The sequence below is a fragment of the Struthio camelus genome, chromosome 9 (assembly GCF_040807025.1).
Source record: "Struthio camelus isolate bStrCam1 chromosome 9, bStrCam1.hap1, whole genome shotgun sequence".
Lineage (NCBI taxonomy): Eukaryota > Metazoa > Chordata > Aves > Struthioniformes > Struthionidae > Struthio > Struthio camelus.
In genome coordinates, this window is record NC_090950.1 from 6,966,131 (window position 1) to 7,110,309 (window position 144,179).

Genomic DNA, 144,179 nt, shown 5'->3' on the forward strand with positions numbered 1-144,179 from the left:
GGAATAACCTGAAATGATATGGTGGTGATAGATTCTTGGAGGGTCTATTTTATGCTATTTACAAAATATTAATATAATTAAATATCAGAAGCAAGAACGTGGCCCTGAGGGAGATCTGAACATGCCTAAGGCTTGGTTTGCTCAGAAGTGCAAAATTAAACAGTAGATGTTAAGAAGGGGATACAGAGGAGAACCTTGTTCTGTCATTATATGAGTTCCTATGCTGTCTGGTACCTTGAATACTGTGTACAATACTGTTCCTTCATAGAATATAAAGCAAGTGGAGAGTGCATAGGGAAAGAAAATAAGGGCAATCAAAGGCTTATACAGCTTCTGTACAGGGAACAACTAAACAGCTTAACATTCTCCAACCTGGAATGGAGATGGTTATGGTGGGTCTTGACAGAAGTCTGTCTTGCTAGAGGTGTGTAGGGAGAGTGAATTAGGAAGAACTGCTTCCTGTCTTTTGCAATGCAAGAAGTAGGGGGTTTGAAATGGCAAGCAAAAGTTGGTAGTGATCATAACACATGTAAGCAAGCTATACAGTACTTGGTGTCAGGATGTTGTGGATACCAAAAGCTTATAAGACTCATCCAGTTCTGCTTGTATCTATGGAAGAAAAATCCATCAAGGAGTATTCCATGACATCTCTGAGTCCTAGGTCTTAATAGGTTGAGAGAATGTGTAGGGAATTCATGCTTGCCCATTCCCTGTGGAGATGTCTGCTCTCGGCTGCTGTTGGAGATAAAGCTACTGGATGGACCTTTGATCTGACCTGATGCAGCAGAATTCTTCCGAGACAGCAGTGTTGTTAGACTTGAGCATATCCCAATTTTTTTTTTAATCCTAATATATAGAGTCATAAAACAGAGATAGTCAAACATCTTGGAGGCAGATTAGCCTTTTGGGAATATATCCATCCACTCTTTGTCTGCATGGTTAAAAACAAGCAACCAAAAAAACTACACTCAAACCATCCTGCCCCATCCCCTACCAAAACACACTACCCCCAGAAACAAAAGGGAAGACTGCAGAACAATGCCACCTCATGATAGGTTATCCAAGCTATAATGGTAACTATGTTTTAATACCTACCACAACAATAGCTTAAGTTTTACTCAACGGTGGTATCCACATCAAAGTTGATAAATTACAAGGAAGTTTCAGTCTTCTCTCAAAAACTGCACTGGCAAAGCAATTTTTCAAACCAGTATTAGTAGTAGCTATATTCAAGTACTTGAGAGTAATAAGCGCTGAGGAAGAAAGGGAATTGTTAAGGACAACTAAAAAGAATTTTTTTCTTGATATAACTACCAACTGGATTATTTCCAAATATCATGCAGCTTTAATTAATAGGCAGTAGGTGAGTGAAGCTGCAGCCTATTTGTGGATAGGCATGATGGAAAGAATTAACTTTACTTACAAGTAAGATCTAACAACTTGTGCATTGGACTGAAATCTGAGAAGCTCATCACAACATATGGCATCTAAACACAACAGTGATATAGTGGTGTTATTTTGGCAGCTCTATAGCTAATACATGAAATATGAAAGGCATGTAAGAATTTTATAAATGAAAGCATACAACTGGGACAGGCACCTCAAAAAACACTTAGTCTTAGTTCCCACTGAATTTACCCAAAAATTGCAGTTCAATCCATGTTGCACTGTTCACTGTTGTTCACCATCCTTTTAGGGACATGCAAATTGTGAAATTGTTTCTTTTGATTCAGCCTAACACACTTGGGCTTGTTCATTTGAAGCTTTCTTGTAAGATCAGGCTAATGGTATTAGTCTGTTACTTCCCTTCTCTTTTATCTCTGTTTACAATGCAGGAAGTATTTTTTCACATAGTCTTTGTATTATGTGAAATACTTGCAGTAAGGATAAAGATGTGTAACAATGTGCAGCGAAGACTAGTCTTTCTAACATTCAGCAGTGATATAATGTACATCTGATACATCCTGTCTCTGTTGTTGGGTAGTACTGCCCAGAAAGTTCCAAGCATGAGGCTTTTCTTTGAAAGTACAGTCAAGCATTTGACTCCCGCTTTTTAGAGCTGAAGGCCCTGTCAAACTGCTAGAGCATTAGAGCCTAAAGGAAATAAATGGCATGTCTTTTGTGAGTAGGTATGTATTACAGTGTGTAGGAGAACTAGTTAAACATTTGGACTGGGAAGAAAAGATTGCAGATTTTTCTCCTTGGTCATGTTTCATTTCTAAGCACAACTACCCCCAGAATAGAGATTTTGAACCAACACACTGTGAACTTTAACTTTCAGTTCTGCCTAAAATCAAAGTAGTTTAGATAGGTGGGGACCTCTGGAGGTCACTTCATCCAGCCCCCTCCTTAAAACAGGCTCAGTCAGATCAAGTTGCTCAGGGACTTGTCCAACCAAGTTTTGAGTACCTTCAAGGATGGAGATCCCACAGCCTCTCTGGGCCCTTGTGACAATACTTGACTGGCCTCCTAGTGAAACTGTTTTCTTGTTTAATCAGAATTCCCCGTACCCCAACTTATGTCCATTGCCTCTTGCACTGTGGCTGTGCATCTCCAAGAACAGGCTAGTTCCATCCTTTCTGTACCATCCCATCACCTGCTTGTAGATGACAGTCATCTCTCCCCATGTCTTTTCCTCCTAAGGCTGAATAAAATTGTGTGTGTCGCGTGTTCCAGCCATGGAGCTCCAGTTCTAACCATTTTGACAGCCCAATGCTAAGACTGTCTTCAGTAAGTGTCTTCCTTGTCTTAGAGAGTCCAAAACTGGACACAGTACTCCAGATGCAATCTCACAAGTGCAAAGTAGAGGAGAAGACCTTGACCAGCTGGCTACATTCTTACTAATACAGCTCAGTATGTGACTGGCCTGCAGTGGCACAAAGGCACATTGCTGACTCCTGGTCAAACCAGGACCCCCAGGTCCTTTTCTGCAAAGATGCTTTGTGGCTGGTTAGCCCCACACCTGCCTACTTGTTCTATAGCTGCTCCCTAAGCACCAGCTGAATACATGCTCAACGCTCCCTGTTCAGCAATCAGTTGAAGAGTGGAGGAACAGGCACTCTCTAATTGGGAAACAGCCAACAGAAGCTGACTGTTGCAGCTAACAGAAGCAAAAGCCTCATCAGTAGCAAGCCGTCCAGACTTTGCATGAGATGTCTGGGTGTATTAGCCTATGAGGGATATATGATCTTTGATAATCTGTACTGGAACAGGTCAGAGTTGCTTCCCTGATTGAAATCAAATGCCTAACAAAATCTCAGTAACATGCTTCATTAACCCTGGTCAAAGTAATGTGAAAATGAATTGATTGCATCTAGAGCTATAGCCTTACTACTAGCCTATTTAACAAGGGATATTTAAGAGGCTTATGAATTGTTAATTTGGATTCTCAAATTTTAGACAAAAACTGATTCATGATGAGCGTTTTGCACCCATTCTCCTGCATGCTCATTCAGATGATCTCGACACCAGAAGGCTGTTTTTTTCCCTGAGTACCTTTTGCTGCTCTTCTGTAGAATATCCTTCAGTGGCAGAATGAAAAAATACATATGATTTAGGTGAGCATTCTCACACTGGAAATAGCTATGGCCTAAAACTTGTTTATAGCAGCCACTGGATGAAAACATGAACTTTGTAGTAACTGGAAGCAAATTTTGAAAAGGGGAAGCTTTCATATTAGATATCTTCATCCACTCGCCCTGCCCCGCCCCAGTAAATAAACTGATCAGCTCTACATAACATTCTGCAGCAATATTTGGTTTCATATATGTTAATTAGTAAACTCAGCTGTCAGGTACCAATATGTAAAAAGGGAGATTGTAAGGAGAGATGTGGAACTGAAATACTGATCTGTACAATGAAAGAAGGGTATTTTTTTAACATCACCTTTTTCTCCTGGTTTAGGAGAGATCTTGCACATTCCTAGTTCCTACTTCTTTCTGTCCTTCTATTTTATTGTCAGATAAGTGGTAGTAGCTCTACTGCTAGGTTACTTCCCTATTCACTGCTCAGGCATGAGAGGGGTACTTTCTCTCCTGCGTAGTTTCATTACTATGCAGAATTGTTGCATAGCAAACTATTTCTTCTGAGTGAAGGTTCCATACAACCCCATGCTATGTACTATCAAAGATATCAATCTAGAAGCTTTTCAGGGGCATTAGCAGGAGTTCACTGTGTAGCTTAAAGGATGAGGAGATTTCTACTGTCCGTTGCCCGCCTGGCAATAGTGCATATGTATGCCTGTGTTTGCACTTGTTAATTACAGCTATTCCTCTCTTTGGGCTGCTTAGAAGAATAGCTACCATAGTCGGCTCCTGTATCTCCAAAGGGATTGTTCAGATTTTGAATTTACTATGCCTTACTTTCCCCCAGTTATGCCAGCGTAATGCAGAACACACAGTGGAGGCATCAAATTGTGTTCCCCAGACTCTACGTGCTTCCACTGGAAGCAGCCCCAGCTTTCTACAGCAGTTTGTGTACAAGCTTTTCAAAGGTGAATATGTTAAGTAGATACATATAGCCTAATTTACAGAGGTCTTAAACCGACTGTATTTTGTTTTATCTGGGTTATCCCATCCCACCCTGGACACTTGAAAATTTGACTCTGAAATGCTTTGCAAATTTAACTTGCTGTAGCACAGACAGGCAATGTACATAGTTAAATTTCATGTATTCATAACAGTTTGTTTTTAAATTAATATTTTATTAGAATTTCTTGACCATAGAGCTGAGTTGCTGCCTTTCTCTAATTTTAGCATTATGTAGTCCAATTTACCCTTGGTGAGACACCATTTGATTCAGGGAAGTTAGGGTATGGGGCTGTGGGGTCTCTGAAATGCCAAGGGAATAGCAACTTGCCAGATGGATCACTTCTATAAAATTAAAAAGAAACCCAAAACCTTTGTTTCTGCAGTCAATGTGAATTATAGGTCAAGAGGAGAAGGTTATCCCAACTTGAAATTGATTTTGGCCTATCCTTTTCAATATTCTTAAGAGAACTCAAATTTTCAGAGAGCTTTAACTTCATTTGCCAGCTGTCTTAAAAAGCAATGGTAACAAGAATTTGCTCTTGATTTTTGAGGCTAGGGCTCTGATTGGTATCTACCGTTGCCAAGTTCAGTGAAATCATTAGGTCTAGGATTGGGATCTGCAATGCAGGAGTGCTTTTCTGCACCCTCCCTATCACTGGTGTGGAACAGTTAGCTTCTTCAGAGACAATCCACCATTTACTGATGCTGCTGCAAACAGAAAGGGCAAGCATCTCCTCTTAGCTTAAAGGGTTTTGTTTTGAACAAGAGATGGCACAGGTTCTCACAAAACAGGTTAGCAAATTAACCCAAGAAATTTGATAGTATAAACTGTTTTGTTCTACAACAGCAGCAGAAAGCAGGCAGAACAAATCTACAAATCTAGCCTTCAGTTTCAAAGAAGTGTTTAATGGTGTCCATGGAAAACACCATATTTTGTGAGGAGAGGGAAGTCCTGATGCCTTGCTAAGAGAAAAGTATTTCCATCATTTGCTGATTTTACAGTAGCTCATCCTGGAGCATGAGACCAAGACTACTGATGCAGAGGTGGACTACAAGGCCAAACAGAGCTCCTGCCTTCCCTGAGTGTCTGGATCCATTAAGAACAGTACACCCGTAGAGGAATAGCTGATTGTCTGTCCAGGCTCTATTAAGGGCATGACTAAGGTTCATGTTTTTCTCTTAAAAGCCTTGGTGACTTTGAATAGAAACTTATTATTGCTACCCTATGGATTAGGACTGACAAAAGTGTTTTAAGATATCATATGCATACACTCTTCCACCCTTTAATAAAATGTTTCTTTAAAGGATTAAAGCTTTAAACATATTTACCATAATGAAGCCTTAATTGCTGGAATAATGAAGCTTGAAGGCTTTTTATTTTGGTAGTTATGAGCTTTCTGCTTCTGAAAAGATAAAGCTTTCTTACTGAGCAGATATAGCTGAATGTTAATGTTTACATTCTCGATAGTGGTAGGTCACTGTGACCAGCATCCATTGCCTGGAAAGATCACTTAAAGTCAGTGACACCAGAAAAAAATTTTACTTAAGCATGGTAAACAGAGTGGATAAAAACTGCAGGGGTATAAAACTTGCATTCCCTTCCCCCTACCACCTGATTCTGTTCTGATGCTTAAACATCAAAGGAATTAACAGCAAGATACATTCTGTTGATAAACAGTGTAGTGGCCCTGAGCTGAGACAGGACAGAGGCAATCTCCCACTCCAAACACTGCAAGTTTGCTTTGGCTGGGCTTTATGCAGCCCTTTTTCTAACCCAGTTTTGGGAGTATTTGTGTGTGAACTAGATGTGTTGAAACCGTGCGCTTGTTTAACAAGTCCAGAAAATTGACTACCCATTGCAGTACATGCTCCAGCTGGCAATATACTGTTGAACAGTATACAGGATGTTTGTATATTATCACAGGAAAAACAGCTTAATGATTTCTCCCCCCTACCTCTCTCTGCTCCTCCCCCCCCCCCTTCAATTTTCACAAGAAGTAAGTGGTTAGAAATAACATTAGATAAGCCCTGTAGTTTTTGCACTGCTGGCTTAAGTCTAGGCCTGGGGAATAGTTGTGTGCAATGACTAAAACTTTCTATCCTTACTGAATAAGTCTTGAATTTTCAAATAGCTGCCACTAAATGGTTTTGATATATCCCAAGTTTAATTCCAATTTCAAATCGGTCAAAGCCTGAACCTTTCTTTTATGTTCAGTGCTATCACTTCTCTCACACTGTTTCTAGTCCTTACTTACCCTTAATCTCCTGCCTCACACTCCATCCCAATCTCAGATCTCTCCTCTCAGTCCCACTCAACTGTTTCTTTACCTTCCTGCTAGGCTTTTTCTACATTTTTTTGTTCTTTCTAGAATGCTAGGCTGCTTTCTGCCTTCACTAAAATGTAGTGCCCTGTCCTCAATCAATGCCAAAAGTGTATCTGGTATGCAGACCCTTCCAGTTTTGGCACCCGGCTCTACACAGGAGGGAAGTTCCTAGTCCAGTTTCTTCGATATCTGGTGCTTTGCTTTCCATTCTGCTGGATGGAACACCTACTCCCTTCCTGGAAAATCCTGCTAACACCAGGGCTCAGTTGAAATGTGGGCCCGCTGGAGAGGGCTCTCCTGGTGTCTAAGAGTGGGTGTGGAGTTTTACTTCTGCTGTATGGAAATTACTGGCTTATGTGTGTCGGTATAATTTGAAACTGCTTGTAAATGTCTATCATAATGTTCTTGCATGACTCACGTCAGCCTTCTTACAAGAATGGCTTTATTGTTATATTTATATACGCATTGCTAAGTGTCTATTGTGTCATGTATCAGCCTATGTCATGTGGAAGTACTACATACAATAAGCTATCTGGTGTGAAGAGTTTAGCATCTTTGAAAATATAGAAAATGAGTTTTAACATTTCTCCACAATGTGGACAGTGGCTCCATAGGTATACAGCATCCTGACAAATTGGGATGTCATAAGAGATCTAAAAGGATGAAAAGAATCTTGTGAGCAATTTCAGTGAGACTCAAAGCACAATCTAGTTTCTACTTGAATGTTAAAAGATGAACTGAGTGCTGCATACAAAGTGCTTTGTAGATGCAAAATACTTTTGCATCTTAGATGCTTTTACTAGAAGTCATCTTTTGGTTTTGTACTTCTGTAGTGAATAGAGAAGCACTTCCCATGACCTTAAATAGGTCCTAAAAGCAGTAAGGTGGTGACTAACACTGAAAGAGCAACTGAGCATCTCTGCCAAGCAGCTGGCTGTACTAATTTCTTAGTACTGTGCTGAGTTTCCAAACACGAAGAAATTTTTTCTTAGTATGCCAAAGTTGTCTTTAAGCCCTCTGCTTGCACAGTTAGCACCTGGCTGATATCAAAACAATGCCATCTGTTTCCACCTGTGTGAATGCGTAAGAACTGTTTGCATAGATCTCATGCTGTGTTTCTGTTTAACTTATTCAGTCACCTTGTTATGGAACTACTGAGAAATAGCCGTGGACAAACCATCCTAATCTCAATTAGGTAGCATTTCTGTGTAGGCCTCTGCTTTGTTTTATTTTTTCGCTTTATGAAGAGCAATGCCAGATTAATATAGGGGCGAAAAATAGTTCTCGATGCTGTAGTGTCTCAGCATTTTGATCTCAAAAGGAAGAAAAACCAATAGCAGCAGGAAGCAGGATTCATAGCTCTTGGGCAAACCTCTTTACACAAACAAGATTTGAAGGAAAAAGGAATATCAGCAGATACAAGAAAAATTGATTCTCTTTCATTTGTGCAGTCAAAGAGAGAGCAAAATGAACAAAGCAGGATACCGCTTATCCTTGTCTTAAGTTTAATGTTGTTCCATGTAACATTTTTGTTTGCAGCAGTGCAATATTGCTGTTTAAATTCCAGTAAGCCAGCTGGACTTCAACTCATCTCTTAAGAAGTTCGTTCTGCTCCAGAAGAAGTAGAGGCAATTTTCTCTGACATATTGTAAAAATCTACTTCTGTGAGAATAATCTGGGAAACGCTTTTAACTGCCGTGAATGCCTATTGAGTGCAGTTCCCTGTCATGGAAAGATGCAAAGCTGCTCTAATACCTAGGTGTAGCTGGGTAGATTGCTGATTCCTGTCCCATTTCCCTTTGCGGAAAAGCTCAAGTAGTGTCATGATTCTCCTCATAAGCCACTCTGAATATCCTTATTGTATCTGCCCACCTTAAGCCAGGTGAGCAAGATATTTTGCTTGGGTATTCCTAAACTTTACTAATCTGTGCTGCCAGAATGTCTCTGGATGGAGGTAGCTGAGAGCTCTTCTGTTTTATGCCAGGCCCTGAACATTCAAAACTAGGGAAATTCACTCTGTTTTAAAGCCATCTTTTGCTGTCAGTGGTCTTGTATCAAACTCATCATCAAGAATCATTCTGTCTTTTCTATTCTTGCAAGGGGCTGAGATTTGAATTCATCTTACAGAACAATGAATTTTCTCTGAAGTACAAACCAAAGACTTAATTTCTGTAGAAATCTGTGCTTGAAGGGCTACTGGCACTCCCTTTCTAGCTTGCTTGCCTGATTGCCTTTTTTTGGTATTATTCCTATGATGAAGTTCTCACAGGGTTAAAATGAATGGGTTGCATTAAGATTCACTCATACCCTGATCAGCTTCTTCCATTGCAGAATATTGTCCAATGTTAAATTGAAGAATACTCAGTTTGGTTCAATTTATTTACAGGTCAGTATGTAACCAGTAACCAGCCCTTGCTTTAATAAAACAACTTGTGAGGAAAAGGCATAAGCCAAAAGTATTATCTCAAATTTAAATGCATTGATTTTAACGGAAGTGTCTGGGTTCAGTGGACAGCGACTGGAGTTTATAGAAACATGCCTCTTAGAAAGGAAGCCTCATTTCCATATAAATATGTTGGCTGGAAAACAATGTATATTGCTTGCAATAGTAATGTAGTTTACTCAATGAAGCTATTGTTTTTCAATACATATATATCTATCTCAGTGAAAGCGCAATGTTTTGAGAAATAAAATAGGCATGAAACCAGCAGTGTCCTTGCTCTGCTAAATAGAGGACATTAAAATTAACACTGTAAACTCAGAGAAAGAAGTGCTTTGATTGTGATTATTTTTTTTGCAAGGTGGTACTGGGAAACAGTTGCTGAAGTGGCAGCTTTAAAGAGGTTAACCTTAACACTTAAATTGTGAGTTCTTTGGGGTACCAACTGTCAAGACATTAGTTCAATGGGAGTCCCTCCATGGGACCATAGCTGATAACAGACAACCTTTGAGATTATGTGAAGGTAAGCAAACCATATCCCATCTCTATACAAATTGTAACCAGTTAAAGTGATTTCCAGTAGCTGCAAATAAAATAACTGTAATGCTTGTCAAGGAGGCACAGCTTTGTGGCAGTTCTGTGTCTCAGCTGAAGTGTAAGCCTGTTACCTCTAAAGAAGCACTTAAAAGAGGAATTTAAATACAGAGCTTCTGTTGGGATGACTGCCATTCTGAGTGATTCCTTACAGTAAGTAGTGATCTAAGGCAAAGTATGCATTTTGCTTGTGTGCAAGATTTGTGTGTATCTGAGGATTCTTTCAGCAGCAAAATATGGAAAAATATTTTCACTAGGCTAGCACAAAATTTATTCTTTAACATTTCAAGATCTCAGTTTATGTTAGAAATTGATTAACTGAAGAAGTTCTGTCCATTATTTTAGCTGAAAAAGGTAATTTCTCTGATTAGCAGGTCTCATACAGAGGCAATACAAAAAAAGTAGCAAACAATTACCTAATGGTAAACAACATAGTGCAGGTCACACAGATGTTTCTGGGATGTTTCCCAGAAATTTAGAAATCACAGGACACTAGATTAGGAGACTTCTGTAAGAAGTCAGTGAGCGGGTTTGTTTAAAAGGTAACTTGAAGATTTGAGGCTTGTGTGACTGAGTGGGATGCACTTCCACAACCAGTTGTCACTGAATGACAGCTAGTACTTAGGTGGGGGGGTTTTCTCTGAATTTTCTCTGTTTAAAAAGAAAAAAATCTATTAAGAATATGCAGGCCATATATGTGGAGGATTTGCAACTTTTATTTAATTGGAATGTAATATTACTGATGGTCACAGCAGCAAGTAGCTGTGGAAATCAGTCTGAGTGATTTGTCTTGTGCGTTTAGAGATTCAAGCTGAACAATTGTAAGCAATTTTACATAGGAATTTCTGTTGTTTTGCATTACTGTTACAAGTCATATAATTGGCTTAATCTTTGAGTTGAAGCTGATTTGTGCAATGACTTCTTTACAGGAAGTTGCTAACCCTTAATGTTTGGAGAAAAAAATCTAAAAGGCAGTAAAATATACCCAGAAGGATCATAAATGTGTTAAGAGAAACTATGCTTGTATACTCGTTTTCTGAGGTTCCCATTTTAAGACCTCTTTTTTTATGCAGTTTTAATAACCCTTACAAGTTGAACAACTTTCCTGAGGTGGTTTATTCCTTGCTTTCCTTCCCAAAAAAACCGAGGTTCACTGACTAGCAATTTTGGAACCAATGGATTTGACCAAGGAGAGAACGTAGACCTGTGCTGAGGCGGATATATTTAACTTTTATTTGAAAGAGTCTATCCTGCTGAGAACTGCAGGAAATAGGACTTTATCAGTTCCGATTCTCATTTCTTTAAGTCACGCAGTCTATATTGACCTTGCACTTTCTACAGTGCTTTGGTGGGGAGCTGCATTCTACCCAGCTCCCACTGCTGCCGGCATGGTGATTTACACATTCTTTAAAAGTTTAGACTAACTAACAAGTTTATCTGGAAGTCAGAGCATATCAAGCAAAACTCAATACCTTTCTGAAATCAATTATGCTGTAAGTGAAGCAAATCTAATTCCAACCTGTGCGTTTTTCTTAAAGCCAAGAGGTCTAATAAGATCAATGCATATTAGGAAAGCCAATGTTTTATATGTGATTTTGTTTAGTTATGTACCCTTGCAGAAACCAGTATCTTTCCTAGTGTTATATTTTCATCAAGAGCAATGTTATTGTTGAATCTGGTACTTCAGATAAGACTACTGCACAAGAAAAAGCCAGTATTTAATATTTTCTAATCACATTTATTCTGTACATGTACTAACAGCTGATGAGTGGATATACTTATCTGCACTATTCTGATTTAACTTGAATGGAAATGTAATAAACTAGCCTTGTACAGCAGACAGCAAGTGGGTTTCTTAAGTTCAGGCAGTGCTCCAAATATTTCGGCTTCTTTAAAAATGCAAATGTAATAGGGAATGAGACTTAAGCCCATTAGACTTTTTATGCAAACAGGATAACCAAGCCAAATCAGACCATATAATCTATTTAATTCACTTCAGCTGAAAGATATACTAATTGGTGCTATATCTGAGGGAACTGAGCACCTTTTCTCCAAACAAAATTTACCAGGAGCCTTCCAATGTTCTGCACTTCAAGAAAGGCTTCCTGAAAAGGAAACCTGCAAAATATCTTTACAACTAAACATTAATTTTCTACTCTCTCTGCATTCTTAAGAACTTCATGTCTGTTTTTAAAGTTGGAACTTAAGTAATTTTGGCATGATTAGGAAAACTCCAGATAGCTCAAGACAAAACGTTGCCAGAGTTTTCCAACTCAGAGTTTTCAACTATGATTTGGAATTTTCTTACCAATGCCCTTTGTTTTACCAAAAGAGCAAGTATATCAGCATAGCAGCCAAAATGTTTTCTAAAGCTAATCAAGAGTCTTCTAAAACCTGGTAAAAGCACAAGACCTCTTTGTGGTTGAGTTTAGAGTTGCAAAAGTCACAAGTGCAGGTTTCATAAGTGACCGGATATCATACTGAGGCCTGTGCCTCAGACACGATAGTAGAGTTGATGCACCAATGTAAGTTCACTGCTGAGGTTTGGACTCTTATTACTGGTGAGAACTGTACATCTAAACTCTTTGTTCCTATTATCTGAGAAAATATCAGAGATAGCTTGAAATGCTTGTATGGCAGTGCAAGATGGTTATTTACTATCAGATGTCTGTATTCTGTTCACCTAGAACTAGCTTAATGAATCAGCCTGTGCTAGTGTTAGTCATGTTCATGACTCTGCACACATGGAGTATCAGCAGGTGTTAAATACTACCCTAAAATCTGTAATTGGCAGTGTTGTGTCGTGTCCTGTCCTGTCTTGACTTGACTGCAGAACGAAGGTGTTGTGAGCTTGATAGAGGATCCTGTACTGCAAGAATGCAGCAGTACTGCACTCCAGTTTCCAGTGCTCCTTGGTGTGCAACCTCTAGTCTGGGCAGGTTCAGCTCTTCAGCGAAACCAGATCAGTTAGGAAGTAGGGATTTGAAGGGAGGGCACCTTCAGTCATCTGAAATCCCATTGATCCTTTGCTCTAGAGGTGCTGTCCCACTTTTTGTCATCAACTATGCTAGAAAAGATTCCCAAGTGACTATCCGTTAAGTAGCTTAAAGCCAAAATTTATGTACTCCAGACAGAGCTGTCAGTTGCTAGCAGGCTGCAAACATGAGCATCAAATCCCTTCAGCTCAGTTTTAAGACTCAACATTTTCCTTCCTGTGTGAGGATTTTTCTGCTCTTGAGACCTGCAGAGAGATGGAAGAGCCACTGCCACCTAGTAGGTTATATCTTCTGCTAATGTGCTTCCTTAAAAGTTGAACCCAGTGTGGTATATGACTGCAAATGGCAGATTCTTTATGCCTTGGGGCAGTGAGTCATCCGGACATAGTGTAAAACCAGTAAGAGTTTGTACAATGTGCATGGACATTTCCAGACTGTAATGGCATTCTGGAGGCTTGTGTGAAGCAAAACATGCTAGGGGCTAGAACTTCCTGGCATCAGACCTTGTCTATTAGGTCAGACTAGCCATTTTTCCTTTACCAGCCAGTATATATTCCCTGTAGATGGAATAAGGACTGAAAATGCAATAATTCTTTGCCACATTCCGAGAGACATTCACATTTTTCAGAAGTAGCTGAAGCTGATAGCGAAGTAAGAGGGAAAATTTTCTGTGCTGCCATGCTTGCTGCAATGAATGTGTCGAGTTTTTGGATCAACTTGATCACGTGTTACACCTGCTTTTGACTTGGAAAGGACCAGGTTCTGAAAGTAGGTAAGTGACAAATAACACATGGTACAGAATTTGAGAAGAAATCTAAATATTACATGGTAGCTAGGACAAGTAGTAATGGATTTATACAGTGAAAAAGGAAACTTAAGTTAAACTTCATAAAGACAATCCCTAATGGTAGAGGATGACGAAGCACAAGAAAACATTGCCTAAGAAAGCTATAGCATTTATCATGGGTATTTTTGAGGACAAGCATCCATCAGGAACGGCATAGTTCTAGTGGTTCAATGTTGGAATTGAAAGAGGGCATGGCTGACCCTGTTTATGAGCATTTAATGGTACAGAAATACTCTGTTAGAGCTTTTAGGAAAAAGAAAGCTCTAGTATTTCTACTCATTGGAGTTCTCATTTCTGAGCAACTCTATTACACTGCAAAGTCTGCTTTTTGGTGCCTGTTTTCAAAAATAGGCTTTTCATAAAGCTTCAAGACCACCCCTCCCCTTTCCCAATGAAAGCTGTCTCTGAGGCTCTGGACCTCTAAATCATTGGGCCTGATTGGACTTCTGCTGATACTTATGGCAAGTAATTCAAGTTAGTAAATGTCAGATGATCAAATTGAAAGTTGGACACTGCTCTGGATGTGAAGCTTTTAGCTTTCAGTATTGCTTTTCTCTGTAGCTGCTATACCTTAGTAAGGCTTTGACTGACGCATTTTATATACTGTAACTATCTCAGAGTTCAGGGACAAGAGTTGGAGACTTCTCACTTCCAGCTTTCCACAGCAGAATCAGATAATCTGTCAATGCTCTGGTAGCTGAGGACCAACTAGCTACACAACTTCTGCTCATGTATCAGTTCATTCGCTAGATATGAAGTATGATCAAGATTAGCTCCAGCTGTTTAATCAGCCTTTTACCATTTTAAATCCTTTTTAATTCCAATTTGAAGCCTGTATCAGCTTTTAGCAAGAGCTCTTTCTGCACTATCTTCCTTGGCACAAGAGCTGGGTGATTTAGCAGGACATTGTCAGGGCTGGTAGGACTAAAATTAGACCTACCAGCTGTATTTTGGTTTCTGGGCAGTGATGAGCTCATACAGCTCCTTCTTTTCTAGTCTGCCAGCACGTTCTGTTCTTGTCAGCAGCAAAACTATCGAAACACAGAGGAGAACGCATTTTGCAGTGTGTCAGAGAGCAGGTTTCTTGGCTACCTGGCCAGAAGAATGGTTGTTTACGTTCTTTACATAGGGATACTTCCTGTGTCGGTAGTAATGCTTTGTATAAAGGGAGGGAGGAAAGGGCTCTCCATCTGGAGATCTCATGGCCATGACATGCTGATGCCATATGACGACTTCGCATTCTGTTTACCCAGCCTCACATGTGACAGGCCCTAAACAAGGTGTCAGTCCACTCCGTGGCAGTGTGAGTTATAGGTATGACTTGCATCTGAAATGCTGCAAATGTTCTGAAATTAAAAAGTGCAAAGGCCTCCATGCTACAGATGCACGGAATGTTTCCACCCAGCATGAGGCTTAGCATTCAGCAGTAGTTAAGAATCTATCTTTATGTTATCACGAATAGTTTCTACTTAGCAATGCAACATTAGGCAGCAAGCTTTGAAGAGGGCTTTGTGTTCAGAACAGCATCTTGGTATATTTCCATCAGTTATAAAGGGAGATGCTTCAGAAGAGTGAAACAGAGGTGAAAGCAACATTAACCCAGCTGCTTAAAGGACGTGTCCATATGTTTGGCTGTTGTGTATTAGAAACAAAAAGCCACGATTACAATTAAGTCAAAGATATAAAAAGAGATATAATCATAAGCCACTGTAATGGCCTGCTGATGAGCTATTCGATCAAATCCCTGAACAAGGAGGGAGCATGCCAAGATTTTAAAGGTGAATGGCACCTGTGAAGTGCCGTTCAGGAAGAATCCACGTTTTAGTCTTCTGAAGACTGGGTTGATGCTGAAGGGATATATGCTGACTTGATTTAAAATGAACATTTCTGCCTGGTGTGACTTCAGGGCTTTCAACCTGATGTGAAGCTCACCTTCACTAGACAGAACAGATTAAGGAGTGGTTTGATATTTCGACAGCTCTAACAACAAAATCAGTGTGAGAGATTCCTCACTTCTTCCAGCCATCTCCTGCCTCTATTCTTTTGTTCAGTATCCCTTTAGATGGGCCTCAGCAGACATTTGTGGGCTTGTGCTGTACACTGGCTGAATTAAACGACAACGCAGTAAAAAATTTGGTTTAGGCTATGTTTCACTGATCTGGCTTGCAAGACATTCCCACAAATGGGGATGCTGGTGCAGCTGAAGCCTGGTAACCTGCAGCTGAGAACTACCTCCGCTCTGTCAGAGGAAGTACTTAGTGGTCTCTGCCATTGCTTTCTCAAACTGTAGCCTTGAATCAAAAGTACCATAGTGCAGAAACTTAAAAACGCAGTCTTCAGTCCACTACTGTTAAGCAGGAACTTTTATCCTCTGTAGGAAAAAATACTTAAAGAAGAATGCTGATAAAGTTTGTTGCTAAGGAAACCAGTTAGTATCCATCCTTGAATTTGACAGTGTACCTGTGCAAAACATTATGCAGAAGTTATATTCTTTTATTCCTTAGGGCAGAGGCCACCCAGAGATAGAAGTGGTTCTTAGAGGGAGAAAGCATCATACCTTTTAATGTATGTGGTTGACTGATATCATGAGGGTATGTCTCTCACCACCTTCCTTTTTCATTGGAGAGTATAATTACATTGCCCTGGACTGCCTTTTGATAAAGATGTAGGAATGCAAGCCAGAAGGGCATTTAATATGTGCTTGTGCAGAAGTGGAATTTAGTATGCTGGTTCAATTAACACCGATACTCTAAAGAGCAGCAAACTAGAAATTAGCTTTCTCTTCTGTGAAATAAACTGTAGGGTTGTTATAGGCTGTCTTTCAGGTTTGATGGGATTGCTACCTCGATGCAATGTTAGAAGAACGGGGAAGCTTAGAATATGATTTTAGTATGAGGACTGTGTCTCAAGAAACTAATGATATTCTACAAAGGAGAAGGCTGAAATAAAAATTAAATGTCTCTCTAAGCTTTAGTTAGAGGGCTCTGCTTCACTCATTGCAAAAGTCAGATGTTGCTCACTGAACAGAGTATACATTTGAAATTGTGTTAATACCGTATTCGGTGTGTGGCTTCCTGACTTTGCATCCTTAAAACTTGTTCTGACACAGGGCTTTCCCTACAGCCTTTCTGTGACATGTCATCATGGAAGCACTTAAAAAAAATAATCTTTTAAGTACTCCTTTACTTCTCTGTGATTATTCCTGTTTTATAGAAGAGGAAGGGAGATGCAAACTGAGATTTACTTGAATAAAAGTTGTTGTTTCATACTTTTTTATTATGGTACTAAATGTTCAAAACATGACATTACGAAACTTCAGGTTTCAATTGTAAGCACTTTGTTTTTTAGATTAGGCAGATATGAGCTTAACATAAAGTTGCATATACAAATTAAAACATTTCATATAGAATTGCACATATTTGCAAAATGTTTACACCACTGGTTCCTAGTATAGACGAAATTTTACCTTCTGGTGCATGACTGCACTATTAACTGAATGTAAAGGTTTCCGCTGTTGAAATTAGCAAGTCAAAATTGCCTTCTTTCATTAGCTGTATTCTTACTTGCAGAAAACTCAGTTTGAAACAAAAATTCAGTCCCTAATCTGCCGTAAAATATAATGCCCCGTGCTTAGTAAAGGGCAGAAACTGTAGGTGAGTTTTTAACCATCCGTTGTCTTCTACATTTTATGTGACTGTAGATGAATGTTTTTGCATCACTTCAATGTATAGTGGAAGGCCAATGTAAACAAATTGATCTAGAAAGAAATGATACAAAGTTCACATACACACAGAGTTATTTGCAGCATTGAGAACTATAAAATCTTATCATCTCCTTTTCAGCTTGTTTAAAGTGGGTCTTCCTTCACACAGCCGGTTAGGTTATCCATGAGTGAGATGATGCTCTGACATTACATTGTGTTGAGCATATAGAGACTGTTTCCAGGCTCTGCTTTGGATGTGGAAAGCCTGCAAAGTGCAGGTAAGGCAGATGTTAGGAAACAGAAGAAACTCTACTGCCATGTCTACCCTGCTGGCTCCCGCTTCTTAGTCTGCGCAGAGACAAATGCAAGCCTTGGCAAAAATGCAGTGCAACTGCTCACATTGGCAGCATCAAAGTGCTGCTTCAGATGTCAGAAATCATGTACAGCCAGACATTTTCTCAGGTTGTCTGTGCAGGATGAAATGTCCTTGACTCTTTCGTCATGAGGACCCGACAAAATTAACTTACCCTTCCCTGCAACTTATCTCCTCTGGGATAAAGTTCTGGAGTGAAGACTTTGTATTCTCTGGTAAGACTGGATCTGTTTGTATTTACTGAAGCAAGAAGGCCAGGTTAGGTCACAGCTCTGGTTACAGTGTTTATTACAAATGGAGGGAGTAAATCTTGCTATTTCTAATATTTCCTGTGGGAATTGCTCAAATGATTCAAATGCTTCATTTGCAAATAGCTCTCCAGTTGTGCCATGGGAGCTTGAAGGATCATTGCAGAGGTCAAGGTTTAAAAATAAGCTGTAAGAAGATCCAGGGGTTTTTTAGGCAATTCTCCACAGTGAGGAAGCATTGCACACTCAGACATTCCTCCTGCTATTAGTAGCCTTTTCTCCTCAGATTTTTACAATATTCTTAGGAACAATCTCACTAACTATGCTATAGCTGACTACTAAATAGCACTTCAGAGCTGTTTAAGGGCATACACAAAGCATAGCAGGCATTATTATAAAGTCAATTTCTGTTGCTTTCTTGAAGTGTCTGTGGGATTCAAAGTTGCTGATCTCTTCATGGTGCCCCTGCCAAATAATTTCATGCTCACATTTTTAGTATGCCTGCAGCAATAAGGGCAAACTAGGGATGATATCTAAGTTGATGTCTTGGATATCTGACTTTTTTCCTTCTCACAGATTCACTTTGAAAGCTTGGGAGGCATTCAAAATCACTGGCCACTATAGGTTTAGTCAAGACTAAACTGACTCTGCACAAGTCAAGACTGACTATGTACAAGCCCAAGTGACTGATATTAATTCCATGCTCCCACTAACTTGGATAACACGGTTTGTTGTTGCAGATTAATTTACATGGAAGGAAATTAAGAGAAGGTAGAAGATGCTAGCTAAAATTACAGATCTTGGAGCTGGTAAAGCATGTGGCAGTACTTTTTACTTCAGCTTCCAGTTTGACAGGCACAGAAATCAAAGAGGTGAAGTCTCATCAGTTTTAGAAAGTTTATTTTTGGATCATGGCCTTGGAATTATAAGTGTCCTTGATAAGGAGCAAGGAATGAGCTTTCTCCGCTCAGCCTTACCTAAAAGTCGAATCTGCTGCACTCTTATGCGCTGACTAGCGGGAGATGGGAAAATCCTGTTGCAGGTATGCTGAATTTTGAAAGAACCCTTATTAAACTGAAATCAGCAGTTCTACAATAGACCTTTCCCAGTTGATTCAGCTTCTTTAGAGCCCAAGTGAATATTGATTTTTTTTTTAAACTTTAGTTGTGGTCATCATATGAAATGAGGATCCAGCAGAAGTAGAACAGGATATATGAATTTCAGTGCGTAGCTTTGTGTTCTCTGTGTGGGTCTTGATTATCTCTTTTTTTAATTGAGTCAGCTACTTGATTTCTCAGTGGGAGCAAGACCTGAACGGTTAGTGAAAATTTTCAGCAGGTAATTTTCCTGAAAATGTTTACACTCTGTATTTCCTTGGTGTTTCTTGCAACAGCAAATCAGTCCCCCATTTGCACTTCAAAAATGTATCGGCTCCAGCAAAACATTCATGACCAAATAAAAATAATGGCCTTTACAGCCAAAGCTGTGTGACCATGTTCAAAGGAGTGTTACCTGAAGGAGGAAAATAAATGAGAAGCCAGCATCTTCCTGACTTCTCCGGTTTCAGTTGCCATTGAACAGCAGGTAATTATGTGGTAGCTGCAGACAAGCCCATTCAAAGCAGAAATAGGGCAGCTCAGTATAACTGGGAGCATAACAAATGCTGGCAGTGCTGTAGCAGCCTGTCAAGCGAGGTAGCTGAGACGGAGACTGGATCAATGCAAGGAACAATTAGTTGCTAACTGCTGGGAAATGTGTAATTAAAAAAAGGAGAGGCGGGAGGTTCAATCATTCAAATGACTTTATTGCTCACTGTTTCTACAACCTAGATTTAAGACTTTTATAAAGGAATTTTCTAGCCCTGTATTTAGATCACACATCCAGCTCTCTGTCCAGTCACTTGAAACAAGATTAAAACCTAGACATGCTGAAAGTGTTGAACTTACTAACCCTCTTTCAAATGTTTATACAGAAATATCACCTTCCTCCTCTACAGCCCTTAAAGCTTCTCCCTTTACCATTTCCATAGGACTATTATCTGAGACACATTTCTCAATCAGGCTTCAGTTCTGCGTGCGTATCTCCTATAAGACAGTAATGCCTGCAATTAAAACTGTTCAGCCTGAGAATAGGAACTAGGCAAAGCGGAGACAGTTGAACTGATTTCTGAAAAGAAAAAAGCAGCAATATAACTAGCAAGCCAGGTTTAATATTAAATTTAATGAGCATTAGTGCAAATGGTAAATTTGAGGTCTAAGGCCATTAGCAAGTCATATAATTAAAGTTTCCTCAGCAATAGCACCTTTATGGCTTTGTGGGTATCCGCTGAGGGCCAGATGGTGAATCCTCTGCTCACTCGTTTTACAAGTCCTGTGCTGGAATCAACAAGACTGTCCCTGAAGCCAAGGAATTATTGGATGCCAGAGGCTTGCTACCTAGCAGTACTACTTGGTACACATTTAGCTAACCCTAATCATCAAATTGGATGCACACAGCTGGAGTCCTGCATCCTAAGCAGAGTCTTGGTTGCTTGGGTAGTTCTGTGATGAAGGCAGTGAACACCGAAGTAGTAGAGAAAGTACAGGTGGTCTGGGTTTGATTCCTGCTGTTGCATATCTCTTCCACAACTAACTGTATCACCTTTCTTTTCAAAATGGGACTGATAATTCAGAGTTTCAATAAAAGTTAATTGGTATTATGGTAAAAGCCTCCATGTGTGCCAGTAGCATACCATGTAATGAAATGTTTATTGTTTAGGGTAGGATCTTTATGCTGGCTTTCTAGCCCAGACTGAAGATTTTTTTGGATACAATTCAGCTTTTACAGTCATTTTGGAGAATAAGCGGGGTTTGAATAGTGAGCTGTAAGGTGTGAGGACATGCACCAAGCAGTGAGGGAAAAAAGACTGAGAGCTATTCATCTTAGTGAACAGGGTTTTTGTGGTAAAAGCTGGGGAACATATACTTAAAAATTATGTCTTTATAAACACCCTGGTTAAGGCTGTAACCCATTTGCACATAATATAATCAATAATCCTGCAGCTGAGAACATAGCTTTTGGAAATTTGGCAAAATAAACTCTTTCTATCTGGCATTTAATGATGGTAAGTGTTCCGGTTTTTAATTAGTTTTTGTGATTCGACAAACAGACTTCCTTTAAGTTGGAGAAACTTCCTTCAAGCACAAACCTTTCCACTCCACTGAAAGTTATCTTATAGGAGTGGGAGTAGAACATGGCAGCACTACATATAAGAGGCAATGAAAAGTGCTAGAGTCAATTAGCTGCACAGGAAGATTGCACTCATTTGCTGCGGGTGAGTATATTAACTTTTGTGTCTTGGCCTAGCTAGCTGGTAATCTAAATTCTTCTAAATGGAGAAGAGCACTCGTTAAACAAGCTGAGCCACATGCCGAGACTTGTGAAAAGCAAAAAGATGAGAAGAGTCTATATTCCTAGGTATACCTCTTTTCAGCTATTAGCTGTATGTAGAGGTCTTATGTATTTGGAGCTCATCTGCTTTCAGCTTTTTCCTAAGAAAACTCAAGATCTATGTCTTCACCACTGACAGTGAACAACTGTTCTGAAAGGAGTAATAGTTCTAGAAAATGTTATTTCTGTGAAAACATTTAAACTTGGAGATGTTTCCAGGAATTTTCCAGGGCTGCAATTTAGTAACAGTGATGCAAGATGCCAAAACAGAGGAAGTAAGTAAAATAAACACAACCACAGCAGTCATCTTTGGGTACAGTCTTCTCATAGCAGGGCTTGGAGCAGCTGCAGTGCGGAGTGGGAGAAGGTTACATGACTGTGTCTGTCTTCCCATTAAATGACCTTCAGGATGTACTACAGCACCTCTTGTTAATAGGGGCCCTATGGTTTGCTTACCATTTTCTTAGTTTGAACAAGTTTGGGGCACATTGTTAGCTGTACGAACATGCTTTGAAGTTACAATTATCAAGACAACTGCAATATTCCTTGTTACATTAGCAAGTTTTATAACCTCCAGTTGTAGACTGCAGCAATATAGCTTTATCTGAATATTGCATGAAGGAGACATTAACACTCTTGGTGATAAAGTAATGTAACAATGTGCATATAAAGCAAAGCTTTAGATGGCACAATATTGTTTCTATGGAACAAAATAAGAACTACTATGGAAAATTATGCAATCTTTGGAGAACAGTTTTCATTTTTCTCTACTTGATTTTCTTCCCTTTTCCATGTTTTCCAAGCACTCAGTTTTTGCTATGCAACACGAAAATCGCGTAGACCTACTTATTTTCTAGTATTTCAAGACTTCCTGACTTTAAACTTTGAAATGATGCTGCAATGAAAAAGTTAGCAGGAAGGTACCATGACTAGGCAAGATTTTATGACTGAAGCGATTCATAGCTGAGGCAATCTTCCTTGTATCTTTCTCAGCATATTGCATTTCTGGATAGCACAAAGCCTTATATAAGGTTCATTCAAACTTTTCTACCTCTGTCGCTGCATATCCTCTTAGTACTGAATTTAGTCCATTTGTCATGGGTGTTACTAACCACAGCATAAGATGACAGGTTACTTGCCTCTTTCAGACTCTGCTTTATTCATTCATTTATTCATTCGTTCATTTATTTGGTGGCAAGAAGGAGGTAGAGTGGAAATAACATTACAAGCAGATTGATAGAAATCATTTCATAGCAAGTCCTACAGGTGTAGCAGATACTATTGATAGGGTAATGAGAACCTGTAACAGTATAGACATTCAGGAGTAGGAAAGACCAAGTACAGTCAATAAATCATGTGCAGCTTGTGTCAGTGGCTAGAGATTGAAATCTCATCTGTGAAACAAATTACTCGGATCTTTACATCTTAATTTTGAGTATTCTGAATGTGAGAGTTTTGGTTAATTTATATATGTGAATTCACTAACAATGCTGAAACACTTTTTGCACAAAGTATCTTGTTTTTTTTGGACTAGATATGGATATGCATATATTTCTGTCTTAAATGCTTCAACATGTTCAGGCTCCTAGAAAGCTCAGTGGAAAGGTGGCCCATTAGTATGGAGAGAAGGAAGTGTATAGGTGCCTTGAACATGTTCTTGACTGTGGGATGCTCTAGGAATCCCAGTCTTATACTAATGGTTCTAGGTGTCTCCACTACATTTCCATGAGAAATGAGTCACTCTTTACATTCATTTCTTGCATCCAACCCACAGTCCCTGCAAACCCTGGAGTAAATGAGCTCTTTCCCTTCCCTGTGACTTGCACCAAGAACACTCAGGGACTCCTTTTTCTGTTCATCTCCTGGAAAGCTTTCCTGTTAGAAGTGGAAAAAGACTATCTGGCTCCATCTGTTAACTCTCCAACTGGTAACTACCGCTCCAAGACTGTAACACCAGGTCATATCACCAGACCTTTTTTCCTGAGTGCTCCATAGAGGTATCTTTTGTCACGTATTATTTTGTACAGTGCTTCTTATAGAGTTTCTTCAAGATTAAAGTAATTCTCTAGGGCTGAGCTTCTGAATGCTCTTTTTGCAGGCATATTGCAGTGGTAAAAATGACCTGATGTTACAGACATAGCAAAGTGTTATAATATTGTTTTGTAAAGCTGTCTTCATTTGAGGCCTAATATTTGGAACAGCGAGGAATGAAGCAGCACCACTTATAATGTGATGCTGGCAGACTTCAGTGGGTATCTGTCAACATGGTTGGACAGGTGTAGTGGACAGCGCTTCTAAACCTTACCTCTTTTGGCTCAGCTTTGTAAGCAGGAGTTCTGCTAAGCCAGGAAGTAGTCCTTGGAGGAAAATGAGTGAACTTGAACATAGATACTTGACTTCTTCTGGAGACTCTGCTTCCCCCTGTTGAGACTAGCTTATGGCAATACAAAAGCAGCCAACATGGTTGATTGGTCACAGTTTTTGCTCCTGTTTTACAAAAAGTCATGGTGCCAGTGAATCTACTTACCTTTTTGGAATTTATAGTAAGAAATTTGAAGAGAAACTTGGTTGCTTCAGCAGAATTGGATTTACAGCTGCTGAGAGGAGAATTTGGTTTTGTGCTACTTTCAAAGAAATGTGATTTCATGTCATTCCTGGACAGAATGTCATCTCTGTGACTGATCTGAGGTTTTAGATAGACAGTCTAGGTTAGCTGGGGAACAGCACTAACTGAGTTTCTTCTTTGCACGTCAATTATTCATGTTAACAAGATGCAGTTGTTAGGAAAATGTTAGTGTACATTAGATAAAGAATTTTCCAATAATTCAGTAAGATTTTAAAAATCTCTGGATGGATCTCTGGCTGAAAGCAAGATGAAGTCTATGCTGATTCAAGAGCAATGTTTCTTATTTCTCAGTACTGGCTTCATAATCACCCTTAATGCAGAAACTGAAAAAATTAGTTGCACAGTGAAAATCCACTGCAGTTATCTCAAGTCTTAGAGAATGAATGCTCATTTTAATTTCTGCATGCACCAGATTTTTGCTCTTGGTACAAGTAATTAGATGCCTTATAAAATTAGATTTATGTCTGCTCACAGAAACCAAGCTAAGTCAGTAAGCTGGTAGCTTTGACTTTAATATCAAGTACCTATTTAAAATGTTAGTGACTTTTTGGATGGTATCTGCAGAAGAATAGGGAGTTATTAGAAATGCCAGCAGAGAAGGGCAAGAGGCTGTTTGGCAGAGGCATTGAGCTGTGTCCCTGCATGTTCCCTGTTGAAATTTTCAGCCTCTCTCAAAAGCTGGCCTCACAGGTAGTTCAGAGAAGCTGATGAAGGTTTGGGGTGTGCTTCCAAGGCTGCATTCTCTTTTAGAAAGTTATAAGGTATCCTCTTAGTGAGAATGGAGTTAGTGAACCCAGTATGCACATCTCTAGAACCTCTGCGTTTTTGTACAGAGCTTTGTCACTTAACCAGGTGGTGCCTGGGACAGCCTTACAGGCTTCCTGATATCCACAGCAATAGCACCACAAAATCCGGGTAGACTTAAACCCGGCGTATACTCAGCTCAGAAGAACACCTCCCAACAGATGGTGCTGCTCAGTGATACAGCATTGGTTTTCAAGGAGGTCATACAAAGTATTCTACACTGGAAAGCGGCTAACAGCTAGGAGCATCTGTGCTGGAGTCAAGGAAGTAGAGTTCATGGAATAAAAATGCAATTCCCTAGACTGGAGGAGCATGAAATCGTGCAGGATTCTTTACTGCTATCTGGTCACTGAGAACACACAGCATAGCCTGAATTACACACCATGCAGTCATGTCAGAAAGTAAGAAGCATGGGTGAGCAACTGTATTACATGCACTGTTAACATTTTAACTACATCATTCCTATTTTGCATCTAGGGAAACCCTTAGGTACATATAATAGTTTTATTATAAGCATGACTAAGGTTGGAATGGTTTTTGGAAGGATTTAGTATTTTTTCCTGATGGAATCAGTAGTAACAGTGTAGTTAGATCCGTCCTGGGGAAAATGGAGAAAACCCACCCTTAATGATTTTAGCACCAAGGGGAAATGAGTTTTTCTACAGCTTGTCACTATTTTTTGGAAAACATAGTTTCATTTGTTCTTGAATTTCACTACCCAGAGAGAAGCAACTATGCTACCATATGGGTCAAATCTATGTAAAAGATGCTGCATGTGGTTGAACTAACTTGCACCTTTAATTGGTTATGACAAAACATTTGGTGTAGTGAAAGAAAAAATTATAATGAGTCCCATCCAAAACTAATCTCTGATTTGCTTTAAAGGAATAAACCAGAATCATGCCAAGAAATCCCCATGCTGATGTCACTAATCCTTAGTGGGAGTAAACATCTGAGTCTTTTTTCTTTTCTCCTCTTGCAATGCCCAGAGATGATAACTAAATTTACTTGATCTGTATACTAATTGCAGGAGGCTTCATGGATAGATATATCCTAGGTGCTAGTGACCGTCTTCTGGAGGAGTTGCATATTCTTTCTGGAAGCAAGAATTTACCTGCACCTGGGAGAATCGCTTCCATTCAATCTTGTCCTTAGACCCAAGATGCATGGGGTATTCGTATGGGATTGCTCTGCATATGGAACACTTATTTTTCTGCCAGGTAAATTAAAGCTGCGGTAGGCTATAAGGTAATACTTGGAAGGATTTCGGTAAGTTTCCCCACACTCCCCAATGAATGTGTCCTTCACGTGTTTCCTCAGACCTACTAGAAGTGGTTAGTTCCAAGTTTGTTCAATGCAATTCTCATTTGCATGAGACCTGCCAAGTATATGCTCATATGATTTTATTTCTGGCAAAGCATAATCAGATATTATGAAAGTATTAACAGCCTGTTCTTTGAAACTTCTTTGTGGATGGGTGGGTTAATGATTTTAATTGCTTTATCTGCATAAATCTAGGTAACAGTGTCTTACGCAGCCCAAGTGTTCCCATTGTTCCCTGGCAGGCAGGTTTTAAGACCCACTGTGCTCCTTCTACAGTCCTCTGCTTCTTCCTGCCCCTCTTAAAACCAGTGAGCTTTCTGCACAGTCATCAGTCCCTGTCTTCTACGCTAGTCTCTGCTCAGGGCTGGTGAGTAATGAGATGGTTCTGTAAAGAAGATCCCATGTAGAGTATGATACCTAATGAAGATCTGGTGAAGGCTGTGGCTTACGCACGTTCGGTGTCCACTTCTGTGCGATGAAGCTGCTTGATTTCTGTGAGCTGTGATGTACCATGGCTGTGCACCATATCTAATCTGAATCTTCCCCAGGAGGCCAGCAATGCATAGGGAACAACTAAGCCTGTGTTCCCTCCACAGGCTTTGCAAGTCTGTTACATGTTTCAAGACATTTCAAGGCCACATTGAGAGCATAAGAAGGAAGACAGATGCCTTACTAGTGAGGGAAGGGAGGAAAATACACATTAGTTGAATACTAACAGAATTTTAAGTGGCTCCTTTAGTTATAAAAGCCTTGCCACCCCTCATTTCCTGCACATGCTCACAGCCTCCAATGTCACAAAAATGCACATCTTGCATGCATTAGCAGTTCAGCGATGGCTCTGCACATCGCTCTTTAGAGACGGGGGAAGAGTGTGGGAACAGTTTGGAATCCCAGCATTCATTATTCCCTCTACCAAATTGCTGCGGTATGGCAACCAGATGGGAGTTGGGCCATTTTTGCTGAAGAACGAACCAGTCTTTGAGTAAGGGTTTTTTATTAAGGATTAAATCCCGGAACCTCAGGGACCGCCCTCCCACTGATTTTATGCTCTTTTTTTTTATTGTCAATATTTTTTGATTAAAGACCCTGTATAGTGGAGAAGTTACTTAGTAGGATTTATGTTTAAAATAAAATGATTTTAGTCTTGTAAGAGAGATGAAGGAGAAGAAAAGAAACAAAGGGTATGCAGCAGATGGTGAATGTAAACGTGAAACATTAGTCTATGATAAAGGCACTGATGTTTACATTTATTTTTAGCTACATGCTTTCAGCTTTCCTCCTCCATTTCACTGTTAGTACAGGTGAAAAGATTTAATTAGTGTTTACATATTATAGTTGCCTTAGTTCCAAATAGGCTTAAACGTTTTGGGGACACTTTTCAAAACTGCGTTTTAATTCAGGACACATACAGTTTGTGTCTAATAGTGAAATGCACAGGTATCTTTGGCCATCTCAATGGAAATAGTTTGCTTAGCTTGTTCGTATAATTATAGTGAATGCATGTGCAGTGGCAAGGAAAAAAGCACGCAAGTTATGAACTTTTTTCTCTCAGAAGTCTGGCTTCAGAAATCTGTTATCTAGACACTATATGAAGTTTAAAGTCATGCGAGTTTAATTCAGGTGATGATCAAGTGCTATTGAAGGTTTCCTTAGCGCTGGGTAAAGGCATTAGCCTGAAAGTTATTTGCAGAGATTTCATGTACAGCTTCACATACTTGCAAAACATTGCCAAGAAAGTACTCTGAGTCATTTCATCCACATCTATATTTGGGCAAACCATTTGCTTAGGTATTTGATGCCATCTGTGAATGTTCATCTGCAGTTTATATGCCAGATGTATACTGGCAGCACACAGGCTACCAAAAACAAAAAAATCCAGAAATTTAGTAGCAAATTCAGTGTTGCATATAGATAAAATCTTTGCAGTCTACATGATTAGAGTTCGCTAAATGAATGCATTAAGTTCACATATAAAGAACACAAAATGTGACTTGCTGTCTGCCCTTTAAATGTATGTCTTAAGGAAGGCTTTTTTGCTGGTTCATTTACAACGGCAGATGGGATGCAGTAATTCAGTTGATCCTAACTGATCTGCTGCGGTGACGTTATTTAAGGTATTTTCCCATGACATGAGTATTCCAGTTGTCTTACAGCGTGCTTTGCATCAGTTAATCCAGGCTGAGCTGTGGGGCATTTCAAAGCCACCACGTTGATACATGTTTCCTTTGATACCACCACTGGATGAATTCCCTTTTCCTGGGGGTGAGAGGAGAGCACCATAGACCCCTGCTTTAGCATAGTGCCCATTTGAAGTAGGGTAAAGACCAGACACGCTCCCCGGAAGGGATGCAGGAGGTAGGGAAGCCTTTGGCATTCTCTGATGTGCGCAACACATGATTGCAAGTTCATCCTAATCTTGAAAGAACACAATGGGATGGACTTCGAGGTAGTTTCCCCGCTCTGCATTTGTGGATAGAGCAGTTTCATAGGGTGAAATTTTAATAGCCCTTCAGTAGTGGATAGTCAGTTAGCAACAAACCAGAGGTTGGCCTAGCATAACCTCAGAGAAAGAAAAGACCCTGAAATAGTGATTGAGTTAATGCAGCAAGTTATATATAGGAGAGGGCATGGTGGGAAAATTTCTAAATGCTCAAGTTGTGTGGGCGGTATGCATATAAATCTGCTTAACAGTTGAGTTACTGTGAGGCTTATTCTTCCCACACAGTATACTGGAAAAATTGAGGAGGTGTATTTTAAGTGAGTGCAAGATCTACTAATGCTTGCTGAACTCACAGCAAGTTAGCTCATGCAGGGCTGTGCGCTCTTGTGGCTAAACTAGATAGCCTAGGTACCAACTGCAGTCTAAGTTTGGCTTGGGTGTCTTTACGTTACTCATATCTATGCCTGCAGCAGACATTCCCCAAGGCAACACTTTATAACTGGTGAGGCCCCCTCAAGAGTAAGGCTCTGAACTCTGCTAATGAGTGCTGAAGCTTCCCACATTCCTCCTCCAAGACTTGCTCGCTATAGGGAGATGTCAAAGGTCTGACTGAATTGAGGCCCAGGCTAAAGAGCAAATCTACTGCCCAAGGGATGAGAGTAATGTTGCGTATATCCCAGGGACCAAAAACAGCTCAGGCATGACTGGCATCGTATCTAATTTTTAGTTTTCGTAATCAGGACTCCGTTAAAGTCTTTGTTCATTTAAACACTAATGCTCCTAGATCCTAGCTGTAAGAGCTTTCTAAATATAACTGCAACCAGAGCAAACATGCCTACCCAAACTGCAGGCAGCCTGGAAAAGTAGCTTTGAGGTGTGAATTGCTCTCTGCGTCTCAGTAGAGTAAAGTCATAGGAGGACCTACTGATGAATCCTGGGGAAATCAAAAATATGATGGATTCAGCCCTTGCTTAGGTAGGTGGAGGCCTGTCGTTAGGAGTCTTAGAGGGTCCCTTGTTACAATTGTATTCTTCCTGTGCTGCACTGCATAAATTCAATCTTAGTTTTCAGGAGTTTGCAGTCTCCTTGTGATGAATGTGGAGAAGCAGATGTACACTGGCAGGAGTTAAAAATAGTGAATTTTTTACTGCTTGCTCTGAGAACAAGGCTGGGAGCTTTCTCAGTAGGGTACAGAGCCCCAGTATAATTCCTCACTATGCTCGTGAGAAACAGCTTTTATGCCCTTTCAAAAGGTGATGTCTGATCCTTGCCAGGCGAGCTTCAGTGCTAGTGCAGCAGGGCATTCTGACTTCTGATGGGAGGTTTGGGAAGTCTCTCACTGCATTCAGGCCAAGGAGCTAGCCGTAGCAGAGGCTCTCACGCTTTTCTTAGGCTGGCTTTACAACTGCTGCCTTCTCTTTTGACCCCTTCATCTATATTCTTGTTGCTGTTACCTCCTCAGTGAAACCCAAGCTGATAACCCAGAGCTGCTTGGTATGATCTGCATCCACTTGAGTGTTTATGTATATCATGGTAGGCATACTCATTGTAAATTGTCACGTATAGAATGAGTGCAGTAGTAACGCTGCTCCAAGAACACTCAAAGGAAGTTTCGTTTTTTTTTTTTTTTGCTACTTATCCAGCATGTGTGTGTTTGTCATTTTGTGAATAATTATCGTGCCTACAACCTTAACTTTGCCCCTTCCATTCATTATTTTCTTTGCATGAATACCCAGTTCCCCCTTTCCAATGCTCTTAAGAATACATATTTTTTGGTTCATATTGCATTAGGGAGAAGTAATCTGGTGATACATGTAGTATCTTGATGGACAGAACTAAGTTTGCAGTGCTTAACTGGAACGTTAAGATGAATATAGTTATGGTAAGATGTGTGAGAGCATTCAGAGATTTCATTGCCCTGCATTTAATTAAGAGTTTTAGGTACCTTTACTGCTACAACTCAGAGCTGATTCTCAGTAAAGTTGCATCTGTTCCCTAGGGATTTTGAAAGCTGAAGCAGAGGCTAAGAAGCATTTATTCAGGAGCTAGGATGACAACACAGGCCTCTGCCCTGCCTTTTTAAATAAGTCTGAAGATCATAGCCCTTGGAGAGGTCTGTATGCACTGCCTGTACAGTGTATTTCAGCTATAATAAATGGCTGAAGAGGACCTAAAAGCGATCCATGTCATATCAGAAGCATGCAGGATAAAACACTGCCAAGATTGTGCCTAGACATATACCATTTAGCTGTAAAGCGCTGAAAGGCTAAACTTCCATAGACAAATTTCTGTTTACTCATACAAATAGAGATGTTTTTACTTCATTATGCAACACTGAGAAGGCCATCCTTGGAGGGAGGCTATTGCCAGGCAGGCCTGTATACTTATATGCCCAGCACAACGTGGTAGCCCTTGGGCATTGTCTTTGGCAGTAATCCTGCCTTGTCCTTTTCAGCCTCCTTTGCCTCCAGCATGAAGCATCTGGCACGAGGCTGCTCCTGGCAATGAGCTTCACTGTTAAACAGTGTACCAGGCAAAAGTTTTGAAGTCATGAAATTGTCTTTTCTTTTATGAGCATCATGCAATTTCATGTCAGTTGTTCAACTTTTCAGTGCATGGATTCAAAGGTAACAGTGGCTAGTTTTCCTCTAAGCCCAGAGTTCAGAGGGTGAATGGCTTTGAAAGGGATCTTTCCAGTCCTTTACAAAAGGTGGATGTTACTGGTCAGGTTGAGGCACTTAGCAGGTGATGTAGCTAGAATAAGAGTTATCCTTTCCATGCTAACATCATAGGAGACGAAGCCAGATATACAACCCTCAGGACAGATCCTGCACAGTGGCTCCCAAACAGAAGCAAGCAAAGGTCAGGATACTGCGTGTCCCTGAAGCAACTGACATGTGGCAACATTTAGGTTCCAGCTTTGCTCTAATGTTAAACAACTGTGCATGTTACTAGGCCTTAAAGCACCAATCTTTCATCTGTACTTATCCAACCCCACTTGCTGGGAATGTCACTGAAGTCTTCAACTGGCAGAATTTAGTGACATTAAAGTATCAACTAAGCCATGCTGCTAGCAAAATTTCCTTTTCAGCCAGATTTCTCAGCTACCTATTTATGGGACTTCTAGACAGGAAATACTTCCCTTCTCCTCCACCCCAAGGTGGTTCCTTTGTCTTTTTGAAATGTATCAGGTAGTGATGACTGTGCAGGAGCATGTTCTAGTGCCCTAAGATGCTCTGGAATGATGGGAGGGAAACTTGGAGAAGGTGAAAAATGTGGGGATGATTTATTTGCTTTAATTTGTTTATGTCATTAGGTAAGAGAAAGTCAACGTGATACTGTTTTGTCTTACATGATGTGCATCACCCAGTGATTCAGTCAGTGTCCAGCTACCTGAATCCTCTTCCCAAAGCTGTTACTGAGTTGTCAAATTATGAGAGATTATCAATTTTTGATTTCCTTGTCAGTGGATGCTGCCGTGACAATTGAATCTCACGGGAAGGGGAAGAGCACTTAAGTATCAGGAGGTAAAGCCGTGTTATGAGGAGATAAAAGTAGTTCTTAGGAGAAAAGCTTCTTCTACCTTTGCTTCAAACATGTCAAAGAAGTCAGATCCTTGCTTTAGACTACCTGTCTCTAATTCACAGAAGGGTTTTCCGTTGGCAGCTACCTAGTTACATTCAACAGCAGACTTCTCAAATTTGTAGAGGACCTTTTGCTTATGCCTATCAGACATTTCTGCACTTTGTGTTTATACATTTCAAATAGGTAAAATAAATTTAGGGTGCTAGATACATAGCATAAATTACTTGGTTATATTTTAACGGCTTTATCCTCATGCACATAACCAGAAAAATATTATATTTTTCAACTTTACTCTAGGACTCAAATTTAAAGCAGATGTCATCTCCCAGTTGAAGCTTTCCTGTAACATTTGCCAGTCAGTAAGATTTATGTGTTTCTTACAGAGAATGAACAAGCAATTTCAATGTTAAGAGTCAGAACAACCGGAACTAGAAGAAACTTCATGTGCCGCCTTCTTCTATATTCCGACTGGAAGATTATTTTGGTTAATCCCAAATAGCCTGTATTCTCAGCTGAACTGATTCCTCTTTCTCCCATTTTGTTCTGAGTCAGCCAGTGGCTGTTGAGATTGTAGCCTGAGTTAAAAGGAAGGGTGAATGATCCTATGATTTATGCATGGCATGGGACTGCTCTGAAGAGCTAGAAACAGCCTTTCATTGTGTTATGCTTGGCTAGCAGACAGATTTTCAGGTAGTCTCAGTACATTGGTACTGAGTACTATAGTGAATCTAACTTTAAACACCTACATGCCAAAACAGTAGGAAAGCCTTTCCAGTGCTCATTGCTCACCTGGGCCACTCATTCTTGCCCTGGATTGCTAGCTATGAAGTGACGTTTCCTTTGTACATATTATAAAGTCTTTGGGACGTCAGCTTTCTGTGCGCTTGTGCAGTCTTCCAAAATAGGATGGGCTGCGTTGGTTGGAGCTGCTGCTGAAATAAAGCTGTTTTTTATTCTAGTCTCTAATAAGCAAGCCCAGCATCTTTTTTCATAACGAAACCTTGATTTAATTTCTTGAACAGTTACTCTGAGAGCTTTTGCTAAGCTTTGTTGTCGTCTGCTCTTCTCAACTCTGATTAAGTTTACATAAAAATACAGTGTGACAGAAGTCTTTCCAGTAGGAATAGGTCAATATATTGAACTAATTATAGCACCTTACCCAGCTCTGTTATTACCCAATATCACACTTGCTGCTATTATTGTCGCACTAGCCCAGAGGGACTGAAGCAGAGATAAATGTCAGGCCATTTCCTCTCATAACACTTTTACTGCTGTCATGTTTTAATTCACATTAGATCAGAGAAGGTGTGGTACTAAGGGCAAGTTTCCACATCACAATTCTTAGATTCTTTTGTGCACATTGTTTCTGAACATCTCCATCCACAGAAACCTGTTTTCTGGGCTTAGTGGTGCCTTTAGCCTGGGCTAGCTGGTGTGGATGAGAACGTAGGTCCTCTTTCTCTTCAGGCTGCTGATGTTTCACTTTACAGTGAAGATAAATGTGAGATTGCTTAGGTGGTGATAATCTAATGCCTTATATAGTCCCATCATACCTTGAAAACGAAGTCCCTTGACCCCATTCCCATTCTTCTAGAGGGCGAACCTGTAACTTAACTTTCTGTCATGGGACTTGCCCCTGAAGTCCCAGCAATACACAAGGAAAGCACCTTTTAGGAGTTAATACCTCTAGCCTGGCTCTGTGAAGTGATGCCCAACACTTGGACTGGGCTAATCCAGGCGCCAGTCACCCAGTAAGTCACACTGTATGATTTCTGGACACTAATATTAATGCTTTTGATTAAAATGTATTAAAAGATGTTTTTATCATTTATATTTAAAATAGCGGATCAAGTCAAAGTAATTTAGTCATGGCTTATAGCCACTTAGCCTTTCTTCGTACAGCACCTTTAACCTTGCTACTTGTGTTTGTAATATGCTTAAAGCTGTTATTAATTTTATTGGACTTTACTAAGCCACTTACAAAGTTAATTTTAAATTATGACTTGATTCCTTGAGAAGTCAGCTTACTTGGTATTTTAAGTGTGAGCCCTAGAATTCCTATTAGCATATTAGAAGTTTTTTTCTGTTTTAATGTAGTTGTTACACATAGCATACTGAACTTTGTACATGTGCCTGTTAATTACTGAATTCCCATTCTGAGTGCTTTACCTCAAGTTAAATGGATGATATGGGAGCGCTCACAATGAATTGTGCAAGCGCCTTGCACTGCTTGGGATACGAAGACCATATGCCAGTCTATGTTTGAGGTGCAACATATGGCTATGTTGATACAGAATCAGAAAAGAGAATTTTTCATAAAGCAAGTCAAAGTCTGTGTGTGTTTTGCATGCACAATTGGTACAGGGAGCTTGGTTGTGACCTTGCTTTATAAGAGGCAAGATTTAATGGTTTTTGGACCTCACTGAGTAGGAGGTATTAGGGTATCCATTAATGTTTAATTACATGGAACGTGTGTTCAGTAGATTGCACAGTTATCACCTGGAAACCTTAAGGTTTAGAACCTGTGAGCTGCTGATAGCCCCTAATCGCAGAGCACCATGGATGCTAACATTGCAGAAATCAGATTTCTCATTTGTGGCTGCTTTGCAGTGGATCTTTTCTTTGGCAGTTATCTGCACAGTCCTTTTGAGATGGGTTTGTAGGGTCGTTAATGAGGGTAGAAAGTTGTCTCATAATCTTTTAATAGGGCTGAGATTTTCATCTCTGGATGAAGGTAGGCACGTCACTGAATTGATTTTTGAGTCTTTTCCGATCAAGTTGTTTCTAGGGTAGAAACATTTCCATTTTCTGGGTTTTTATTGATCAGCTCTCCTGTTCAATGTGTGTGTGTTGTGACGGGGCCAGGCAATACCTATTCTGTCTACCCACTGTTTGCAAGTGGAAGGTGGTATGGATGGGGAAATAGGCTCCACCCAGCCTGTATAAGATGCAAAGAGTAGCATAAATGAACATTTCGTGTTTTTGAGATGAGATTGCACAGGAAGAGTAATTTAACTTTCAGGCGATGGAATAAAATCAGCCCAAAATACCACTGCAAGAAGAAAAGGTAGGACTATGCAAGTTAAAAGACAAGTATTTTAGAATTTACAAATGCTGTGACAGAAAATGAAAGATAAATAGAAAGGACAAATAAATAGTTAGCAACTGGGGCAGGGGGAAGAAGAGAATTGAGCTCATCTGCTGTGCCAGGAAATGAGGACAATTCCATGGAAGGAGGAAACCAAAAGGATAAGTAATAGTATTTTAGGATAAAAATATGAGGCATGTACAGCAAAAGTACAGCCAAAACAGAAAGTGAAGCATAGAAGCCTAACATGGAGGAATACAGCAGAAATATGTGTCAGTCTGACTGCTCTTATTTTTATCTTCCTTTGTAACACAAAGAGCCAGGCAGCTTGGGGGAAAGGGATTAAGACTCTGTCTTTTGTCACTGGTTTTAATCAAGCCAGGTCAGTAGTGGCTAATATTCATGACAGCTGTGATGGCTGCCTGTTGACTTATCTGAAATTACTTGGTGGTACCCTAGCGATTAGCTGACAGAAACACTTTAAACACTGGCCCAAGTGAGCGGAGAAATTAAATGTAGTGTTTGTTGAAAGATGCACACCAGAATGAGCTTGATTGCCTAGTTTTGCCTGTGCAGTAAGCCAGAGCAGCAGTGAAGTCATCTTGAAACAGCTTGCAACAGTAAGACCTGGGCTATAATGCATATCTTGTCTTACCCTAAAAGCAAATATGGCAACAAAGGATTACCTGACTGGACATTGAATAATTCCTCAGTTTATAATAACCGTAGGATGCTGAAGTGGCACAAGCTCCCGAATTTCCCTCCAGAGATGCCTCTGAGCTGAGTGAGGTGTTGATGTGTTTCCTGTTTCTCTGCTGAGAATCCCAGTTATCTGGGATTCTCTATCCATCTGTCTTCACAAATCATTCAAACAAGGCCAGTCTTGATTTACAGAATGGACTACATCCACTTCCTCTGCAGATATAAATTTATACAGCTCCAGTCATATCAAAAGACGACTGACCACTGAGATCTGGCCCAGGACACTGGATAAAGGCATTGTTTTCCACTGTGCCAGAGAACATCCATTCTGGTCCATCTTCCTGTCACTGAGTAACCCTTACAGCCTTAACAAACTATTTTTGGATGGGGCAGGAATTATTAAGTTTACCCAGTCGTCTCAATCTTGCTACTGTCCCTGGTCAGGTTTCCTCTTCAGGACTGCTTGTCTGAAATAGGTGGATCCTGCACATACGCACCAATAAGACACAGTTTCAAAACTGGTCTGTCAGTGTTGTCTTCCACCAGCATTAGCAGAACTACTCGGACAAGCTCAGTTCACTAAACAGGAACAAGGGTTGTAATGCACTGAGTAAGGATTCGGTCATAGTTTTATTCAAGTGCACCAGAGATTATGGTCAAGTCACTTAGCCCTGTTTTCACAGAGGCGGTTAAGGGCTTCAGTGCCCACTGAAATAAACATTAAATTCAAGCCTTGAACTTTGCTTTATTCCCCTTGTTGGTAAAAGAGGAAACACTTCCTCTCCAAAAAAACCTTGTTTATTTAAATAATAAATTTGGGAAATCATTTCCAATTTCTCTGGCATATCAGGTCCTTGGACTGAAGGCAACCTGGCCTTGGGGCGGACACAAAAGGCACGTTTTCTCCTAGTCCCCTCTCCCCTCAAGGAGGAGCAGTAAGCAAATGCTGAGAAAAGGAAGGAAAATTACTTTTACTCTTCCCATTGACCAGGTGGTTCCGAAGTTTTACAGGAGGCTGATCAGAGCCTGAACTTACCTTTTGCAGCTGCTAGCACACTCCTTTGATAGAGTGGAGTGAGCCATCTGTGGGCAGTGAATACTGGGAGGCTAACTGAGCCTGTGACACAGCCACAGCAGTTCAGCCTCTTACAGACATGAAGTTGGATGCCTCGAGAAGAGGAAGGAAGATAAGAGGTTGACTTGAATGACATGAGTTGAAGGGAATTCAGAAAAGTGAGTGACTAGAAGACCTGGGCCTTTTTTTAAAGTAGTAACTAGAGACCTATGGAATGTGCTTGCAAAAGGAAGGCAGTATCTGTTTTTAGCAGGAAGAGCACGTTCTCCCAAACTGGTAACACGGGTGATCGTTCTGCCGTTGCTGTTGGATCCCTTCTGTTAAGTTCACAAACTGAGTAGTGCTCCTTGGCAGCATTTTCAGATGTGTAACAATTCATGAAGCACTATTGGAACAATGGATTTACTTCAACCTCTCAAAATTTTTTACTTCAAACAAAAGAAGCTTCAGAACAGTCTAAGAGTAGTCTTTTAAGCATGAGTGTTACTGAAGCCAAATCAATACTCAAGGCCCAAGGGGGCTTTTAAACAGAAGAACTTTAAACTAGAGCAGCTTCACAGGCAGCAACATTTGATGCATTTCTGAACAGCAGAAGTTCCTGCTTGGATTTTATGTATGGGAAAATGTTGCATTCTATTGCCAGGTCATATTTCCTCAAAATCAATACTCTAATTAGACTGATGAGAACCAGCTACATGATCCCAACTTGGTGTTAAAAGAAGATTGTGTTGATATGAGTTTCAAATACAGTCTGTACAAAAATGTGTTGGAGTAGAACCCAAATTTGTGTTTGGAACTGTTGATCTGAGAGAACAAATGATTGCGTTCAAGAAAGGATGCATTGCAAGACCCAAAAATGGGATGTTCTTGGGCCTTAATTATACATTTAATTTTTCAGTGCATAAACACAGCTATATATGCCTGCGACTATTCCTTCCACTTCCTTCGCAGACAAATCACTGTACTTGAGGTTTCTTTTCAGCACGTCTGTCGTTTCTGTTCACTGTCTGTGTAAAACTAATTAGCAGAAAATATATCATTAGAAAAAAGTGGGGACAATTGTGCATCAGGGGAGTAGAGAAAATACAGAACTTAGTAATGTTGCTTGTGCTGGAAGGAGCTTTTAGGAGGAGAACAGATGTATGAGGGTGAGAGCAGTGATGGAAGATCGGGGAAGAACTCACCATGTCCTATTGGAGAGAATTAGAAGTGAGGGTTGTTACAGGGAATAAAGAAATACGTCAATTATAGAGAAAATTGGCAATTAGCTGGGGATAGCAACTTCAGATTTGAAATAAGTAAGTAGGCTTAGAGGAGTAATAGATAAGACAAACTTCAGAAGAGAGTTCCTGGAAATAAGGGAAGATTTCAGGGTGGGCAGCAGCTGCTTTCCAGACTCTAGGAGGAGCGTGTGCCTGATGTTCGAAAGAATATGTGAATGAAGTTATTACACATCCGAACTGGTCTCTGTGAATCATATTAGAGAAATGCAAGTTGCTTTTAATAGTGTATTCTGAATAAGTTACAGAATTTGTGAAGACCTGTTAGGTCCTGAACCTGGGAACTATTTATAGCTCTGAAAATCTGTTACGTTCAGGAGGAGCCTGAGTTTCTACCGAGCTTATGACTCTGACATGTATGAAAATACTATCATGCGTCCCTATTTCTTCTCTGAACAGGGAAGTGCTTTAATTTGTTTCCTTTCAGGTGGTGCCTAAACTGACCTCCACATACATGAAGTGCTTCTGTCAAACTGGAACCAGATCCCCCATCGTCTCCCCCATGCCCTCCCTGCATTTTCCCCTAAATACTCGCATTAGGGGATGGGTCTAAGAAAATTGCACAGAAAAAGTTGCTAAACGTGCCATCTGAAAGGAGTGGGAGCGCAAATTTCTGTTTCATCATCTCTCTTGAGCAGTCCTATTATTGAACAGCTCATACATTCATTATTCATGTGTGTGCTTTCTCCCAGGTCGATTGCCAAGTAGAGTTGTGATGCGGAACAGCAGCCTTGCTGAGTGTGAAATAGGAGAGATGCTAGATTTTTGTTCTGCAAGAGAATTACTTGTTCCAGGAAAGCCTAATTTCAAGGGCTCCTAGAACAACTAACTACAAGGAATAAGTGCAAATACATGGACCTGGTCATATTAATGAAAAGATTAAGATATTTATGCAATGCGTACCTCCTAACTATGCTACAGAACTGAATCCAAGGCAGATTTTGCAAAAGCATTCAAATGTGGATGGTCAAAGTGAGCATTCATCCTGGTGTGGGAACTGCCTCAAGCGTACTGACCACCAGGAAGTTTAACCTTTCCCCAAAGCCAGGCAGCTGTTACAGCAGGTTCTGGCTGTGGAGCAGATGCACTATCAGAGCATTGTTAGATGCTGTCTTTAAATTATGGAGGAGCCAAATGAGGAGATTTAGAAGAACCATCCTTCTGCTGCTTATCTTTAACTTAGTGAAAGAGCCAGCCCATACTCACCCAATAGTATGAATCTGAAAAAGGCTTTTTGGAAAAGAAAAGGTAAGAATTGTGACCGGATCCTTTATTTTAGTATGTAGAGTAAGCACTTAAAGATGTGGTACAGTAATGAATTTACCCACATTTTAAGGTATATATCCCATTCAGGGGTGCCTAGTAGTCCCCCTTAGTCACTTCCAGCTAGTTTCCCCATGATGATCAGATTAGTTTCTCCCCTTTCAAAAAAGTAAGATACTTCACCTTCTCCATTTTTTTTTTTTTTACAGAGGCAATTAAGAATGTTATTTTGGGACTTCACTGCATTTTCTGCCACAGGTGCTGTATGTAGGGCTTTAAGCCCAGAACGATAGAAAATGATTGTGTCGTGCCTGTAATTTACCTTGTCTGCCTCAGGCATCAAATATTGCATGCGGCAGATCAGAAGTGATTGATGGAGTTGATATTCATGCAGGATGTTGGAAGGGCTGAAGGATGTACAGTGTAATAAAGCAAGATTTCATGGCTGACATGAGTTTTTAGTCCTGAAGCAAGAGGATACCAAGTCTGTGGTTAATTACAAAGTAAAGTGAGCACTGTCCATCAAAGTGTGTTTGAAGTGTGTTTCACACAGCTTTGTGGCATGAGCGATGTCATGTTCAATTGGCAACCCCAAAACTTCCCACCTCCCCTACAGATGATGCAGCTATGTACTGCATAAATTCATTTGAATGTTTAAATAAGTTTTACTAATAAGATCAGTCTGAAAATAACACTACAAAATAAAATAGCAAGAACAGGGATTAGCTATTTAGAGGATGAGTCATGCAGAAAGTGTATTTCCTTCTCTATAGGTGTATTGAGATCCTTGGACAATAGCCACTGGCTACTCTGGGTAATGTTCAAGCAGAACTGAATTTTCAACTGTATAATAAACTCTTAGCCTTATACATCTGTAACTGCTACCTAAAATGAAATCACTAACATTTTAAGAGAAAGCAACTGCATGCCTATAAGGAATCTTGACAACATTTTAAAGTATGTTTTTCTTTAACTGTTAACCTTTTTTAGCCCACTAGTTATGTAACAATGCTTCCTTTGTTTGAAAGATACCTTCTGGGCAGGACTATCAACACTGGACTTAGCCATCAGTCCATCATTTAGCTTAGAATCCTTCATTCAGGACGATGGGCAAGAAAAGTATAGACTAGTAGCCAGATCCCCCAGCTTTTGCAAGGTACATATAGATCTTTGTTCTACTTCTCAGCTTTACATGACTACTGTACCAAAAGCCAAGTAAAAGGCAACTTGTTTTAAATATATAATTTCAGAGTCAGACTCTAGCATGCCAACAAGGCCATTTAGCAGGGAAGAATGCCCCTTTCTTTTGCGCTGCCTGAAGTTCATTACCCTGCTGTGATGCTTAATGGAATCTATGTAAAAACTGTGAATGGTGATTTTTATGAGCAATATACGACAAATAATTGTTGTACTTTTTAATCAACTGTAGGCTGATAGGAACCTTGTCACCTGTCATAGCTAAGCTCTGGGGCAGCTAATGGACAATGCAAGCAGGAGTCAATATGAAAAATGCTCTGTCCTGGTAGAACGAATATACTGAAGGGATCAGGTGAATTAAGGAAAACTGATTGTCCAAGACTGTCTGAATGGGATGGTCTAACAGCAGCTAATTTTCCCCAGCAGAAGGATAGTGTTAGAAAATTGACAGCTAAAGGGACGTGTACTCTGACTTAAACGCTTTATTCACATACTATGTTCAAGGTATTTTAAGGACATAAAATCCTCAGGCTGAGCAGTAAGCAAGGAGGGTCTGAAGAGCTTGAAAGGACTTTGGGGAAAAAAAAGCAGAGGAAAAGTTATTTTTGCAGGTGTCTACAAGACTGATATTTCAAGGTTATGAATGTTTACAGCATACTTTGCACAATCCCCAGATTTCCTTACTGTAGCAGATATGTCCAGGGAGGGTGAAGTGGCAATCAAGAACCAAAGTATCTAAGACGGTAAAATGCTATTTATGGATGAAGGGTATTAGCAGAGCCCCACAGCAAACTCTGTCAAGGAGAGGCTGAAGATGAGTCCAAGAAACAATGCCTGAATGGTGCTCAGCTGCTTAAAAGCTGAGAGCTTCAACATTCAGGTCTCAGAGCATCCTAGCATGAGATGAGTTGCTCCATCAAAACAGTAGGATTTACTAGCTTGTAGCTACAAGTGCAGATTTAATAGCAAGGTATTCAAGATTTACTTCAGCCAGATGAAAGGAAGCCATTTGATACCTAGGTGAGATGCTTGCAACATGGATTTCCCAGGTAAAGTATGTTTATTAATGAATACTGCAGTATTCATTAACTCAGGAAAAGGACAATATTTTGCTAAAGTAGAACAGCATTTTGTGATTTAAACTTGGCTTGAAATTCCCAACCAGGTCCACGTGGCTTTCGGATCAGAACTGCTGGAGAGTTGATGGGGTACCCAACAATTTGTGTACTAACAGCCTATTCTTATGTACTTAATAAGGCAAGCACAGTTTAAGATATTTGAATATATTGTCTCCTTTTTGGCAATAAAACTCTCCGTGGTCTGGACATATTTTGTGAAAGATGATAGCCAGTTCTCATTGCAGTGCTTTGATTGCAGTTTAAATTTATTTGCAGTGTATTGTGACTGAACACAGTTTAAAGGTAGTTACACTCCCTAGCTTAGAGCATGATTCAAAACCAACTGGAATCAATGGAGATATTAACCTCATTTCACTGAGCTTTGAATCAGGCACTCTACACCATCCCATGTGTGAGATGCAGAGAGGAGAGAAGCAGAGCCAAACTGACACCTGTGAGCAACTTTCCATGCTGCCTGGTTGAAGAAGCTAGGAAGTAATTACAGTCTAAACCAGCTTCTTTTTCTGCTTTATGTGGATTTAGAAAGAGCTTTTTATTAATGCACTCACATGTTTAACAAGAAGTACAAAACTCCTTTTGATTCCAGAGATCTGCCTTTCCAGCAGGTATGTCTGCATACTTTAGTACCTGGAGACAAGAGCTTGCAGAGCAAAGAGAGGAACTTTGTTGATGCCTATATACCTGAATGTCATACTGCATTCTATATGGGAATTTGAGTTAACTTGGTATTTCATCAGCTTTAAAAGCCTCATTTGCCATACACTGATATAAAAGATTATGATGAATGTCAGTAGCTATTCTTAGAAAGTTTTAAAGCCACTAGATGTTTAAAAATTGCAGCATTAATATTTTCAAGGCATCTGTAAACCCTGTGTACTTGTGGGATACTTTGACTTTACCATAGTGAAGCCCTAAAAATATGTATGGGCTATACCTGCCAGTAATGGTATATCTTTCTAGATTTTAAAATCCAGAAAGTTGAAGTCAAAGTTTTGAAACAAAACTTATAGTTTATTTTATCATTATACTTGATAGCAATAAGTGCCCTTTTGTAAAATGTCAGAAGAGTCCCTGTACATTTTATAGTTGAAATGCATATGAAAATATAAAAATATCCCTTTTATTTCAGATTTTTCAAGCCAACAAATTCATCTTTTCATTTTGCAAAGTAATTACGTAAATATATAAAACTCATGCAAAAGTTATACAAATATGTTCAAGTGTAGTTTAGCTGCATGCACGTTTGTATCATCTGTTAATTTGTCAGACACGCGAATGTGATGGTACGCTCCAGAAAAGCTCCCATTCTTGAACAGTCATAGAAAATGTAAGTCTATTTTTCCTGAGTGTTTGCACCTGAAATTTGACTATAAGTGTTAAACACCTAGTATGATGAGGTCACAGTTAAAAAGAAAAAAAATTGAATTTCTATAGTCTGCATAAATTAACCAGGTTTGCAGTTTATGTTTGAATAGTGCTGAATGAGGCATAAACAGCCATCCAGTTGTGATTTTCATTCATGTTAAGTTATATTAGAGTCCAGTTCTACCAACCCTTCACTATATCTCTGTTAATGCCATCAATCCCATTGCTTTCCACAAGGTAAACGCTATATGAGCACGGGTGGCAGAAACAGATCCTCATTTGTAATGAATTTGGCTTCTGTAAAGTGCATGACCTGCAGTTAAAAACCTTAAGAACAACAACAGAAGAGAAACAGTAACGTGAGTCACAGGACGCAACTACTATAAGGGAGAAATTGCCAAATGATCTAGGCAAAAGCTTTAAGTAAGCGTTTATATTTTAAATTTGTCAAGTAAAGGACAGATTAAGCTATTGCAGAGCTTTGGCTGATAGCTGTGTAGTTCCTTTTGAAACTGAGAAAATTCAAATTTCTAGAATGAGGGAAGGACAATGTCTACATTTTATTTTCATGCATAATAAGCATAGTCTGCTGGGAGGGAACAGTGTCCTACTTTCCTACTTTCCACCTCTCTCTTTGGAAAGGCATACATCATGAGACTGCAAGGAGCATCTCCTTCTCTTAACATGGACTGCAGTTCCTCCTCAGCTATGTGATAAATTCCTTATCTCCTTCCCGTGTGGTCGTCTAGGGGAAAAAAAAAAACCCATAGTTGTTTAATTTAAAATACGCAAAATACATGTGTATATGAGAGTCTGGTTTTCCTGTCTATCCACGTGTTATGTATGTAGAGGTGTACTAGAATTGTCACAGAGGCAGGCTTCCACCATCCTATTTTGATGTTTTTTCTCAGAACAGCAGTCTTGTGGTATTTTAGTTCCTCCATTCAGGACTTAACATTAAATGGGAGGTAGATTCAGAGAAAAAGCTGAACATTCACACCTCACAAAGGCCAGGGCTGGACATATGCTTGAACATGGATTGGCAGAGCCAGTCATCTTAGTGACTTGGATGTTGACTTGCAAGCAAACTTCAGTTATCTTATTTTGGAGAAACACTAAGGTCAGAATCCAATCTATCGCTAGGGGGCAAACAGTCCAAACAGGGTCCATTATTTCTGCGTCTACTGGCAGAAGGAATCCTGGTCTCCTGTCCTCCTCTGTTTTGCTGAGCTTTTGGAATGAATCATACCTGTCTTACAGGCGTGTAAGGACTTCTTATATCTCCAAAGAGAGTGTGGATGTAGTTTGCAGGGTTAACTCCTTCCTAGGCACAATCTGCCTTCACTATCCAGTTCTATAAAAAGCACAATGTAGTTTTTTGTAAGGATTAGCATGCAAAGACGTTGCGCTGGGGTAATCTGATGTGTGGATTTTGGTCTAAAGTAAGCAGTGAAATAATTCACATCAGTACGAATTTTCATAACTGGTAATTTTAACATTACTAGCTGCTAACAGAGAGGCTGTTTGTCCATGGCTAAAACATAGGAAGGTAAAGTCAAGTCTCCGGCTTTGCAAGACATTATGATTTCTATATGAACATGAGAAGAACTCAGTTAGTGTCCGTGTATTTAGCTATGAACACCAAACCCCTATGGAGAATTTGAAAAAAAAAAAAAAAAAAAAAAAAAAAGAAAGAGGAATAGTTTCCAAACTGATGCTTCTAATTATACATGCATTAATTCCACTAAGCCTATGGCAAACAACAGTGTACTTGGGACCTCCCTCTGGAAATTAAGATTGCCTTCATAGCATTAAGTCAAACCAAACAGCATGAAACACTGTATTCTTCATAAGAACAGGTGACCTCTTGTGGTCCCTTGTATCCCAAGGACCTGTAAATTGCTGTTTGATTTAATACATTCTTTATGGACAGTGGTTTCAAAACACTGCTAGACTTGAATATGACTCTTCTATGCACTATCAAATTGCTTGCAGTTCCACATGCTACCCCTGTCCAGAGTAAAGTAGTAGTGAATGATCTTACTCCTTGATCCACAAAACTCAAACCACATGAAGTAGTGTACGCATACCAGGCACCTCTTGCTGTTGAAGTAATCATGCCGTTTGCCCTGAAGGCCTCACCAAGGCATCTTGGTTATTCCTTCATCTCAGAAATTTTTATGATCTCATGGTGAAATTGTTCTCCAAGAAGAGGCGTCTTTCCCTTGTTGCTGTCCTCTGATCCTCATTGCTGCTTACTCTTGCTTTCTGTTGAGATCCGTTAGTCCCACCTGAAGAAAGCAGTTTGGTTGAGGAAATTTCAGCCACCTCTTAGAACCTATAATCTGGATCAGGTCCCAGCTGTGTTTCCTTTTTAAAGGCTAATAGGCTCTGAAAATGCTATAATTAACAGCCAGCATGTGACAAACTTGAATCTGTTAAAAAAAAAAAGCTTTAGCATTTAATAAATATTGCTTCCTGTGAAGCAATTTGAAACAGTGGCTCTGAAACAGCAGAAATCTTGTCCATGATAGTGTTGATACCGTAGTCTCTACTTCTGTCAGCATCTCCAGATGCTGCCTGTATCTAATTCAAAGAAAGTAAGTTTCCTTGCATTCCTGTGGTGTTTGAATTCTGGCTATCTGAGCTATGTTTGTGTTTGTGCAGAAAGATATAGTGTGTCATCTAAAACAAAGTAGGAGCTTAAACTCACCTCAGCAAAGCTCTTTAAGAGGAGAAACTACTTTTAGAACAATGCAAAAGTATTAAGTTGATAAATTTAGAGCTACGTTCTTGGTACGTTCTGGTGTATCTGCTCCTGGAATTCTGTTTCAGTTACTCAGATTGACAGTTACTCAGATTGATAGTATGTCTATTATCAGTAGGGAGAAATTGTCCACTAGAATACTAATGCATCTCTGATATTGGATTCAGTGTTTGCTACTCAAGCATACCGTGTGATCTTGGACTTATTTCTGTGATTTCAAATGAAATGTGATTTCAAAGAGAAATTGGGAAGGTGACTCTACACAGGCAGAGCTGTGAAAGTACCAGCTTGAATAGATATAAGTATACAGTGGTGACCCTGTTCTAGAGCCGTTACAGACTGAAGAAAATTACTCTCAGTAAAGTTCTGGACAACAGTAAAAACTTCTACAGTTACCTAGTGATATTTCAAGACCTCATCTGAGTTAAAGCAAAAGCAGAACAAGGTAGTTAGATTGTAATGTACCTGGAATTTTGAGCAGAGATCACCAATATCATCAGATACTTCACAAATGTGTTTGTAAGCCAGAAAGAAAGGCTGCTTCCCTCAAGACTAAAATGAAGGAGCCACTAAAGTGGATGGGATAGTGTCATCCAAGAAAAGAAATCTTCAGCTCCTTTGCATCTGAGCCAATTGTTTAACAGATTAAATAATACTTCAGATACATTTGATTTGTTGCAAAGAAAGGCAAATACCCTAAACTCTAAATGTTCCACCACTACAGTTACTGTTGTATTTATACATAGTTTGACTCCACTGTGATGTATACATGATAAATGGGACTATGATTGTGATATCTCAAGGAATCATTTAAAACTTCTCCCTGACCAATTCTCTCTAAAAATTCTTCAGTTTGTGTACTTAGAAGTCAGCGCTAAATTCCTAACTTTGTTGGTGACCTCTGGTAATTGAGAAGGAACTATTACAACTTTATCTTCAGTATCAACTATACAAGCCCATTAAAGCCACTGTTAAATGAAACATAACATATGAATGGAAGTGGTCCAAGTCATGGGTTCTCCTACTATCCGTTGAATGACAGGAGAAATCCCTCTCAGGATCTGGCAATTGGTAGTTCTCGTCCTAAGAAGCTGAGTTTTGCATCTTGATATGAAAAATCCATTTCATGAGAATCTTTTATTTGTCTTGGGTTCCAAGCACCCGAAAGCACATGCTTTTTAACTGTTTTCACTCTTTCCAAAGTAAGAACAATTCTACTAGATTCATAAAAATTTCTTGGTTTCACCTTAAGCACTCAATAAGCTTTGAAAAAGTTCTAGCAAAAGTGTTAAGCATTAGAAACCCTTAGAAGAGAAAAATAAAAGGCAACTTAGAGTGTATTTGATACCAGTATTCCTTCCCAGCTGTTGCTTAGGATTTCTCCAGGATATATTTTGGATCCTAGAAGTGAAGAATATCGTTTAGTATTGCTCAGTTTTCTTATTGCCTTTCGCAGTGGATTTCAGAGCTATTGTAAGGACTGGCAATCTAGTCTCACTCACCTAAGTGGTGCTAATGAGCAGTGCATCCTCTCCCCTTTGATTCAGGGTGGATCATCCATTTGCTCCTCTCTATATTTCAAATTCTTCCTTGGTTTATTTGTTCCAGTGTTTCTCAAACTGTGATTTACAATCTCCAAGGCAGATTGAAATCAATAAGGGTTATAAAAGTCTTAAGGTTATTGAATATTCTGTAAGAGTGAAAAATGCACTGTGAAAAGAAAAGCTTCAATACAGCTATGCTCCTGGCACCAGCTCAGTTCTTCTGGGTTTACGCTGGCAACCAGCTGTTTCAAGGAAAGGTGAGTGGCTTCCACTAATGCAGTTTAACTATATATTCCTTGGCCAGTGGGTTCACAGAAAGACAAATGAGCTAGAAAGGGATCACATTTCTGAAGCAGAGTTGCAGTTTCCACATTTACATCCGGATGCTTTCCCTTCCCCTGGCGTCCCGAATTAGGCTGAAGTAGCCTTCTGCTTCCTAGGGTGTTTGAGTTTATGCTGCTAGAAGTATTTCTTCTAGCTTAGCTTAGCTTTTCTGTAATGTTAGAAGGGTGATGTTCATTTATTCACTGTACATTTAGATTGTTGAACATATTGCTAGCTTACCTTCAGCTCTTCAGAGAGGCAAGACATTTCATTCAGGCAGGTAACAGACTTGGTAACAAAGTGCTTTGCTTTCTTGTTTGTCCCTCCTTGCTAGTTTTGAGGCTGCTCTGTCAAAGACTTACCGCTTAGATCTTTGATGCATTTTTGTAGGAAGATTTGCTAGCTTATGGAAGATGCAGGTCTATTGCATAAGAGTTCTTATCTCAGCGTATCATGTGCTTGCATGCCAGCATGACTCCTCTGTACCTTAAGTCCTGAGCGTACAGACCCTAGATGTTTTATCTTTTTTCCTCAGCTTTCTGAATCAATTACCTGAGTTTCTCAAAATAAAAACCTGTCCTTAAGATTCAGACAGCTTTATCTTTAGGTAAGAGCAAGTATATTCAGTTTGTCTACTGATCATCTGTGTTAATATTGTCTGTTTCTTAGTCTAACGCCTAAAATCCACGTGGAATAGCTGAACTCAGCTCCAAAATTAAGTGCTTCATTCCTAGCTGCAGTGGTGATAAACTCATTAGAGATAACAGCTTCCTATGCAAAAGTATTTAGTACTGAGCAAATCTTTGAAAAAAATAGGAGTCAAAGGGAAGTTTCACTTGTCAGTTGATTCTAGTTTTTAGCAGATTAACTGAGTCAGGTAATATCTGCTATATGCCATCCTAAATTTATGTTCAGTACTGGAGCTATATCTTCAGTAGAGGCAGTAAGAGATATTGGTCATTAAAAAGTAGCATTATACTGCACTAAAACAGGTTGTATCAGGGACTGAAGATTTAAGTAGGAAAAGATATATGTCCTTTCTTTCTGGCAGTAATGCAATTACAGAAAGTGATCTTTTCTCAAACCGTTTTAGCATTTCTACTTGTTCTTCAACCATGCTAAACATCTATTTGCCATTGTAATTCTTTATAATACAGTATACAACTAATTGTGATTACAAGATGGTAGTTGGTAAGCAGATAAACTCTGCCTAAAAAAGCATTTGCTTTCATGAAGCTACCTGGTCCACAGAAGAAAAGCAAGAGATATAGAAAAACCCATTCAAAATTCAATACATTTTAAAGCCCAAGTTCTTTCACCTGTTAAGAGCTCTTTCACCCAGCTTTTCAGCAGAGTAAATCAGTACTGCAAAACTCCTGCAATAATGAGAGAACCAGTGGGTAAGTGCCACTCTCTGAAGTTGTACTGTTGAATTAGTGCTTCCATAACTTCTATACCATTGCTCTTAAAGAGGGGCTGCTTTTGCATCCACACACATTGAAATCAAAATCTCTATGCACCAATAATTCAAAAAAGTCTCAAAAATACACTTTCCTTTTCTGTCTCAGGCATCAAAATTTTCTAAGCCCAGTCCATCTTTAGTCTAATTGCAACAAGTACCATTAGAGTTTGATCTTTATTCTGATGTTGTTACAGGAACAAACTCCTTCCAGATTACTAAAGTTAACCTGGCATAACAGATCACAGTATGGTAACATGCCCTAGGACTAACATTATGCTAAAGCAAATACACAAGCAGTCTTAGAGTCATTGCAATGTCAAGACTTGCAGTGTGACGAATAGAAATAATATGTACTGAAAAGTGTATGCACTTTGAATTTAGCAGAATGTGTATAGGAAAGAGCCATTCCCCTGTTGCTGACAGTTTTGCATTTATTTTAAAGGGTATATAAAGCTTTGTGTATGAACTGTGTAACAACCTTGAGCAGGAAAAACAGCACTTGTGGTTTTTCTCAATATATGAGCTAACGAAATGTGATTTTGACAGATCTAGAAATCCTATTTCCTGTTCGGCTTCTCTCCAATGTCATTTCCAAGGAGGCATGTGAGGGAGTCAGTTAATATAAAATAAAGCAGTATATATTCCAATCAATTCTAGTCACAGTACACCAAAGCATTCTCAGTAATGCAGTCCTCCTGTTAAAACTGAGCATGTGAGAAGTTCTGTCGTTATTCTGGCAAACAGCACTGAAGCACTGTGTTTCCTGAATGGTAGCTGTGTGTTGAAACTCAGCGTTCCGAGATCCAGAGGCCATGATCTGGCTGATAAAACTATGGGTTTCTCTCACTGATTTCCCCTTCAAACAGCATTCAACAGCAATTGTTTGAATACTCAACAGTTGAGAGCGCTCTTCACCTTCAGCCTACCTAGTTCTGTCCTAGATTGCTGAGCATAACAGTACTGCCTCAAAGTTAGAGAAAGCCTCAGCATAGTGTCCCAGTGCACAAGCTCCTGTACAGCACTGACATGTGGCCGCAAGGGCCAATATCCTAACTTCCCAATTCAGTTCTGCTGATTTGATAACCAAGTCCTATTTTCAGAACTGGTGTTCATCTTTCTCCATGGAAAAATATGTCAAATCTGACCTTTAGCTTCACAAATTCCAGGAAGACATTTAAAAAGAAAGATGCAGGCTTTTTAAAAAAAAGCCCTGGTTGCTTCATTCAGCCTTAGAGGAGGATCATTTTCTCTCTGAACTCAAGGTTAGGTTGTTACCATTTTAAGTCATCCTTTATAAAGCTGTATTTGCTAGATCCAATCCAGCTCATATGAAATTCGTAGCAAGGCTTGCCTTGATTTCAGTGGAATGGGACAGGACCCACTGGTGCAAGCTTCTGCATATATTCATCTTCTGAAGAGTTCTGCATCAGTCAGCTGCCTGTAAAGCCCAAAGAGAATATATATGACTGGGTAACATGTATGTGAACAGTCTTGTGCAGTTCACTTGAGCTGCTGCTGCCTTTTGTGCTGTATTGTGTGTCGAATGGATGTTTGGACCATTTGACATCCTTCAGCTTTGGCTCAGAAGACGAGGATGGGACGCTTCTTGTTACAGACGAACATGAAGCTCGTTGTGAAGTCTCGTGTGCTAGAGCTGTGAGTTATGAATGCTTAGTTTGTTTTGAGGAGCATTGTATGATCTCTGCATTAAGGGAAGAAGAGAAATGACTAGCCAAGTAATGACATAGCTCTAGCATGTAGTCACACCTTTATAAGAATAACAGCACTAGCAGTACCAGCACTCTAAGGAAGACTGAACTAGTCGTATTTTAGCCAGACAAAATGAGAGAATGCTCATTCTCACTCATCTGAGAATGTTGTTCACTCAACATATCTATTCTCTTCTAATAGTTTGTTGACATGTTGACAGTTCTACAAACTTTCTGTGACTTTTAATCTAGAGATTGATTTTTTGAGCTTGAGAAGATACAATTCTGAGGCTGAAGTTCCAGGATCAATCCTTGCCCACACATACTACCTCTAATACACCCCAGGACAAATAACTGAAAGGAGAGGTAGTTTTCCTGTATACACCAATCCTGTACGCACTGAACATTTAATGATATATGAGCATAGGTCTAAAGGATGCCTGCCTTACGCAGCCCATGAAGCAGTCATAGTCTGGGTTTCTAATGCTTTACAAATTCCTCTGTGTTTTGCCTGTGGAAGATGACATCTCCGTTGCCCAAAGATAACTAATCAAAAAGACTTTATGTAGAACATTTAGGGGTTCAACAAACAAAAGCTTTTGGGAAAGAAAAAGCCCTTAGAGAAAAGAACATGATGTTCATGGAGGACAAAATGAAGTCTGCTCTTGATCCGTCTATTACAATATGGATTAATGTGTAGTCTTCTACTTATGTAGCTGCTTATTCTAATAGAAAGCTAGCTTTGCAACAAGGCCTGGAGATGAGTCAGGCCACCTTTTCAGGATGAAAATATTTACTTATAACAGAAGTAAAACAATTTATATGAGTGTGTGTCTTACTAGTATAAACAGTTATTCAATGGCTTGAATAGCTTAAACAAGTCTCTGTTTGCAAAATATGAGCCAAAGTAGCGAGCCTGCATGGTACTACTACTGAGAAAGGAATTAGCTAATCTCTATAGTATCTAGGCTGCCTCCCTTCCTATCTGCTAAACCCTTTTGAAAGGAAATAATTAATTGTGCTCTTTCTCTCCTTCCCTTAGTGGGAGGATTCTAGGAGAGGTGTGTGTAAGTATGGCTGTTGTCCAAGATTAAAATGAAGAAGGAAGAGTTTATTTGATATTTTTTCTAAATAGCAATTGACATAAGGACACATAAAGCTATTTTTTTAACTGTAAGGGGTGGACAGCTGTAATAGCATGTGAGTACAGTTTCTTTTAAATAGTCATCTTCTCTGTTGTGACTTCTTAGCTTTCTACAAAAAACTTTTTTTCTGTCCTGTTGACTTGTTGTTACTCTGCACCTGGCTAATATGCTATGCTGTGCAGTGATTGGAAGATTGTTTCTGGGAATGCCAAGTCATTTGGGGTTCCTTTAAGGGTCAGAAGCCCTAGGCTGTTAGCTTTGTCCTTAATCGCTTACCTTTGCTAAAAGGGACCAATCCTTGATAAACACTGGATCATCAGCAGTTCACAGGAGTTTATAAAGTCTGACTAATGAGGACTTGGGTTTTTCTTATACGAGTTAAGTATGTCCATGCATATGTGCTGATAAAGTATGTTGTATTGCGTACATCCTTTGAGCAGAGAGGAGCTGTATTGCGTATAATACAATTGTATGAAGGTTAGGTTTTATGATAAAGGACTGGAATAGCTGATGGAAAAGCAACTTAGCAAATATGCTGGAAGAAAATATGGCAGATAAGTAACATGAAGTATCATGTAGCATTGAGAGAAAATGTCCTAAAATGTTACACTGAAATAGCCTACTTCAAAAGACTCTAATCCCTCCAGGTGGGTTTAATATAAGGCAGAGTATAAAAAGTCTTCTCTAATGTTGTATCTGGGAAACCAAAATACAGGAAATCAGATTAGTGGCTTAGAGCTGTGTTAGGCCTTGACCTTTGGGTGAGCTCTATCTGGCTGTAGGCATCCAGGACTCATTTCCTCTTCAGAGAGGTCTCCGAATCAAAAAGTTCCTACTAGTTTTACCCTGTATATGAGCCCATGCAGGAGTGGGGTGAGTGGAACTATGTTTGGCTAAGACAGCTGTTGTCACGTATGTCCGGGATATGTCTAGTTTGTTAGTGGTGGTTTCCAGTACCCTGAAATTTGTTTGCTAGGCAACATGGGCTATCACTTGTTGCGTTCTTCATAACAACTCACAAATTTGGTCCAGGCCACTGAGAAGTTGTCAGGAACACCTCGTTTAGGCAGGACTTCTTGCAAGTCTCTGCACTGGTGTCATTCCCTCTTCCATGAGAGTAATAATCTTGGGGTGTTGTTGGTGCAACAGTCACATGATATAAACAATTAGATAAGAGGGAAAAGCCCATTGCTTGACTGTGGCTGCAGGCGGTTCAGGACCGTGGCTTCAGCTGTGGAAACAGACCAAAAGTAAAGGCATAGCTTTATTCTGAGATCTGTATGGAGTCTGTTCTCTGACCTATGTATCTCCTGCCTTCTGTTCCAACTTTGAAAGTCTCTTGTCTTTTTCCCAGTAAGTTAATTCTACATCAGTGTCTTAGTTTGGGCCTGTAGCACCATAGTTATGCCAAGAGTAAGCACAGTCCCTGCACATCCCATTTAAAGTTATTACCTCTCTTCCTCACGCTGTGTAAATGTCCTCCTTGGTTCTTGATTTGGCAGAAGAGCTGGTTTATACAGCCAGTTGCTATTTGGCCTCGTAGAGCTTAGAGGAATAGGGGTTCTTGGCTCATGTGTTGAATTTTAAGCTCACTGAGAGCTGCAAGATCCTGTGTGCTGTGAGGAGTGTATTTTGCCTCCATCAGTGGGAGTGTTCTCTAGGCTTGGCAGATCTTGTAATTCAGTGGAAGCTGTGATCCAGAAGTTGCTAGGAGTCAGATGCTCCTGGGTCCCAGTGAGCTCTTGGCTGAGCGCAGTAGTAACACAATTCTGGCATTAAGTCAGCTTAGTCAAGTTTGATATTCCTAAGAAACTTAAATAGGTTAGGCTATCCGGGAAAATCCCTGGTTCCAAAGGACTACTTCTGCTTTTTATGCAGTAATTTAGATCTTTTGTGTATCAGAGAGAGGAGAAGTCTATCGTAAGACAGGGGAGCGTCCTATTTCTCTAGGGAGTGTCTTTGCAGTCCTCTTCAGAACATTCCACTGTCGTTTGTCTGTCTCATAGCTCCTGTGGACTCCAGAAAGAGCAGACAAATTAGGCTAGGCTATTGGTTATTGCTCGGTAGTGGCGTCGTAACCCTGCAGTAACTGCTGGCACTTTCCCCTGTTCTAGGGGGAAAAAAATCTTCTGATAGTAACATCTGGAGAACATTTCTTTTTTTTTTTTTTTTTTTCCTCCTCCAAAGCTAAAAAGATGGTTTCTTCCTGTGTGGTCTCCACAAGGCAAGGCGCCATCACTAGCTATTTCTGCCTCTCTAGGAGCTCAGACTTTCTTTCCCTATGCTCACATTCCACCATTCCTGCTAATGTGCTGTGCAGGAAGGATTAAATTACATAGCTCTGCTGTGCAGCTGGGACTTCCTGGATGTTTGCATTTTTAAGACTTTCCCCATCATTCCCTGCAACTGAGGCAGCAAATAAATCTTGCTGGTCACGTTCTGTAGAGAGCACGTGGCATTTAGGGGTGGGAGAAGAATTACTCTGTGCCCTGTGGAAGCCAGATTGTTTCCCGAGCCCCAGCGCTGCTCAGTTCTGTACACATTTCAGTGATCTTATTGACATCTCAGAACGTATCTTTGGGAATACTGCTATGTAGTGGGAGGAAAATGAGACACTGTTAGCAAACTGATAATTGAAAGTAATAAAAGCCTTAAGCAAATGCATAAAACTCTTCCCAATCATGGTATTTATGGCCCCAAACTGTTACAGAGATACTTATAGGTTCAATGGAAATACAAAACATGTGGTATCTTTATTCAGAAATGTTATTTCAATTATACCCTTCATAGATCTCATAAACGTCCCTCTTTCGTATAAAAATTCTCCAGTACATTAGGTAAGAAACATCGTTCCGTTTTTGTAGGGGAATATGGTAAACAAACATCTTGTTCTAACAGATGTTGAAGTGTGTTTTACAGATTTCAATCAGTAAAAGGAATATTCTATAAGTTTTGGCTCTGGCAGCTCTAAGTACTGCAGCTGTTGGGCCACACATCTTGTATTTTGCTTTTGTATTTGTCATATTGGAGATTGCGTAGGATCAGCATATTTTTTCCTGTTTTTCATCTGTTAAAGCGTAAGGGTCTTGATCTGCTTTCCTTGCAATGTGCTAAAGCTCCTGCTTTGCAAAATGTATCAAGATTCTACCTTAATGTTTCCTCTAATATATCTGTATAAGGCATTTTTGGGAGCACGTTCTCCAGCTACCGTTAATATCTGGAAACAGTCCTTACAGGAACTGGACTGGGCTCTTGATAATGCATTGTTGTTACAAAGTAGTCCAGTGTTAACTTGGCAATGCCTTCCAGAATCTGTAACTAGGGATTGGCCTAAGCTTAGCAAAAAGGAAAAAAGTCTGGGAATATCTGCGAGGGTCAGGTCAAAATGCAGTTTCATGCTTCAGCTTGGCTTTGAGACGAGCCTGGTCCTGGCCAGCGCATCTTTTGTCTCTGCCTTTCCTGGATTAGCACTGACTCATATCTGGCACTTGTTTTGGGGGTGGGGGATGTTATATGCAGCCTTTTTGCTGTGATCGTTGTTCTCAGAGGTTTCTTCACGGGTAGAGAGGGAAGTAGACCTAGGATTAGTATTACTTTTCTTGTTTTTAAGCATCTTGATGGATTTGGGAAGCATTCTACCTTGTCTGAGGTGCTGTGCCTTCAAGAGTTCCCTGGAGATCAATTTGCCTTGGTACCTATCTTGCAGGAGCTGAATTGGAATGCAATACACACACTGCATTTGAGATGCTCGTTGGAAGCCTTAATATTACAGCTCTAGGCTGGAACAGGCATTTTTGTGGAAGCCCTTAAACATCTTGCTGCCAACTTCCTTCCAGATGTTGCCACTTCTTAAGAAAAGATGCCCTCTTGCCTTGCCTGCCATGACTTCAGCTTAGTTAAATTAGCCCCTTTATTTGTAGATGACTTTTCTGTGCAAACAAGAGCCTGTTATCCACATCTTATGTTAAACTGAGATCACTGATTTTTTTTATCGTCTCCAGCCTGTAATGGATTCCTTCATTGCAATTACTTGGAAGTCTTGAGCTTGCGTGCTATGATCTTCAGTGCATATTCATCTCTGCCTAAGAAAGCTGGCAGGAGGATGTCAGCCCAAGGGATGGCTAGTGAAAGATCCTTTAGTGTTTGCCTCAGGCTTTAAAGCCCTTTTATAAACTTCCTTCCCAAATTTTCTACTTTTGTCTCTATTTGTGAGTGCTGCCAATCTCCAGTCTGTCTGTTGGTTTGTCTTTTAGCATTCACAGAACACCTGTTACTCTGGAGTCTGAAGTTATAAGCCTTCCCTTTAGATTTTTCTTCAGGATGTCTGTTGCGTGTAATGGCTACACACAGTCAGTTAAAGTGAGGGTCACAAGGTGAAATTATTCTTCCTCAGCTCCTCCTCCTCTTCAGTTTGTTATGTAATATGCCATATACAATCCTTGTTACAGAAACAAATCCTTGAAAAAGAGCTCTTGTATGCAAAGTCTTTGTCAGTCAAAGACAGTCAAAGTCTCTGTTTTGGAAACTGTGCAGCATAGTATAAATTGTTGCCCTTGTGAAAAAACATCTCTTCTGATCTTTTTGCCATCTTCTGGATTCTTGTTGTAAGGAAGGTGGAATCTATTGGCATATCTTAAGTGCATGTTTTCAAGGCTAGATCTTAAGTGCAGATCATCTTGCCACTCCCATTCAAGAGGGATATTCAGAATCTCTTGGCACGGTAACTCTATTTAACTATTCAAAATGCAAACCACAGGGAAACAATATAATTGGAGAAGAAAATATGTTCTCTTAAAGTTAAGGAACACTAGAGGAGCTAATTTCCCTGGTTTTCTCTGATGTGCATCGCTGATCGCTAAGTATAAATTATTCAGATGCTAAAAAGATCACAGTTGTAAATATGAAAGGAGTTTGTAGCAATAATCACAGCAAACCGATGTTACTAAATTACTGAAACAAATTATTCATGTCACCATCCTGCAATTCTTCCTGTTTGACCTTTAAGCTTGGCCATATGCTTTTCAGCTTGCAGTGCTGTGGCAGGAGCAGAAACTGTTAACTGCAGCTGCAGGTTCTCTCTGACTCAGGATGCAGAATGACACCGTGAGCAGGAGGTACGAGTGGGGCTTGTTGGCTCCCTGCTAACAAGTGCGTAAGTGCTTTCTAAATCTTCTGTTCTCCAAATGTGCACATTGCTTTAAAGCTTTTGAAGTGACTTTGGGGAAAGGTAATGATCAGACTCACCAAGTCACATGCTGAAAACCCATATGGAGTTACAAACAAGGGTATAAAGGGTGCTCATGAGATTATAGATTGACTTAGGGTACAGGCCAGTGATAGGCATATGGCAGGCTGTGAGTTTGGTGCTATTTGCAGTCTGGCCTGCGGAATTGGTTTGGTTGGGAGAATGTATTTGTAGGTTGTTGCAAAGCACTTTCAGTTCCTCTCTCCCATCTCCATGCTCTGTCCTGTCAAGACCATGCGGAAGAGTCTTTGGAGTCTGGAAGGAGAAGGAAATGTTGATAGAAGGGGTCTGTTTCTTAGCAGAAGGTCTGAGGGTCCTGTGGAGAACTTGGGATGCCTTAGAACTTGTCAATGCAAAGAGTAAAACTCTCAACTTTTCTTCTAGCTCTTTTATCAGGAGGAAGAAATACCTCCTTACAACAGGCAAGATCCATCTTTCCTCATTCGTGCTTACCAATGACCTACCACTGAGTGGTCAAGTGGTGGAACATGGTTCAACTATAAACCTTTATTTCAGGGTGGAAAAGAACCCCACAGGAGGAGAGTTTTGTGGAGCTAATGTTGATGGATAATGGTGGGTGCAGCTTCAGCATTTGATTTTTTTAATGTCTGAATTAGGGCTACAGAAAAATGGGGAAAGGGCTTTATTGCTCCCATTTGGCTGCTGCTTCTAACAGTGTAGTGTTTTTGTAATGCTAGTCTTAATTGCTAACTTCTTATAGGCTTTGCAGCAAGGCAGGTGGTATTTGAAAAGTCCTAATGGCTATTTCTTCCAAGATTTGCTTTAGGTAGCATTGTTGTGGGAAATATGTTAGTCCACAAATGTGAAACACCATTCGAATGCCTGAAAAGCTCAGAGCATTTTGTTGCCCTATTTGTGGCTCACCTTATGAATAGCTAAATACAAGCACAAGGTCATTAGGCTGAGTAGACACCTTAATTATAGCAGCAAATTACTATGCCAGATGTATTCTGATCTCTTTTGGAGAGAGCAGAAGTTCAATAACTGGAGAAATGAGGGGGGACAACACAGTGTCAAATAATGACTACTCTTTCTGTTAAAGAGGTTTTTTTTTTGCATTAAAATTGTTAACAAGGAAGAGACTTTTGTTAGGTCCTGCCATAAGCAGTTATCTCAGGCCAGCTGTGGCTTCTGGAGATGCCACAGAACTGTGTAACCACTTTTACGAAAGGGAAAGGATGTTTTTAAGATGCCAACACTTGAAAATATACTCTGATTTCAATATCTACAATTTGTGATTGCTAGGTACATGACATACAAAGCTCTTCAGTTCCGCAAAAAAGGCAACCAATGCTGCACTTCTTATCTATAGATGATGATAGAGTAGCATCACCCTGAATCTCAAGCCATGTAAAATCCTTGTTACAGAAACAAATCATTGAAAAAACTCTTGTTCTTGACAGTTTCCACTAAGTTGTTCCTCTAGTGCAAGCACATAAAATTTTGCCTTAGAACCCCATGGCATGCTTTACTTAGTTTAAGAGAATAATGCTGCTGTCTCATGGCTGTGCAGCACCTGCTCTGGGCTGCTGAACTGAGTACTTAACTTCGTGAGAGCAAATCCTTCCTTGCTCTAATTCTGATACCTTTTGTGGTACTGGACCAAGTATTGAATTGGCCCATTTTAATCTAAGAGCAGAACTCCTGCCAAAATTGAGGATAAGCATGACAACCATTAGACTGATTTATCAAAATAAAAGAGGAGGTGCATTAGGAGTTTCGGAATTTAATGTAGTGCATAACTGGCATTTCCATCAGCCAAAAATGAAAAGGTTGATTTATAATGGATAACTCTAATAATTTCTCAATTTCCATATTAATAGGAAAGTGGTACTTCCATTTGTGGTATTATCCTCATATGTGCCATCTCCTTATAAATATGGAAATCTGATAATTATCTGTAGATCCACTTTATTTTCAGATCGTACCATCAAACTTAATGAATGTGACTTTTATTTTTCATACTATCAGTATTTTTTGCAAGTGTACTTCTGAGTCTGGTTTACTGTATTGAAAAATAAACACTACTTAGCCGTTTTTGATAGCATATCTAAAACTAGATGACTGCTAACTAATTTCTCTTCCATTAATCAAAAGCATTAACCAAAAGCACAGAATCAAACCACACTCACATAGGATGTTGTTGATTTGTTACCTTTTCTGTTTTGTGACTTTGAGGACTGTGCTGAATAGGAACTTCCAAGATGTATTGCTCGTCAAAAAGGAATTCACGTAAACAGTACTAACTGTAAGTAAAAGCAGGGCTAAAACTGTACCTCAGCAGCAATTTATGCCAAACCTATGGCGATGATAGGGTAAATACTAACACCTGTGTGAATCGTTTCTCCATGTGGATGTAATGATCCTCTAGGAATGTAGTAGTACTATAGCCAAATGTAAGAACTAAAGCTGGGAATATCAGGCAGAATAAAATAGCAGTGCTTGCTGGATAGTACTGTCTCATGAAAAAGAAGCAGTGTCTGGGGATGAAGAGGTACAGAATGAAAACTGTGGCTGCCAGGGGCTTCGTTACACTTACAATCCTTATAACCACACTGCTTTTAAGCTGTTGTGCCAGCAGTCTTAATATCTGAATCCTCCTGGAGCTTTAGGAGTACTACCCAGGAGATACTCTGCTGTTACACGTTCCCACATGGCTCCTTTTAGTCATTCTTTTGTACTGATGCATAAGACATATTATTATTAATGAAAAGAGCAGAAAGTAAGCCACGGATATGAGGCATTTCTAATGAATTTTTTTTTTTCTTAATGCAATTATTTTTTTCTAATGCAAAAGGAATGGCCACAGGTATCTTGGATTAATGGGGCTTTCCAAATCCTCACCCTCATGTTGTTCTTTTGAACCATGCCAGTGGATAAAAATCTGGCAGTGTGGAAGTTGTTCTTAATTCTGTAATGCTACCTGCACCTTAGGAGTTGTGATTCTTCGCATCTTGAATTGTATGTCTAGGAACTTTCCTGTTAAGAAGTTAAAACTTCCTCCCAGATCTCTCATTCTGATGTCTTTTCCAAGAGCAATGTTCAGTTCAGGGAAAACAAGTTTCAGAGGGAAGCATGGTTTGCCAGAGGAAACCTTTTTTGGGGGGAGCAGAGTATCTTACAAAAACTTGGCTTTGAGCGGTGCTTTCTGATGATCTTTCTATTCTGTGGTGTTAACTGGAAGTTAAACACTTTATACTGCCCTGTATTTAAGTGAAAGATTAGAAGTCCGCATATCACAGAGTTGCTTCAGCTGAGGAATGGATGAGGATCAAATACGTACAGGGTTACTGCATGTGTTTTTCTCCATCTTAGTCATGAAGGATTTTTAATGAGCTTCCTAGGCACTTTCTTTGTTGCAAGTAATGCTAACAGGTTAAGTAACAGTCCCGTTCACATTATGACTTTCTTGTATGTTGATTGATGAGAGATGAAGCGTTGTTTGTAGTATATCTTGGCCAAAACTTGGAAAAAGTGTCTTAACACACATGCAGGAAAAAAACCATACCTCTTTTTGTTAATCCGTTGTATGCAAAAGAAAAATAGAGAGCGATCTTGTGTATATAGATGTGGGTAGCAGATGCTGAGAGTACGGTATGGGTAACCATTGAGGGTATGGCCTTTATCATAATAACTAAGAACATAAAAATATGAAATAAATTCTCAGATGTAGACATTGCATTAATAAGGAAAACAAGTTAGAATATAAACTAGCATCTCTAAGTATTTGATTGTAGTGATGGTCCAAAATTAAGCATTAAAGTATTGATTTTCATATGAGTGAGAGTGGTATCAATCTGAATGCTGCAAAAATCTTTTGGGTTTCCCAGAACGTTCTTTCTGCACCACCTGTAAGCCATAGACATCACTTTTTGTCCTGAGTAGCTGAAAAATCACACGATCTTTTAGCTGTGAATATTGTTGTGGATTGAAGCCACATTTTTCATGTCAAGGACTGAAACTGTGCTCATTTGCAGCCCTAGCCACTCTGATTATCAAAACAATTTCATCAACCTTACTTCAGAAAACAAATGATATTTGATTTAGGTGAGCAAAGTGATATTTCAGAACTGGCTTCAGCAATCTTTCCATAGCTTGACAGTTGGTCTGCAGCAGATGAAACAGAGTAAACAGTCTATCACAGTTGAAATTGGAACCAGGTACCTTGAAGCATATCTTGAATGTGCTTCCGATACATATGGATTTACAAGAGTTGGAAGATTTTTTTGAATTCTTCTATGGCCTTTCTGTTAAAATCTTAACTCATTCTTGGGCACAGTAAAATCAAGTACTTTGATGCAATGATGCTTACAAAATTCTCCTGGATTTGAATAGCTACAGCTGGTGCCTCATTACCTTTCTAAGGAATCTCTCTTCGTTTGAAGCTTAGCCACTCTCATAACCATCACTTAATGTTGCCTGTGAGCCTGAATAAGAAGCCATGGAAGTCATTCTTCCATCCGAATCAATTGTCTTTCAATCAGGCTCAGGACACCCTCTCAGAAGAGCTGAGTTTGTCTTTATATGCTCCTGTAAGGCAAGTATTTTGTCTCCTATGGACTGACATAGCAAGTAAATGAGGGGAAAGGAGAGGACTGTGTTGAATGCATTCAGTTTTCTAACATGATGTTCTCCACTACCATGAGCTACTCTCTCTACCATGCCTCTCTCTAGCGATAACGATGCTTTTACTCTTTGAATTTATGGAGTTTATTTCATTTTTTATAACTGCTCAGACTAAAATCCGGGCCTCCAACTGGCTCTTCAAATAGCAGTGCCTTACATGTTTCTTGCATTTTTATTCCCTGCAGCAGAAGAATCTGTCTTCAGGCTTGATGACCCTATCCAAACTCGACTTCTAGGTGCATGTCAGGCCATTTCGTAGTCTGGCTACGCAGTAAGTATTTCATACATGTCAGCATCAGTGTGGTGGTTTCCTTCTTGGACTCTATTTGAGAATGATTGCAAGTTGTCCTTAACATATATCCAGTTACTTAAAGAAGGGCTCTGGATGAAAGTAGCAGGACTTGAGTTCTAAGTATTATAAGACTTTATCCATGCTTCTGCTGGAGGTGCTTCTGACATCCTAGCCTGAGTGGAGGAAAAGCGACATCCACTATTTACCTAACAGCTTTAGGTTTCTCAGTAAGTTTAGCTGAATTCAGGTATTGCTACCCTGCTCAGTCACTTAGTAAACCGTGGAACATTTTAGGGTAGGAAGTTCTTTCCCTTGGGAATGATAAAGTATTGTAGCTATTTGGAAAGAGACAGGAAAGACTAAAGCAGCACTCTAGTCTCTTGCACGCTGGATAATTTTCTAAATAAAGCATATTCAGAGGGGACCTACTCCAGACTTTTGACAAAATTTCCTCTCTTCTGAAGATAACTCTTAAGCTGGTAATAGGGCAGTGGGTCCTCAGTTCACTCAGTCTGTGTAGCTGTGGTTTCTCTACAGCTGCGCTGCCTTTCACTGCAAAATCACAGAATGGTTGAGGTTGAAAGGGACCTCTAGAGATCATCCAGTCCAACCCCTCTGCACAAGCCCAGGACCATGTCCGGTTGGCTTTTGATTATCTCCAAGGATGGCAGCTGCGCAAAGGCTCACCACCTGAGGCTCTCGTTACAGGGACAAGTCTGCATGGCTGGGCTACCAGAGAAAGGGCTTGTCAGTGGCTCTTTGCCAAAACTGGTGTTACTATGTTACTTTTGGTGGTTGGTCATCTCAAGCAAAATTGGCTCATACCTCTGCATTAAGTTGTACAAAGTCACAAGATGAGGCAGGAAGACTAGCATTCAGGGAATTGCTTGAGGACTTGAAAGGTGAATGGCAACAGTTGTTTAAGCATGCTATTTCAGTGCCTCAGTTGATGGAAATTAGCCTTCTCTGCAGAATTCATTAGAATGAAGCCTTTCTGTGCCAGCTGCGGATCTGGTCTGGTACACGCTTGTGGTTGATTTTGTCTTCAATTCAAACTAAAGCAAAAACGTAGTTCTGAGAAACTAGAACTCTTCCTCCTTACTGCGAGGGATTTCATATCCTTTCTTTTTTCATGCCAAAGATCTGGAGGAGGTTCCAGTAGGATGCATATAGTTCAGCTGAATACAGCGTTCTTTTGCTTTCCCTCATTGGCCTTGCTGGTGGTACAAAGCTTGCTGCTTTTGTCCTGCCATCTCTGGCTTTTATGTTGGCTCCTGCTAATGAGACCTAAAAGGGATAAGAACTGCTGACCTGAAATTAACACTGGGCTGTCCCTGCACGGCCATCCGAACCATTTATTATATTGATCGGTTAAGCCTCATGAATTCTTCAAGTCAGTCAATGATGTGAACTGACAAGTTAAATTATTACAGTGAAAGGCCCGCTGTGCTAACTTAATTTATGTTGCAGGACTTCAAAAAAAGATTTTTATCAGATTTTCTATCTTTTTCTTTTTTTTTAAGATTGAAATGAAAATGATTATTCTGAAAAACAATGTTTCCTGTGAGGATACATCGCATCAAGTCAGTTGTCCAATTGAAGTAGAAATAATGATTCTTTTACTTGAAATTCAATAAATTAACTAATACAGGTATCTGGAGGTATAAAAACTTTTCATATGTTGTGTGACCCTGGAAAGATAAAAACCACAGGTAAAGATAAGATCTTTCAACTCTATTACCTTGCCTGACCTAAGGTATGTAGTTTAGGGGTATGCTTCCATTGTCTGAATGATGAATTGGAGAGGAAAGACACATGGAAGAGACACAGACTAAAACTTGTGGATTCTGATGGTGACAGCCCTGTGAAAGAGCAGGGAAAATGTCTTCTGCGGTGCTGTAGTCACGTTCCCATTCCTCCCCAAAGAGAATCAGGACTCAAAGCCATGGAAATAATCCTGGAATATTGTGCCTAGGCCTAGCCCCTCAGGTCTTGAATGTATGACAAAATATTGTGTTCACAAAGCAACATAAAAAGAGTCTTGGTGTCATTGCAGTGAGGCTGATGACAGCCTGAGGAGAATGGAAAATAAAATGAAGATTGTTATCTTTTTACTGTACGTTCATGTAAGCCCTCAAGTGAGACAGCTGAAGAAAAAATGTTTTACTCCCTTGCAGAAGAGAAGGAAAAATCTAGTTTTGGTAGGCTTGCTTTACATACAGTTTGTTCTAGTGCGTTCCTTCATGGCATGTTCCTGCAATTGCATTCTGGTTTTTGAAGGCTTCTAAATGGTACCTGTAAATGTATAGGGGACAAGCATTAAAAATAGTGATTAAAAAGTATGGCTACTCTAAACTGATAGTGTATTCTGGGAATAAGACCTGCTCTATTTGCATAAAGAAATAAGGCTCCATCTATCACATGCGCTTTCCTGTGTGTATATTTGGACTGAACAGCAACAATCTGTGGCTCTGGGCTAAGTATTAGCACTTGGGGGTCGGTGGACCAGGGCACACTGGCTGGTAGAGGTTGTTCCAGCTATTCCAAAATCTAAATGACCATTAATTAAATGATTAACAGTGCTGTGAAAAGAAATACAGCCATTAGTGGTTGGGACTGACTTGCTTCACTCCTCATTCTTTTCTGGATTCATTAATTTCATATATGACATTTTTCTCAAATTAGAGAGATCTGTAACTTCATATTTAAGATTTTAATTTTCTTGTCTCAACAGACGGTTCTTCCTAAAGTGCAAGGCAAATATCTAAAATTTGGCAGTGAGCAAGGTTTAGGATAAGGTATGAGTCTGCGAGGTTGATTTGCAAGAACCCTGGGAATTGCATCCCAATTCATTGCTTAAAGAAAAACAACTATCCCTTGAATTTTCGAGGAAATTGTTTTGCATGTAATCGCTATCCTTACAGTTCCCTTCACGTGTGTCTCACTGCAGGTGAAGTGTCCAGCCCTTCACCAACAGAAGCTATTTAGCCAAAGCAGTATTTGACTTTGTGGGGGAAAAGAGCATACTGTGTCAGCTGCAAACCCCCATCAGCAGTGATGCTTGAACAGTTCTGAGTTGGTGCACAAAAGGCTGTTTGTTTGTTTTCTTTAACTAAGTAAGGCTTCCTGCAGAGGCATGTTAGAGTGGGTAGGGGCAACTTTCAGTGCAACTCCATAAAACAGAGAGCAGCACATATGAACAAACCTATCACAGTTTATAGTGAGTCATTGGCACTAAAAATAGAGCCTGTATTTTTCGATTTCTAGCTGATAACTGAGATAAGTTTGGAAGATAGAATAGACATCTTCAATCCTTAAACCAAGCACTGTGCACTTGTGTATCTTCTTAGTCTCTCCACCACTGCACATCCCCTTTGCTTGGAAGCTTTTGTGACGTCTTATTTTAGTTTTCTTTAAGGGAAATGTCAGTATGTTGTGTTAGTAACTTGGGCTCGGTGTATAGTGCATATCATGGGCTGTTGGACTCCCATTTGATTTTATTGCTTTTGTTTCATTGGTCCCAGTTACTCTGCTACTTTCCTCCCTTTGGCAACGTTCTGTTCCCCATATTGCTCCCCATAGCACCCTCTCCTCTGAAGATACAGAGGCAAAATCAGGCAGCATCTACCCAACTCACGTGAGCTTCCTTCATTCTTCACTCCCATCTTTTCATGTTCTGGGTGCAGAACTAACCTGCTGTTCAGGCCACCACTAGGGCTTCCCCAGAGTGGGAGTTACAATGGGCTCCTGAAGACCAATGATCTCTCTAGAGAGGAAGTCTTCCAAACACAAAGCTCCTTATTACCTGCAAGTGCTTTTGGTCACCAAAATCACTTCAGTAGATCCTTGGAGGCTGACACCAATTTAGCTGTTACTTCAGCTAATAAAGAAAAATTGTATTATTTCAACGCTTTATCCCTTTCATTTTGCATGCCGCTCTCATCCCAGCTGCATCCAGAGTTTCGCTGATAACCTCACATCACTGGTTATTGACTCTGGTCCTATCAGTCATCCCTCACTTCAGGCCTCACTCAAGCCCAGTTGAAATTGAGACCAATCTCACTGTTGAGGAATTAAGTCACTATGGCAGTAAAGATGCCCTGTTTTATTTTACATTTTAACACTGTCGACGAATATGGCCCATTGTGACTACAGATCCTAGCTAAGGAGGTTTCTGCTGCCTCTCAGTTCTTTGCATATGGCACCAGCCACAGAAATACCCTTTTGTTGAAGCTGTACTAGAATGCCTAACAAATTTCTAAGCTACCTCCAACTGAAAGCTGCCTTGGGCATCAGTTTCAAAGCATAGGACTGACACTTGATAGAAATCAGTGCTGTTACTGTGATCAGTTGCTTTCCTGGTAAGAGAAGATCTGTTTAACAAAGGTTCTGCTGCCCAGTGATCTTGTTTTCCTGAGTGTTGCCATTTGAAGCAAATGGTAACTGGTTTAACTGAAGACCTAAATTAACTCCTAACAAATGCTCTGCTCCTTTGCAGCCTGCTTTAAAGGAGGCTGGTGCAAAGCATTCTGGAATATGCCTACAAACTCAGTCAGGTCCATGACTTCCTAGTAAGAGTAGATTGTTTTCAGTTCCTATGAGAACGTTTCGAGAATTAAAATATATATCCCCACAAGAAATCTTGAATGGAACACTGAAAAATTTCCTATAAGCTGATAGCAGCCATTCGTGTTGGGGCTTGCAGATGGAGATCGGAGGGAGGACAACACCATTTAGTTCAATCTCACCTGTTATCACCACTGTATAATAACTTTTTTCACTGTGAAGGCTTTCTTGAAAAACTTGTTCCTCTGGTTTCTCAAAGTATGACTGCTAGGATAGCATTTTAAGACTTTACTGCTATGTCAACTGTCTTCAACCGACATAGGAAAACTGAAAGAACAAATATATTTGGAAAGAGGTTGTTTTGTCTGCTTCCTTCAGAAAGTTTTTGAACATTGTTTTTAGTGCTTAGCTCTCTAAGGTCAAATTTTCTTTCTCTTCCCTTGTGAAAAAGCTGGCCAAAGAAAGAGAAGAGGCTATATAAAATCATGGATACAAGTCTCTACCACTTTTCGTCTGATGGCATAACTCCCAGGCTGACCAGTAAATGAATCCCACCAACAGTCTCCTCTTTCTTGACCCCAACATTTGTCATTAACTTACCTCCCCAGTTCCTGCTGCCCCTGTATTGCTCATGCTGAGAGCCCTTGATAACACAATCTCTAGGCATTTAATTCCAGATATTTCAGTACCTTTTTTCCTGAGGCTGCTGCCATCTTAGAGAAGTGTCAGTTCAGCTATACTTTATGCTAGCTCCTATCCATCCTCAGTGGGCTATTAGAAGATTGTTTCCCATGATATCCTTCCTAGTGACATTTTACATGCATACCATTTTCCCCAAATGAGTTTCCTGCATGCTAAATCTCATGGTAGAATGAATCTCAGCAGCTGAACTGGTACATTAAGCAGGAAAAGTGGTGTGTTATAAGGAACCTGCTTTTAGGCAGACTCATAATACAGATGATTTTAACTGGTATTATAAGTGGGTGCTGCTATCTTTCTGTTCACAATTTCCAGTACAAATCTCTTTTGGTCTTAAAATCCTTAAACACATAGGAAAGACAACTAATTTGCGTGTGTAATCTTATGAAAGCCACCTTTGTGATCAAGTGTAAATTGTGATTCAATCCACTGCCACTAAATAAACTCTCATTTCGTTAGTGAAAGTCAAGATTCCCTTATTAAACTTTTCTATTAAAATAGAATGTGTGGAAGCTTCCAAAATCCACATTGCTTCTGCTATGTCACTTTTACTCTAACGTAGTATAAATAGACAAATACGATATCCCATTGTGTTAGCCTGGAGGTTTAAACATACTCTTGAAATCAAAGACAAAATAAAGCGTAATTAAAAATCTCATAGCGAGCCGTCCCTATGGCACAGCCTCCACTCCTGGCAGTGCCAAGCAAGGTATTCAACGTGGGGCTGACAGGCTGTTAGGAGCCTGAAGACGACTCTAGCAAACTGCCAATGGTTATAATGCATTCCTACCTTATAATCTGAGCTTAGCTCACAATGAGATACTCTGATAGCCAGAAAATCTCTCTCTACAGCTAGGCATGTTGCTGCCAGCTATAACCTTAAGGCAGGACTGCAGTGTCTGACATGGCCTAGGATGCTTTATCCTAAGGAAGGGGAGGTAGTGGAGCGAGGCTGTTTATGAGCTGAAACAGAGAGACTTCAGTGCTGTCCTTGTCTTGGCCTGAGGTGGTGTGCTGAACAATCCTGGTGCTCTTGTGAAACGCTTGAGAGAAAGTGGAAATGGTTTCATGTGACATCATGTCAGAAAACCCCCTGCACCAGACCACTGGCCCTTCAGACAGACTACTTACAGCGCATGGTCTACATGATAAAGTGCAGTGCTGAACACGGAGGTTAGCTCAATTCTTGGAAATATTATGGTTGCATAAATTAAGTGCTACAATGGGTTTAAGTAGATTCCCTTAGGTGTCGTCTTCAGCTCTACTTTACTTGAGGTATTGAACTCCCAGTTCCAGGGCTTGAGAGATCAGGAGCAGCTCAGCTGCATATCAAGATATACTGCCTTTGAGTCTCATCTGGCAGGGCCGGCCACAAGTGGCATCAGCAACGTGACTGATGCCCAGACACCAGTCTTGCTTTGAAGGCAGATGAGCAAGGCTTCATCTGGTAACTTGTTTCAGTGACTTTTCACACATACTATTGGAATAAATTGTGCCCTGTTTGGATATTTTGAGTCAGCTTTCCCTCCCCTGCTTTGCTACTGAAGTTTCCTCCACTGAACAGTCTTTAACGTAGTGCTTGGTATGTTGTGTACACAGTATATATCTATTGTTGTCAAGCCCCTTGGTCTTTTTAGTAGGCTGCCAGTATTCCGCTATAGCACTTTCCATCTCATATGTTTTTGTCCTATTTTGATACTTTTCTGTCTTCTGGACAAACTTATCCTTTGATTGTAGCCTTCAGATTATAACTAACGCTTAGAGTACTCAGTTTGCGTTTGTGCTTGTATATTTTCTCTGTGTCATCTCGCTCATATTTTTCTTCAGTTTTGGAAAAAGGACCTTGGAAGAACTGAGTGAACATATTAGCAGGAACAGTCCTCTGTCCATGTCGAATGTTATGAGATCCTCGTTTTTCCACAGAGAAACTGTTCTGTGGCAGGTATTGGTATTCCAAAATCTCTAAAATTGGAAATGAAATGAAAAGATTTGAAGTGCCTTGTGAAAGGAAAATAGTCTCAGCTTTGGGGCAGCCTGTCATCTTGCACCTGGAAGCCTGTGGATCTGTGCTGTTTTGCCTAATGGGCTCTCTTAGAGGTGAGGATCCTTACAGCACTTTTTCAGACCATTTAACTAGTCTTGATTGAAGACTGGAAATTAAATTTATTCAGGTGATTTCAAACATCTTTCCTGTCTTTCACATTTGTGAAGAAAGTGAGGCAATGCATTCACTCGCTCTTAATATTGTTTTGACTTGTCTATATTGTCTGTGCTTAGTAAAGCTAGTACAACTGAAGGGTGATCACTTGATCTACTGGAGAATTTTTACTGTGCCTACTTCTTTGTGGCTGCCAGGAAGGATCGCTCTCAAGTGCCTGGAGGCTAGCCGAAGCTGAGGATAGAAGATGGGAGAGAACCCTGATGTCATTATTGGGGATGTTATTGATGCAGGGTGTGAGATTTAATTTGAATTTTCTCATAATGTAATATGGAAGCACGTGCAGATATTTCCAAGGATGACTGAGTAACTTGGGGTTTTTTTTAAAAATATTTTCCACAAAACGAACTTGCTCTATTCTGAAAACTTGACTAAAATAGCAGATCCTAGAAATGGAAAAATATTCTGCTCAAAGCCATTTTGCTGGCATATCTCTACAAACAGAAACTAAGACTAGTGTAAAATGTTGGGGAAAAGCTCCAGACCTGCTGCTTATGGCTAGGCTTTAATATGTCCTTCCCTGTATTGAAGAGGTGAGATCTTTTCTAGACTGATGTTGATATTCTAAATGTTTTGGAACTATTAACCAGCGCTTTAGCGTACACTGAATTTATGGCCATTATTTCTGAATTACTTGTGGTTGAACCGACCACTTTAATCAATTCCACCTTTCAAAAGTATAAATAGGAAGGATAAACAAATAAATAAATAATGCTCGGACCACAAAGCAGTGCAAAATTTTGTAAAGGAAGCTTGAAATACTCAACTGAATTGCCTTAATGATTTATCAGGTCTCAAGTTTGTAACCCTGTCTGCGATGTCGTGGAACTCAGTGCTGGCGTGTGGAAGATTGTCTTGGAGATTTCTTTTTAATCTTCTGAGCTGGCAGGGTATGAAAGATTAAAACGCACTGGATCTATCAAACTTGCCACCTCTAGTTCAGGCTAGTTATTAATGTGCTATACGGACAGAAATGCTTTATTAATTGTATCGCTGGCCAGTGATCAATGTGACAAGCTTAGCAAAGAGCACAGTTATTCATCAGAGAGTTGTCAAGAGATAATTGTCCTCATATGCATTAAAATAAGCTAGCGTGAGAAGTGGAATGGATGTGCGTTTATCATTTTTAGGTGCAGGTTGGTAGATGACAACAAAATTAAAATCAGTTAAGGTACTAGTAAATAAATAAATTGGAAAGGAATTCATTTCCTGTGATGCAATTATGCCTCCACAAAATAAGACAAAGGGTCGTAGTTTAATGGCCTTCATATTTTTATTCCTTAAATTTTTTTCAACAAATTCTGTTCTGTATATGGTATTTTGTTATTAGTTACATTTTGCATAGCAAGCACATAGTTTGCAGCTCTCTTTATAAAGAAAAGTGGAATACTTGAGGTATATTTTGCTGAAAAATGTTCTTTAAAATATAAAATGTGCAGTGGCACAGCTATTATATTGTGTGCAGAATATATTTAGGAGATTTGCCATGACATTCTTTCGTCTTTTGTGGGAAAGCGCATCAGTAATAAAATATCAGTACGTTTCTCGCTGCGAGGGTGAAGACTTGCACTTTTCGGCAAAGATTGTGTGATTTCAAGGATTGTGGAAAGCACTTAGGAAGTGACAAAGTTAAGGTTGAATTTGTAATCTCTGTTCTGCTCCCTAATATACTTGATGATATTAAACTTTCTCACATGATACATTTTCCCCATAATCCTAGATAACCTCATGCTTCAGCTGTGATGCTAGCATAGTGGGCGGTGTCTACTGCATGCAGTGCTTCTTTACACACATAGTCTGTGCTAGTGGTTTGAACTGACTTCAGTGAGAACGGCAGGTGCTCGGGTCCATTGGGTTTGAGAGGGTAAAAAAATTGCACTGCCTTCCGTTATTCAAAAGGAACTTGATCCAGCCAAACACAGTAGTATGTAAAAGCTGGATGAAGTCCCCTTTCAAGTCAGTGGGCTGCACTGGCCTGGGACCTAAATGTGGATTTAGAAGCCCAGCCCCAAGCACCCTGTTTTGCATACTTTGGCTTGCGTCCATACGAATGGGGAGTTGAGTCCGACCTTAGCTGTCGGTTTCTTGACTTGCTCTGTAACATAACACGTTATGGAGTTTCATATTTCAATTTGTATTTAATACGTGCACAATGGGACCTACTTTATAGCCTGCATATGCTTTTTCTTTGGCTTTTCTGTTTATATTGTTTCCGGGTTTTTGAGAATACATTAAAGAAAAAGTCTGTAGAGAACTTATCCCAGGAGATAACATTCCAGAATACAACCGAGGTAAATCCCTAATGTCATGATTGTTCATTTATCATCTACTAAAACAATGATATATTATGCTGAGTCTCCAGGACTGTCAATCTAACACATTTCAGAGTGCTAAATTCGCTAAAAGTAGTAATGGATTGAGGTCGGAGATTGGCAGAAGTCTGGGATAAGGCAGGATTTCACTGGAAAATAGACCACGTCGGTAGGAAATGATGAGCCAGGGGATGAGTCAGTATCTAGGTTATTAAAAGGAAAGCTGGCAGTGCGTATAGTTTTAATTTGTTCATGATAGTCCATAGCCTCTGTGATAATGAGATTTGTTTATAATGGATTTCCTTGCCATTCAAGGCATCATTTTTAATGATCTCATCTGGAAGTTCTGCTTTCGCCTTGTCAGTCAAAACGATCTCTCCTAAAGAGTAATATCACGCTCCTTGTGCATGCTACTAAGAAAAGAGCAATGAAATATTCTTAAAGTAGGAATGAGAGACTCTTTTTGCCCAATTTCAAACCCACACAAACAGACAAGGGTGAAAAATGCGTTAAGACTTTCAACATCATTAGGTTGATCAGCTTAGGAGGAAAAGGAGCAGTCAGTGTAAAGTGAGAGGAAGGGGAATTCAGTAATGGTACACAATGAAGCTGTAAGTGAAGGACTATTTAAGCTGTTTCTTCAGTGCCTAGTAAGATGAGGCCATCTCTCTGATAGAAACTCTCATGTATTCACAGCACAAGCTAGCCAGCATTTTATTAAACTCAGCCTTTGACAAAAATTGGTATTGGGGCAGGGGGGTATTATCAAGAACAAACATTCTGAATGAAGAAAACCTTGCAAAGAGCAAAGTTAATACATAAAATTAGTAAAATCTCATCTCAGCTTCCCCAACACTATCATGAAACAGTACTCAAGCCACATAGTGCAAAGCCATCCCTGCATCCTGTAGCAAGACCTGATGAACTTCATCAACTTGCAAGTTCCCTGGAACACCTTTTCTAGTGATCCATCTGAATAAAACTTCATTTAGCCACTTTCTGGTCTTTGGCCTTGAAATGCTTTGCCTCAAAACCTAAAAAAAAAAAAAAAAATGTTGACAACAGTTTGGCTTATATTTTGTTTTGGTAAATGTCAGTTAAACTGGCTCTTTATTTTGTCTTTCCTTGATTTCTTCTTGTCTCGTACTTGATTTTTGCATACACAGTTTGTAACACTCCCTGGCCAGTGTCTGTGCAGCCCTGAGAACACTAGAATGCAAGCCCCTGAGTCAGTCCTGGCATTTGTACCTCACAGTAAATTGGAGATTTTGAAGCAGTGAGGTTAGCCTTAAAAAGAGTTAAGTGTTCAAATGATCTGAAGTAGGGCAATGGATTAGTTGTATCATTTATATTTTTTGTGGATTAGATTTTCTGGTTTTATTCTGCTCTCTGTTGAGTTAAACTGGAGTTTTTTGATCCTTGAAAAATGGAGAAGTGGGCAAAGGGAGAATGGTTTTAAGGAATTAGCATGATAGCTGGATACTAATGCTCAGGCAGGTAATAGCTTTCAAATTTAATAATGCTGTTGTCTGTTCTAATATTTCACTGAATGAGTGGGAGCTTTTCATATTCTGTGGACTCAGACAGACACTTTCTGCTTTCTGCTTATATGTTGTACTAAGGGGCATGATTGGTGTATGTGCATATATGTTTCAGGAGGTGTCTTACTGCTGGGTTCAAGATCTACTGCCTTTTGGTATATACGCCTTATATACTGCCTCATTACTGCCTGAGTACTGAAGGTGGACAAGTTGAAACTAAGTACATTTCTAAGAGTGGATCTCCGACAATCATTTGGTGGCTGTTAATATCTGCATTGGAAGCCTTATTTTCAGTCACTGAACCCACTGGTTGCAGGAGGTGCAGAGCAAAATTCATATCTGATGCTATACAGAAGATTGTATTAAATATATTATCCCTTTTGGCTTTGCTCTTTTGATCCTTAGATTTTCTTAAACTAAAGAAAATGAATGGCTTTTTTGATAAGTTTAGATTCTGTAATACATAGCTACAGAAACCAGGAAGGTAGATTTTTGAATATGTATATGGGGACTGCTATGTAATATATTCTTGTTTCAGGATACTTTTGTTTTGTTTCTTTTTTTTAATGAGGTAGAGAATCCATTCTCTCCCTGGAAGTCAGGAATTGATATTGTGCCCTTCGAATAGTAAACCCCAGGCAAACATCAGCAGAGATTCAGGAGTAGCTCCAGGGCAATCCAAGATGCAACACTTAAAAGGATTTAAATATCTGAACTGAAGGAAAAAAATTCTGTTGTGCGGAGAGCTGAAGCCCTGAAAATGACAGCTGTGTTTTGTATTCTTTCCATTCCCCACAGGTCACAGCTGTTTCACTTTTCAACATCATGCCTGACGATTACAGTGCTTGACAATGGGTGACCTTCAAACCCTACTGGAAAATACTGGCATTTGATGTTTTTTTTCCATCAGCAGGCAGAGATGGCTGGATAGGCTACCAGACCGACTATGGGTTAAGGTTCAGCTGAGGGACTTCCATAAAACCCATCCATCAGCTACAGAGCACAACAGAAGATGAAAGCTTGTGAGCTGTCAGAAGTACTGCACTTCAGGCAGGACTCTAAACAAGCTGCTGAATATATCAGTGTTAAAAGGACAGATTCTGATCTGTGAATCTGGTGTGATTTAGTGGAGCTACTCTAAAATTCTTGCAAAAATCTGGATCAATCTGTTAACTACATAGGCTCAGGAGTGTGAGTAGTAAATATTTCTAAAGCAGTGTCTGTTCAACCAGACTGGCCCAATTAACAGCTTGTCAGTTACAATTAAAACCTTTCCCCTTACAGTCTACCTAAAATGTCCTTCCCAGGCTGACAACTAATATTGTGACTCTTCAGTGTGATACCAACCAACCTGACAGCAACCTGATGTGGCATGACTGTCCCCATTAACTCAGTCTGGCATTCCTTCTCCTCTTCTCTCCTCATGAACCTCTTTATCTGTTGCAACTAAGAGTTTCAGGCTTGGAGACAGGAAGAATGTGGGTACACCCTGCCGCTGTGGTATTACATATCCATACTCTCTCTATATATTGATATATATAAAAGAATGAATTTCTGGCTTCATCATACACAAACTATGTGTTTTCCCCTTGGAATATTTCTTTCTAATTTGCGTTGTGATAGCATGTAGACATGACAGCTGAGATCACAACCTGTCTGTGCTGGATACTGTACAAAAATTCACAACATGTCTTGAATTTACTCCTGGTGAGGGAAAGTATGGGGTAAGGGGAGTATAATTATGGAATCACAGAATGGTTGAGGTTGGAAGGGCCCTCTGGAGCTCGTCTAGTCCAATCCCCCTGCTCAAGCCACGTCATCTGGAGCACATTGCCCAAAATCACGTCCAGATGGCTCTTGAATATCTTCTCCGAGGAAGGAGACTCCACAACCTCCCTGGGCAACCTGTGCCAGTGCTCAGGTCGCCCTCACAGCAAAGAAGTTTTTCCTCAGGGTCAGATGGAACTGCCTGTGTTTCAGTTTGCACCCGTTGCCTCTTGTCCTGTCTCTGGGCACCACGGAGAAGAGTCTCGCCCCATCCTCCTGACACCTTCCTTTCAGATACTTGTACACATTGATCAGATCGCCTCTCAGTCTTCTCTTCTCCAGGCTGAACAGGCCCGGCTCTCTCAGCCTTTCTTCATAGGAGAGATGCTCCAGTCCCTTAATCGTTGTTGTAGCCCTTCACTGGGCTTGCTCCAGGAGCTCTATGTCTCTCGCATGCCGGGTAGCCCAGAACTGGACACAGTACTCCGGGTGAGGCTTCACCAGGGCTGATCACCTCCCTCGACCTGCTGGCAACACTCTTCCTAATGCACCCTAGGATACCATTGGCCTTCTTGGACGCAAGGGCACATTGCTGGCTCACGGTCAACTTGTCCGCCAGGACTCGCAGGTCCTTCTCTGCAGAGCTGCTTTCCAGCAGGTCAACCTCCAACCTGTACTGGTGCAGGGGGTTCTTCCTCCCTAGGTGCAGGACCCTGCACTTGCCTTTGTGGAACTTCAGGAGGTTCCTCTCTGCCCAGCTCTCCAGCCTGTCCAGGTCCCTCTGCATGGCAGCACAGCCCTCTGGTGTGTCAGCCACTCCCCCCCAGTTTTATATTGTCAGCAAACTTGCTGAGAGCGCACTCTGTCCCTTCATCCAGGGCACTGATGAAGAAGTTGAACAACATTGGACCCCTATTGGCCCCTGGGGGACACCGCTAGCTACAGGCCTCCAACTTTGCACTAGACTGCACCACTGATCGCAACCCTCAATAATTCTCAATAGCAGAGCAGAGATCATACCAGGGATGAACAAGAGACGCCTTCTGGATGAAAAAAAACCCAAATGTTTGTGTTACAGCCCAGCACCCAAGTGGCAGAAGACGACTTCTTAGAAGTCGTCTTTGATCTATATTCAGTCCTATTTAATGCCATTGAGTCATGTTTATATTAATATCGCTGTGACATGAGCGCTTTCCTATAGCAGTGTTCAAATTGCTTATCATTATTAATATAATAGCACTCTTAGTGTCGCCTTTCATCTTGAAAGGATGAAGATTTTTCAGTTTTAGGGGTGAAAACTGTCTTCTTTTCTAGTTCTTTATGCTTTGCTTTATTAAAAAGCTCTTGTGGTTGGCATCTCACCACTAAGAAACTAGAAGCTGATAGCCGTGATTTTTCATGTGTGGTACACTTCGTAACAAATTACAACACTGACTGCTGAGGCTATCCAAGTTGCTGGAAAAATGGTTTTAATTGTCCATTCTGAAACTATTTCCTGGATCAAATAGAATTTCTTTAACTGCTCACGCTCTTTATAACCCTGGTTCAGTTCAATTGCAGTAAATCTGATAGGAAAGCAGCATAGCAAGGAAAAACAGCATTGATGTTTTATAGCACCAACATTAAACTATATGTCATCTTCAAATTAAAGTACTGGGCTGAAAGGTCTTCTAGTTGTAACAATTTGTTACTATCCAGAGATCCAATTTGCATTTTAAAAACTCTTCCTAACCAGTGGTTAGGGATAATGGGGGGAAGTTTTTCTTAATAACCTCTGCTTAGTTTAGTAGGTTGTTGACAATCCTTCCAGTTTAGGTTTGAAGATGAAGTTCCCGCTAATCAGTCAGAACCCTGTTATGTTGCTATCACTGATTGTATAAGCATTTAAATGAAAAATGGGGACAAAATTTGAGCATTGAGCATAAACGTTAATCTGTTTAGACTAACCCTTACTGTCTGAGAGTCCAGGATGTTAGAAAGAATTAACGTAAGTGAAATGTGAGTAAGACCCCAAACTAGGTGGACTTGCATGACCAGAAGAAAGGTGAATTTGCATTTGCACTAGGAAGTGGCTGAGATTTATCTATCTTATCTGTCCGAAGTCACAGAAGAAAGCTGATACATTCTGCTAGATTTCTCCTCTTCCAGGTGAAAGCATCATGTGGTCAAGTAGGAAGGAAGCAACAGCATCAGTGCAGGACAGGGGGCCACCAGCCCCTACTGTAGCGGGCTGAAGACAGTCTCTGCTTAGTGAATAGTGACAGCCTTAGCATGGAGGCGGGGCTAATTGTGAACTTCTCTGAGATTCTGATTTACTGAAGCCCAAAGAGAATATTTACCTATCTAACAGTTAAAGTATGTTAGGTGGTGCAGTTATCTTTTACATTCAGTAGTGAGTCTTTCTAATAATGAATTCATTGGTCTTGTAGTAGTCAGTTTATGTCATTGCTTGGTAGCTAGGTGGATTCTTGAGAGTGGAATAGGTTGCCAAATGGATAACACAGCATCTGTCTTTTTTGTGAATGATTGTTTTCACACTGTCAGGTAGGAGCCAGGGAAGGGAAAGTGAGCTGGGAGCCAAGCATGACACCAAGGCAGGCAGGGCAGTGCCCTCACTGATAGGACATAGTCCCACAAGACCTGAGCAAGGTGAGCAGAGCAGATTGGCTGACAGTAGCCAGGTTTGGTCAAGAGTCCAAATTGCCAGGCAAGTCCATAGTGAGGAAGCAGGTCCAAAGTCAAGTCAGGAAGCCACATCAGCAAGTAGAGTCAGTATCAGGTTCAGGGAGAGCAGTCAAGGTCAGCCACAGTCCAGTGAACACCAGATGAATCCTTAGTGATGGGGCAAGTCTGAGATCAAGCTGGAAAGTCAGGGTCAAGATCTGGATCAGCAAGGTACCTGGCAAGGCATGACTTACCTGGGACGTAGCTCAGGCAGAGACCAAGAACCCAGCTTAAAAGCATTTCCCAAGAGAAGGGAGGGGGAAGTCCCCACGGAGGCTTCTCACAGCTCTTTCTCAAACAGCTCTATAGTTCAAAGACAGATGCTGTACCATTAGAGCTGCCCTGAGCCCAGGCAGCCAACCCCCAAGAGGCGTGGTGGGGTGCGCTCAGGGTCTTCATGCATGCAACAAAGACCACCGCGGGAAGTCTGTGACCTTTTTTCCTGCAAAGCAGGTTTCATAATAGTATGTGGATAAGGTACTAAATCAGATTATCCTTTTAGATATGTTCGTCCTTGCATTGATTTGTTTTGTATGCATGATCAGGTATCAGAGGTGTTGTTTTATGGTTTAAGACTCAATTTGCAACATGCATATGCATGTATGTGTGAAGTTAGTATAAATACTTCTGCCCTGATGTGGCTGCTGCATACGCAAGGCACTGGAGAGTTGAACTTCTTGTGCCATACACTATGTCTCAAATATATAATTTTAAAAACTTCTTTGATACTTCAAACATTTGTAAAATCCTGTCATAAAGGGCATGGCTATAGATAAGTTACATATGGCTGCGTGTAGCTACCCCAGTGTAGTTTTATATTGGAAAGGTGAATTCTTCCAGAGAGATCAGGGGAGCCTGGAAGAAAATGTTTCTCCAGGCTGGCTTCTTCTCTTTCCAGGTCTGACACTTCTGGCTCATTATACTAGCCTTAGGCAGTGTCCTCCTTCACATGCTGTGCTCATGGCATATGTCTTGGGTTTAATTTAGCTTTAAGCTTGCTAATTCCCAGCATGGTGGCACAAGAGACCGTGGTAGGATCTTTGTTCTTCCTTGCCATTTGCTGAGGTTTGTGCAATTCGTAATAGCACTTGTACAGCTGAGGCCTTGAGCTTGTTAGTTGGCCAGTGAAGGTGGGCCCTTGCACCCTCATAACCCTTATTTATATGTAGCAAGGCTTCAAATACATGCAGCAGCTCTCAGCATCAACCACCAAAATTGTTTTTCTTGAAGTAACTCGAAGTATCTGAGGGTGTGATTTCCATTGGCACTTCCATTTGGCATGAGCAAAGATGCTGAGATTTATTCTTTAACAGTAATTTGTAGGAATAAGCCTTCCTATTTCTGCAGAAACAGGGTTTGAACCCAGGGAGTCTTCTCCTGGTATCCTGTTCTGTGCTCTCCACAGGAGGGGAGATGTCATAGTGTCCTGTGGGTCTCCTCCCTTGCTTGTAGACCACCTAAGCAATTAATATAATCTATCTTGAGGAGTGAGCTTTCGTCCTGTCAGTGGCACAATCTGTCATTAGTTATAGCAGCATAGCTGATGTACTAACTCAGTTGAGCATCTGATCACTGAGTGTCCTGGGTTGAGCATTCAGGATGTTTCAGATTATGTCTTTGGACACTCAAAACTTGGCAGGGAGGTATATGTTCTGGGGCAAATGCTATAAGTCTGCAGGTGCTGCTTCAGGATTTCACTTACTGAGAGTGGTAGTCAGCCTCTGGCTTCTTATTGCCATGAAGGGTATTGAATCTCACTAAAAGGAGTTGAAGGGACTCAATGTGGGCTGTGAATTCCTGACTGCCAGTTCAAAGCTTTGGAGTGCTTTGTCAGTGTAAGGGGATAAACCTGATGATAGTTGCTTTTCTTGTTTTTTTTCTTTATGAGCACAACCATTACAAAGGCCATGTTCAATTTTCAGCATATTTATATTTTTGCTTACTTTCTTTTTTTGTTTATGCTTTCTTTCTTTATTTCTTATTCTTTCTTTTTAAATAATGAGCCGTGCTTAAATTGGATAATTACAACATTTGAGAAACAAGGTGGGAAACAAAAAATGGGGACACGCCAGGGAGTATCCCTACTGTGTTTTTGTGTTTGAAAGGAGTAGCCCACAAGCATCTCCTGAAGTATTTTTAAAAATATGTGTTTGCATATACTGCCAACATGTTTTCTGAGAATTCAGTAGTGAATTAGGTCTCAAGAGATTAGATTTGTTTCCTTGGCTGTTGTAAAGCCTCTGTATAGCCTTGGACAAATCCCAGATTCTTCATGCTCATGTTCTTCACCTGTAAAAAGAATAATTGTATATTTATGAGAAGCTATACCTCCTTTGTCTTTTTGTTTAGACAGTAAACTCTTGAGAAGAGACTGTCTAACTCTATATTTTATGACACCTAATGCTATGAGCTGAAACTTTCAGACTTTCACTTTCAGGTGAAAGTGATACTGTCCAAACAGAAAAAACATAAAACTGGAAAACATTCTCTGTAGGTTAATAAAATTAAGGTACTTATTAATATCAACCAAGTTACTACATTTCTGAAAAAAAAATATTAGGGAGAATGCTTGAAATCAACAGGCTGTGAACTCCATAATGCTCAGTACTTTCTGGAAAACGTTTGCAAGTGCAACTCCACCCAAATTTTATTCCTAATCTGTAGCATTTCAACACTGGATTTTTCAACATCTTTCAAACTTGATTTTCAGGTCCCTTTTTCATCCCCCAGCACTTCTAATGCATTTTTTGTGACAGTGTTTCATACTGCCTGTGAAGAAGCAGGTGTTTAAAGTCAGTGGGAACCGAGGCTGACACGAAGGAAAGATGTTGAGTTGAAATAGTCTAGCAAAATAATGCTTTCATAGTTTCTCATCTCATGCTTACCATGAAGATCTCCTGCTGATAAAGGAGGGGTCATCATCAATGCTTCTTGGAAAGGAATCACCTGGATTCCAAATTGGCGCAGATTTCTACCTTTGCTTAATGAAATGTTCCTATGAAACCTTGAAGGAAACAATCAGATTCTTGGAAATCAGCTGATGATGTTTCTATTCACCACATTGTTGCCCATGGGACCTGGACATATGATGAAATGTTGCTGTGCTTTAGGGAGCAGATTTTTGTTTTTAATCTCTATTGGAAGAAGATGGTGTAGGCAGAACAGTAGCTCCTAGTATAACCTGCAATTAGAAATTTTAAATTGAGGCTGTACTTTAATTTCAGGGGGAGGAAGAAAGATTAATGCATCCCTGTAATATGTTCACAAAAAATATCTGTGTAATTCTATGCTACAAGTCAAAAATGACATTAACGTAATTTGGATTGTTTAAATGAATTTGAATTGTTTTTGCAAGGCTGATTTGGATTGTTTTTGCAAGGCCTGTCAGACATCTTTGAAACGTCATGGCGATGAGGAGAGGTTCCTGAGGACTGGAAGAAAATGCAAATGTCACTCTAATCTTCAAAAAGGGCAAGAAGGGAGGACCCAGGGAACTACAGACCGGTCAGCTTCACCTCCATCCCTGGAAAAGTGATGGAACAGCTCATCCTGGAGGTCATCACTAAGCGTATAGAGGAGAAGGTGGTGATCAGGAGTAGTCAGCATGGATTCACCAAAAGGAAATCATGCTGGACCAATCTGATAGCCTTCTCTGATGGAATGACTGGCTGGGTAGATGAGGAGAGAGCAGTGGATGTTGTCTCTCTTGACTTCAGGAAGGCTTTTGATACTGTCTCCCAAAATATCCTCACAGGCAAGCTGAGAAAGGGTGGGCTAGATGAGCAGACAGTGAGGTGGATTGAGAACTGGCTGAATGGCAGAGCTCAGAGGGTCGTGATCAGTGGTGCAGTCTAGTGGGAGGCCTGTAGCTAGCGGTGTCCCCCAGGGGCCAATAGGGGTCCAATATTGTTCAACTTCTTCATCAGTGCCCTGGATGAAGGGACAGAGTGCGCTCTCAGCAAGTTTGCTGACAATATAAAACTGGGGGGGAGTGGCTGACACACCAGAGGGCTGTGCTGCCATGCAGAGGGACCTGGACAGGCTGGAGAGCTGGGCAGAGAGGAACCTCCTGAAGTTCCACAAAGGCAAGTGCAGGGTCCTGCACCTAGGGAGGAAGAACCCCCTGCACCAGTACAGGTTGGAGGTTGACCTGCTGGAAAGCAGCTCTGCAGAGAAGGACCTGCGAGTCCTGGCGGACAAGTTGACCGTGAGCCAGCAATGTGCCCTTGCGTCCAAGAAGGCCAATGGTATCCTAGGGTGCATTAGGAAGAGTGTTGCCAGCAGGTCGAGGGAGGTGATCAGCCCTGGTGAAGCCTCACCCGGAGTACTGTGTCCAGTTCTGGGCTACCCGGCATGCGAGAGACATGGAGCTCCTGGAGCAAGCCCAGTGAAGGGCTACAACAACGATTAAGGGACTGGAGCATCTCTCCTATGAAGAAAGGCTGAGAGAGCCGGGCCTGTTCAGCCTGGAGAAGAGAAGACTGAGAGGCGATCTGATCAATGTGTACAAGTATCTGAAAGGAAGGTGTCAGGAGGATGGGGCGAGACTCTTCTCCGTGGTGCCCAGAGACAGGACAAGAGGCAACGGGTGCAAACTGAAACACAGGCAGTTCCATCTGACCCTGAGGAAAAACTTCTTTGCTGTGAGGGCGACCTGAGCACTGGCACAGGTTGCCCAGGGAGGTTGTGGAGTCTCCTTCCTCGGAGAAGATATTCAAGAGCCATCTGGACGTGATTTTGGGCAATGTGCTCCAGATGACGTGGCTTGAGCAGGGGGATTGGACTAGACGAGCTCCAGAGGGCCCTTCCAACCTCAACCATTCTGTGATTCTGTGACATATTAATAAATTTGTTTCTAACAAGGTAACTTGTAAAAACTGAACCATGGTTTAATACATAGTTCTGCAGTCATTTTGGACTGTATTTACTTTTAAGGAGTGTGATCCTCACGATTCCTGGAATGCTTATTTGGCATTACAGAGAATTTTGCTGGCAGAAACCTGAGTGGCTTTTTAACAGAATGACTTAGTGGCATTAGGCTTAGATGAACCAGTTGTGATAAATCTAGAAGTGATATTAATCAAACCTGAATATTTCTAAATTTTTATTTAAATTGCTACTACTGTCTAATATTCTTTCTTAGTGCTATCTGTTTTAGGCTGGAACTACTAATGAAAAAGCCAAAGCATTGTAAGGATTTGACTGTTCTTTCACTATTTAGAATTTAGTTAAGCATGGCAGCGTACTTTTGGGGCATCCTATTCTGGTTAATTGTTATTCTGAAGAACCAAAAAATTTGGATAGTTTACCTAGTTGTCAATTTTTTAGGCTTTTCAGCTAAGGCTGCTACTGTTTAGCAACCCTTGCAAAGGCTTAATTTGATTGAGACGCAGCAACAAAACTGTTTCTATGCAAAGCAGAACTGAAGGTGATTGGAGTAAATAAATAGCTACCCTGGTCTAGAGTTGACAAATTCTACTGAAGTAATCTCAGCTCTTTTGCATGGTCCTTCAGTGTTATAATTAATATGGTATTGAGCTTGCCGTCTGGTGGGTTATGTTTAGATTATCACTGAGATGCATGCCAGCTGGACTTCATTGCACCTGAAGGCCTTTAATTTGAAGATTCATCTGGAACCTTAATCCTAATGCTGGTGACCTCCTGTTATCACTAGTCTCCACAAAGTTTTTGTTTAATAGTGCACTTGCACTGAGGAGCATGGGAGCTGTTATTTGTGGGGGTGCTGCTGACAAGTCAGCATCAGCACCTTCCTTCCAATTACATTTTACTAATCTGGAAACTAACAGCTGGTGAGTTCCTGTGGTTTCGTACAAATCCAATCTCTCTCTTCTGTATCTAATCGCAGATCTGTGGAACAGTTTGGGTTGTGAGTTAGAAGAGCTGCAGTGAGAGGGTTGGTATCTACCTGGTTAACTAAGTTCCAATCTTTAATGTAACTGACTTCAGAGATCAAACAGACTGTGAATTGAGCTGGGATATGTTTTAAAGCAGTCTATGAGCAGAGAACAAGAGAAACCTTTCTAGAAAATAAGCTCAGATTCTTACTATTTTTAGATCTATGCCCTTGATCTAACTTGAAGAAGTGGTAGCATCCGTTCTGTTGAATTAAATTAAGATTAAAAGCTTTTTAAAAAGTTTTAAATAGTTGCATGGGTAAATGCATGCTTCTAATAAGTTATAAACCAAAATCCAACATAAAGAGACTTTCAAAAAGTAACTATTAGAAACTCTTTTAAAAAATACTGTGATTCTATGAACTTATCTTTACACAATATCCAATCAAATTTATATCAAAACACACAGGCAATTACTCTGGAGGAGTTAGGTTCTGAAGAGACTGGACTTAATTCTGCTCTCGCTTATACCAGTTCCAGAGGCTAACAGTGCTCTACTCCTGTTTTTCACCAGCATAATGAGAGTCAGCTATTGGCATTAATTTTATTCTGCTCAGTGCAATATGCTATAGACTTGAAGGAGCCATTCAGAATTACGTAGCATCGCTGGTAACATATATATTCACGAAGAAGACTTTGCAACATTATCCTTGCATGTTTGCTTAAGAGGCTATGTAGCACCAGCTTTGAACCGCAGGCCGTGAGCTTGGCCCTGTAGCCGAAGTGCCCGCACTGCTTACTGCTGCTCTCTGTGCTGTCATTCATGGAATTACTTTGCAGCTGGCAGAGTTAAGGTTTGGGCTCTGAGTCAAAGTGGGATGTAATGCACAGCCAGCATTTTGCTGTGTCTCTGCTGATATAGTAGAGGATAGATTTTCAGTGTGATGTGCAATCCCCCTAGCTCACATTACTGTTAATGGGAACTTTACAATTAAATCCCACTGCAAACACTGCACTGAATTTAATTCAAACTTGTGAATAGCGTGACCTTAATATATTTTTTCCTCAGGTAGTACCTTAAGTAATCATGATCCAAACTTTAAGGTGAGAAAAAGTTTTAAGAAGAGAATTGATACAGTTAGAATAAATAAAAAAGCCTTTGGGGAACATACTGCTTGTATCTTAGGACCATTCCAGTTACAAGACTATGTTTTAAAGAGGCAATATTTGGATTTATACAGAGTTCAACTTGCAAGTTTCAGTCAAAGGGCTCTCTGCCTGAAATCTCTAAAGTACTTCCCCAAACCACGAAAGCATCAAGACTTCTTCTGAAACAATTCTCAGACACAAGGTCTGTCACCTGTTTACTTCGGTCCTCTAGAATTACTCTGTCTGTACCTCTAGTAAGGTACCAAAATTGGGTTCTGTTTGACCCACCAGGGAAGTATCTTCTGTGGTGGAAAACCTGTTGAACAAAATATCCAGAAAGTACCTGTTTCTCTGAGATTGCTTCAGTACAATAACTTTCCCCGGTCAAAACTGCAGTGTTACAAAATTTTATTCATAGGGATTTTTGAAAATACCCTACCAACCTGTAATAGCAGGGATGGACAGTTGGCCAGTTCTATTTATGGTGTGCTTGTAGGTAGACCTCTTACAGCTTTTTTCATAACATGCTTACAAAATTATAAAACACTATAGATGATCTGTCTTTGTAATCCACATTATTAATGTCTTTAAAGCTATTGAAATGACAGTTTTTTATTTGGCTATGCAAATGATATGGATAGTCATTTCTAATTAATCCAAAATGTATTGGCATTAAAGAACTACTTTAAAAATAAAATCATTCCCCCCACCTTTGCTTAAGTGTAAACACCTTTGAGGAAAAAATCCTAAATGTTTCATTTAGAAAATGAAAATTTAAAATTTTTATTAAAATTTAATTTATTTTAAATTTTAAATTTAAATTTTATGCTCCCTAGAGCATAAACCTCAGACTGTTTGTGTTCAGTCCAAATATATGGATAATTTAAATTTCAAATGAGTTTTTTAAATTTAATGAGGAAAATCTTGGCAAGCTGTACTTATTGTCTCATTGTCTTTTGAGCCTAATGGAGAGAATCTGGGCCTCAAGTTGGCTAAGTTGGTTTTGTTCAGTACTTTCAGTACTGCTTGCGCATCTTGGCCCTTCCAAATTGTGCACAGAAATGCCCTCTGCAGCTTAAAATGGAGCTTTGGGAGAACTATGCAGTGTGGCCCCTATTACCTAAATCTGCCTTGAGAGAGCTATCTGGTAAAAATTTCAAGAATGAATCTTCGTAGCAAATCAGTTCCTGGTTTTTGTATGTGAGGCCGAGAATGAAACCAGTGTGTTAACAGGCCCAATGCCCCAGCTGCGGCCGGTTAACTTCCACTTTCCTTAGTGAAGTTATGCAGTTTCATGCCAGCTCAGGGTTTGGTGCATGATTTATTTTCTCAGAGTGAGGACCCTTTGGTAATGTAAGAATAACTCACAGCTATGAAATTTGATAGCATCCTTTCAACTTATTTCAAAGCAATCTAAGGTGCCTGTAGGCATGTGAAGTGTGGGAGGATGTTTCATCAGTACTACACGGATATTGTGTAAAAGCCTTTGTGAGTAAATATTCCCTTCTTGTATCTCCAATACTCTGTAGTCAAGAGTTAAGGGCTTTTGATTATCTCTCTTCTGTTCCTCTTACATGAGTTAGAATTTGCCATGTGTTCAAGCCTTTTTTTCCAGAAGTGGAAGATCTCACAAGTGGGGCTTTGGTTGCAGGAGTTTCTTTTGAAGGAATTTTCTGTTGTAATGAGTAATTGCTTTTCTCCAAGATGGACATGGCATGTGTGAGGAAGAAGAGGGGAGTCAATAGCTGTGACCACTTATAAGTAGCTTCCTGATTTGGATGAATTAAGGCAAATTGAAAATGTAATGCACACCCAAATGAGTAGTATCCTATGTGCACAATGATAAATACTCTGGAGCTGTAAGAACGTTCATTGCTGCATGGCTTTCTGTGGGGAAGAATTAGAACAATTACATTTGTTTAAGGAAGCCAGGGATGGGAAAACATCAGCTCACCTTGTGATGAGCTGTTTTGTTTTTATTGATCCTCAAGAGCCTCAGCCCTAAGCTGGAGGATTTCCAGGGCATTGTGTATCACTTACCCACAATTTACTGGGCAGCTTAAGGAACTTGAAACAACGTTTATATAGCTTATTTAGCTTGTATTTAAGGGGATCATTCATTGCTAAGTGTCCACCTGTGAGGATGAAATGTGTGTTGTTTAAACTATTGAAGAGACAAACTTTTCTTCAATGGCAGCATATGAAGTGAAGTCCAGTAGCATTAAACACTTTGACCACTTAAATCCCAGGGAGCATCTTTGGGACAGAGGATCCTCTGTCATTAATGTAAAACAATGTATTGTTGCCTAGAATGTAATTGTGCATGTTTGTCTGAAATATAATGAGGTTAGAAGGGAAAAGGGTTTTATATTTAAAATATAAAATACAAATTTTTGACTGCGAAGGTAATCAGTCTTAAATCAAAGATGCAAAAAATACTAAGCGTAACAATTAGTATTTTCTACGTCTTTAATTTTAGGCTGCTTTCCCTCACAGTCAAAAGTTTGTGTTTTATATATGATATATTGGTTAGTTTTGTAGTCTCAAGAATGGATTCTTTGATGTAGACAGAGGTTGGAAGCTTTCTGCTCAGTTCTTTATGATTTACCCTCTACCCTCTTGGTCTTTTCTACAAATCCTTTGGAAGCTTGCCCTCTTGGGGAGAGCTCTTTCTGCTTTGGGGAGGCCAGGTTGCAGGCATCTGAACTTCTCAGAAACAAATTTGTTTTGTCATTCAAAGAACCTGTTTGGAGCTAGAGCCTCCCCCCCGCCCCTGCTTTTTTTAGGGGATATTGCCAAATAAAATTGGCCACCAAGGGTAAATACGTCAGCTTCAGAACCTTAACTTCTCATGGAAGTATTTTTAAAGAAAATAAATATCCCCTTTGCAGTATTTAGATCCTGAATAGTTTAGCAGCAAAAACCTTGTGGTGAGAGTGATAAATAGAAAGTCCCGTGAGTTCTGAGGTGCCAGCGAGTGGCTGCATGAAAATGTTTGCTTAAATTAGATATTGCTTCAATTCTAACTTTCCGTCTAAAAACTAAATGAGCCGTTAAAGGAAGCCACACTAACGAGATGTGCTACAAAGCAAAATACACCTAGGGCAAAAAGCAGGCTTTTAATTTATTCAACTTTAATTTCTAACATCTGGCTGTTATGAATGATGTCACTAAATATATTAAGAATATAAAAAATAGACTTTTGTAATCAGTGCCTGCACTGTTTGCCTTTCTCCGTTTGCTTACTCATTTTTTGGCACACAGTAATAAAATAAAACACTTTAAAGGGCAGAGACCCCAAGCCACAAATTAAACTATGTTTTGGTTGCGGGCTGTTGGCTTGGTCACCAGCTCCTTGTCTGGCTAGCTTGCACTACAGCTGATACAGAACACATATGGAGCTGCTCTTGGGTATCTCTGGGTTCTGGTGGGTCCAGGACTGGCAGGTAGGAGTGACAGCAGGGGCTCGTGCTCCCACATAATCTAAGCAGAAATTTAAGGCACAGGTGGACTCATACTGGTAAATTCTGCTGCTTGCCGTGGACCTCAACAGCCTCCTCTTGGCTTGTGACTAGCAGCTTAGAGCATCAATGTGGCTAGCACCTGAAGGCACCTGGCAAAGTGGGGATATGTAAGCCAAAAGGTTGCATTTTCAGCTTAGTCACAAAGAGAAAATGTTGCATATTGCTCTTCTTATGAGATACGTTGCCCCCTTGTTTGTGTATATTTGTCCTGTTGACTGAATGTCCAGCCTTAGCATTGCCTAGGCGGGACAAACAGGTTTGTTGAACACTAATCTGTGTACGCAGGTTAAAATGAGATCTGAAGGACCCTGTAATCAGAGTTATTATCCATAAGGTTTTTTTTCCATTAAATTCAGTGGGGTCAAGTTGTTGCTGAACAAGGAAAACTGTGAGCTCTGAACTGTTCTGCTGCTCCACTAAAAGTGATAGGATCAACCCAGATTGCTTGCAGGAGCAGTTTGTCGGGGTCCCTACTCGTGTGGGGTGTCAACAATTACAATAATCTGCCGAGTGAATACTGCAGTAGGATTTTTGTCTGTATTACCACCCTTTGTCCTGGCTTTCCTTGAGAAGAACTGTAAGCTTTCTTTTAATATAGCAACAATTTCTCTCCTTATCCTGGAGTCGTGACAGCTCATTCTGAGGCCCACTGTCCAATAGAAAGGCCTCTGTCCGCTGTAGGTAACTGGTGTGTGTGGAGTTTGTAGTTTTGTAGCTTTGCAGTTGCTGTAAGCTAACCTGACTCCTCTGTTTTCACTTTCTGCCTTTTTCTAGAAAGGCAGTAAATGTAAGTGGAATAGGGTGTTTGTTCTGTCTCGCAGAAATGCAGATTGTTTTATTTTGCTGGGCTTTAATTTTTAGAGAAGCCCAGAGAACTCGGTCAATTCTTTCATTAGAGAGTCTTAAAACCAGGTGGTTGTGGTAATTTACAAGTTCTGTTCAGCAGATCTTTCATACTTTATTGTCCTTTGAACTTTTTAGTGCACTGGCCTATCTCTCCCTCCTCTAAATGTACTTGAAATCATATCTGTGTAGTCACGTTTTTCCAATTGCAAAAATTAAGCAAATGTCATTCCTCCATTTCAGTTTTCCAGGAGACGCTCTTATGTTGCTTATAATAAAAATAGAGTTCCCTATAGAAACTTCTCTGTGTTGGTGATGGATAAAACTTATTGATGGGAGAACCGAGGATCACTAGCACCATCTATTAACTGAGAAGTAAAATGTGTATATCCTGTCCCTGACTGTGCGGGATTAAGGCACAAACCCTAATAGTTTGGACTGAGAGAGCCACTCCTTTTACAGATTCCCCCCTAATTCAAGAACACACTGCCAAGTGCTGTATCCTGCCTTTACTGATTGGTGTATAAAGTCCAGGTAACACAAATCCCCAACTTCTCCACTCCTTGATTCCAGCAGAATTATAAATAACAAAAATTCCAAGCTTCTTTCTGGTCTTATTGTTCAAGAAATAATAATATTGGCAGCTTCCGGGGACAACTGAAAGAGTGGTTAGCTTTCATTTTTGTCTGGGAAGCACTGATGCCAAGACCTCTGTTCTAAGAGCAGTGGGGAGCCCTGTCAAGTTTTTTTCATTAGAGAATCTAATCTGTCTCTCTTAGGAGATTCATGGAAGACTTAATCAGATTGTCTAGTCTGATCCACTTAGTGTCACAGGTCACTGAATTTCATGCAGCTGGCTCTGTAGTAAGTCATATCCTGACATTCTCAAGCACTGACAGCATCCAAAGGGTCACAGCACTGTGGCAGTGGAGCTAAGGTCATGGAAAACCTTCCTCTTGAGCAGTTTTAGCTTCTGCATTGCCTTAATTTGAGTCTAAAATTTGACCCCAGTTTCACTGCAGTATTTAAGTGCGCAACTCCATTAGTTCCAATAGTAGCTGTCCTCCTAAATATGTCTTAGCATCTAGGTCTCAGTGTGTACAGCTGGATTTTTAACTTCTACAATGTGACATTTAGATGTTTTTCACAATTGCAGAACATGCTGGTGAGGAAGTGAGTTGTAAAATGAACCCAAAGCTGAAAATAGTAATCTGAAGTGAAATGCAAACAACCCATTTCCCATTCCAGATGTACTTTTCTCTCACTAAAGCATTTGGGAATGTGTCTAGTACTTAGAAATCTAGGCTGAAAAGTTTCATTTGTATTTGCTTCCACAGCTGACACCGTTGGAGGAAAAATAATCTGAAACATACATTCAACAGCAGTAGGGAGGAGGGGAAGAGAAACCTGGAAATCAGTAATGTTAAAAAAGCTGGAGATGATGGAGGACAGAAATTTGGACCTGAATTTGTAATATGAGATGGCAACTCAGCAGCTCTGTGCGGTTTTGATTTTTTTTTTTTTTCAAGGAGGCATAGAACAGGAAGGTACCAGACCTCTCCTGTGGTGTGGAAGGGGGAGAGATTCTGGGCTGTGGTCCTAAATTACAGGTCTAGCTAATCGAAGCAAATGTGATGAGGAAGCTGAGAAATTCACTACATTGAAAACTATTGAAAGCTGGAAAAATACTAAACAACACTGGGTCATGATTTACAATACATGATTGCAATTTGTGAATATTTTGGTGTGTGAAAGAAAGGGGTTACTGAATGGGCACTGAATGGTAGACAGTGAAAGTCTTAATACTTTGGGGAAGGTCCTGCATTGGCTGAGGAGAATCATCATCATGAACAAAAGGCTGATCCTCAAAGGTATTCCAATGGGGATTCACCTGGAAGTCAGATGCTCTTCATGGTCTAAACCTACATAATTTAAAGTTCCTGCACAAGTACAATTGGATAAAAGTCCAAAAGGGAGTGCAGCTTGGGATAGGTTGGACTGTTTTACTTCTACCTAAAAATGACTATACCTGTTCAGATCAAAGATCCATCTAACCCAGAATTCTGTCACTTGACCACAAGTGAATGCCTAAGGAACAGTAAGAACAGGGCAAATGCATATGCTGCTTCCCCCTAACACTGTAGCACTTTCTTCTCAAGGGATTTCTTGAGCTTGTTGTGGTTTATCTATTTAGTAATGGATCTCTTATAAATGATGGTCTAGTCTCCCTTGAACCCATGTAAACTGCTCACATCCACAGTATCTGCTTGCAAGGAGTTCCACAGATCTATTGCACGGTGTCTGAAGGTTCACCTTGTTTTGTTGTTACTTGAACTTGGCACCCAGTAGTTTCATTTGATGGCCCCTAGCTCTCGAAGGGACAATGAATAATTAATCCCTATTCTTTTATACTCCTTATAGTTTTGTAGACCTTTGTCATATTCCCCTGAATCATTTCTTTTTCTATTTGGAAACTCATTTCTTTTATAGATATATGTAGACAGTTCTATGCAAATAGAGAACAAGTATAGTTGTTGATTCTGCTTTAAAATGTGTAAATTCATTTTATTGTCCTGTTGGTAACCGCAGTGCAACCCTATTTAAATTTACCCCTTGCCACCCTGCCACCGGCCACATAAGAACATCTATGTTATCATTTAGATGGACTTTAGGTTCAGCGTACTCTGAAATAAATGGCTGAGGTGTCATGTGGTTTGTGTAAATAGGTGACATATTTTGATAGAAGTGCTGGTATCTTATTTTTAAGATTTGATATGCCTGGATATGTCAGACTGCTGGGTCAAAATTTGTTGGCCCTTGGGAAGTTCTGCAAAAATATAACAATCTGTTTATAAGACACTGCGTCTTTTTCATTAGATTAATTATTGTTGCCAAGGAGAAGAAAGAGCTCATTCCAGGGTATATATGAAGCCCTGGATCTATACACCATTTGCACTGGGTGCCTGAGCTGCGTTTTAAGCCACACAAAGCTAAAAGCCATGGAGCACGTGCTGCAGAACTCATAGTCTGACAATCCTAGAGCTTTTCTGATCTTTCTGCAACAACTCAACAGAAAGCAAGCTTTTTCATCAGGCAGAAATGCTAAGAATAGCAAACCCCACACACAAACTCTATGAATAAAAGACCAAACTTGCAAAACTGAAACATATGGCAGAAATATAGCTAAATTGCATCATTCTTAGCTTTGAGTTTGCAAATGAGGGAAAGCATTTTGCCAGCTTGGTGTGGAAAAATGTGAAACCAAAGACTGTGTGGGTGACTGAGTGCAGAGGAATGCACAAAGCTTAGTTATTTTACCCTGCACAAATAGAGGTACAAAGTCTTGATATATCAGATTACTTGGGTTAATTTGCATAACGGTCTCCATCACAACAGAAGTTCCATATTGCTCTTAATCACAGTGTCCAAACCCACAGTTCAGCTGACAGTTATTTCGGTAATAGTGATGCTTTTTATGAGTTCTAGGTCTGGGTGGATCTCTGCACCTAGTATTCGAAACAGTGAGAAGCCCCAATATGTCTTGAGGCAACAAAAATGAATGGAAAGTTGGTTTTGGCAGGTACAGTCCTTGTCAAATAGGAAAGAAGAGAGGCGGAAGTATTCTCCTAGGTTTAACACTTGATTTTGTCTTATTCACAAAAAGTGAGGTGAGTTAGCTAAAGTTTGTTTCTTTGGTAAAGGAGTAATGCTGGAGTAAAGAAATGAGAGATCAACCAAGAGTGACAGTGACATTTTTTCCATCCAAATGTAGAGATCATTTATTTAGTCTTTTAGACTTTGTTAGCGCTGGATCTCTATCATTCCTCTGTATGTTTATATAGCATTTAATTGGGCACAACTGGAACAACTTGTATTTTCAGCAGTGAACAATATAGGATTTTAAGGACATCTAATCCCAAATTGGAAAGAGACGGTTTGTTACATCATGTGCGCTCTCCTGCTGAACTTGCTGTTGATATTGGCAACATGTTAAAAATAATCCAGTAAATCTCTACAGCAAGACTCAAAGGACAATATTATTTGCTGTGCATGGTTCAGGCTTTACCTCTTGGTCGAGAGAAGCAGTGGAAACTTGCAATAATGACTTTTCATGTATTATTCTCAAAGCACACTGTGCAGTGCTGGGAGAAGTGGGCAGCATTTTTCTTGTCTGTTACGACTTTCTCAAACTGAAAGATGTTTTCTGCGCTGGGAAATCAATGCGAGAGTTATTTCGGGGATGTATTCCACAAATCTCATTATTTAGTATCCCTCAAAGTATCCCAATTTGGCAGTGAAAATAGCAAGTTTGCATATGAGTGCCACAAGAAAATATCTTTTCTTCTGGTTAGAACATACTGTGCTGACTGCTTGTTAATGACTGATAAGCAAGTAATGATAACATGTTGTACTTTGTTTTTATCTACTAAAAAAGAGATAATTTTGCTAAATGAAGGTAACTGATTACATACACAGTCAAAGGTGCATGTCTGTTTGTTGTGCTAGATCGTAGAAAGTTTAGGGACTCCATTATGCAGGCTCCTAACTGAAGGGATGAGATATGAGTGGAGAAATGAGGAGGGTATCCATTTTACTGAGCAACTTGTTGAGGTTCACGAGGAGGATAAGCTGTAACCAAGCCTGGTGCTGTGGCTAGGGCTTCCGAATCCTAGGCCACCATACCAGCTTCTGTATCCTGTGCCTCGTTAAGAGATAATCTCCCTTAAGAAACACAGCTTATCTTTTCCACATGAATCAACTCTTAGAGCAGTTCTTCAGCCATTTTATCGCTTTTCATAGAAGCAAATAGATACAAAATATTGATAACAGAGTGCTGAAGAGTGGCCCTTTAATCCAGGACTTTTAAAATATTCAGTTCCTACTGACTAACCCATGGAGTGATCTCCCCTGGTGTAGGACATCTGTTTTCCCTAAACTTGCATTTCCTGTTGGTAGATGATCTGAAATATTGCAGAACCTGACAGGCGTGATCTGAAGGAAATGCTTTTTTCAGAAATAAAGGTTTCCCTTTGCTTCTCCTCTAGTCAGTGTGTAGAGCCTCATCTGCAGTGCTTTATTCAAGTAATTCAAATTAAAATACACTTTAGTTATGCTGAGGCTTCCTATCATTATATGATATTACCTCGGAAAAATAATAGATACCCAATTAAAATGTGTTAAAAATTGTAGTGTGATGTTAATTGCTGGCAAGTATAAAATGAAGAATAATGTTTTCTCTAACACCACAACTGAGTTTAAACAAAAACTAATTTGGGCAGTCCTACGGTTTCTGTCTTACGTAAGGTCAGCAAGATGTTCAAAAGCAGTGATCTGGACTTATCTCTGAATAGAAGGCAAAAAAGCCAAGTCTGTCAATTCTTCTCCCATTCTGTAGCAATATAACGATAAAGGATTCATACAGAACATGCGAGTGATCTTCCCTGCCTACAGACCAAACAAGCGTTTTCTTATACCATGGTATTCCTTCTCCATGCCCTGTAGCAAAAATACTTTAATTTGAGTCTAGCGTTCTCACCTCTTGAAGTTAATGTGCACTTTACTCTGTTTTTATTTCTACTGAGTCTTAACTGCCCGTTTCTCGTGCACTGGGGCACTGTGGCGATCGTTTTGAGTGAGAATTAGTCATACTTCCTGCTTTGATTAACTTAGGCTTTCAAGTAACAGGCAGACTAAGCTGCTTCACTCCTTGGTTTTTGAAATTGGCTTCTCCTGTTTTTCAGATATTTCCTATGTATTACATGTGTTCAGAACTGCAAGGTTGTTTCTGCTGTTCCATAAAATGGCGTAGGAATACATGCCTTCAAAATACATGGCTGCTAAACTATGCATTTTTATTTCTAGTAGATGATAATCTGTCTTATAGCTATAGTAGACCTGATGATCTGTTGAACTGAAATAAACCAACTGTTTGTACTTAAGCGATATCTAATCATATTCAGATGTTATTCTAATGCACATGGCTCAATTTAACAATCAGTTGTGACACTGGCTTTTTGTCCGTTTATCCAAACATGGTAGTGTTTGTTTCAGATGATCAGGTAACGGCTGTTCAAAATCTGACCACTAGAGTATGCATTCTTCTGTACAAAATCTGAAATACTGTCATTCCCTTTTCCTTAGATATAATGAACAAAAACCCTCAAATATGCATATGAACTTAAGTTTCCTATCAGTTCCTACAGTGTTTCATTTCTTATTTGAAATCATGATTTATGTTTTTTATTTTAAAAAAATCTGTTAATTATTTTTTGGAGATTGCAGCTCTAAGTTATTGCAAACTTTTGGTTTGGAAAGGTTGCAGGTCACTTCAGGAAGTGCCTGAGACTTATCTGTGGAAGTAAATGTGATACCTATGATGGGAGCACAGTCACCTTACACTACTCATCCTAGAAACGGTCTTCCTGTGGACAACTGTTGCTGCATTAGCCTCCAGTATGTTTGAACATCGGGAGAGCTTTGTTTATTTGCGGTTAAATTTCATATTCTGGTATTGTTTAAACTGGGAGATGGCAAAGAGGAACTGCCAGCATGGGTAATGAAACCAAAGAGTAGTCATGGTTTCAGTAAGAGGAAAGTCGCCTTCATTTTCCTGAACCAGGATATTTCTTGTCTTGTTGGGAGCATTGTCTAATAAGAGATACAAAAATGAAGCAACAAAATTTTCCATAGGATTTCCAAATAGGATTTTCCATTAGCGTTACACAAAACAGAAATTTTTCTGTGAGATTTGGCTGACTTTAGGTGATAGTCATTTTCAGCAGCAAAATGTTGTTTGCTGCTGGAAACCTTTGCTTCACACAGTGACCTGGCCACTCACTGGCCATCTGCTAATCCTGATGCTGTTCAGTTGAAAAAGTAAATGAATATGCTGTTTTATGGAGGTAGCATTTTGGTTTTTGTAGGTATTTAAGTGTGGATGGCTCAACTTATGATCTCCCAGGCCATTTTTTCTGCAATGCTGTTGCCTAGCCAGTCTATCCCTAGCCTGTAGCAATATGTGGGATTATGTTCTATGTGCAGGATTTTGCATTTAACTTTCCTGAAATGCATGATGTTCATGTCAGCCCACTTCTACAGTTTGTCATGGTCCTTCTGAACAGCAGCTCTGACCTCCAGTATGTTAACCATCCCTCCAGTGTGGTGTCATCCACAAACTTGGTGAGGATGCATTCAGTCCTATTGCCCAGGTTTTGATGAAGATATTTGATAGTATCAAGGGGGTATGTCATTGACTTTGAGATAGATGGCTATTTGAAATGCATCAGCACTTGATGAAGCATCTGAAAACATTATAGACCCTGTATTGTACCACTGTGGAAGACTACAGGGCATGGTACACACAAGAGGATGTAAGCAGATTGTGGTTCAACAGTTTTCTGTCTGGCCCTTTGCTGAGTCTTTATGCCCGTGAACAAGTAGGGTGAAGGATGTCTCATGTCTTTAGGACTCTCACCTAGCAATACTTGGATGGCATTTACTTGTGCTATTGGGCTGTATAGCAATCCTGCAACAACCTCTGTATAGCTGCAGAGATCTGCTTGCGTGAACCTTGCTGTGGGCCCAATGTCCTGGCCCCTTTTCCCAAGGTGCCCCCATGGTTCTAGGACTTTTTGAGCTCTTCTTGCACTTTTCCTTGCTAGATACCTTATAGTCACAGGGCCTAACAGATGCAGGTGTGTTCCTGAAGGTGGTCTCAAAAGGTTTTACCTAAGCTCCTTAAGCATCATGGACATTGGTAACGTGTCAGGACTCTTAATTCTGTTCTGAAATGGAGCAGCCTATCACTGGAGTTACAAAAAAGTAAATTGGGAGTGAGCAGCATCTGGCTAAAGACCTGCAATGTTTATTTTTATATGTATCACTGTAACACTTGTGTCATAGTCTCTAACATATCTGTCTTAATAGTTTGGAATCTTGTTAGTGAATCTCTCAGTTTAATGGTGGATTCTTACATTTTAACTATGATTTCTGCCTTAATTTTTGTACAGTCGAGTAAGCCTTTTGGAGATTATGTGGAAAGCTTTCATCTTGGTTTAAGGAACAGGATCACTATCCAATTTACTCAGCTCCTGTCTCAAGTAGCCTGTAAGTTTTCCATAGCCCCACCTCATGTTTTTAGTCTCTTAAGATTATTGAGGGTAATAGTTAATGACAGGTGTAACATAAAATGGAACTGGTGGATAATCACTAGGATTTAGTGCACTGTTTTGTTTTGGGGTTGTAAAAGAGGGTGTCAGAAATTATTTCATGAGACAATGAACTGTGAATCTTGTTAGCACGAAAATGCACAGAACGACCCCGGAGCATTACAGTGCCGTGAAGATTGGTTAAAGAACAGGGAGGCATACCTTAAGGGATAAAAACAAGCAGGCGTTCCTGAGCTTGCTATAATGCAACACAAACGCAAAGTAACAGGAATGATTTCCATCGTAGCAGAAGGGATAATGAACACTATGGAGAACATAGTAACAGCCTGAGATCTACCATAAATTTTTTATGTGATTTTGTGAAGTTAAAATAATTGCATTTCCAAGTGTAACCATTGATTTTCTTCTGGGTTAACTTAGTTTTAGAGGCCATAGTTTTAGAAACTTTGTACCTGATTTTTTTAAACTACTTTGTCAAAATCATCTTGGATATCTCACTGCTCTTAAAGAATCAAGCTTATGCTGTTGCAAAGCTCTCATTGAATTAATAGTGGTTTTTTGAAAACATTTTTTAAAACCCTCTTCTTCCTTATCACTCAGGTGAATAATGTCCAAGTTCACAGAAATAATGTAGGCCTTAATTTATTGAAAGCTAAAAAGAAATGTTAGATCTTTTGCAAGTTTCTAAGCAAGTATGAAATCTTAGAAGACAACCTCGGACTTGATCTTGCATTTGTTTGAAATTAGTGGTGAATTTGCCATTGATTTCATTAACATGGCATGATGCTACTGAGGCAAAAGTCTTCGATCCGTGGGACATATTTTAGTCTATTTTTGGAGTGCTGTTTGCATGAAGAGTGGAACGAGTGCAGACATCTTGTGAGTGTGAGGAAAGAATTCTTGAGCGGACATAGTTATAACAAATTTAGCCCCAATTCTGTTCCTTCAGCTGATAATTGGAATTAGGAGAGTATGGAATGGTGATTGCTTTAGCGGGGTTGGTTTAATTCCTAACTTCCCCACAAAAAGCTTGCCGTCCTGTGCTAAAAATTATATATATTTTAAAATAAGTGAGATAATGTAATGATATCTGTCCAATTTGCTTCCTTTACAATGAAAATGAAGAACTCTGCTGCAACTAGTTCTGACAGTATTATCAGAACAGTACAAACTTGCTGTGAGTTTTATTTTATTGGATGCTGATTCAATCTGTTTTGTTCAGTGTATCCAGTTAGTTGTACTTATTTATTTTTTAATTTTATTTGATATCACCAGACCTACTGGAATTGGATTACAGGGTAATTGTATACTTAAAACGTATTTTTTAATTTTCTTGAACATGACCTTCTTGATTTTAAAGGTATTATTATTATGATTTGGCTATGGCTGAATAATCTGTACTGTGAAAAACTGCACAGCTCACCACCAAGAAAAAGCTTCTGATTAATAAAAGTCCATGTCAGTAATGGTCTTGCACTGAAGCACAGTCAAACAGCACTGTCAGTGGCTCCATGATGTATGCTGAAGGATCACATTGTGGTCAACTCTCTTCTGGCAAGAGCTGCTAGCTCTGGTCTAACTACTCCCTGGATGGAAAAGAGTCCTTAGTTTCTGAGGAAGTCCTTGTGCTCTGTGGGTTTGTATGTTGTACAGAGGATCTCTGCAACTCTGCCAAAATGTAGGGCACACATAAGTTTGTGAGACGAAGGTGGTCCTGCGAACCTGGGAGGACTCACTGACTGCAGAGGCAGGGTCACCATGTTTATGGAGACTTTCCTGTCTCCAGGGCGCTAATTTCTTGTTCGATACGGGGCTGACGTCGGAGAGGCCATCCTTCTGTTTCTACCTCTCGGCTGAGTAATGCATATGGGAAGTTTTTTCTCCTGTGCTTGAGATAAGTAATTTTGCTACAGGTAGCCAGGAATGTAAAGGCCAAACTACAAACCTATTTAGATGCTCAGCTCTCATGGATTTGATTTGATATCTTTGAATTGATGATTATTAGGTGACTAAATACCTGTGAGATTCGAACTTTAGTTTTTTAGCTTAAGCAGTGGATACTAATGATGCTTTAAGAATTTGTTTGCTTTTTTTCTTTCTCCATAATCAGGTATGTTGTATATTCTAGCTAAATGAGGTATATACCTATCCTGTTTCCAGTTTATACAGAAAGAGCTTTTTTGCTACAATTTTTCTTCCAGCAAAGGTCATCAAACCCTGTCTCCTCCGTTTCTATGAATACTGGGAAGCCCTTTAGCAAGAAATATTAAGTGAGGATTCCTCCGCACCACTAGAACTATTTTGCACTGCAAAAGGGCACAGCGTTAACCAGCAATTGGCCCCAATTTGATTCATCCTTTACTAACTTCATCTGAGATTCCTAGTAGACTATCTTATTTCTCTGTTCATTCATTTTCCATGAAGCTTAGAAACTTTTATATGCTTTAAGATTTTCTGTGTCCCCAATTTATTCCCCTTAGTATAGTTTATACACCTTTCGTTCAGTCTTTGCTGGACCTATCCTCTCTAATAGTTAAGAAGATGCATGCTTCTGGAATTGCTTTAAGGGAATTTCCATTGGAGAATATTTTAAGTTAAATGTAAGGTATCCTGGGAATGCCAAAATACTTACAAGTTATATTGTTAGTACTTACCTCCTGTGAAAAATGTAATACGGCCAAAGAAACAGGGATTTTTGAGAGTATAGCATGTTAACTTTAATAGGAGTTGTATTGTGTGGTGGCATAGACATAATCTTAATCACAAATTATGAAGTAAGTTAAGTTATTTTATATATGTAACACCAACTGCGCAGAAATAATGCAACCGTAATTCATTTAATTGAAACTAGTAAATCTGCCCAGCCAGAATGATTGTGTAAAATTACTGTGGTAGAATGTGAAAGTCTGTACCTTGGCTTTATAGCCATGGTTATAAAGCTAGTTTCCTGCCAGTACACTCTCTCAGCGAATGAATGAAAGAGTCTTAATGAGCATACATATCTACCCAGGAAAAATCTGCTCCTGTGAAGCATCAGCTTTGCATTGAAGGGGTGGTTTTTCAAGAATCTTTCAAGCTGGGTTATGAGGCATGAAGAGATCAAATGACTTACCCACGTCCTGCAAAAAAACAGCTGAAATTAGGATCTAATGTGCTTCTGGCTTGTTTCAGGCTTTTGCTGTAACCGCTGGAATACAAAGCCTCTTAGCCAGGACGGGAGAGTACCCTGTTGTAGCCTATTTCACAGTTATGGATTGCAATTGAAAACACTTAAGGATTTGCTTGTGTTTCTGAATCCCACATGAAAGCATAGCTCATTTTAAGAGGGTAGAAAAGAGGTTTCTTCTTCTTAACAAACAATCCTCATCAAATGCTAATTAAATGATAAGTATAATAGGAAAACTGTTAATTGCTTAGCTGCATTTCTTATTATCTATTAAAGTTTTTAATTATAGAGCAGTGTTGTTACATGAAGCCTATAATGACAAGGGGAAAATGGGTATGAATTTACTGGTGCTGAGCTGGATTGTCTTTATTGCCTTTCAGATAAAGCAGCCCATTTTGATTATGCCGTGTTGCTTGCTTTCTTTGTGAAGCAGAGGCTTCACATCAACTGAGGTAGCCCCCTATGGGCACAAGGGTTGTATACTGGAATTAGAGTAATGCTGTAGACTTCAGCCATGTGGCTCTGGATTTACTCAGGAGCTGAATGAGAAGTTTCTGTACAAGAAGAAAAATACGGTCGGTGAACACTTGTGAACATAAACCCTCGAAGGCAGGCTGAGTTTCGCACTTGGACTTTCAGTAGGAAAAAGGTGCATTAGCCCTGCTAGTATTTAAGAATAAGAGGAGGATTAGCATTGTAAAAGACCAATTTTCCTTGGATTCCTCCATTTTATTATACTGCTCTACTAAGAACGTTGCCTTAGCTTTTCTCTGGATATTGGCCAGTGAACCTTGTGAAAGCTTTATGGAGGCTTATGGCTGCTTAATTCACCTTTCAAAATGGAAGTGAGATTTCTCAATTGCTTTCCAGAACTTTGTCCTTGCTGGCTTCATCTGATGGGCCAAAGTTTGGACCAAGTATTGTAGTATCTGAAACTGTTAAGCCTTCCCAATTTGTCGTTACACTGAGGCTTGTACTTAGTCCTTACATAGATGGTGAGTTTTGCAATATAGAATTTTTTTAAAGGGCTACTTTTGGAATATATTACTGAGATAGCACACAAAAAAAGCCTGACAATCTTCCTTTTTTGCAATTTGTAGTTCACAAATATGTTAGTCATTATCAACATGTTGTTGAAGGTCCTTCAAAAATGTCCAGAGAGTCACTTACACTCAGGATGGCAATAAAAATTCCCATTAATCTCAAAAGGGAAACATTTGAATTGACATTCATTGACATTTGAATTGACATTTTGAATATTCATGTTTTTCTTTTGTGTAAATTAAATGGTTTCAAAATTCTAAATCCTCTATTAAATTTTTAAATGTTCTCTACAACTTAGCAGTTTGCTCCTGTACCCATGAAGTAAATGGTTTTGCTATGTATGCAACTGAACATTAATTGAGATTAGTAAATCCAAGGTTGGCTTCCTGTAAAATGATAACTGAATGTGGTTCAAATTCATTGCTAAGATTCTGGTAATGTGCTATGAAGAGTGAGATCTGAGACAGAAATCTCATGGTTTTCTGCTTTCAATAATGACCAAGAAGGTGAAAATGAATTTCTCCTTTTATTGTTTTATAATATTTCAAAAAATGCTACTGCACTTTAATACATGAATAAAGTCTCTTGGTTGCTTTTTCAATGGAATTGATTTTACGTCTAATCCCATTATTTTAATCTGTTGTTAAAAATAGTTTGTTCTCTCTGAGGAATTGTATTGACATAGCTAAGTGGTGTGCCCAGGGTATACAAGTAGCTGTTTGATTAGCAAAGTGATAGTTCTCACATAGCATTTTCTTTACATGAAGTATTGGAAAGAAAAAGAGCACTTCTAGCTGTGGACTTCTGGAGAAGAGTTGCTATACACTCAGATGACACTTGAAAGCAAAATTGCAACATCAAACAGGTTTGAACATGACACATTCCAGGATGCCAGGACAGATATAATGTGTCTGCACAAGCAGGTCAAATCAAAATGATATCCAGTTTCCATGATCACACTTAAATTTTCCATAGCCTCATTCACTGCTCACCTGAGGACACATACTTGCCTTTGAAACATTGCCCATAATTCAGAAGGGACCCATTGTTATGTGAGTTTACACAGTGCTGTTCCTCATAGGAGTAATTCAACTTCAGTTGTTAAATTTGGCGGGAGTTTATTAGATTAGGTGCTGATCTTCTCCATTTTACAGCGTGGACCAGGCAAAAGCCAAAAGCTTTCAACTAATTGTGGAATCTCAATTTAAAATTCCAAGCAGCGGGTTTATAAAGTATATAATGTTCTTGGTCACCAAGCAGCATGAAAAAAATTATTACTGTGGAAGAAACTATCCTAGTTTAAAGGGAGGAGTGAGCATGTTTCAGCCCTCTGCTCACATGGTCTGCGAGGTTTGTCCCATGCAAAATGGGAGGAAGCAAACCCTGTGGAACAGGTGTTGGCTTTGCTACTTGATCTTCTCAAAGCGCCTGAAATGAAATCACTCTATAATAACAAAATTTTGAAGAATGTAATTACTGTAACAGAGTTCTAAAGAATGGATTTGAAAACTCAGGGCTTCAGTCAACCCTGTGAGTAAGATCCAGTTTTTGTGCGACTGCTACAAGTTATGGTGTTGGTCTGTGCTGCAGCATCACCTGAGCGATGATGGAGACTGGTAGATCACAGACAACGTTACCAATGTTTTCTAGATTTTTTTTCCTTTGTTCTTTTTCTTTTATAAATACAGTGGAATCTGTCTAGCCCGGAGGATTCATCCTGGTTTTTCTCTTTAAAACCTGTTTTGGTATTTTGAAAACAATAAAAAGCTGAACTTTACAGGTCGTCTAGCCTACTAAGACAAGATTCTTCTCAGAGGCCATCCAATGAAAGGATCATCATGTAACTTGAATCATTCTATTCCCTAGTTCTCTCGTACAAAATTTGTATGTATATGGGATGCCAATTTACTTCAATTGAAATTTCAAAAATGCTTTCATGAGTTACAGAAACAGCAAAGTGAAGAACTTCCAGTCTCACTAATCTGAAATGAAAAAGCATAATTCTGTGTTACCTACTGGCAACCAACTATTTTAAAACCATTCTGTTTCTAAAAGAAGCTATTTGGCTGTACTAGCCTATTTTCTAGTTGCATGACTTTGAATAGATGCTTCTGGTGGCACAGCGTTGGAGTTCTATGACTTCTCTTTGTTTTGCAGTATAAATTTGAAAATGAATCTCTGCTTTAGTTGCAGGGTAAAAAGAAAATCTCCAGTTTCAACTGTTTCCAATTTCAGGATTATCTGTGCTGCGTTTACTCAACAGTGTGTCAATACAGTTTTTAAACGACAAGCTGCTGTTCTGTTGTTTTGATTCATACCTCGTATAGATGTCTTGTTTTAATTCTGTTCTCAGGTACACGGATAGAATGATATCAGTGTCATAGAGCAGTGATTTCTGCTCAGTTCTGACAATAACGGCATTAGATGCATTGGCTCTGAAGGTTTCCTGTGGTAGTTTTTGTGAGTGATATCTTGTTCTATTTTGAGATCTGGCAAAGTGCAATTCCAGTGTAGCTTTCTGATTACTTTTGTGTACTATAGAGCTTGTCACTTCATTAAAAATGTGGGGTTTTCCCATTTCTGTTATTTATAATAATTATTGCACTTATTCATCCCTAGCTTACTTACAAGACTTACAGTATATTGAATATATAACCCATTTATCACTGTGGTGTGATGAATTAAGTCTATATTCCCCTGGTTGTCTATGAAGCATGTCCTACTACCAGAAATCATGCTGAAATTTGCAAATATTTAAGTGGTTCTGAAAAACTGCAAGACTTCCAGACTCTGTTAGCAGGTATTTGTCAGAGTGCTCACAAATAATGGATAATCATGACCTTGCTTAATACAGTGGAGTGGCACGTTTAATTGCAGAAATGTCTGTGCATCACTTAATCGCTTCAATGAAATTTAGTAAATATTACGCTTGATCCTTCTTTCCGAGTAACCAAGTGAAATGGTATGGTTAGTGAGGAGTTTGCAATGCGTCCTTCGTAAGTGCATTATTTATTTTTAAGCGAAGACTTTGGAGAAAGGTGCTGCTTGTGCTCAGGCACTTAATTCCAGATTTGGGCTAATTTATGAGTCATCTGTTTTTTCAAAAATGCTGATCACAGGGCAAAAACGCCAGCTAACTGCCATCTGGAAAGGTGGGATATTTTATAGCTGCCTTATGTTCTTATAATTCTTTAGCCTATTTTAACAATTCGGTTACATTATGGTGTATCTCTTATTTTAGGTAGTTGGCAGTAGCAAGCAGAATTCCTACTTTGCTTTGCCAGTCAATCTAAAATGTGCTACCACTTGCAACATCTCCGGCTAGCTGCCTTATCAAACTGAATAAGCATTACTGGGGTGCGCAGTGTAATTGCTATGGTAGTTTCAGAAGCAAAGGCTTACTGAATGATGGTATGTAGCTATGTGAATACTGTGCAGAATTAGGGACAGTATTACACAGAAGACATAAAAGAGACATAGCTGTAGCGGAATGCAGTTAAAAGGTCAAAAATTTATGGGATTAAATTGCAGCTGTAAAAGTGAAAGTTAGGAAAATGAAGTAGTCTCCCAAGAGAACAAGAGAAGGTACGACTGACTTAAGCCCAGTTCTGACATAAGTTGTATGTCTGTTCAAGCAGCACCCAAAGGAGCACAGGTTGCAACTGAAAAGGTGGGTGCTTCTGCCCTTGCCAGGACCCTGCCTCGTGCTGGGGGAAGCTGCTGTGTGGCCTGGAACAGCGGCTGCAAGCTGCTTAGCTGTCTCGCTGAGCGCCATACCTGAGACATCAGGAGCGGTGATGCTGCATGCTTCCCATTTTATACCTTGAAAGTACCACAGGAATGTCATCTGTAGATAATTAGTGCTGTAAATTGCTTCACCTGGCTACATATCAAATCTTCTCCATGACCTACAGCAACTAAAACTCACACTAGGTCAGATACAGAGCAAAACTTCAAGGGGCTAACTTGTTCCTTTCTTCTGAGCTGCTAAAACATATGTGAGACCTTCTGAGTGGGGCCTAAATGTTTTCCAGGTCAGGCTGGGAACAAGTTGCGTCTCACATTGTACATGCAACCCCTGCCCTGTCTTTCAGGACACAAGCTGAAACTAGCTGTAATACAAGACAACTGCTGTTAAGTTAGGAGTTATTGTGAGACCTCTCATCAGTAAGGGTGGTGGTGTGCATCCACCTTGTGCATCCCAGTCTCTCAGATGGGAAGTGAGTATATTGCTTTGGGACATCTCCTTCTTGATTCCAAGTCAGGTTTTGTGCTCCCCTCTGCCAGCAGCGCTCTGTGGCATACGGCACTTAGAAAATGACTGGTCTGCTCCATGTCCTAAAATGCTGGCTGAGAAACTACTCTTGACAATAAGGGAGAGAGGCTGGAGAAGCTGGGGAGCTGGGAATGCTGGGAACTGCATCAGAAATGAGATGAGAAGCGCAGATCTTCCTCCTGGGTGGGAGGGCCTTCCTCTGGCTAGCCTTTGAAATCCTTTTACTGAAAAAATAGTATAAGGTGGTGTATGACGGCTGACATATCACAGAAAGGAAACGCTAATCCACATCTAGCAGACACCTGCCAGGTAAAATAAAGTGTTATGTATCGAAACAGTGTATAAAGTGTGGCTCTGAATTAATGTGAAAGTACACCCTTTGAATAAATTTCTGCCCGTGTTGTGTACTAAATGCACACTGATATGTCAAGTTTGTTGTAAGACACCTCACTTCGAGTTTTCTTGTTTATAACCATGGCTTACCTTCTGATGTCATGTCATGAAACCAGGCTTTAACACTGTAAATCCAACTGCGTGAGATTCTGAGAAAGAACGTATCAAAGGATACGTCTTACAACCTTGCATAAAATCATTTTTTTCTATGCTTAGCAGTAACTTACTGCTAAGGTCCATCATTTCAGGACTCTTAAGCAAGTCTTGTCTCTAGGAGGAAATGAGTTTTTTTTTTTTCCTCACAAGTGAGGGAAAATCATGTCTCTGTGTTTATATGTCTCTATATGTCTAATGTTGCTACTGGAACAATATTGCGTAATATCACAGGATAGGCACAGATGTCCCTAGAATTTTTCTTTCCTTTATTTCATATTTTTTCATAACATAGCTTAGGACAGGTCCTGGGTGCTTCAGCTCTACCGTTTTCCTTCCTGGAAGAGATAATGCTGAGCATTCCTCTTTCTGCTGTCACCCTTTACCTTGCTAATGCTGCAGTTACTAAAAACTAAGAATGGGAACTGCTGAATGGACGGTCTTCCTAACTATTTCATTAATCTGCCAGGAGGCTTATTTTACTTATACACTGCCCTGCCACATGCCTGTGCCTGACATCCTTTAAGCCCGGCATTTAGGTCCAATTGTTTGAAACAATCTCTTGTTGTAGCTGGTTGGGTGAAATGGAGCTATCTGTCAATTTGAAAAGGTCACTGCCTGTGTCAGAATGACAGTGATTCCAAATTATCCATTAATCTCCCAATTTAAAATTGTCATCCTTCTTATTACAGCCAGCCCGCCACACAGGCTAAAATAGACCTCATCTCTTACACCCATGACCACGCAGCTTTTTTATTAGCTGGCAGATAAAATTGGCAGTGCACTCCAACATTAAATATTCATTGACTGCTCTCTAAAAAGAAATGGCTGCTAACAGGTTGTGAATATATGAGAAAACAGCTGAAGAAATTACAATTGATTTTCTTGTCTTATCTTCTAAGGTTTTGGCTATATTATTAGTGTAACACAGTTTAGCATATTCCTATTATTGGTTTGAGTTACAGGGTAATAAATGCAAAAGCTTCCTTGCCCCCTTTACATTTTCTCATTGTCTTAATATTGTTGACACACAGTATGTTAAATGGAGGATAAATTAGCGTATAGAAAGTGAAATTCTCTAAGGAAAATACGATTTAATAGCTTTTGCATTGTGAAAGGAATGGTTCTGGAAGATAGAAAGGGTCTCGATAAGGAGTTCATGCCTAAAAGATGCTTAGTTTTCTTATACAGTATTGAAGTGTAGTGCCAGAGAGGTTTAAGTGAACAGAGGAGAGAGGTGTGTGCTGTCTGTTACCCTCTCGGGAAAGGAAGGCCTTTGTCTGTGCTTCTCCATGTCTACCACGCGCCACCTCAGAGTCCCACTGTCGCTGCTGGTTCTGTTTGAAATGCGTTTGTTGTATCTTGGGGACCTCGGAAGACTCACGTAACAGGGACGTTACCCAGAAACATGGCACTGCCAGGTCTGGCAGTGTCCCCTTTTTGAACATAAGTTCTCGTATCTCAGCATCCATCCTGGCAGTGAAAACGCGGACAACTTTTAGAGGCTTTTTGATTAAGAGTCACCTTCAAGGAAAATATGGCACTTTTTCGAACAGAATTACAGGGCTGCATCAGACCTGTGCTTAGTCCCCTTTATCTGACGTGCTATCACTGCAAGTAAGCAAAAGCTTTAGGAGGAAGTGGCAAAAATCAAACAGCAGCCAGGCAGGGGGGAAAGGAAAAACTCAACCTCCTGGAAGGCAGATTCAGAAAATTCTTAAAAGTATTCCTCTCAAACTCATTTTTTTCAACTTTCTTTTAAAACAGGTAGTAATGTTTCTTCGGACAGATTATGCATATAATAGTGCTAAAAAAAGATCAGGTGCTGAAAAATTAACAGATGCTCAAGAACCACTAAACTCTAAAGATGTTGCCACATAAATCCTCTATGTTCATTTCAGTGGTGCCAATTCTGTCAAGTCTTTGAAAAGATTTTAATTTCATGATATATGGGAAACTATGCAAAAAAGCAATTACAGGTTCTCCTTATTTTCTTTTTCTGTTATGCTGAATAGGATTGACAACTTAGAGAGGAGACCTACAGTCTAAGAAATGAACTTGCTAATTGTGGATTTTATTCTGGTCTTTCTAGTTTGGATGCATGTTTCAAGCTATGAATTTCCTTAGTTCCACTGGGTTTAATAGTTTAGGGTAGTTTTATATAGTTTAAGGTAGACTTTTCCTTCACTATATCTTTGTATGGGTGCTGTATGGGAATTTCCCAACAAGATGTTTCTAAAAAAGCTCAGCTGTACTTAGCAATATATTCTTGTTTCCATATGTTGTTTTGGGAAAATTGCAGTTAGCAATAATGTTCAGGTTCAGGTTGGAAAGTGTTTGTGCTTGGAACCTCCATCCTGCAGGCAAAGGCTGTAGCCATGTGGCAGTGGACTATGGTAGGATGGAGTAGTCTGTCTGCCTCTTTTCACAGAGCTTGAAGTCTGTTTGTCATGGTCAGCATGGAAACAAATACACAACTGGTGTGTTTCTTAAAAGAAATACTTTTAATTTCCAGTCACCTATCCTCCAGTTCAAGGGGAAGGAGGGAGAGGGATGTTAGAGTTACAAATATAATATTTTTTCTACTCTTGTGGGAATAAAGCTTTTCATAACTTTGTGTTTAGGCCGCTCTTGGGGGAAAAAGTACTCTTTGCCAGGTTCCTTGTGCAGGAGTCCTATGAAGAAGTGAAAATGAAGGCTTTGTGAGCCCAGCACTGACCTCTAAAATTATGTTTGATTGTTCCTTAATGCATTACCCTCTCATGGTAATCCATGGCTATTTGTGCTGTCAGCCAGCTACATTTAAGTAGCAACAGAGATAGAAATTTGTTCTTATTTAAAGTAATGGCTCACAAACAACTACTATTGCTAAGCAAATATATTTGGAAATTACCATAGGCTGCATTGGAATGTAAATAGTCCCTGATAGACTAAAGTGTTAGTGAAAAAATGTAGGGCCTTATAATGAATAAGGCCCTACTTCTGTCCTTATAATATTCATACCTGAAAACCTGCATAAAGGAAATGAATGGCCATAAAAAGGAAAATTTATAGGTGATGTACTTCTGAATTAGAACAGCAGAAGCCACATTTCTTAAACTTGGCCTGAGGTGATGGAGGAGATGTCTGATAAAGAACAGAATAGAATGAGAAAAGAATAGAAACAGAAAAGAAGAGGAAGAGGAGAACCATGCTCATGAGGACCTGAGATTTTCCAGTCCTCAGACTTTGCCCTTCACTACTATACAGCATGGCATGGTGTCCACTTACACAGTAAAAGGAATAAGCCAAGGAAGCGTAAAGAAAGAGAAGTTCAAGGCACATGAAAATGCAGAAGGAGCACCGTTATTTCTTATTCAGAGGGAGGAGCAAAGAAAGTCTGCTTAGACTCTGAAGCACCGAGTGTAGATGAGATCTGAGAGCTTCCCGCAACCGAATGGGACTGTGGACTTCTGTTTTAGCGGTTGTGACCTCAGTAAGACTGAAGTCCACACTGTGCCTGAGAAAATCTGGACGTTGTTTCTACAAATTTCTAGGGGTGCTGTGACTAATCCAAAGGAGCTTATACCTACCTCGACATATGATTTGGATGGCTCACCCTCAGGAACGTGCTAAAGTGAAGCCAGTCGCATCTTCAGCAGAACTCAAAATGTTTGCCATTATGGATCCAAAACACCTCTGAGAAAAGTAGAAGCTTTGTTTTGGTGCTTAATAAGCAAAACTTGGATCCATTAAGATTTGTTTTCTCACTGCTGGTGGCATAACTACATGGCATCAGGGCACAGGCACATGTGAAATTTTGCAGTATTTTTTGTTGGATGAGATTAAAATGAACCTGATATTAGAAAAGAAGGAACCCATTGGCCTCTGTCATTACTAATGATGGCTTATTGCCCAAGCAGTGAGACTAGAACTGCTAAAAGCAGTGCTGATAAATTATCAACACACGAATAATTGATTGATTAAGGTACCAAATCAGTCTACCTAAGAGTTTAACACCATTTCTCTTAAAGCATATGAACTTTCCAGGGGGTATGTGAACTTTCCAGTGGGAAACAAAATCCTATACTGCTGTGAGCTCTCTTAAAAGTTAGAGCCAGCTGAAAAACAGAAGGAGAAATACATCTAATAAATTTAATTTTTTTCTTTTGAAATTCAGAATTTCAAAACTAAAACTTTGAAGTGGAAGCCTCCTTTCTAAAAATATTTCCAGAGCAGGAAAGCAAGATTCTTATTTTTACCCTGTTATCTTTCTTTAACCAAGAAAAGTAAACCTTGCAGCTAGGAAAAAAAAAAAAAGGAGCTTGCAGAATTGCTTTATGATCAGATTTTCATAGGCTTTAAATTTAATCATGCTTTTCCTGGGTAAAGATCAGGCCCATACGTAGTTGTAGAGAGTACTACTGAAGTCTAAGGGGCAAGCTTGGTTAATGAGATTTTTTACCTGCATGCCAAGACAAAACTGTTAGATCACAAATGATGATAGATTTACTAGCCTCTTCTCAATCTTCATTTATATAAAACATGTATATAAAGAGCTTATTAAAATCTTTTAGCTCAATAAGGTATTTGAAAAAAAATGCTGCTCTTCATTTGTCAAATCCTTTTTTTGTATTTAGTCAGTGTCAATAACTGCCCAAATACTCAGACAACGTATATGAGGGACAATTAATATTTGTCTAATACTTTTCTTATTGTTCAGCTGTCTCTAATCACAATGCAATTGTGAGTCAGTGCTAAATGAAATTAAAATAATCGTAATATTGTAGCCGAGTCTCAGCACAAGTACAAGAGAAGGATGTGACTGTCTATCTTGAAATCTGCGGAGTTAATCTCACAGTCAGGAATAACAATTTTTGGTTTTTTTTTGTTTTTCTTAGGGTATTGCTTTAGAGAAGTTATTGCTGCCAGTGTGCTGAGATCTTTAGAATGCATATTTGTATTTGTGCATATTTAAATGTTCTTTCCCAGTGAGCATTTGGGTAGCTTGCAGGTGTGAGCTTTGCTCACCTCTCCTGACTGCTCTCTTGTGAAGTTTGCTGGGATGGTGGAAAACAGGAGGTGAGAGTAAAGCAGGTTGTCTAGTATATTGTTTATTTTGTATTGTCCCATTTCATTTGTCCTGCTTTCATTAGACTTTGGGGAGGGGGGAGTGTCTGGATACGTGTGACTCTAGATTTTTTCCCCTCCTTCTTTTGCAAGTATAAATGTTTATTAAAAGGCTCAGAGCACCATACACTGGCACAATGTTCTGGTGAAATACCTAATGACTTTCAGCGTTTGATTTATGGACACAGCTTAAGTTACACAGGGGCTTGTGTCAGAACAGGCCAGAGATAAGCTTACATTAATCTATAGAAGTTAAAGGGCAATTATATGAAAGCATTACATTTTAAAGGAAACAAAGACAGACCTGTGGGAAGTGCATTTTCACAGCACGTATTAGCAAAGCCCAATCAACCTCCTTGTGGGAAGACAATTAACAGAATTAAAAGTTGGAATTTTAATTATCATACAAATTAGAGGGAAATTAATCAGCTTGTATTTTATGACTTGACTCTAAGTACTGCCGCTTGAATTTTATGGCAAAACTTTGATTAATTGAGACACTACATGAAAGCATAAAATCCTGATGTAGGTAGCATTTTAATGCATTGCTCACTTTCCATCTGCCACCTCCAACATGGAAAATGGCAAGAATGAGATGATGCAGAAACAAAACCTTTTTTCACCTCAACAGTAGCATTCGAAACTCTGCCCCGAGATTTCTCTGCGTGTACTGGAAGCTGCTGCATCCATAGCTCCTGATTTTCCCTTCTTTCCTATGCACTATATTGGTTTATAAGTAACGCTCTTGCATGAGCCAGATTTGAGAGTTAAAGATTTTCGCCTCTGAACTGGCTAGAAGTGTCATTGCAATATTAGTCAAAATCCAGGTTTCCCTTTTTATTATTTCTTCTACGGAGTTGCACAAACGTTTTTAAAGGAGCAGCCTAAATATATACAAGAGGGAAGAGCCAAAAGTGTTGACTGTTGGAGGCCTCTATATAGATCACCAAGAGCAAGTAGCTTGTGTGAAATGGGACTGTATCTACAGGCTTATGACCTTTGGAACCGCTGGCTTGGACCCAGAATACATTGCCTTGGCAGGTATTTGAAGTTTCTTTTTGACTCTGCTGTATAAAACTTGGAAGCATTTAGAGCAGTTTGATGTAGGGTTCTGTGTCAGGGAGCAGAAAAGGCTCACTGCTCCCTAAAGGGCAGGGAGCCGAGGGGCATAAAATGGCCAGCAAGACAAGGGCCTTTCAGGACAGGGCCCAGTCCCATGGTACCTGAGCAGTGCAGGCCCAGAGATGATGGCCAGGTCCAACCATGAGTCCAGGTCATTAGGCTATAACATGGTGATGAGGCAGGTCCAAGGTCAAGCCAGGAAGTCAGTCAGCAGGTCAGGGTTAGGATCAGGTCTGGTAATCTCTGGACAGGTCCATAGTGATGAGTCAGGGCCGAAGTCAAGCTAGGAAATCAGTCCGCGGGTCGGAGTCTATGGCCAGGCAGAGGCATGGCTGGAGACCAGCACACCTCCACTGTAGCTCAGACAGGGACTGAAAGCCCCAGGCTGGCTGAGCTGAAATGGAGCTCTGGGGCCCATGGGGTCCCAGAGGCTGTGGCAGGAAGCCCCAGGTGAAGCTGGTCACAGCCTCTAATGCCCATTAGTGCCCTCAGGGCCTTAATACTATGTAAATACGGGAAGTTTCAGTTTAGCTGTCGAAAAAGTGCTTTTGATAAAATATTTGCTCTTTCTTCATTGTTGTTCTTTTTCACAGCAATGGAATATTTTGGGTTTTGGTTCCAGACACTCACAAGAGACCCAAAGAATTGAGTACTCCTTTTTTGGAAAATAGGAAATCTAGATCCAGATTCTCTACAGAGAATAAGGTGCTGAACTTGACTTCTGCACTTTGCATGTGCCAAGACTGGAAAACTGAGACTATGAGCTCTTCCCAATAGCTGTTTTGACTCCAGTCCTGAAAGAATTACTAGTAAGTGAAAATGATGTAAATCTGAAAAATGTTTTTGAGATTAAAAGTTTCTTTGCCTCACTCTCCTCCTCTTGCCCTAGTAAATATCTCTTGTTTGGGGGTTGACAGTCCTGAAGGACAGTTCTGCCATGTTTGACCCTGAATTTCAAAGTCAAAGAAGTACTAAAGGCCAATCTCAGATCAAATGGAACCCAACACTTTACAGCACTGACTTTGGGTTGTAAAAACAAAATCCAAATAACAGAGTTTTTCAAAAACCAAATTTGTCCTTCAGTCAAAACTTAAGGCACAAACAGATTGCTGAAATAAACTAGACCACAATTTTATAGGATCTCAAGTTAAAAGAGGGAGCTTAATTATGATGCTGGATTTCGTTCGAAGCTCATGTAATGATCTAGGAGCTGGAGAGATGTATTGGAAATGACTGTGCTAATGAGGACCCTAGTAGCAGCTTTCTGTGCTAGTTAATTTGCAGTCTATGCAGAGATCTGTTGGCAAGCCTATAAAATGAGGTTTTGCAAAAGTAATCACCACGTTGAAGTCTAGAGATACAGCCTTAGGAAGCAGAAACATGTTGACAGTTAAATTTCCATTTTGAACGTTGTGTGGAAATTTGATGTTGTTGCATCCTACCTGTTGATCTGAGGAGAGCGTGTTCCTCCTCAAAATAGTTTTGGAGTTCAGCATTTCAAAGCACAGAATAAATATGAGGCTCTTAATTCTGTAACTCTGCTAAATATGCCAGATAAGACAGCAGCATGTCTGTGGAATGATGTGGTAAAACAGCCCACAGCAAGACTTCTGTATTCGGTACTCTAGGGATTTTCAGTTTGCTTTTGGATGGGAAAAATAAATGGGCCAAGCATGCTGCTCAGCTAGCTTCCCAGGAAAAAGGTAAGCCATCTCTGTTCTCTTCCCTCTCTTGAAGGACTGGAAGGAGTCCATCCACAAGGCTACAGTGTTTGATGAGGGACAAGAGAAGGGTAACGGCCTCCTGAAGGTTCAAGGATTACTGCAGGGCATGTGTTACGCAAATTAAACTAATTCCTCCATATGGCTGTCAGTCATTCTGAATGGATGTGACCACTAGCCTCTGTTCAATGTCACAAAGTCGTGTGCATGACAGTTTATTATGTTGAGTTAGGCTGGAAAACAAAATGCTCTTTTGTCAAAGGTACAAGTGCAACTGAATTACTGGGTCTGTTGCAAACACCTTGATTTTAAAGCTCAACCAGAGAAGCTGAATGAGGCCCTGCAAGAACTTTCCTAATACAACCTCAGCAAAGGCTGGTGGATGTGGCACAGTGGACTGCTGCACAGAGACGTGGAAACTGGTTCACAATTAGTTAGTGCAAGTATCAGAAGCAGAGAAGCCGCTAGTTCTGCCCAGACGCATGGGAAATGTGAGCTCGGGGGGCACCTGTTTGCTAGACACATCCCTCAGGGCCCATTAAGGAACTGATGCTTGGCAGGGGGTGCTTTGCCTGTATGGCAGGGCATCTGACCCAAAATAAGCTTTCTGGTCTAAACATTGCAGGTAACAGGCTGAAACTGGGACCCAAGGTTTAAGGGTGGAGAAGGGATAGCTAATAGGTGGGTGGCACATAATGTCTCAGTCAGTGCTTTCATAAGTGGATTTTTTTATGAGCTGTTTTGCCAATGGCTCTTGTCACTAAGTTGAATCAGTTGTGCCTGTCCTAGAAATAAATTGATAAATCCTGAGCTGTCATCCATTTTATTTGGGGAAACCAATCAATTCATGATCCCCAGACCCACATCTACTTGATAAAGAGTAAAAGGAATCTGAATTTTCTACCAACATTTGAAATAAAGCAGCCAGTTAGTGCTTTCTGAGACGAGGGATGCTACTTTACCAGTGGGGAAAATGAGGCTCCAAGGGGTAGGCTTTAGAGAGAGCAGAGAAGAGACCACAAAATTCTTGGCTGCTGGTGCTACTTAGTGGTCCATTTTCAGCACTGCCTGCAGCTCGCTGGGTATCAGACAGAGCACATCCTACCTCCCCTAAAAGGCTGCTGTTGTAGCATATGGTCCCTGGGATCCCCAGAAATATTTGTGACAGCCAGTTTAAATTCTTTCTGGAGCTCTCCATGCCCTGCAGCTTTCTTCCATCTTAGGAAGACACTATTTGGTTGTAAATTTCATAAATTAAATGCTTATAGCATTTGGAAATCCTAGTGTTGCCAGGAATACTTAGTCCTTTTTAGTTATACACCCTCTTCATGTTATGCATGTAGGGTCATTTGGAAAGTACTCTGAAAACTAGGGGGAATTGGACTCCTTTGACTTGATTTAACCTGGCTAACAAGCTCAGTTACAAAGTTGGACTGCTACTTAAAAACCAGATGCTACACTTGAACTGAGTGTTCTGTGATAAATAAAAGCGTTTTTGTTGTTTGGGGCTTTTTTGGTTGTTGTTGTTGTTGAAGTACCTTTCTGCTTTGGAAGGTCTGAAGATTGCTTGAAGCAAGACAGGAATTTGCTAAATATGAATGTTGATGCTTTTTAAATGCACTCAGAAGACAGAAATAAAGGCCAACATAGAAGAGAAGTGTTACAGTTTACTGTCACTAGGGCTTGATTCTAATGTTGCAGGGTAACTGTAACAAGAATTTCAGGAACAAAGTAAGTCATGAGATGACTTTGCATCCAAGCGTATGTTTCACATTAAAGTAAGCCATCCCGTTGTATGTGCTGGCTAATGAATGCTATTTTTCCAATGGCTGTAGAAGCAGCAAATCTCTTATCTAATACCATATGTCAGTGGGGAAAGAATTCTGTTCTTGGTAAGTAATTATTAGTGGTAATTCATTAAGTATAGACTTTTCTTCCCAGTCTAGAGTCTCATTTTGTAACATTGCACATTATTTGACAGAAGTAGTCCACTGTAGGGTTATCCATTTTTTAAATCAGATCATCTGAAGCAGCTGGTCCTGTCCAGTCTCAGAATACTAGGTTAGGTAGACACTAATTTCACCCAGGATGTCAAACCTTCTATTCCTCAGCAATCTTAATCATTATGTGAAGCTAAGGCCATGCTTTAAGGCCATGCTTTCAAGCTTTGTGAGTAGGACTGCGCAATTTTGCCAGATCTTGAGATCTGAGACCTAGTTTCAACCTGTTAGTGAAATGTGCTTTGATCTTCATGAGTGTCTAACAGGACATTCACCTGGAGCAGGCAGTGTGGGAAGACAGTCTAAACTTGAAAACAGGAGCAATCAAAAGCCCTGGCTTGGGGAGGAGGCAAAAGCTTGCATAATGCCTGAGTTAGGGCAAGTCTTTGTTCTAACTGCCAAATTAACTTGTTTACCCTTTCTTTAGTAGAAATACTGTAGACCTCAGATTGACTTGGGGACACTTATAACTGTCCTGAAAAGGAGGCTATCACATGATCTCTGTCCAATTCAAACAGCTTCTGAAAGGAAGATTAGGTTTGATATGCTCTACTTTTACCTTGTTCAATTCAGATGCATAATAGATGTCTTTGTTCGGCATACTTTTTAATCAGCAGTCACTGTGCTTTGTGATTTAATGGTGGCATCAGTGGTCAAAAGCATACAAGGAAGTTGAACTTAAGGATGGTAGGTTTTCTTCTCAACTTGCTCTCAGCTTTACCTGTGTTGAGGTGCTGTATCTGCTCTTAGTGGTGGAAATGTCCATAGTTACAGGCAGTAGCCAGGGTTCTGCATTCACTCAGAACTCAGGACTGCATTGCCCAGTTAAGATAAATGCTCTGCTGGCACATATGGTGATCCTTATATTTTGGAAGAGATGTTGCAGAGTTATCCTTCCGGCTGGGCTTGCCTCCCCAGGAAGTTCTGTGCATTTGGCTGTGCTAGAGGTATGTGCGTTGTGGACGTGCTCCTTATTAAGTTCATTCTAGCTGATTGGCAGAGCACAATGTTTTAGCTCAGGAAAAAATGTGCTTTAGATCTCTGAATAGTTTCAGCAGTATGAGATTTCTGTCATAATTTGCTCTTGTGTCAGTGTGCTTCTTTTCACTGGGATTTGAGCAGGACTGTCGAGTAACTGAAAGATACAGGTACTATTAGATTAGGAGCTGTTTCATGTTGGCCAGATTGCTAGAACTTTACTTGCAAAGTCATTTAATCGCAAACAAAACTAAACCTATGTTCTTACGCTTTCATTTGATTATACTCCTTGGATTGGATTGCCCACTCCTGCACAGTATTCAATAGCAGAAGTGCACTGCCATATAAAACTGCTGCAGAAGACCAGGGAAATCAGGTCCTAAAGGTGTAGTCTTTTCTAGATGGTTTTTAAAAATATCCAGTTCCTAGTGTATCCTGCAGTATCTTCCTGCTAATCTAGGAAGATATAAATCTTCCTACTTAAAGTATGCACAATTACAAAGAGATCCTATTTAAAGTATGAAGTCATCTGAGAAAGAAAAAGCATAGATGAGTGAGCCTGATAATCAGTTTCAAGAGATAATGGTAATCTGTTGGAATTGTGCAATAGTCAGATCTTGAAACCCAGATGCTTTCTGCTTGGAGGCTTCTTGCTATGCATCTGTGCACCTTTTCTAGAGAATAATCACTGGAGAGGATATATACTATATTCTCTTCTACTACTTTTGAATGTCATAGGTAATGCTGTAGTACTGAACTCTCAGCAACCTTGGTTGAGGCATTCAATAAGCGAATTTCTGGTGTTAGGTTGCCAGATCATGTAGAACAGGGCAGAATTTAGTAGCATTGAGTACTGATATGGAACTGCTTTTAACTACTCAAGTTCAGTGGCTGAAAGAGAAATGAGATGCTTGACTGGGTTCATTTTTGCTGCTATGGATGTGAAAGTGAGTAGATAGCACCACCCCTTTTCCCACTCCCTCCCCAACACACGCTATGACCAGAACGCACATCTCTCCTTTGGCTTGACATCACCACTTGAAAGCACAATGCGGTAAGAGACACCTCAGAAGTGTTCTTCTTACTAAAAGCTGTTCAAGGATCTTTCTGTTGCAAGCTTTGCTCTCTTCTGCTTGGTTCCTGCTGCCTCAGGTCCGTACTTGTAGTGGATAGAATATTTGCATTTGGTGTGGTTAGATGACTCAGCCTAGCTGCATACTTGTGCAGGGCTCAAGTGCTGGAAGAAGGCACCTGACACACAGTTGCTATGTGTCTTCTCTGAGCTGAGGTTGTGCTTTATGATTCCCTTTTTTTACCAGAAGAATTGAGAGTTTAGCTCCAGAGTTTTATTTTCCACCATAGCTCTCAGTAAGGTCATCTCATGGTGACTGCAAGGGTTCAGCGGACTAAACCCACCCCAGTCATGCAGAGATTACAATGGGAGGGATCCTACCTGCACATTGCAGGGGTGACCTTGCTCGGGGTTTGGTATGCAGCATGTCCCTCCCTGCTCAGTAGGGGGCTGAATGATGACTCCGGGATCTCCTCCCAGTCAGTTAAAGAATTAATCTTTGTGACATTAAAAAATGTCACAAAGAAATTTCCAAGGCATCCTGCAGGCTCTGTTGCCTGGGAAAGGTTTGAAGTCCTTCAGGCAGTAATATGCCAGTACTTAGTGTCTGAGCAGCTGCCCCTAGACCTGGTGCCACATGAAGCTCTGCAACTGTCCCATTTGAGACTGTTGCACCTTCTCCTAAAACAGCAATCTGTGTTAGGTTTATGGTTACTCCTTCTTTCCCCTGTCTTGTTTCCAAATCCCCTTTCTCCAGTCTGGGCATGTTTCTCCTACAGCATTTAATCACTTGGGAGCTCTTGCCCCCCTGTTTATTACAGCATGGTGTACTGTTCAAAACTTGCTTTTTGTGAAGTGTATTTGGAAGTAACTTCAACTTGTCAAATTCCACTTGAGTGGAAGTGGCGTAACTCACTCATGAGACAAAACAGAAGAGGGCGAAAAAAAACTGCGGAGTATATGTTATTCAATGGAACTTGAGGTTATAGTCCTCTCTATGCTGCGTCAATTAGGGCATCTGAATCTACTGTGATTTTAATGGAGAAGACTGTATTTGGTACAAGAAGATTTCGCTGTAGCATTTAGCCATTGCCATCAGAATCTATGCTTTGGAGCCCTATTCAGGGATGAGACCATTCCACATTGTTTTTAAATGAGTTCATGTATAGGATAAATTGTTCTATCTTCCAGGTAGTCTGGTATCTTTTGGCCTATAACTGGAATTTACTTATAACATATATTTTCTCTAAGCTTGCTTTTTGTCCACTTTTAGTGTTTTGCATTTATGATAGTTGAAAGCAAACTGTGCACGAGGAGGTATGTGGCTTCCCTTGACCCTGAAGAGGGTTCTTGCTTCCCTGGTTGATATTGATAGGACTCATCATAACTTCAGTGTAAATTGGATTGACAGTAATTTGTTTTCAGATGTATGCTCCTGCCTTAAAGGTTTAGGTCAGTGCATGCTGCTGTTGGCACAGAACATGACTTTTCTAAACTCCGTGCTTTTTCTTATCATTGCGTGTTGGAATTTGGTGCTTTCTGAAGTCCTCCAAAGTCAAACAACTTGTTAATGTGAGCGCAGTCGCTTCAAGTTGTATCTTGGTGCCCAGGGATGTAAACATGAGGAGCAGCTCAATATGATTTGTGATTTCTATTCTGTTCTCTGTGTCATTAAATTCACATGTGGCTGCTCTGATAGGAGTCTAATGATTTCCCTTACTGTTGTCTGCATTGCCTAAAGATATATATTTCATATTCAACATTTTTCATAGGCATAAAGTTTCCAGTGAGTTTTCTAACTGCTGAAGAGTAGTCGTTTGCATTCTGCATGTATCAGAGTGAGTAGCAGACACGTGCATGGCTTCAGCTACAGTGAAATACTGTGCATCTTCTCATATTGTCTGTACTGATAAATGAAATAAGGGGACTGCCCTCTTTGCAACTCTCACAGTTCCAATAGTTTCTAGTTTGGCTCTGTATCAAACCGAGAACAAGATGGAAAGGCTTGATTCTCACTGGGCTGGTTATAAGCTCACTTTACCATTCAATTAAACCTAGTGAGAATGGATGCATAGGCCCAAGAACACTTTGTATAACCATAATCTGATGCTATTAGCATTTACATGAGAAGTCTAGACAGTTGAGTTAGTGTTTTTGTTATAAACAGTGTTTAGAAATCCAAAAGAAGTTTGTGCTAGCTGTGCAGATGAACCTGATTACTTTTGCCTAAATTAAAAAGTAGTAGAAGTGGATACAGAGAGGGGAAGTAGCTTGCACCAGAAGAAACATAAGGATTGCAAGAAGATCCAGAGAAGGAATTTAAGTCACAGTTCAAGTCTCTAGTCACTGCCAACAATGTCTCTGCAGGCTCTCTCAGTACAATAAGAGAGCATAGCTTATTCTACTTATTTACAGTTACAGGCCTTGAAATTAAAGATTAAGTTACCTTTTTTCTCCAGTGCAAGGGCATAAACGGTAGTCTAGATCAGAAGCAAATTGTATGAAAAAAACCTTATACAACTATGTTAACTGTTGGTTAATAGTTGTCATGTTAAAATTGGAAAAAATAGCTATTCTTTCCATGCAGAGAGAGGAAATAGCTGTTGTTTCCATGTGTTACTTTTTTTGTAATTTTGAGTAACTGTCATTGTTGTTATTTCCCGCTATCACACTCTCAGTTCTTTTACTCTTTAAAAAGACACTAATAAGATGCAGATGGTAAAGTATAGAAAACTTTTTCCAGATAGAACTTCCGACTTCTTCATGATCTTCCCAAGTTGGTGGCTTCCTCAGCAGTCTAACGCAAGGGTGAGACCTGACTGACTGCCTGTGATACTTGCCTTGATCTGTATCATCTATCTGCTTTTTGAATGAGAATTTCAACACCTTTAAAAGCCACGGTCCTATGAGGCAAGTCAAGAGAGAGTTCTGTTTCCAAATTCAGCAGAAGGCAAACGTTTTGGACATAGGCTTTGGTACTTCTGCAGAGGTTCATGGGATACCACGGGATGCTGGGTGTTTATGTAGATATCCTAAGACATCCTTTGCCAAAACTCTTACACACTGTATTTTACTATGTGTTTGGCCTCCTCTTTAAGATTGCACATATGGGATAGAGCAGCTAATTTTCCTGATTAAAAAAAAAAAACAACAAAACCCACACTTTTCTGTAAAAGTGTTAGTTATACAGGTCACATTTTCATATTTTTAGAAAAAAAATATTTTGGCTAAGATAAAAACATACCTGTCCCACTTACTTTTTTAATGAGATCGTGTGATTATATCTAGTGAACCATGCATTGAAGAACATTCAAAGTATGTCAGAACAAAGTTGATATCATATATGCTGCTTTTAACCAATCCCATGTACCTTCTTGTCCTTATTTTATTTAAATAACTGTGTCTCTTTCTTCTTCTTTTCCCACTGTTCACGTCCCACTAATATACCATTTTGCTGAATCAGCTGGCAAGGGGAATATATGCTTAAATTCACAAATTTGTGTTCATTCTCCCAATGTGATCTGAACTACAGTCTAAATAATATGAATGAAACACCTATTCCAAGAGCTGGCAGGATTTCTCCTTTACTCTGGGAGAGTACATTTAAGTTTTTTTAGCAAAAAAAAAAAAAAACAAAAAACACAGAGAATATCTATCTACAGCCATAAATTGTCTAACGATATGCTTTGCATCTCTGCATGGGAAACAAAGTATTCCCTTCTCAACTGCAGATCTTAGGGGTTATGTTTGTATGATAAACAGAATATTAGCGTAATTGTCAATTTTGGTTGTGCTACGACGCCATGGAAAATGGCTCTATGTTCAATGTGACTGGGAATTGGAATATTTAACTGAGGAAGCCAAGCATAGTCTTTTCATGATTATATTATAAGAGTCAGAAGACTAGCAGTAGTGAGGGAGTGTAAGGGACTACAGATACAGGATTGCTCCCCATTTTTGAGCAGCTGGTTCAAGGGCAAAAAGTATCCATTTCCAATATGTACTGGCTGTGCACTTAAAGCTGGGCATCCAACAGCGGTATTAATTACTTGGCAGAGAATTTTATGTCGCGCTTATTGACAGGAAATTAGTTGGAAAAACCATGGGAAACTTGGGACAAACTATTGGAAAAAAGCAGTGTTATTACATATATCACTTCAGTCCCTTTAAAGAGTGGCTCCCTCAGCCTCAGACTGCACACTGTAACCTAATACTGTAACCTACTACTGTACTGGAAACAGCATTCCTTGTAGCACTTATATGAAATGTACTCTACAGATTTTTGAGGTTTGGACGGGAAAACATAACGTAAATTGAATTCTGTCGTGTATCTCAAGGTGTGTGGATAAGTACAAGAGGTCAAAATCTATGTCTCTGTCTCTTTAGTGGATGTAAAGGGTTGTCCAAGCAGTTCCTTACAAACAAAGGGGTATGAAGAGAGCTGTATGAAAGCCCACATACCTCTGTGTCTGTTCCTGGCTGTTCGCTGTCCATGGGCCCTGGGGACCGTGGAGTGCAGATACCTGTTTCAGCAACAGCTGCCTGGAGCCTCTCTGCCAGGAAGGCAGTGAGAACCAGGAGCAGCTTTTGGCATTCTTGCGTGAGTCTGGGATAAGGTAGTAAGACTGTGATCTATGAATCCTGAAGCCCTGGCCAGCTCACTGGTGTCAGAGTGAGCCAAAGTCAAGTTCGGGCTAGAATGCCTTCCAAACAGAGTTGAAGCAAGGTCCTTTAGTAATCTTAAAGTTCATTATAGTCTAACCTCTGAATTTCACACCCTGAAAAACTCCATGGAAATTAGCTTCCTGTTTATGGATGCTAAATTATTGCTTTTTAAAGCCCTTCTGATGCAGATTATTTTTGCAGAATATGAGTTGTGGCTGATATATAGGAGGGAAGAGGAGAAAATATAGGAATGAAATGATCTGATTTCTTTCACATGGCCATCCAAAGATCAGTCTGATTTCTGTTAAATAGAGGTTTCGATTTTTCCTCTCAGCTTAACTGCAGATCGAGCAATCTTCTCAACTCTCATTTGTCTATCAGGCATATCACTTACCTTGGAACTAGTAGATGGCTTGAGAACCATGATTTTTTTTTCTTTTTGCTATAATGCTATTTCTGCTGTCACCTCTGCTTTGAATTTGGACTCATTTCCCTCCCCCTTCTCTAGGTGCTGTCCCTGAGTTTGATGGTCAAACTTTGCTAAGAGATGTCTCAGTCCTACCTGCTCCCTAAGCGACTGCATCAAATGAGCAGAAAAGGATGGATAATTGACTATTGGATTCCAGTTAGTGAAGGTCAAGGTGGTCACTGCCTGGCCTGCCCTGTACTTGTCATACAACTCTCTGTTATTACAGAGTTTACTCAAGCCTATAATCAGCTGAGTTTCACTGGGATGGAACCTTCTGCTTTGCTGAGTGGTTTTTCTGCTGCAATGCAGCCAGGGTTTGTCTACTCTTGAGAGCAAAGATGAAATGGCTGCACATTTTGTATGCTGGACCCATCATATTTTTATCTTCTGGATAAAAATATCTTCACCATATTTTTTTCTTCTACATCTCATTTAAGAAACTAGTGCAAAATACTTGAGATCAATTATAGTATGCTAAATCCAGTCAGTTTCTCTCAACAGCCAGTGTTCACAGTGAGAATATAGTTTAATGCTTTATCTAACAACAAAGGTCTCCAAAATTTTAAAATGAATTACAGCCAATGTTGACCTATTTTTTCAGTGTCTATGGATACATAACTATCGATTAATGAGTACAGCAGTGCTAAGGGCTAATTTTTCCTGATTTACGCCTTGATCTAGCTCACTGACTACAGAAGTATAATATGGCCTTAAGGTGACACAGTTTTGTGCTTATGTGTAGGAATATGATGAGTATTTAGTAGCAGGACTGTTCTGTCAACGGTATATTGGTACTCTAAGGTGGACAGGTTATGAGGTTTGTATGAACTTAGATAGTTGTGACTGAGTGGAAACTGGTTTGAAATTGAACTCTACTGGACAATTTCTCGAGGCTTGGAAGATTCCATAAATTCTAATAATGCATTTCACAAGCATAAATTCTTGAAAGTTGTATTTAATGTCTATCTGGCCTTGGTCAAATCAAAGTCAAACCTTACTCTTCCTTGCCTGTTTGAGCTAAATGATTTCTAGAGAGGAGAATATAAACCACTCTGTGCATGTGGTTTCAACAAAGGCTGTTCTCAAGCATCTGCTTTCTGTGACTAGTTCAGACCAGATTTTCTGTTTTCTTGAGCTTTTATAGTAAAATAGTAGAAAATCAGTTCGATTTTAGGTCAGAAAGACTGTGCAAGGAACTTAAGATTTTAGTGCAAAAGACCGCATGCTTCAAAAGGACAAGAAACTAAGCCATCACCAATTTTTCAGACCTTGGCAGAAACAGAATTTTCTAGATAAAAATCTTTGGCTGTTTCTTCATACTATGCTATTTGAGGAGTCCTAAAATAGGTGGATTGAGTTAGAAAGTTTCTAAATAAGAGGTCAAGTGCTAAAATGTCTGATCTAAAGCCTATGGCAGTTGATGAGAATTTGGGGTGGGTTTTATTGGACTTTCCGTGTGGCTGCTGCTCTTTCGGGCATACTGCCTTATACAGTGGCGTTCTTTTCTCTTTTTCTGACTTAGAGTGCAATTCTCTTTTTTTAGAGAGATTTTTCTTGACGCCTGAAGGAGAAAGTACTTAATTACTGCTCTTGTTGACATTAGCTACTTTTATACAACAGTTCCTCTTGCCATTCGAATTTTGGTCTGTGAATCCAACTTCTGGTCACTGATTAATTGAAAATACTATTTCCAGCTTAGTGGTTTGTTTCTGAAACTCTAAATATCATTTTAAGGAGCTTTTTTAGGAGATACATGTTCTTCATCTGCCCTTCATCCTTCTGTCCCTGGAGCCTACTATTCTTTGCATTTCCAAGGTCAATCTCTCGAAGGAATATATGATATTCAGCTTGTTGCTTTGTTCCTAGAATTTTAAATTGGAAACTACAAAGAAGCCCTTTAGTTGAGCCTTGGAGATGAGACAAGTGAGAACAAGAACCAAAAAGATTCTCTGTGCTTACATAGAACATTTCTTGCTGTTTTAAGAGTCATTGGGTCGAATAGATTAAATAATGTGGGCTTAACTGAAAGACAGCTTAGCTGAAGTAGTAAACAGTGAAGAAAAAATTCAACCCCCTCCCCCCCCCCCCCAAATACAAAACTCCCTTTAGTTAATGAGTTCAGAGCCTTTGTCAGTGTGGAAATACTCATTCTTTAGTTGGATATGAGAATCTGAAATGTTATACCTATGTGTTCCCTTTGGCTTAATATGAGCACTCAAATCTCATACATCTGTTCAGAGCTATTTTAATGTGAAAGTTTTTTTTTTAATACAACAAGTTTAAAAATGCTGAATCTCTGAAAGATGCATACTGCTTCTTCACATGTGGTGGTCTCCGGAGAGGCAGTCCCCTTTGACAGGGGATATGAAGTATATGCTCCGCTTTGAAGTGGAAGGGAACAGCTCTCTCTCCAGAACAGAAAACTAATTTGAGGCGGAAGTTCCTGGAAGAAGATGCCTAATGCTTCATTCACCTCCTCTGTTTCAGGGCTGTTACACTTGAAAAGAAAGTGAATCACGTTTAAAATAAAACAGGTTCCATATCTTTGGCTTTTCTTTCCTAAGATTTCTCTCATTTTTCAGTGAGTGAGCTGTCTACCATTAAGAAGTTACAATGACTCATATTTTTTATTTACTCAGTTGAACGTGAAACAAAGGTCTCTGTTTTCTGCTGTCCTTAAGTGAATAAGCTACTGAAATCCCAAACTATAGTCTGATGTGAACTATAGAAAATGGTTTCTGAATGCTTTATCTCCATAGAAAATGGATGCTAAGTAAAGAAGTGGCTCTGGTCCGCTCCTTGCTTGGTAACAAGGCACAGATGGAGGTGTAAACTGCCTCTTTTCAGAGACTGGTAAATTTTGTGAAAAATTTTTATTATAAATTCAGCTGAACAAAAACCTTTCTCATAACTATGAGAAGGATTGCTGGATGCTTTGAACTCTTTGAACTCTGCCACTGTGGAGTCAGAGTAGAGGAAACAGCAATGGTAATTCGGCACATTAAAGTGCAGAACCTTTCCTACACTGACATCATGCATGCTCTCTGCAAGAAATCTCTGTATCTTTGCACTGTCAGTGGATTCATTTATTCATGCTTTGGGAGGAGCAGAAGAGGAAGGGAGGGAGTTAGAGCAGTTCAATGTACACAGAAATCAATGGAAAGACTCCCATTAACTTCAATGGATTTTGGATTTGGAACTTAAACTCTACTACACAGTTTCTTCAATAAAAGACCTTCTGTTTTTCTACTTAAATGAAGGTCCTTGAAGACGGAACTGAACTTCCCCCTAAAGGTGCTTTTGCTGTGGATTTATTACAGTTGCGTTAGAAGCAGCCAGCTCTGTGCTTCTGATGCATTAACAGGCTGCCAGTTGAATAAGATTGTATGTTTGGGTGGAAAAGAAAACCAGAGATGTGCTACAGACAGTAGACGGTGCTTGGAATGGTAATGAGAGTGGCAGTTCATTAGGATTAGCAATGCAAAAAAGGTTCCAGTTAATGAACAATGAAAACATTTTGGCAGTTACGGGGCTGATTTTTGCAAGGCTGTTCATGCTGCTATAATTTAAGCATCTAACGTGACTGTCCATCATCAGCTCAGATTTTGAGAGGTTTATTATTCCATCAGAACATTACTTCCAAGCTGAGAGTTGGCATGGGAGAGCCACAAGCGAGCAGGTTCCATTATATGCAGTGTGTGTGTATTTAGTGTAGAAAGACTGTAAAGGAAGCCAGGAGCCAAGTTTCCTTAGGCCCAGCTGAAAATCCATGATATCTTATTCTTATGAGAAGGTCCTGAGAGGGTCCTAATCGGCAGTAGCACAGTAAAATCCCTGCATGGTAGTGATCCCTAGCACAGTAAAACTGAGCACAAGTACCCCAAAATAATGCCTTGTTAAGCAAAATCAGGGTATGATCTGTGGGACCGAAAGATCTTGAATTTGGAGTGAAGATTTCTCTTGACTTCTATTTCCCACACTGATATTTCTGTGGAATTACTTCCTTCCAACTGAATTGCGCAGGTCCTGTCTAATAGTGCTTTGAACCAATAATCCCGAGTGCCCACCTTCCCTCTGCAGCAGATGGCGCGAGTAACCTGGCCCCGTTTTCACTATCAATGAGCAGCTTGATGCTGCCAGGCTGTAGATGCCTTGTGGTGGTTACAATTTAGCTGTAGAGAACGATGCTCCCTGACAGTTAAGTGGCACAGTTGATATTAAGCAAATGTGCATATCACTGTCTAGAAAATGGTGCAGGAATTTAATCAGTGTGACTTCCTCATTGCTGTGAAATTATCTGTGAAAATAGCAGCTCGACCTGGTGCTTTGGTAAACTGCATGCAGTATTCCACTGGACAGTTAATTCCAGTTAAAGGACCTACTGTGGCCCTGATGCAGAGAGGGTTTGCTGCCCCCTCACCACTTTTCTCTCCCCCTTAATTACTCTGAAGCTGTTTTTTTTTGTAAAGACACTTTAGTTGGCTAAAACATGAAAACTTGCTTTTATTGGCAGCATTGTCTTTAGGTGTCAATCAGGTTTGCTGCGGCTCATGATGTTGTGGTGTTAACCAAGGAGCTGGTCCTGTGTTGTAGCAGCTGTTTCTCGCGCTGACATCACTGGGACTTTTGAACACCAACTTTCTGCTGGATCCTAACTCCTCCTGAGAACTGTCGGGCACTGAGAAAAAAGCTGCCAAGCTGACTTCATTAGGGGTTGTGGGAATGGCCATTTGCTAATAAATTTACCCCCAAATTCTTTTTCACTGTTACTATTCAGGCTGAATTAAACCCCTAGAGTTTCCTGTGGGGTGAGGCCTTTGCACAAAATGCTCTACAAATGCAGATAGTTTGTGCTGAGCAGCAGTCTGTTGTAGCGGGTCACAACCACTAAGATGTACCAACGTGAAAAAGTATTGCCAGTCCTCTGACATTCTGCTACCTGTCTGCCTGCTCCGGACACCACCTGAAGGGGGATTTCACTCCATGCTTCTTCCTTCCCCTGCTCTGTGGACTAGTCCCTTGGCTCTCTTTGAAGGCGAGCTGTAGAGAGGGTCAGTGTGGTGCCAGGGGGTTTGGCTCCAGCTCTGGTAGGGTGGAAGGCAGGGATAAGCAATGATACTGAAAGGCTGGTTTTGCCCTGTTCCTGCCGTGATCAGAAGAAGAAGAGGTGCATAGAGAGGGAAAGAGATGAGATGCAGAGCGTAGATTACAGAGAGAAGGTAATAGCGGTGAAGCCCGTATGAAATAGATTGAAAACCGTAGGCGTGTAGCCTTGAGGGAGAGACATGTTAAAAGCCAGGATGGGTGGTCTGCTTTCTTGCTTGAACTCCCAGTTCAGCACTCCAAGAACTAGGTACTGCTGCCTCCCACTTGCGGATGCTTATTCGAACATTTCAGCTATCCAGGAGCTTCAGATTGCTGCCCTGTCACTTGAATTATGCATTACATGTAGTCAATCTTGACTCCTGGCCTGGTCAAACCCTGGTTTAACTTGTCCTTTCATGTAATGGCCCTGCACAAATATGGAAGATTTGTGTATGTCGTGGCCACAAGAGACATTTTCTCTGTCTTATGAGATATGCAAACTGCACTGTTAGCTCTATTTTGATGTAGGAATTTTGCTTACAACCACTGTGTATGATATGGCTGTCAGCTTTATAGAACAGCTTTTGATGTCACATCAATACTTTGTTCAGTGATCAGTGTAGGAGGCTTGTACTGTATATCTATCTAGTGATAGAGGTCTGGAGCATCTCCAGGCTATTCTCTGAGGGCTGCCAGGCAGTTTGCTCCCCTGTATTGGAACTGAGGACAACAGGACTAGAGAGAGAAAGCTACGGGAATAGCTGCCCTATGTATGGAGGTGACAGTACCATAGACGAGATTTTAAGGAGTATCTGGTGTTGACCTAACCCTCTTCCCCCAGACTTGCTTTTGACCTGGTGCCTGTCTCCTCCCAAGGGTCTCACATCCTAGCTCAGTCCATTTAGACAGTTGTTGCCCTAGTGGAAGCTGCTGGATGCTATGTTGCTTTTAAAAACAATGAGTTTAGTAGATACCTCAATGGCAATTGACCTCTAGAAAATCTGGTCCCAGATAGAGATGCCAATGAAGTATCCTGGAGGGACCAACCATTCATTAATAAGCCCTTTGGCCGCATTCTTTCAGGGTAGCTCGCGTACACGTGCTCTGCCCAGCACACCTTTAGCACTCCCCATGCTGTAGGGAGCTGCGTACAAAAATCTTCTGTGCCAGACTTAGCTGCTCATACTGGACATTGCAAACTTTTAGCCACAAGGGCACTATTATAGTGCATCTATGCTGTGGTAATAAGTTAAACAGTGCTATTGGATTTGTGTTTTGTTGCCGAAAGCGGATGCATTTACATAAAGGATGATCATTGAGACAAACAATGGCATTTAGTAGATATGCTAATTAATATCTAACAGCTATTTTCTTTAATGAAATTAACTACAGAAACATCTTAGCTATTTGAATGTGTTTAATCAAGTCACACCTCCGTTTCTTTTGCAAATTATACCGGGGATAATAGTCAAAACACCAAGCAAATTTTCTGCTATGGAATATGTTGAAATTTAATGAAAATATAACAACTGTCCTACTGAAACTAATTTAGGTGCTTATTGCAGACACTTCATTTAATGTGTTAGCAAAATAAATTGTACATAATTGTAAACAGCATCTTTGCAGTGTGGGTTTCTGAATTAACAATAGGGTGCAGAAAGATGTAGGCAGTTAAAAGGATAAAAGCTCATTTGAAATCTTGTTAATTTAAATGGTTTCTGATAACCACATTGTCCAAGGAGATTCCTCTTCCTACGCCGGTTCTGGTAATTTTTAATTCTTTCCTCTTCCCACTGCTGCACAAGCTGTGGAAACTTAGACTGACAGCACAGAAATGCAGCTAAATTGATTCACGAAATGGACATTAAATGTCTTCCACATTCAGGGTCTGAATTTCAAAGTAATAAACAAATCCTTCGAAAGTGTAAATATGGGGTTACTCTGATGTTCAAGTTGACTCTTTAGAAAAGCTAGATTGTTCAGCAGTGATGACTACATGCACTCAAGAAACCTCAGAGCTAGGTGAGGCCTCCCAGGCAGGACAGTTTGCTTTTACATCTTTGTTTCATTTCTGGGGCAGAAGGTGACATTCGACTCTCTCTCAAAGCTTTGTGCAGCATTGTCAGGAGCAAAAGATAGGCCCTCAAATTTATTTTTGTCAGTAAAATAAGCTGGAACTCTTGACAGATATGTTGACTAAGGAGACACTATTTTTACAGTTAGCGTTTTTTTTTTGCAGGAGGGCTTTCTATAATTGTACTCAGTCTCCGATTTCCTGAACCAGCATTTAAAAGCCTAGTGCTATTCTGGAAAAATCTTACGTCAGCATAGCATTTTGCTGACCGTTCAGAACAGCAAGTGCATCAGAAGAACACGTTAGATACTTATCTCAAGTCAGTGCATTACCAATAGGGCTAACAATATAATGATGAGGAATCTAAGCTCAGGGTTACTAGGTTACATGGGGAGGGGGAGGAAGAGTGAATCTTTAAACACCTTTTAGATCGTATCCTGCCTTGAAACTTGGATGATTTTTACAGACCAGGCAAAGAGATGCATTTTTAAAACAGGAAGTGTCACACAATACGAGAAACCTACCCCATGCCAGACGGGAATGCTGTGGCAGGCTTGGGAAAAACAGTCAGATCTCCTGTAGCTTGCTTTCAGAGCTATGAACCTATTTTCTACACTTTCCTATCAGATTACTACTATTTTCAAGAATTTCAGCTACACTGCTGAAATTGAGTGTGCGGATCTCGATCCAAGGATGAGTATGCTATGAAGACGTACGTAAGCAGAAACCTACTCAGTCACATCATGCTTTCAAATCGCAGAGACAGTCCCTGGGACTAGAGTTTGCCTTACAGGTCTCACTTTAGGCTTGTTACGTGATTTCAGGCCTTAGTACTAGATGGTTCATTTTTTTCTGAAAGCTTGCTTTTCCTGGCTGAAAGATATGCTTCACATGAAGGGATGGTTAGGACTAAGAGAGCAGGGGAGCCTTGATCTGAAAATACCTCTTCATATGACTGCCGTTCACTGGCAGGAGAGCTTCTGATACAGAGAGCTGTTGGACGCTGCCTAGCATCAGGATACTCCAGATTTATTCCTAATCCTGCAATAAACCTCTGAGTGACCTTAGGCAAGCTACTTCAGCTCTTTTTTTTTTTTTCTGTTGGCTATTTGTGGTGGTTTCCTGAAGGGTAGGTTTCTTCTAGCCCTTCTTTACAGAAGGCTGCTGTGAGGGCTTTGAGGATCACTATGTATGGGCGCTAGATGCCGACAACTGTATAGAACAGGCAATGCAGGAAAGAAGTGTTTCATCTTGCTGTACTGTAAACTTCCATAAAAATCACATAGTTCTACTGTGGGTTACAGCTGCAGCTGCTGCCTTCTGGTAGTTTTAAAGAGGAGATACAGAGATTAACAAATGTGGCAGTTTCTTCTTATGTGCCTTAGGCATTTCTATGCTCATGGCGTTCCTTTGGCAACGGGAAGGCAACCCTCCTCCATGAAGAAGGTTTGTAATTTCCAGCAGTATTCTCAGCTGATCTGAATTTACTTCTGTTGATTTATTTGGGCTCAAGATCCTGCTCCACCAACTATGCCTTCTTTTTAGGGGTGCCAGCCTCATGGACTGAAAATAAAAGAAGAAATACAGAAGCTGGTAACTTTTTACAGCTTGCAGGGGTGAAGGAACATAGTGGTCAGAGAAGCTTTGCCGGAAGCAGAGAGCCCAGAATGCTTTCAGCTAAGGTGTTGTGGTGGCTTTCAGGGTGGTTGTTACCAGACACAGCCTAGCATGCTTTGGGAGGTTTTTCTCTACTGTACTGCTTGTGCAGTGAAATAAATTTGAATCTGCTAATTATGTTTACAGTAGCTGCTGCAATCTAGAAAAGGGAGTAGTGCTGAGATGTCAGTGCATATAGCAACCATTTTGCACAGTCAGTGGTAGAGCTGGATTTTTATTGATGGGATTGGTACTTGTTTTTACATTTGGACGTGTTCAAAAGTTTCTTGTGGCTAGAGGAAAAAAAACCCTCCTATTTTATCTTTTACACTTAATTGTGCAAATTGTTTAATAAACACTCATCACAAATGTGTTCAGTTTAAAAGGGTATAGTTATACCTTCTCTGTTTCTGCTGAGTAATACTATACCTTGCAAATAGCCCAACTGACTTCACAGGGACTGCTCACAGAATAATACAATACTTGATGCAAGAAAAGTGAGATTTATCTCTGAAATGAATTCAGCTTTGATTGTGATCTTCTCTTCATATATTTCTAAAAAAAAAAAGAATTTTCTAGCATAAGTGTTCAACAAAGCAGCTAATTTAAGTGACTCTTGCACTATCTCTATTAATAAAAAGCAAATTTCAATTTGTAAATGAGTCTCACTGGTAATCAGACTCTTCATTTGGAGAAACATGATGTGGAGAAACAGAGCTAAAGTAACCATTGCCTAGTATGAATCCAATTGCCCTCTGGAGCAGCCTACTGCTCGCCATTCTTCACATAGAGACCAGTCTCTGAGCTGCCTTCTTCAAGGCTGGTGCCTGAAGTTATACAGTGTGGGTTACCCCTATCCATCAGTCAGAGCACATGTGACAGAAGTCAATTGAAAAAGTTATTAGAATACAGCATAAAAGGCATTAGACAAAAAAAGTATCACCTTTTTAAAGAATCTGCAGGTAAATAACTTGAGTGGTTACTTAAACTCTGATTGCTCCAGGAATAGAGACAGCTCTCGAGCATGAAAGGGTTGAGCCTAAACTGAACCCCCATCTTATGCCTCTATCCCCAAAGCCATCCCTTAAGGTGATAGCACGTTATATGCCAATAGATAGCATTGCAAACTCTGGCAGAGCTCATGGACTTGTGTACATCTGTTATGTCTCTGCAATGCCTGTGCAAGAACAAAAGCAGCAAGCACATAATGGGACCAGGAGAAATTGGTTAGGAAATGTTAGATCTGATGTATGCTTTAGAGAGACAGCGTAAAACCTACTCATCAGACTTTGACCTTCTTATCACTCTGTATGGGTAGTAGATCTTGCACTGCTCAATTCTATTATAAATGTTATGAATCCAAACTGAATTGAGATGTACTGATACTGGCCCAGCGAGAAAATTGCTCATTCACTCTCTGTAACCCTTTGTCATAGTGTGTGAAAAGCACTATATAAATTGCAAGTAATAAAGTACAATGCAATGTGGAAAAATGGCCTGGTGGAAAGCCTATCAAGCTGCAATTGGAAACTAGTGCGTCAAGCAAAGGCATCCAGCGATGCTGCTAGAGTTCAGCTCTGCCCAGTGTGATACGCTCGACCGCAGAATCAGTCAGTAATTCAGCAAAACAGTCTGTATGACTCCTCTGTGGACTGTAGTGAAACCAGCAATGTTCCTGGAAGCTGAAAAATGAATCATCATTTTCCATGGTTCCTGTATTATGGTCCTATGGAGTCTTTCCTTAGTCACAAAGGACTGTTTTATATAGGAATCCTTTACAGTTCATTAGGTGGTTAAGATGAAATTATATGATGTCGAACATTTGAAAACTGCACAAGATTCAGAAGGAGTGCTGACAGCGGAAGGAGATAGTTTTGATAGGAACCCAATGAGGGGCTTTAACGAAATTAGTAAAGACAACATAGTATTGGACTGTGGGACTCATTGCCACAGGGAGCTGTTGAAGCTGGGAGCTCTGGGGATCGGCTGCTGTTAATTTTTTACTTAGAGGGATATTAAGCCACATGCATACGATTTGAATAGGCCTCATGTGGATCAGTAGACATTTATGGAGAAAGCAAAAGATTCCTCATCTTCCAGTTGCAGTTTCTTATGTTTTCTTCTGAGGCTTCCAGTACTGGCCTCTGAGACCTTTAGACCTAGGCAGGTTTGACAATGCGATATTTAACATACGTGCCATGTTGCATACTTATGCTGTAGAAAAATTCTTGCTTTTCTTGAAAATCTTAAGACTTTTGCTGTTTCACCTGAATTTTTTCCCCTTTGCTGATCACATGCCACTGTACTACAGTTTTACTGGGGTGTCACAAGACACAAGAGTCGGGTCGACTACGTGAAACATAGTTTTTCCAGTATCCGTAAGAGTCAGTGTCAGTCCCCAAGAAGGCTGTGCAAGCCAGCAGCTTATTCCAGCCTCCTGCTAGATGAAAAGGCAAAAATGGTGAAAACTTTTCCCATTGTTTTCTCCTTTAGAGATGTTGCTGCATCTCAAAGCTAGGAGAAATTTGGATCAGCTTTAGTGATCACTTTGATGGTTTGTACCAACAATCTGTATTGCTTTCAGGAACAAAATAATGTGTCCCTAAGAGTGATGTTTGTTTGCCAAATAGTGTTGTCACTAGCAGTAGCTAGTGATGATTTTTTTCCCCTGCTCCTTATCCTCTGCTCCTTATTCATGTTTTATGTGTGTGTTATGTTCAGAGAACCACTGGGTTTAACAGAGGATACTTGGAAAAACATTAGTAGGGGTCATATGCGAAAATGCTAGCAGGAAATCACAAAAAAATACTTAACCAAAACTGAAGATATTTTGCTTTTGTGTTTGTGGGGCTGCCTTGACCAGGAGTTTGTGGTAACAGGAATAACGGATCTGTGATAGTAGGGTAACGAGAAAAGCCAAATATTGTGGAATGTTTGAGGCTGGCAGTCATATTTATTACTTATATATGTAGCAGTATACCTCTAATCCAAGGGCATTTTGGATGGATCTTAGTGCATCAAGTTTTGTGGGTCATCTTTGAAGACCTTGGTTTTCATTTCGGATTCAAAATGACGTAGCAGCGTTTTGAACAGCTCACCGTGCTTCTGCAGCTCTGCACAATGTTCTCGCAGTTGAATATGTTAGAAGATCTGCTATTTTTAGGTGCCTAAGTGAATTTAATATCATGAAAATGTTAGCTTAGGTGGTGAACAGCACCCCCGCAAATCAGAACTGTGCAGAAAGTTGAGCCATATTTAGAATTCACTGTAGTGAAGCAGACAGTTTCTCTAGGAGGGGGGAAAAAACCCCAAACCACATATGTTAAAACCTTTGCCGAGGTCTTTAGCATAAAGATTCTGTCTTAAGTTTCTCTTTACTTCCCTTTCAGCTGCTTGTACATTGCTCTGTGAAGTGATACTGAAAATACTCTTTCCAACACCACCTATAGAACAGGAACTGTCAGCTTCTGTGGTAGTTCAAAAACTCATTCTGATTTGTTTTAAGATAAACTGCTCTTTCTACAAAACCAGCTTGTTGCTGACTCATGCTGTGCTTGCTATGAATGAAAATGAATCAGTCCTACCTATTTTTGAATACACGTTTAAATGCATCGTGCACCACAACTGAGTCAACTGCCGCAAGGCCTTTGTATCAGAGACCTTTACTTTAAACAGACCTGCCAGCATTTACCTAGTGGGGAATATATCGAAGCATGATAACGGTCTCCAATTATTTCTCCCGTATTGGTGTTGTCCCCTCATGATTTTTTCTGTATATTCTCTGTCGGAAAAGGATTGATTTTTTGAGATCTCATTCAGTAGTTGTGCAGAGTAGTTTGCCAGGCTGCAGGTGCAGTTTGCCCTACAGTGAAGTAGACAACTTTGATTTCTCAGATTCTGGGCACGGAACAGTGAGGACTATTAGCCCGAAGCTGGCCTGCATTGCAAACCTGAAGTCTGACCTTCCTACCCCCTCTCCCAATCACCTCCAGAGTCTGGGGACATACAAGCAACACATTTAGAGGAGATTCCTTTTGGGGAATAGCTTGCCCAGTTTGTTAATGAGTTCATGTGATTGACTCTGCTGCAATTATTTCTTAGTGATGTATAACAAGTAGCTGTTCTTACAGGCGTACAAAATGTTCCAGAGCTCCATTAATTTGCTCTTCTTTAGTTATGTAATTTTGCTAATGATCCAGGATATTTAGAGGCATTATGTCCTATGAGAATTATGAGTTTGACTGTGAGGCCTCTTAGAGGAGTTGCACACACTGCTCCATCCCATATTACTACCAGAAATTTGTTCTGCCCTGCTGCATCTAATTGTATTTTTTACTTCTGTTTTGAAGTAGAGTCATCTCCTATTGATAAATGAATAATTATTTCATACATGAGATTGCACATTTAATGGAATTTTGAAGTGTTAAATGATTAAATTTGTTAATTGTGTAATAGTGCCAGGCATAATGATGCATTTAACCATTAACACTTTTCCACTGCATTGCCTTTTAAATTCTCGTGTAGTCTATTATACATTCTTGTTGCCTTTTTATCAAGTGTTAATAATTGTGGAAAGTAAAGATTAGAGTCTGGAAAGGGAAGTATCTTATCTATGCGGATAACAGGAAGAAGAATGATGTGCGTGTGTGAGACCCCAACTGCTATGGCAGAGTCTGAGAAGAGTTTGGTACCTGAAATATTTGGAGAAATGAGTTGCTAAGATGCGCTATACAACCTCTCCGTAGTTTTGTTAATTTTCACAGTATAAAATGCTAAGAATTACAGAGGAAATTGCAAAGGCGTGGTGTGAGGAACAGCATAGCCTCTAGTTAATACTTCAGTTTGTTTGAATAGCCCTCAATGTCCGTCAGCCTGGAAGATTCATATGTGATTTGTCACATTTCCTTCCTGCACTGCAGTACCAGGAGGAAAACCCCCTGGGAGACCAGGGCTCTGCTATGCTAGACAGTGTACATCTTTATTTGCCTGGAAACAAAAAGGTGAGAGGAGTTGTTTCTGCTAATGATAAGACAGGGCAGGAGGCCGAAAAACCCATGGGTCTGGTGCCAGCGTGGTGCTGGCTGGCTGGTGCTTGCGCAGGTCTACCTGGGGCTGGCTCCAGCTGACGTAGCACTGCTGCTGCAGGGTAGCTCTGGGGACACGCTTATTCACTCCGCTTTTCTGGAGCGTCTGGCAGCGTTCTGACCCCCAAGGCTACGCAAGTACCAAAATCCACTGCACGGCGTAGCCGCACAGGGGCCCAGCTATGTCTGTACAGGTGGAGTGCAAGCATGACCGGAGAAATGCAGGAGGTGGGCAGCAGAACCAGAGTCAGCACCGAACTGGCGTCCCACAGCAATAGCTGGTTAGACTGTGCTTTCAGTCTTTCCCTTGTCTGCAGCGTGCACCTGTAGGAAACCGAGCCGCCTCTGCATTTTGGGTACAAGAGGAAAGTTTCCGGAAGGGTTATCTCTACCGACACTGTAGTAAATCACCTTTCATGGATCAAGCAGATCAGGCAACATCATATCACTGTTAGACCAAAGTTGAAACAATCCCTAGAAAAGCCTGAAAAGCCTCAGAAACTGACTTAAACATTATATTTGAAAGGAAAGACATTTTGCTTCAAGATTATCATCACAATTTAGATGCTGTACACTGTACTAGGATAAAGAGGGAATTTGGCAGATGAGCTTTTGCCTCTGGAGCCCCCAGATGACTGGAACAAGCTTTCCTTTCAGCTTAAATCAGCAAACAGCGTAATCTCCTTTAAGCCTGGGGTTTAAATGGCTATTTGAAGGAGGATTGTGCAAAATCTGTTTCCAGTAATATGGTTACTGGAGCTAAAGAGTATATGTTGTTTTCATGAGATTTTGGACAGCCCTATTATTGTAAGAGCGCGTTCTGTTGTTGATGGTTTTCGCCTAATCTTTAGATGTTTGAGCTAGTGGCTCTTCTGCAAAAGTGAAGGCAGCTCTTGGTTCTTGGACACTTCTTTGAATGCAGTAAACAGAGTAGCTGTCAATACCCTGAACAGTCCCTTCTTTTGGCTGTAAGAAAGGCTGTTGTGTTTGTCATGCCCACCAAGAGTCACAGCCGAAGTTCAAAGTCTTCTGACATGTCTAGTACCAGTGGGAGAGTCATTGATGTCGCTAAGCCAACAGTAGCAACCTTTCCTCCATCAACAAATCAAGGGCAAGACAACCACAAACCGAAAGCAAAGGTGTGGGGGAGAGGGGAAATTGGATCTGTGCGCTCTGATTAGATAGGGCTGATTGAGGAGTGCCTGCTCCACTGTTAGGCTCCTCTGCTGTAGTGATACTCAGCAGCATAATAATATTCTCACTCTCTTGTTGGCTGTTCTTTGTGTCAAATACAAGGTGGTAGGTGGTTTAAACCCACATAAATCAAAGCTTGAAATGTCTTACAGTTTCTGTAAAAGAGGAAACACTTAACCAGGAGTGATTTTTTAACCAGGTTTGTGGTGTGAAGAATGCTACCTGGTAGAAACATCACCATAAAGGAGGTTGCTAGAGAGCTTTTCTCAGTTTTCTGCCTTCTTTGAAGGACTATCAGGCAGCTGTCCTACCGGCTGGCTGGGGAAAAATGCTAATTTTGCACTTGGACGGCTCCAGCATTTGCTGTTTGGGGGAACTGCAGCAAGCAACGTGAACTTAATGTTAATGGAGTATGACTGCCTGATCATTTAGAGCAGGGTGCCTGGGCACCTGCTGAGCCAACAGAGCTCTCCTGCTTTCAGGAGCCACACTACACTTCTCTGGGTGGGATTATGCTGTTGCATGAAGCATCCTAGTTTCCTTGAAGCTAGCAGTAACTTCTGCACCTAGGACTGCGTAGCTGTGTCCTGAGCAGCCTGTCTTGCATGGAGTATGTATTCAAGATGACTGTTGCCTTTCCATTCTGGCTGGTGCAGTTTGAGGATCTGGCTTTTATGAAATAAAGGCCTGAGCATACTGCATTGCCACCACTGATTGGGGGCCCGGTCTGCTATGGGACAGTATGGTACAGGCTGAGGCATTTGAGCTGAGTTTTCTAATTTAGCACATGATACCACTTATCTCAAAAGACACCTACCTCTTCAACTTCCTTTCTTGCTCAGTTAGTTAGATAACCTTCTAGGAAGAATGGGAGGACCCTCGTTTACCTGGGCTTTTAGAGCTGTTTCAAGGTGTTAGGGGATCGCAGGAGGAATTCATTGGAGGCAGAATTCATCGGAGTAGGGGAGGTTCCAGTGACTGAGCAGCAATGGTAAACTATAGAGATTAGACTCTAGTTTTGATCTTTACGAGTGCACACATTTCCCATCCCCTTTCTGCTCTAGCTTCATGTTGTTGATTTGTGCTGAGTTGTCTCTGTGTGTCACATATCAGCTGTTGTGGCAATGACAAATACAGTGGTTCTTCCTCTCCTATTTCTCCTGGTTGCAGCCCTGCTTCCTGCCATGATGAAAGCAGGTATGCAGTGGAAAAACATCTGCTTTTGGTTATTGGGAATCCCACCTCTTGCTACCCTTTTTCTGAGAAGCCAGCCTTATTGGGACATTAATTTTTAGTCAAACTAGGGCTTTCTTGAATTTCAGGAGAAATAGTTGAATAGTTGTCTCTTCTTGGGGTTCCTGTTGTGTTCTAGGATGCAGTTTCTGGGAACTTAGGATCTGGTGAACTGTGCGTCTTAAAAGTTACGGATAAGGATGATTCAGATTAGTTTGAGGTTTTTATTTTGTCTTTAGTGCTGAAAAACGCCCAAAGGAAGTGGATTTTCTCTCTTTCAAACTTCTTCCCCATGATGCAAGTTTGTTTAAAAAAATAGTTGACATAATTAAGAAAGCTTTAATACGAAACTTGAAATAGAAAAGAAATTAGATCCTTTCACATAAGAGATGGAACATGCTTTACAAAAGGAAGATAAAAAATATACTAGCAAGCTCCACAGTCAAAGTAGTAAAGATGCATGCAGCAATCTCTTAGTATCTTTTTGAGCAGGGTTGCTTAGACTGCTCTACTGCCATACACTGTTCTTCCTGATCCTTGCTCTTGAGCCATCTCCATTTTTAGGGCTAAAAATATTCCTTTAAAAATTCCTCTATTTGTAGACTTCAGTGACAGAGTTATCTTAATGAGAGGCTAAATATTTGTGAACGTTTATTAGAACTGCTATCAAAAAACTTTCCTGCAAAGCTGCAGGCAATGCTCTCAAATGTCTGAGCTAAATTACAGGTTTCTGCAAATAAAACACTACATGTTCTCTGCCTCTGCTAGAGCAACTGACATTGGTTCTGCCTAGAAATAAACACTGAAAACACATTTCTTTCCAGATTTCCATGTCTATATTGCTTTCAGTATCAGTGGGAGGGAGTATTTGTAGACTGTTGTTCCTTCTTTTCTGCCTTCCCCCATCTCAAAGTTGAAGGCGGAAGTTAGAACAACCTACCTTTGATAGTTCTCCAAAGGAAGGTGGAGCATATGATGTTGCAATAGTATAGCAAAACTCCGTGCATGACCTTGTAGGAGGAGGAGAAGTAGATTTTATTTTAAAACAAATTCTATTTCACCCACACTCTCACAAGCACCCGGATGCTTATGTCCAAGTGGGTGGGCCAGTGTCCAGGCACCAAGGCACGTTTACCCACACAGGGCGGCCAGGGTTCCTGGGGACAACGCAGAGAACGAGGTGTGCTGGCTACCAACTCCTTGTCATCTCTCCTGTGTCCTTCTAAGCCTGGCTGAGTATGTGCTGAGCTTGGGTGTGCCTTTTGTACCCTTCAGGAGCTGACAGTGATTTTGATCTTTTGTCTATCTATCTGTTGTGTCTCACCTCTCTCTATCCTAAGCATTTACTCACTGTTCTCATCTGGGTGCCTTACCTTGGTTCTTCCACTGTTCTCTGTCTTCCCACCATCATCTCTTAATGACTTGAGTCTGTATCTGCCACTCTTACATCCCTTCTTTCGCTTCTTTTGCTGTTCCTTCTGGTGCTTCCACATCCATACCTTCCCATGCATTCTCCATTCATACTAGTCTTAACCTATCTATTACATATCTCTACAAAGTGACTGTATTAGTTCTTTCTTCATTATCACACACAGCTGTACTCAGTTTGGTATGGAGATGACTTCACTCTCTTGCAGTGCATCGTGAAAATGCCAAGTTGTATGAGCACTTAATTTACTTATCTATTCATATTTTAAAATATTTAAGTGAATTGCTGGCATTGCACAGATAACATCTGTAGATGTTAACAACTGATCATCTATGGTTATGGTAATCTGGAGAAAATGCAAATGAACTATGAATACTGCTTTGTCTATAAATAAAACTATTTAGCTTCAAAGCAGTATTGCCATGGAAATTTTTCACTGATAAAGTATGTGGGGTTTTTTTTCATTTAGATTTCCTGAGCCTTCTTATGTTATGTTGACAAGATGCCAGAGGAAAAAAGCTATAAACTCAATATTGCATATTCAAAAGGTGGCATTTTATTTCATCTTCTTAATTGCAAATCTTTCCATTTACAGTGTACAGACATGAATAAAAGCTTATAATAAATGAGGAAAAAGAGATAGAAAATACTTTTGTTGACAAGGACTAGCCAAATCCAGTACTTAATGAAAACTTTTGACTGTGTTTTGAGTTGGCTTCAGTCCTATATTTGTAAATATTCTTTTGATCAATACTTCTCAAACACATTCAGGAAATTTTCTCTGAAGCATATTTGGATTACACAAGATAAAGCACCCCTAGAGGAGGATACCTGAGAGAAAGCATACATAATCGATCTATATGAGTGGCACACCTAAAGTCCAGTCACCAAGAATAGTGGATTCGATATGTGCTAATCAGGTTGGTATTCACTTTTCATTTGGGCTCTGTGGCCAGAATGGAGCTCCAAGCCATCTCAGCTACACTAGCGTTCCACTGGAGGAGCTCGTCTGAAGCTAGCTTAGATATTGCTACACAATTTAATCGAAACCTTAGACTTTTACATGCATTCTGTCTAGTAATTGCTAATGACAGTTAGTAATTTGCACCTTGTTTTGCTTTTTTGAAACTATAATTCTGCAATTATCACTATCCTTGTGTGATACTGGTTCACCCAACAGTATAGACTTCTAGATCAGGCACAGGTATACTACAGTATTTCTGTGGGATAATCCAAAGCAGCTACTAGCGTTTCTTCTGGCAGAGTTTATGTTTAATCACGTTGTCCTGGACTGAATATAAAGTTGGCATGAAGTTATTCTTTAAAGAATTAATTTTATTTTATGTGAATCTGCAGAACGGAACTGTACCCATTCAGTGCTTTGCATCAGTGACTGCAGTGCTTTTGAACGGGTGCTAGGTATCCATAACTGCCTTTCCCATCTCTTAGAAAGACAGTTTGATATCATAATCTCTAAACCATATCAAAGTCTGTGTTCTGGATCTAACTCAGAGATTGTTGGATGAAAATCTAATACTGAGTTATGCATATTGTATCAAGCTTTTTATCCCATGCCACTATGGGATCTGTTCTCTGTGTGGAAACTTCTTACACAGTCATCCAGGCTTTAAATGGATCCTGGATGGAGAATGGTGCAGCAATATGAATGGAAGTCATTTAACAACTTATTTCAAGGTATGGAGAAAGAGCTTTGTTCAATTTCCATTTTTTAGCATGTATTAAAAACAGACAGACACACTAGCCCATCAGTAATTTTGGTGGAAGGCTGTAAAGGCAGTGTCTTTATGAATTAGTGATCAGTGGTAAGATAAAAACTTCCCTTTATTGATCACAGACAGCTGCATTCGATTAAAATAGGAAATAATGTCATGAAATTAAACTGAGCTCACTGGAGGTGACCAAGAGGCCATGCGCACTGTTAATGCCACCCGAAGGAAAAGCTTCAATCTGGTAAAACATCCATTGCATCAGTCCCCTTTCTCCCAGCAGGAGCTGGCTGACTGCCCTCTGCATGCAGACTTCCCGTGCTGGTGGCCAGGGTTCAGCCCTTGGAGTATCAGCCACTGCCTTTGTGCACGTGATTTTATCTTCCCATGGTAGGGAGGCTTTGTTATCTACTTTGACTGAATTAAGTGCATCACTGACCCATCATGAAGCCCTCTCAAAACCCGTGTTGTGAACAGCCAGAGCCCTTGTTTTTCGCATCACTAGAAGTAGGAAAGCAGTGTAGATCCCCATGGCTCCTTAGCAGAACTGAAGAGCCGATTTGCAGTCAAAAGTGCAAGCTCCCTTGAGAATTTGATGTCTAACGGATGAGAGGAGAAAGTTTTGTTGATAAGACAGCAGATCTTAAAAGTATCGAAG